The 143,195-nt window shown below is 42.7% G+C and overlaps 2 protein-coding genes across 3 annotated transcripts; both read left to right on the forward strand.

Annotated features, from left to right (window-relative positions):
* The first annotated feature begins 22,705 nt into the window (after positions 1 to 22,705).
* ANKRD44 (ankyrin repeat domain 44) lies at positions 22,706 to 97,629 on the forward strand. The gene is made up of 27 exons (XM_054381513.1): positions 22,706 to 22,741; positions 31,369 to 31,447; positions 35,676 to 35,746; positions 39,526 to 39,726; positions 41,020 to 41,107; positions 43,089 to 43,231; positions 44,505 to 44,717; positions 46,052 to 46,130; positions 50,700 to 50,814; positions 54,801 to 54,883; positions 56,269 to 56,386; positions 58,828 to 58,896; positions 60,134 to 60,274; positions 62,971 to 63,054; positions 64,495 to 64,606; positions 78,002 to 78,073; positions 78,717 to 78,918; positions 84,156 to 84,234; positions 85,264 to 85,381; positions 86,505 to 86,721; positions 88,057 to 88,144; positions 89,305 to 89,388; positions 90,978 to 91,123; positions 91,989 to 92,071; positions 93,189 to 93,271; positions 94,478 to 94,569; positions 97,364 to 97,629. The coding sequence occupies exons 1-27, from the start codon at positions 22,706 to 22,708 to the stop codon at positions 97,627 to 97,629; spliced, it is 3,162 nt and encodes a 1,053-aa protein (XP_054237488.1).
* An 18,181-nt stretch (positions 97,630 to 115,810) lies between these two features.
* On the forward strand, positions 115,811 to 141,517 carry PGAP1 (post-GPI attachment to proteins inositol deacylase 1). Of its 2 annotated transcripts, XM_054381017.1 has the most exons (24): positions 115,811 to 115,952; positions 117,019 to 117,179; positions 120,063 to 120,115; positions 120,285 to 120,351; positions 121,838 to 121,943; positions 123,753 to 123,808; positions 123,899 to 123,982; positions 127,095 to 127,144; positions 128,846 to 128,897; positions 129,096 to 129,173; positions 130,581 to 130,656; positions 131,002 to 131,075; positions 131,160 to 131,211; positions 132,400 to 132,466; positions 133,280 to 133,388; positions 133,673 to 133,711; positions 134,729 to 134,822; positions 135,847 to 135,937; positions 136,158 to 136,355; positions 137,741 to 137,876; positions 138,923 to 138,973; positions 139,804 to 140,027; positions 140,370 to 140,474; positions 141,323 to 141,517. In XM_054381017.1, exons 1-24 carry the CDS (start codon positions 115,826 to 115,828, stop codon positions 141,459 to 141,461), a joined length of 2,289 nt encoding a protein of 762 aa, XP_054236992.1. In that variant the 5' UTR covers positions 115,811 to 115,825; the 3' UTR covers positions 141,462 to 141,517. The 2 variants fall into 2 exon arrangements, with proteins under 2 accessions (XP_054236992.1, XP_054236994.1); XM_054381019.1 differs by lacking the exon at positions 138,923 to 138,973 and having other exon boundaries at positions 137,741 to 137,883; positions 139,805 to 140,027.
* The last annotated feature ends 1,678 nt before the right edge of the window (positions 141,518 to 143,195 follow it).

A 143,195-nucleotide genomic window follows, 5' to 3' on the forward strand; every position in this document is an offset into this window, starting at 1 on the left:
GGCACATATCTCCTATGAACACAGTCTGAGGGAGCTGGGTCTATTCAGCCTGGAGAAGAAAAGGCTCCAGGGAGACATTATAGCACCTTCCAGAACCTGAAGGGGGCTACAGGAAAGCTGGGGAGAGACTTTTTGCAAGAACTTATAGTGATATGATGAAGGAGAATGGCTTTAAGGTGGAAGAGGGGAGATTTAGGATGGATATTAGGAAGAAATTCTTTACAGTGAGAGTGGTGAGACACTGGAACAGTTTGCCCAGGGAAGTTGTGGATGACCCCTCCCTGAAAATCTCAAGGCCAGGTTGGATGAGGCCTTGAGGAAGCTGGTCTAGTGGAAGGTTTCCCTGGCCTTGGCAAGGGGGTTGGAAGTAGATGATCTTTAAGGTCCCTTTCAGCCCAAACCATTCTATAATCTCTCTTGTATCTTCCCAGTTGCTTTGTGAAAAGGAATTGCTCTGCTTACAAAAATTCATTTCATCTGCTTTATTTTACCTGACTTCTATGCCTACTTGAAGGGGCAAACATCGACTGCCACACGGGGGTGGCTGTTGCCTTTCATGCAGTATAGGGGTTAAACTGTGCAGCCCATTGAAGCTGAAGTTTAGCAGAGAGTAACTTTTACTTTGAGGTAAAGTACAGTGTCACGTCATTGGAAGGTACTGCTGCTCTTGGGTCTTTCCAGGGGCTTTCTTCTTTTGTTTGCATATCTCTCCCACAACCTCGTTCCCTTGGACATTTTTGGTGATCTCAAGAAGGGTTAAAGGAGTTGCTGACATGGAAGAAAACAGAGTAATAACAAGGGAAGGGATGTTGTCCCAAGGTGCCGACAACCCTAAGCTAGGTTAGCAGTCATCCCTGGTGCTTGTACTCCTGGTACTCAAGGAAATCTTTACAAGCCATCTGTATATCGTTTGCATCCATATATGGCAGGATTTTTTAGTTTTGTTTTTAAGGAAAGGAATGAAATGTTGTTGTTAAAGTCTTTGTTATGAAAGCAGAGGTCTTGAACCTCCTTTTCTCTTGGACTTCAGTCTTTGAAAATGTTTTAGGCTGAAGTGCATTTTCCTTTTTGCAAAGCTAAGTTCCGAATGCAAAGTGGAATCACTGCAACTTTGTGTTGACTTTCAAAACGTTAGCAACACTCCAGCATGGAGCATTTGAAGCACTCTGTTCTTTACCTCTGCCGAGCACTAATTGTAGCTGGATTGAACCCTTGCAAGAGAGGAAGTTTTTGCCCCCTGTGAGGGCTCTGATGGACCAGTCCTGGCAGTATGATTGCAGCTCAAGAAATTCCTCACTCTGCTTAGGCCTCATGGCTGTTAGACTCATATTCAACATTTTTCTGGTGGCTTTTGTCCCAAGATCAGTGAGAACAGAATGGGTGGTGTGCCAGTGCTGTTCTCACACTAGCAAAAGCTTGTCCCTGCTGACACAGCCTGACTGAAGAGTTCATGTCAGCAGTGAAGTGATGGTGCTGGCTGGTTGGAAGGGATGATGCTGGACCTTTGTTTGCTCCTTGAGCTTCTGAGGCTCTCAGACCAGCACAAAAATACTCGCTGCTACTTGGAGAGTAAGATTCAGCTCCCCAGAAGTGTTTGCTGCTGACCACGTGAGTAGCAGAGGAATCTATAGGTGAGCTGGTGCTGGAGCAGGGTTGACGGGGAGCAGGACTGTCCCCTCTTCTGGGACAGCCAGCTGTGCCATGCTGCTGGTAGCTGGGAGGTGGCAGATGTGCCACATGCCTTGTTCTGGCATCTCTGGCACCAGAGGGGTGCACAGAAGATAGGCAGCAAGAATTGAAGCCATGCATTCTTCAGGCTGCTAAATGGCTAAGAAAAACCTTGCAGAGGTTCCTAAAGAAGGCTTGTCTAAAAATCCACTTAAACCTTTGGAAAATATCTAACTCTATGTGGCTGTGTCAAGTTTAAGGGTCAAAAAGCTGTTCTGACAGTAGGAGAAAAGAAGACACACCCAAGCAAACAACTGAAAAATCAGAGTAATCATGCATGCTCTAGGAAATGAAGAAGCTACCTCCTTCCTGGTTTAGAAGGAAATGTCCTCTGTAGATAGGGTGTGATGGACAATGGGTCTTTACGTGGCTTAGCCGAAAGAAGAGTTAGAAGCTTGGTCTACTCACAGTGAGAAAGGAAAGTACCAGAAGGCAGTGCCCATTAAAAGTGAGTCTTTTCTGTGGGAAGAAATGGCCCCATCAGTGACTAGAGCAAAGAAGAGGTGCAGAAAACAGGACTGCAATGCACACATCGTGGAGTCACAGACAGGAAGAGCTACCTGGAAATACAGAAGGGTTTTATGCAATAGGTTTCACTGTAAATTTGCTTATTTTCTGGTGACTGAAATGTTTGGTCCGTAGCAAGTTTTATTTGGAATAACCGTGGAAAACAAAGTGATTCACTGTGGGCAAAGACAATGTGAAAGATGAGTGGCAGTGATGACATCAACCTTTATTCCTCATGCTGCACATGAACACTGTCAGCAGTAAGCGTTAGCCCTTCCTTGCTCTCACGGGAAATAGGCTTTGGGGTCACCAGGAGGTTGTATCAGGACACGTAGGTTTCTTTTATTGGACTAACAAAGACTTGGACTTCTAGTCTCTGACCTGGTGGACAAGTGATGGACCAGGAAATGGTTGTGATGATGACATTTTGTGGACTGCTGATTCTGCCTCCAAACCTGGCACGTTGTGTAGGCAGATAAATCCGTGCTGCATTTTCGGTGATGAAATTGTTGTCACTCACATGAGTGCAACTGGGATGCACAGAACTTAAATTTATATTTTGCTTTGACTGCATCTTATTGAAGCATGGCTACATCCCTGATCATCCCTGAAGGTATGAACATTTCATGTGTTGGTGGTTAATTTTGACTGCTACTTAGTTCATTTCCTCCTTGAGGGTTTATTAGCAGGCTCTTCATTCAGTGATATCATTGCCCTTTTTTAATCAACCTTCTAGAATTTAATATATGAAGTTACCTATAAGGCTGAGGACATTATTACTTCATTCTTCCCACTCTAGTAATTTTTATATTACAGTGAACACCCTGATTAAACATTTATCTGGAAAAGGCTGTGATGAAAGGAAAACTTAATTAAATATAGGAACTAAATATTGAACTCCTGACTTGAGGCTGAACTGATAAATGAAATTAAACTTACATGGGGGGGGGGGGGGGGTGGAGTGGGGAAAGTATTGTAAAACTCATCCAGTATTGCATTTTAATGCTTTATTCAGCCAGATTTACAAAGCAAGGTGCATACATAAGCTGCAGGAGCTGATAATTTCTGAAGGTCTTATTTAGAATCCATTTGCTGTCATTGTGTTGTGGCTTGGTCTTTGAAAGAAGAGAAGAAGAACCACGTGCACTTGAGATTCCAGCAGCACTGGTGCAGGAGAGTTGGGTATGGCAGAGTTTGGGTTTCCTAGACAGATTTAGAAACCAGAGCAAGCAAAAAACAGTGAAGCATTTTACTTCATAGAGAAAATTGATGAGGACAGATCAGGCTGGATCTCTCAGCTAAATTCAGGCAGACAAACATAGTGCTTGATTAGGAGGAAGACAGTGGGTCTGGGCAGGGGTTTGCTTTTCAGTCTGTCTGTATCTGCCCTCCACAGACTTCTTGGCATTCACTGTCACTGAATCAGGAAGACAGAACTGACTTTCCTGTCTGACTAATTATAGCTCTTTAAAGAGATTAATTAACCCTTCTTTTTCTACAAAGGGACTTTACCAGTGAATTCCATCTCAGAGGGTTACCTGCAGCTTGATGTGGCTTTCAGGGCTCAGCAACAGCAGTGTGATGACGCTGAGCCAGAGTCTCCTGCTGGGCAGGGCTCTTGGTGACCAGTCCAAGCATACAACATTATAAAGCTTGTGATCTTTAATATACACATTTCTTAATCTGCTTTTCATGCTGTTGTTTTGAAAGTCAAATCTTGTGGGGCCAGCACCATGAATTGTACTCCTGCTAGGAAAGCTGCTTCACTTTCCTGATAGGCCGCCTATTGTTGTGTTTTAAGCCAAGGTATGTGACAGTTCTTAATGAAGGCATGAAAAGTGAGTCGTGTTTCATGGTAACAGCAAGACAGCACCTCACAGTTTGCCCTGAGTCATGGCACACTGGTGCTGCTGGCACCTGTAACACTGATGATTAACAAGAACACATTCAGTCAGCAAGGCAGGTCTGAGTTCAGTTTGTTACTTCCTTGTCTCTGCACTTCAGGACTCGGTTTTCAGTGTGAGTCCTAAATCTGGCTATTCTATTCCTGTGCTTTTTAAAAAGCCAGTGTAATTCTTCATGTGTAATTAAACTAAAACAGTGGGCAGGTCATCCACCTTTTATTTCTCGAGTACTTCTGCTGGATCATATAAAAAAGGATGAATCTTTTTCAAGTGACATTGCTCTGGGAAGGTGGAGTCCCTATCTCTGAGATTGCAGCCAGGAGGGAAGCTGCAGAGGACATGGGTGGTGGTCATCAGAGAGCTTGTATGTTTGAATATACAAGCTGTCATGCTTGTGGCAAACGAGGAAGAACACAGTCTTTATTCCTCTTTGCTTTCCAATATTTGTCACTGATGTGTCTTCGGCAATCATGATTCTACCAATCATGATTCTACCCTGCAAAATCATAGCTGCTGTGGGTTCTTCCTCTGCTGTGCCATCTTACCCCTCAGGAAGCTGAACAGGAAGGATCAGTTTGACATTAACTGTCAGAAGAGAAAGAGAAACTAGCTAAACTTGGTCAGTAAGAAAGACGTAGAAGGTTGTGAAGATGGACAGATGTAGGATTTGCACAGCAAAGGATATGTCAGCTTGGAATTGAAGGTAACTGTGCATACCCAGCCTGAGCTGAGTGTGGCTGGAGGCAGAGTAGAAATGTCTAAACTTGGGAGCAAACTGGGAGTGCATGTGGCCAACATCTGCTCTCTTAATCCTGCAAGTTGTATGAAAGCTGGCATCAGAGAGCCCTCCAGTGAAAAACTGCAAGGAGGTGGGCGTGCTATCAGTGGCTGCTTCCTGCAAGCTGTCTTGAGTGGTACCTCCATTATCTGAAACCGAGTGGGCTGGTGGGATTTGGTGCAGCCATTTAGAACTGTGATTTGTCTTTTTTTTTTTTTTTTCTTCACAGAAACCAGCCTAAAGTATTTTCTGAGGCTTTTCTCAGAACCTGTCTCAGCACAGCAAGTTAGCTAGTGGCAGCTCCGTCTTGCAGAGCAGAGATTTAGCACTGTGACACCGTAACATCTCTGTAAAATGACCTAGATTAGAAATTTCTTGTTCTTGGTTTGTGGAATCTGTTCAAATATTTAACATGACTTGCATCTGAGTGTTTTCTTTTTTCCTCCCATAGAGACAGAACTAAAATTCAAGTGAGAAATGCTTAGAATGCTTCCAGGACCCAAACATTTTCAGAGAACAGGGGAACTGGAGTTAGAATACATCAGAAACATGCAGCAAGCCCCCATGGCCTCCATTCTGCTGTGGCCTGGAAAGGCATGAGAGATTTCCTGTGTTTTACTTTGCTGCTTTTGGCTGTATGGATTTCACCTTATGAGTGTTACAAGATGTCCCAGCTTGCAAGTTGCAAGTCTGAATTAGGTTATAAATGTGAAACCATTGAAAACCCAAATTGCTTTAGCCAAAGCATTTAACAGCATAACTCTTTTCTTTTGAGGCCTGGAGGAGCAGAATCAGTGCAGTTCCTGTTTTGGTCCGGTCAGATCTGAAGTCTACTCCAAAGGCAGCAGAGCAAGCTGCGTGGGTGGCTTGTCCTCACCAGGAAGACTTCGCTGCTTTTCCCTCACCTTTCTCTAGTTACTGCCTCAAGATTCTGCCTGTGTTTGAACAACCTGAAATTATCTGTATGTCTCACTGGGATGGAGAAGGGTCCATGCACAATTTTGCTCACGTCACCACATTCCCATGGCTTAAAGCTCTCTGCCAACCGTCATTTTAGCTGAACACACTGGGACTGAATTCCCCTTAGGCAAGTCCCATTTGCAGTGTAGTTTCAGTTGGTTGATGGAACCTTGCAGACAGCATAGAGAAACTGTTGTCCTACTCGTCCTACCCCAGAGGAGAAGGGAATCTGGAATCTATGTGAAATGTCTACAAGCAAGAGTCCTGTACTTCCCTGTGCAGAACTCTCAGTAAAAGCAGCTCAGCAGACTTTTGAGAACAGCCCAGACTGCTTCCCTTTTATTTTTCCTTTTTATATTGGGGGTTTTTTGGTTTGTTTCGGTGTGGGTTTTTTTTTTTGGTGTGGTGTTTTGTTTGTTTGTTTAAGTCTTTACAGTCATGATAAATGAAGATAGTGGAGATGGCACAACCTTTCCCACCCCTCTGAAACCCTTCCCATCTCTCCAAACGATCATGCAGCTTTGTGTCTTGAGGGTGAGGGGTTTTGGAAAGCACTGAGGATTGCTCTCGGTCTCTTGATGTAATCTCAATGTTTTTGCCATCAGCTTCAGTGCAGACAGTCTTAAGTGGCCCTCAAATGCACTTTGTTTGTCCTGTCCTGAAAACTGTAAACACTGCAAGACAGTGTTTTCCTACATACTCTTCTGAAGTGTTGGGCAGGCAGTGACCGGTGAGCTACACATATCAGGGTAAATGAGACATCAGAGGAGGAGACACACAGGTCTTGAATCATCATCATAAAAAGCAGGTGAGAGCTTCACGTGGACTAAGAGTTAGAGGCTGTGAAATGTAGAGAGATTTCCTTTGTTTGACAGAGCAGAGCAGCAGGGTGGCCTGAGAGTGGACAAACCTGACAACAAAATAGGACAGTAGTTTACTAGACCAGTTCCTTCAAGAAGAGCTGAGCTCCAGACTTGTTAGAGTTAGATAATGGTTAGACTCAACGATCTTAAAGGTCTTTTGCAACCATAATAATTCTGTGATTCTAAGTGAAGAGCCTTAGCTCCTGGCTTAGATGCTCTCAGATCTTGCTAGCCTCTAGTACTTTACTTGAGTCAGTGGTGAAGAACTATGAAAATGAATGGTCATGATTACTCATTCAGTTCCACAGACTCTGATTTGGCATTTGCATAGGATTTAGAAGGAAAACTATGAAATTGACACCTGCTTCTTATTGTATACACACAGGGTTCCATTTCTCATAGCAGGATCTCAGAAAGACATCTTTTCAGAGAAGGCATCTGGCATAACTCGTAGCAGGGCAGATGTGTTCCCTGTCCTCTTCCTCAAACATCCCTCTTCTCCAATGGGCAGAAGGATTCAAAGAACTCCCTGCTGAAAGAAGATGTTCAGATACCACAGGCATCAGCAGTGGTGTGACCAAGGAATTGTGAAAGAATGGTGAAGTCAGGCTGGTTTGGAAAAATCCTCTGATGTGTTTTGGTTTTATTGTTTGCTAGGTTTCTGTTATTCAGCTCTCCTGATCTTATTAAGTAGTTGATCAAGCTGTCACCAGCTCTTGTCATTAGGGAAGTGTTGAAAATAATGCCCAGCTTAAGAGCAGAGACACAAATTAGTGTAAAGCACATTGGTACTGCCTTGACAACAAGCAGGGACGTGCATTGGCTGAAGTGGTGGTGGATTGCTTTTTGTTTTATTCTAAGGTCTCATATTTTGACTGGGCTAAATTCAACAAGAGGAGTATCGACAAAAGAACTGGAGAGGAACTCACAGTCTATAATGATTAGAGACTCAAGATACAGATTTGTTGGTTTTTTTTTCATATGAAACCTCTGTTTGAAACACTCCAAACAACCACCTAATTACCTTTTGTCAAGCTTTAAAGTATTCCTTTCTACAAGCTTTCCTTTTGGCCTCAGACTCATGGTGCACAACAGAACAGCACACAATAGGAAGTTTTTCACTTTTGAAGTGGAATGGTTCACATCAAATAAATGAGAAGCTGAAGTGTTAGGCTGTGCAAGTCTAATTAACTTCCAGCTTTAATAAGCTGTGGCCTCTCTAGCAAAACAAAAATGGGGTTGGATTACAAGCGGCACCTGTGGTTGGGGTTTAAAAGAGTTTAGTAAGAACCAACTCCATTTTCTTTTGCTTTATGGCTTGCCTGAGCACTTGTGTTGCAGAAGGCATCTGGAGTGCACTCTTTCCCTCTCTTGCATTCCCTTTTGCTCATGACGATTCTTTGCCCTCCTCTGTTGCAAGGAGGCTTTTATGAGGCTCATTCAGAAATGAGTGGGGCTTGACTTGTGGGATGGTCACTGAGTGGCTGAGCACCCCCATAGCAAGCCTTCACAAAAGAAAGCTCCAAGTGGGCAACGATTATCCCAGGCTAGAGGAGATCAAAGTGCCTAGATTTGATGCAGGCGGCAAGAGGATCTCCAATGTAGCTGAGCCGTGTCTGACTGCAAACCTCACCCCCTGATTTGGGTGGCAGGAGCTAGAAGTGATGGCGAAGAGAGCACTGCATGTACACAAGTTAGCTGTGCAGGGAGGTGGGGTGCTGAGTCTTTTTCTTGCCTCCCTTCTCAGGGTTTCAGCAAGAGATTATGACTGTGGCAGGAAGCTCTCTGAGTAGAAGGAGCTTCCTTGCTGAGGAGAATGCATATGCCTACACTTCTAGCTGATGCTTCTCTTTGAGGACTAACTTTTCTCTGATAGGGCCTCAATGTATTTGATGTGTATGGCCTCAAGTTGTGCCAAGGGAAGGTCGGGTTGGATATTAAGATTTTCTTCTCTGAAAGGGTTATCAGGCATTGGAATGGCTTGCCCAGGGAGGTGGTGGAGTCTCCATCTCTGGAGGTTTTTTAGAATCGTGTAGGTGTAGTGCTTAGGGATATAGTTTGACTTGTCGGTGTTAGGCTAATGATTGGACTTAATGATCTTAGAGGTCTTTTCCAAACTAGGCAATTCTGTGATTCCATGTCGGATTGTGTGTGCTGAAGGGAAGGTGCACACTGACTGTAAACTGTGACACTGGTCTCAGACACATCTGGAAGCCCTCCCACACAGGGTCTGGCCAAAGGTGTTCATAACTTCTGAGGGTAGCTTATTGTAAGAAAGGGTCCAACAGCTCATTACAGCTCTCAAGCTCATCTTTTGGTTTGAATTTGGTCTGTACAAAGTCATTTTGAAGCTGCTGGATTTGTCACAGTCAGATGCATCACAGTTGAAAGCTCCTGATCTGATTTCTCAAGTGAAGCCTATTTTGAAACCTTTTTAATTTTCCCTTTAGTTTCTTTGGCCTGGCTGCCTGGTGTCACATTCATCAGCAAAGCTTGGGTTTTATCTCTGTCTTTTTTAAAATTTTTGTCTGTTCCTGTCAGCTTCAATCATTTGGTTGACGATGAGTATGAGGATATCTTCAGGATATGTTGAATCAAGCTAGCTTTGCTAATCTATTCCAGATTCAAAATAGAGGTAAAACATCTGCTTCGGTTGTTGAGCAGAGCTCCATGCCAACTGTAGCATGCCTAATGCAAAGAGAGCTGAAATGCTGTTCCAGGCTGATCTGTGTGTTCACAGATAGTTACTCTGCTATTAAGGGAAATCATACTGTCATCAGCCTCAGTGGTTAAACATTTTGAGTCTGAATTTTGTATTAGCTATGGAGAAAACAAATACAGGGACTAAAATCTGCAAAGGATTTTTACTATTGCATGAAAGCAGCACTGCCTGACAGTGGTGCTCTTTGAGGGCGCTTCTCTGAAGGAAGTCAGGAAACCCAAACATTAGTGTTTAGTGTCTTTTAAAGTATGTTTAGCACTGGCCATGTATGAAAAAATAAGCTGGGAGATTTTCTGAGTGTTTCTGGAGCTGGCACCAGTTCACCAGAGGAATGAGCAGCGTTGAAGTGCTTAAGAAACAGGTGGTGGGGCAACTTTGATGTGCAATGCAAGGGGAAATTACTTGATCTTGGTCTACACCTGCCTGTAATATCATGGGAAGATCAAGCAAGTCAGATGTTTTGGAGTTTGCTCCCTAAAGTCACTTGTCCCTCCCTTACACCACTTCAGTGACCCCAGAGATTTGCCATTGTCTGGGGCTTGGTTTAGACATCCATGCCAGGAGGACCTTCGAAGTGTTGCAGATCTCTGCTGAGAGGAAGATGAGGCTCAGGAGGAGGTGAGGTTGTGACTGCAAAATGTCTGTCCTTAGCAGAAACTCATGAAGAAAACCAGAGCTGTCATGACTTTCTGAGGTGTGAATGAAACTGGGTCTGAAGGTTCTGCTGGGGTCACGCCATGCATTAGTGTGCCTTGAGCTTTTGGAAATAGAACTGGTTTTATTGATTGCTGTAGAGATTTCTCTAGCACCATGTGCCACATCATTTAAGTAATTGCTCCTCTCACGCTGTCATACCCAGCTAAAATGCTGGAAGCTGCGCAGTCTGCTTTTCGCTGGAAGTACAGCCTGCTGTAGCTTATCATTTCTTCTTTAAGCTTTACATTTATGCAAGCATGATGTGAATTTTCTTTGGGCTCTTTCACTTTCCTATGTTTAGTCCCTTGACTACTGAAGCCTGCTGAAAAGAATCCCTTTGACTTGAAAGAGTCCAGCACAGAGCCACAAAGATGCTGAAGGCAGTGGAACATCTCCCTGCTGAGGAAAGGCTGAGGGAGCTGGGGCTGTTTAGCTTGGAGAAGAGGAGGCTGAGAGGTGACCTCATTCATGTTTATAAAGATGCGAAGGGCAATGTTGGGAGGACGGAGCCAGGCTCTGTTCAGAGATGTCCAATGACAGGACAAGGGGCAATGCGTGCAAGCTGGAACGCAGAAGGTTCCACGTGAACATAAGGAAAAACTTTCTCACTGTGAGGGTGACAAAACACTGGAACAGGCTGCCCAGAGTGGTTGTGGAGTCCCCTTCTCTGGAGGCATTCAAAATCTGCCTGGAAGCATTCCTGTGTGAACTACTTCTAGGTGATCCTGCTCTGGCAAGGGGGCTGGACTGGATGATCTTTCGAGGTCCCTTCCAACCCCTAATGTTCTGTGATGCTGTGACTCTCAGTAATCGGTGGACTGGATTTGGTTTTGAAATGATGGTCTTCTGCTGTACACTGTAACTCAACCAAACTGGTAACCAGCATCCTAGCTTGCATTGTCTATAATGGAACACAAAAGCATCCTCCTTGCATGCAGCTCTGTAAGGCCTGCATGGGAAAACCAGATGACTTCTTTTAGTGACAGCCTTTATTACAAGTTGTTGTTGTGTTCTCTTTAAATTTTCTTCTGTGTAGGCTGAGGAGCTCTGATCTGTTTAGACTTTTTTCCCTGTAAATCATGATTTAGAGCTCTGTTTTGGCCTTCAGGTCAGCTGGTGCCCCAAACTAAATGTCTCACTCGAGCCACAGTCTAAGCAGCACTGGGTGGTGTGGAAGCACTCCTGAGTGTTTTGCAAGCCCATTGCTATTTTAAGGTCTCTTCCTCTTTCATAACATGTTTTAGTTCTGTTCAGCTAGTAAACTGGAGTCCCGAGTTCTTTCTTGTACAGAACTGCCATAGATGAGTTCTGGATTTCTCATTGCCAGGCATGCTGTCTTCTCCTCCATGCTGAGCATTGTTCTCATCTTCCTCCAGCCCAGTCCTCTGTATAAATTGTTGATGTGGTTGTAAATTCTGACCCTGCCCTCCAATGTCCTTGTAGATCAGAAGCATCTGCAAATTCATAGGGCATTCTCTGTTCCATAGCTGCCTTCTTTGTGTGCACATTAATACAAACCAGACCCTGTTAACCAGCGGAAGTCCTGCTCTTACCCTTTAAGATCTTTCAGGATCAGATGCTACTTGATGGTTCTCTAAATCAGGATTAATTTTCTAAAACTGAAAAGATTTTTATTAGAGTGATTAATATCAATGCATGCTGCGTGTATTACATATAGCACTTAATTACAGTGCAAACAGAGGTTCACTGTGCTATTACACTGCAGTGTCCAGGACACAGGATGAAAGGCAGCTCTTTCCGTGCTGCCCTGCTGAAGGAGGAACATATGAAAAGGTTGCTTAAACCAGCTGCAGTTTTTGTGCAGCCTTTGCTCATGCTTACCTCAGCAAGGGAGAGAGGAGGGGTAAGTCATAGCTTCGTAAGAGAGCAACTGAAGAAAGATAAATTTGCAACATTTCCGTTTCTCTGCTATTCCTCTCCCCAGCCCCCCCTACCCCTTCCTTGGTAGAGCTGGGGGAAGGCAGGGTGCCAACTGTCTCCAAAGGATGTGGGGCCACTGAATGAAGAGATGGGTCAGTTTAGATGGACCAGCTCTGGACCAGTATGAACCCATTTGTTCCCCTACAGCACAGATGAATTAGTTTTAATACTCTTTTTGTGGTGGTGGTTTTTTGGTTTTGTTTTGGTTTTTTTGTGGAATTCAACACCTATGCAATTGGTTAAGAAATACATATTGCTGGTGTGCTCAGAATGTCTTGGAAGACAAGCAAGGAAACAAAGCTTTCAGCAGTGTTGATGTTTTTCAAGTAAGCTTCTCCCCAGCTGCTTCGTTAAACCTCTAGTGAGGAGCAGACCTGTCTGAGGCTGCTGTTGCTCTGCCCTGCTGCTGGCTGTTTTATTTCTCTCGAGGATCATAAACTCGTGCTGCCTGGCCACCTCTCAGCCATGGTTCTGATGAGGAGAAAGCACAAGGCTCTGCTGACACATGGTGTAACGTGCCTCTCACTTGGGAGTTCACTTCAACTGATTTACACCAGCTGGAATTTATGGCCCCAGAGGTTTTACTCCTTGTGCTGCTCTTGTTCAGCAACACTGCTTTGGTGCCAGGCCTTCTTCTGTGCTCCTGCCTCAATGATGGATTATGGAGGAGGGGGAAAAAAAGAGAAAAAGAAAAAAAAAAAAAAGAAAAGGCAAAAGCCCTGTGAGTCAAAATATGGATGTGACAAGAGGTACTCCAGTGGATTAGCAATGCAGTTGTTGGCAATGTATAAAGAGGACTGGATCCTTTTTTAAGTCGTGCCATTACAATCCCATGACTGTTATTTAATGGTGTGGTGGATATGTCTCTTCTGAGATGTTATGCAGCACGTACTTTGTATGGACACAAAAGCCCAAGAAACTTTCAACAAACCAATTCAAGAGGACAAGAAAAGTTCAGGATACCATCATTAGATTGATTATCCTCAGTCTCTAGATATTCCAGCAAATCTTATTATGCTGTGTGTGACAGACTTTTTCTCTGCTAAAATGGGTACCAAATGCTGGTGAACATAACAAATGTTTATTTTTATCTCCTTCAAAAAATGCTTTCTTGTTTTAAGTAGTCTGCAGCGTGCTCAGTCTTTGTCTCCACTTGATTAATGTAACTTGAAGACAATATTTATTAACTGATTTTTCTGATAGGATCTACAGACACTTAAACCACCCCCCAATCTCAACTGCCAAAAGCAAACCAAAACCTCACCATGTAAATCGAGACTGGAGGCAGCTTCCAGTAATGAGAATGAAGGAAAGGACACTGGGCAAGCTGAATTAAACATGCTTAGCTCTTTTCCTTTCTAGAAGTAATCTAAATTTAACTTGCTGTGAGTTATTTCAGTGCCTTTAACCGATAAAGTTTAACAAAACATCAGCTACTCACAGCGCCTTTCGTGTGTGGAGGAATGTCAAGATTCCAGGAATGGCAGGATGTAACCTTCCCTTCACCTGGAAACATAAGCAATTCTTGGGGAGGTTGATAGGCTTTGTAATGACAAATGGGAGGCAGCCAAAATCTGGAGCCAAGCTAACAGCCAGAAATAGCTCTGCCGAGAGGCTTGTTTTGCACCGCCCGGAACGGCGGATCAGAAATGGTGCGGACAGAAATGCCAGCACCGCGCAGGCAGAGGCAGTCCTGCCTGTTTCCCTTTTTAAGTATCACAAAAGCTTGACTAAATAAATGTTGTGTTCAAGTTTCAGCTCCCTCAATCTGTTAGAACGCTTTTTCCACAGATAGTTTTCATATTGTTTGGGTTTTTTTTTCTTTCTCACTTGTGTGTGTTTCATAAGTGTGTCTTTGCCTCTAAAGGTGTTCCAGTCTAAGAACTAAGCAAGATATTGAGGTCTAAGAATTATAGCTCCCCTGCTTAAGCAGCATGGAAATGGGGCAGCAGAGAGAGAGGCAAAGGTTGGAATCTCTAGGAGAAGGCAAGCAGAGGAAGGGATAGGGCTGAGAACAGAGAGGACTAGAATGAGAGGATGTGGGGAGACAGGGTGGACGGGCTTCTTCTTGTTACTTTGCAAACAGTAAAGGGAGCTGGAGTATATTCTGCACATCACTTAATAAAGGATTAATTGGGATTATGGTTAATTATAGAATTAGATCTGCTGCCTGCTCCACCTGTCTAGAGATGCAGAGTTTTGCAGTTTTCCAGGCAGTAAAAGCCACTGGAGTCCTGCTGTCTGGGAGCAAAGAGCCAGACGCCACTGGGAGTCCAGCTTTGGGTTTCCAATTTGCCATTACAAAGGCCTTACTGGTATGGAGGGGAAACTATTGAAAAGCAGGTGATGCAGGGTAATGTTATCAGCAGCCCTGCTCCCTTTTCGGGATGGAACCATGCTGTGAGCAATTCAGATTGTCCTTTTCCATTCCAAGTGTAAGGAATGTTCACAGCCAGAGTCTGGGTAGAAGGTGTTTGTCAGCTTGTCATCAAACTGTCTTGCTTTGGGCATCTTCACTGCTATGACTTCAGCCCTTTGCCACTGATCCTACATTTTTTCCCTACACAGTAGCTGAAATGAAGGAGAATTTGTAACTTTAGAACAAAATACTTGGCTCACCTAAAGCTGGTGATTTGATTTTTTCCATCCACAAGATGCAGAAAGCTGTTTGTTAGGCCTGGATGAAAGGTAATTTCCCAGCGTGTCCCTCTGAGAAGCTTAGAGCACTTAGGCATGGAGTTGTAAATTCACTGGTCTGGAGAAAGTGTCAGAGCACACAAAGTTCTTTTGTGTCCTTTAAACAGCAGCTTGAAAACATGAAGATCTCTGGAAGTGTGTAGAGACTCCTATGCAGAGTTGTTGTTACTTTAAGGAGTATTGGTTTGTGTTTTGTTGAATACCTCTGTGTTGTGTGAGTTGTTTGGTCCTTGAGCATGGAAACAGGACAGAAGAAATGGAGATAAGCAGCAATGTGTAGACACAGAGACTTTCTTCAGTGGATTATGTGCAGTTCCTAAAGTTGGGCCAGACTGTAAAAACTGGAAGGACCTAAGAAGCAGAGTTAAATTAATTTGAACACCTTTTCTTGCCATGTTTGAACTTTTGCGGTGCCCAGGGTATTTATTGACTGCTCAGCACAAATGTCCTAGGTATGTCTGTTTGCTCAGTTGGCCATGGTACTTCCAGAGGATCTGCTGACAGATTTGGTTCTCTCCACTGGTCTTTCACTAGCTTGGACAAGTGTTCCTTAGGAGTTGCTCAGTAAAAATCTGCAATTGCTCTGAAACACCCTTTAGCAACCATCCAAGGATGTTCTTCTCCAAATACTAGCTCCATGAAAGTACTTCGCTATCAGATGCCAGTGTATAGAAATTTCAATAACATGAAACACAGTCTCTGAAATACTATCAAATCAAGAGTGAACTTCTCTTTGTGTTTACCCATTTTACACAGTGAAAGGCTAATCCCTGATGCAGGGGAAATAGATTGTGAGGCTTGTATAAATACACAGACATGTATAAATGCTAAGCACCAGCGCTCTAAGAATTGAGAGAAACCCAGTTAACGATTCCTCATTTGGGAAAGTCAAAAGAGAATTTTGGATATTTATGTGGTGTACCCTCACAGGGAGAAAGTCCTAAATGCACGTTTGGAAGTGGAGTAGCCTCTGTGCTGACACCGACCAGTGGCAGAAAATAGATGCAGGTGATGTGACACTGCAGACAGCCCTGTGATGATGATTAATGTGAGTACCTGCAGAAAACAAGAGGTGCTTGACAAAATCAATACTACTCTGAAATGATTATGTATCTTGCTGCATTGTCTTGCTAGTTAAAGAGAAATGAGTACATGGACATGTCCAAGTGTTTAGTCCAGCAGCTTGATGTAATGCAATTAGAACAAGTGAAGGATCAATATAGAACTCCTATTCACTCACAGGAGTAGCTGTCAGTATGGGATATCAAATTGGCATGGGAATTGATCATCCTTCCCTGGTCTGCTTCCTGTCAAGTCAAAATCTTGCTAAAATAAGTCCTTGTTAGTGAGTGAGGGTATCAAACCATGACAAAATTTTTAATGCATGTCACAGTTACTCAATGAGGATACTAACTGCTTTGCTAAGTTCTTCAGCACCCACTTCAGACACAGTAATTAAAAACATCCTTGAGACAGGCCGCTGACGTAGTTCATCTGCGGTTCAGAGTCCTGCCACTGCTATTTGGTAAGAGTCTTGGCTTTCCTCTGTGCTGACAGCTCTATGGAGGAGAATTTCCTAATGCTGGATATTTTCTGCTGATGTGGCTTGTCTGCTGCATGGACAGCTGAGCTACAGGACATTCTTCTATTTGGGTTTAAGCTAAAAATAATCATTGTGCCTTCAGTTCAACAGTAATTTTACCTGGTGGATTGAAGTCATTGGAAGATGTCTACAGATACTGCTGTGCTCATTACAGAAGAAAGTAAAGAACACTCTAGTAAAACCTACTGATGAGTTTCATACCTTTTTCTACAAAATTACTGTTCTAAGTAACATGGGAAGGTTTCTGTTAGCTGCTGGTGTGTATTTCCAACTGAAACTCTCTTTAACAAAGTGGAAGCTCCCAAGTGCTGAGGAATGAGCTGTTCATCATTCCAAGTCTTGCACCCTTGCTGAATTCTAATAAGAGACATGGAATCATAGAATGGTTTGGGTTGGAAGGGACCTTCAGAGGTCATTTAGTACAAACCCTGTGCAGTCAGTAGGGACATCCTCCACTAGATCAAGTTGCTCAGAGCCTTCTTAAGCCTGATCTTGAATATCTCCAGGGATGGGGCCTCAACTCCTTCCCTGGGCAACCTCTTCCAGTGCTCCACCACCCTCATGGTAAAAAAACTTATTACTAACATCCAATCTAAATCTGCTCTTTTCTAATTTCAAACCGTTGTCCCTCATCCTATCACTGCAGGCAATTGTAAACAGTCCCTCTGCAGCCTTCTTGTAGGCCCCCTTTAGGTACTGGAAGGCTGCTATTAGGTCTCCCTGGAGCCTTCTCTTCTCCAGGCTGAACAACCTCAGCTCCCTCATCCTGTCTTCCTAGCAAAGGTATTCCAGCCCCCCAGTCATCTTCATGGTTCTCCTCTGACCCTGCTCCATCAGGTTCATGCCCTTCCTATGTTGAGGGCTTCAGAGCTGGATTGCAGTACTACTGGTGAGGTCTCACCAGAGCAGAGCAGTGACAGAATCTCCTCTCTCCATCTGCTGGCCATGCTGCTTTTGATGCAGCCCGGGATGCCATTTGCCTTCTGGGCTACAAGTGCCCATTGCTGGCTCATGTCCAGCTTCTTGTCCACCAGCACCCCTGAGCCCTTTTCTGCAGGGCAGCTCTCTGCTTTCTTTTTGTGTATTTTTTTCCTTCATTCTGAGTGTTTAATATCTTCTGAATTTGAAGAATTTTACAGCAGAATACTTCTGTTAATGAAATGACATGTTAATGATTTTGTCACACCCAAAAATATACTGTATCCTTTGATAATTTAAAAGTTGTATTATTTGCTCTTCAGGGATTAAAAAGAAAAAGATTAAATTATTTAAAGTTGAAGTCTTTTATCCATGTGCATGGTTATCACTAAAGATCAAGAAAATAATCTGTTCAGGTTATTGGATATCTATCATTGCTTGAGAGCAGCCCTGAAGAAAAGGACTTGGGGATCCTGGTAGATGAGAAGCTCAATACGAGCCACGCATGTGCACTTGCAGCCCAGAAAGCCAACCAGGTCCTGGGCTGCATCAGGAGAAGTGTGGCCAGCAGGTTGAGAGAGGTGATTCTCCCCTTCTACTCCACACTGGTGAGACCCCACCTGGAGTACTGTGTCCAGTTCCGGAGCCCCTATTATGAGAAAGATATGGACATCCTGGAATGTGTCCAGAGAAGGGCCATGAGGATGATCAGAGGGCTGGAGCTCCTCTCCTATATACACAGAGTGAGAGAGTTGGGGCTGTTCATTTTGGAGAAGACAAGGCTCTGAGGAGACCTTTTTGTGGCCTTCCAATATCTGAAGAGGGCCTATAAGAAAGCTGGGGAGGGACTTTTAGGATGTCAGGTAGTGATAGGACTTGGAGGAATAGATCCTAGCTAAAGGAGAGGAGATTTACATTAGATGTCACAAAGAAGTTCTTCACAATGAGGGTGATGAGACACTGGAACAGGTTGCTCAGGTGGGTGGTGGAAGCCCCATTCCTGAATGTTTTTAAGGCCTGGCTGGATGTGGCTCTGGACAACCTGATCTAGTGGAGGCTGTCCCTGCCCATGGCAGGGGTTTGGATCTAGATGATCCTTGAGGGTCCCTTCCAACCCTGACAATTCTGTAATTCTGTGATCATCAACGTGTACGTAACTGCATGAGCTCCCTTTCATCACTGTCAGCTGATGAATGGAGCACTGCTTCTTCCATCATGCTGATGGATGTGCATGCACGTTCTCAGCTCTGACCTCAAACTGCAGCAATGATGCTGCAGCAAACGCCTGGCAGATTCTTCCTGACCAGGGCATTATACATGGCTCTGCATCTCGCACAGAAGCGTGTCTTAAAAGGTAATAAAAATTCCTTCACAAGGATATATTTCTCACTTCAAAACCTAAGACCTTTGAAAAATGAAGTAAAATCCTGAAATGATATGAGTAAAATGGCCAAGTGGAGAAGGCTGCACAGCAGTGACTCAAGATGGTTATTAATCTGGACTGGGTTTAGAGGTTCTTCCCAGTTCACAGGCTTTGATCATTCTCTGTTATTTCCATCTCTTGCTGTTCAAATTAGCAGTGATAGATTCTATTGTAATTATTTTTTAACAAGCAAATTTCATGAAAAAAAGGGTTGAGTCCCAGAATCCCATCATGGTGGGGGTTAGAAGGGACCTCTGGGGATCATCCAGTCCAAATATTCCTGCTAAAGCACAGCAGGTTGCCTAGGATTGCAATATCCAGGTGGGTTTGGAATCTCTCCAGAGAAGGAGACTCCACAACTTCTCCGGGCAGCCTTCTTCAGGGCATTGGCTCCCTCAGTAAAGAAATCGTTCCTCATGTTCAGATGTAACCTCCTGGGTTCCAGTTCGTGCCCATTGCCCTTTGTCCTGTCCCTGGGCATCACTGAAAAGAGTCTGGCCCCATCTTCTTGCTCCCCACCCTTTAGCTCGTGCTGAGTATTGCTCAGCTCTCTCTCAGGCTGCTCTTCTCCAGGCTCAACAGCCCCAGATCTCTCAGCCTTTCCTCATTAGTTTGGACTAGGTGATGCTTGAGGTCCCATCCAGCTGGGTATTCTATGAATCTACGCTTCTGAAGTGCTGCAGGCCCCTCAGCATCTTCGTAGCCCTGAAGGGGCCTCAGTGTGCAGGCCTGAGGCTTTGCAAACGGCAGCCATCCTGTGTGTCCGCAGTGTGAGCCTGCACCCCTGCTGGGGAGGCCCGAGCAGTGCTGGGGTTCAATGGCAGGAACCGCATGGAGAGGTGACTGCGCTATGGCGAGCAGGAATGGAGGTGAGGGTCTTGTATGTGTCACAGGCTTAAAGAACACAGCGTTATTCTGCTTTTCTGTTCAGTAGCTGCTGCTAACTCAAAGGTCAAACATTTCCTGTAAATCCAGGCATCTGGTTCACCTCTCTGGAAGAAGGGTCAAACAGCCTTATTGTGGATTTTGCTTTGATTTTTAATGTGACAGCGCACAGCACTTTACCCTCTGCCCGTTAAAAGAATGCCACCTGTAGCAGTGCTGGAACTGCTTTAAACAGGTGAATTTTCCTCTTGGTGGTGGTACCTCACTTTGAAGTCTCCTGTGCAGTGACTCAGCCCAGCTGCTGTGGGGATTTGTTGCTTGGCCACAGGGTTGTGTTGTCATTCAGCTTAGAATCATAGAATGTTAGGCACTGGAGATGACCTCTAGAGATCATCTAGACCAACCACCCTGCCAAAGCAGGATCACCCAGGCAGGTCCCGCACGAATGCATCCAGGATGGTCTTGAAAGATGCTCCACAACCTCTCTGGGAAGCCTGTTCCAGTGCTCTGTCACCCTCACAGTAAAGAAGTGTCGCCTAATGTTGAGGTGTTCCAGCTTACACTTATTGTTCCTTCTCCTATTTCTGGGCACTATCAAAAAGAGTCTGACGCCTGCCCCTCAGATATTTAGAGACATTCATGAGATCTCCTCTTAACCTTCTCTTCTCAAGACTAAACAACCCCAACTCTCTCAGTCTTTCTTCACAGGAGAGGTATTCAAGTCCTGCAAGCATCCTTGTAGCTCTGTTGGACTCTGTCTAGCAGATCCCCATCTCTCTTGAACTGGGGAGCTCAAAACTGGACACAGTATTCTGGTAGGGAATAGCCTGTGGCTGTTCTGATGTGGGCTGGGATGGAAGTGTGCTAAAGGGGTACATTAAAATGCAATTTCACTTCGTTCTTTCTGTCTTTCATTTTCTCCTTTTCCTTCTCTCTCTCTCTCTCTCTCTCTCTTTCTTTCTCTCTCTCCCTTTCTTCCACATCCACTGCAATATGTAAGACTACAGGCAGCTGTGAGAGAAGAAGCTACCATATCCCTTTTTCCGTTGGCGGAGTGGCAAGAATGAAATTCCAGGGTGAATCCTTCTCAAGGACATAAGGGATTAATATGTCTTAAAATAGACACCATCAGCTTAGAAACGTGCTTTCCACATTTGGATGTGATGGATTTTGCAGTGAAAAGATGGGGGGTAGAAATCGTATTTTCTCCATTCATCCAGCTTGCTTGAGGATTTTGAGATAATTTGTTTACAAGATAGTTAAATTTTGCAGGGCTTTAAGAACTGTTGTGGGTTTTATGTGCTTAAGTAGGAGGCATTCTTCCTAATAATAGAAAGAGAAACTTCCTCCTGAGGGTGGTGAGGCACTGGAACAGGTTGCCCAAAGAAGTTATAGAAACTCCAAGCCAGGTTGGATGAGGCATTGAGCAACCTGGTCTAGTAGGAGGTGTCCCTGTCCATGGCGTGTGTTGGGACTAGATGATCTTTAAGGTCCCTTCTAACTCAAACCATTCTATGATTCTGTAAGTAGGCATGTGTGCGTCCACTTTGCAGGGTTATTTTATATTGTGGTGATTGCATAGCACCAAAAGGCTGGGTTTTTTATCTAACAGGACCATGAGACAGCCTGGAGCTGGCAGTGAGACCAGGGAGGCCATGTGTTTCCTTCCAGAGGGGTGACAGTGGAAATGGGCTCACTGTCTGCTTCTGGGTGTCACCAATGGATGTTAAATAACCATGTACACCTTAGAGTCACCATACATTGTGATGACCCTAAAGATAACCCCTTCTACTTTGTATGTCCTTCACAGAATCATCCAGGTTGGAAAAGACCCCCAGGATCATCAAGTCCAACCACTGACCCTCCTCCGCAAGGTTCACCCTGAAACCATATCCCCAAGCACCACATCCAAATGGCCTTTAAACACATCCAGGGTTGGTGACTCCACCACCTCCCTAGGCAGCCTGTTCCAATGTCTGACCACTCTTTCTAATTTCCTAGTTTCCTAATGTCCAGTCTAAAGCTGCCCTGTTGCTCTCTGAGGCCATTCCCTCTTGTTCTATTGCTGAGACCAGCATCAACCTCCCTACAACATCCCTTCAAGTAGTTATAGAGAGTCATGAGGTCTCCTCTTAGCCTCCTCTTCTTCAAACTAAGCAGCCCCAGCTCCTTCAGTTGCTCTTCCTAAGATTTATTCTCCACTACCTTTTATAATTTGTGCCTTTTATTCTGAGTCTTCAGCAGCAAGGGTTTTGTTCTTTCAATTCAGCAGGTTGTGCTGTGCCAGCTTGGGTAGCAGCTTGGCTCTTTGCTGCTGGGGATCCAGGGCAAACCTTAGCAGAAGGGCTGAAAGCTCTGGATGTGTAAGGGAGCATCTGAGCATAGGGAGAGCTCCCTCCTGCTGCTGGGCAGTGATGCCTGCATTGCTGGAAGAAGGAGCATGGCACATTCTTCCTCCCCTATGCTTGGTTATTTATTTATGCACTCTGATTCATAACAGCATAATGACAGACTTCAGATAATACGATAATTATTTAGCTTCTTGGGTGGTTAAAATTAGCCGTGCTCCTTGCTTATTTATTCAGTAAAAAGATACAAGATGCTTAGTAATTGCCCAGAAATTCATTATCTGCATAATGTCCTGTTTCTAAATATGGATGGCATGACCATCAAGCTGTGCCAACAGCAAGCGTGCAGCGATGTCTGATGTAATTAGTTTTCCTCTTACATGCCAAAGAGAACATCTGGGCTAATTGCATGTTGTTGCCATTCTAACGGGGGTCCCTGTTTGTGCACACACCCCTCCCCCCCGCCCTCAGCCTCATTAGACGTCCAAACATCCTGGTGGTTTCAGTTCATCTTCAAGCAAATTGATAGCTCTGCTGAGAGGCTCTCAGTGATTTGTCGCTGGGGTCGTACAATGTGTGCAGATAGCGTTTAGTACATGTTAGCTGGAATAATAACATTCTCCTTTTCAACAGGCAGCAAACAAACCAACCTCTAATGATGTTTCTTCTGTTTCACTTTTCTAGCCACCGCTGGTCCAAGCGATTTTCAGTGGTGATCCAGAAGAGATACGGATGTTGATCTACAAAACTGAGGATGTCAACGCCTTGGTATGTGACTTGGCACCTCACGTGCCCATGATATGTAAGAACCATGTTTATGAATTGCTGCGATGGCAGTATTAATCATGCCCTTACTAATTAACACATAACAGAATGGAAAATATTTGGAAGTTAGAGATTTGGGGCTTGAGTGGAATCCTAATCAGCAGTCTGGAATATAATTATCTCCAGCAGGTGCCTACATTTTGGAAGTGTATGGTAATTATTCCTAATGAGCAGGTCAGTCAGGGACACTGTTTTCTCTCTTACTGAGAAAACTGAATGAAAACAGCTGAAAGCTGCATATTTTTTACTCCCTGTGGAGTTTCTTTTTACGAAGAGTCTCCACAGATCGGAAGCTGTTATTCAGCATTTGCCTGTGCTTGAAATAAAGCTTTACTATAGGTCTCAGCACTCAGAGCAAGGAAGCAGTATTCTGGCCAGGGTTTGTCCACAAAGGAATTGCTGTTCTGCAGATTGGCTTATTCTAGCCAGAACAATGGTGAACAGCTGTAAACAAGCAGTAGTTAATGTTTTTTGGCAGAGAAAAAGATGATCATCACCACTTGAACTCAGTGTATGTTCACAACAGAAGTTGTGGGGTTTTTCTTTCTTCCTCTTTAATTTTAACTTACATCCATCCTATTAGAATGAACCCTGCCAGTCTGTGGCCTCTGAAAGTGGTGAAAGAATATAAAGCAGAAGCAGAATGGTGTTTTCCAGGTGTTTCCTGGAATTTTAAATCAACCTTCCTTTTCTTAATGTCTTTCTCTGACATAAAGGCATCAGTTTAGTCATGGCTACACCAGCAGTTTATGTGGTACAGTCTTGACATTGCAGCTTTTGCAGGCAGTGGGGTCCAGCTATCTGGTTCAGAGCTGCAGAAAGGAGCTGGAGGAGTAGTTCTACAGATCTGGTTAACTGGGGCTCCACTCCATTTGCTGGCAAGGAAATACTTGCTGCTGTTTTAAATGGGCAATCTGTGCAAAGAAGACCTTGCCTTTAGGCTTTCCCTGTGATAATCAGTACCTGCTTATTTTCTCAAAGTAAGTTCCTAAAAGTGCTTCCTTAGGGCATCTCTCTTTTGAGAGGCTGGGAGACCTGGGGCTGTCTAGTCTGGAGAAGAGCAGATTGACAGGGGATCTTCTCAGTGCTCATCAATAGCTAAGGGATGGGCAGCAAGAGGATGGGACCAGACTCTTTTCAGTGGTGCCCACTGATAGGACGAGGGGCACAAACTAGAACTCAAGAGGTTCCATCTGAACAGGGCAAGAACATTCTTTGGTGTGAGGGTGCTGAAGCCCTGGAGCAGGCTGCCCAGAGAGGTTGTTGAGTCTCCTTTTCTGAAGAGATTCAAACCCTACCTGTATATTGTGATCCTGGGCACCTGCTCTGGGTGACCCTGCTTTAGCAGAGAGGTTGAATTAAATGATTCTCAGAGGTTCTTTCCAACCCTCACCATGCTGAAATTCTGTAACCATTTCTCTTGAGTTTCCTCCTTATTTGTTTTTCTTCATGGTGTTAAGATAACGAATGAAAGCCAACCCTAAGTAAACCAACCCAAAACCCCAACAACCTAGGAGAGCATGACAGTCCTAAAATTTCCTCCCTATTTCATGTTGGCTTTTCAAAATAGCATTTCCTGTACAAGGTTGTTACACGCTTCTGAAAGGTTTTTTCTATCCTTTGGCTACAAGTGATGGTTGCTAGGGAGATGCTCTCAAATGTCAGGTGTGATGTTATATGAGGAATATGTATTTTCTAGATAGTGCTCGATAGAATAATTCATTGGTTGTTCCCAGTATCCTGCTTAAGGTGCTGAAAGTCCATCCTGCCTGCAGGGCTGTTTTGTCAGGAGCAAAACCCAAACCTGTTCTTTGGAGTAATTAGAAAAATACATCAATGTGAATTCTCAAGGTTGTATTCTGGATGGTGATTGCAGACAAGTGTCAAGTGCTTCAAACTTCACTAAAGGAAGCTCCAAAGGTGGCATTTTCCCTCATGTGCTGTGAGCTGGCAATGTACACCGTGTGCTTGTGCTGCTATTTTGAGGGTGTTTTTAATTACTTCCATGTTAGTGTTTCTCTAGTGCTTGGCTGCTCACGTGAGAGGAAGCTCTGAGAATGTTTGGCAGAGATTTGTCCTTTGATGACTATTTCAGTCCACTGTGTTAAGACTGGAGTAGTTCAGCTATAGGTGGGACAGGGAAATGAAATTAAACTGTTTCTGCAGCAAGCTTTTGGGAGGTTCTGAAGTTTTAAAAATGGCTTTTGGAAGCTGCAGTAAGAGAGGTGTTTGGTACGCAGGAAAAAAGAGAAAACCAAACCACATGGAGAATCTGTCCCAGGGCATTTGGAACATTTGGGTGGACCATCCAGACCACCAGATTAGCCTTAGGCAGACATCCTCTTCCCTTGCTGCTTGCTACATGTAGAAATATCCGAGTGATCATGCTGTCTGTGTAGGTGGGGAATTTTGGGGTGATTTTTCACTTTGAAAAGAGTGTGATGGAACGGGGCAGAGCCTCATCTAGGGATTACATAGGATCTAGTGTTCACCTCTGCTTAGCTGGAATTCGTAATATAGCAGCTGTGAAACATCTTCTGTATGCAGAGTCTGATTCTTGCATGCAATGTCCCTGTGAAATTTCCTTTTTCATCTCAGTCTTCAAGTTTAGTTTCCCTTCAAAATACTAAAACAAAAAAGGCAAACCCCCCTTCAGTTATTCTTCCTCATAACTGATGAGAAGAGTAGTTTTAGATTAGATATTAGGAAAAAGTTCTTTACAATGAGGGTGGCTGAGCACTGGAACAGGTTGCCCAGAGATGTGGTTGAGGCCCCATCCCTGGGCTCTGGGTGACCTGATCTAGTTGAGGATGTCCCTGCTCACTGCAGGGGCTTTGGATTAGATGACCTTTAGAGGTCCCTTCCAACCCAGCTGATTCTGTGAGACACTTGCAAGCCAAACCAGACATTTATTCCTCTCTACTTTTCCTCTTTATTCCCTAATCTTGCTTTTTCTCTTGGATAAAACCCTAAACCTCAAAATTTATGCAAACCTTTCATTTCCCAGAATGTCTTCTTTTGCATTCATGTTTGGAGGAAAATAAATAACAAATCCCTTCCCCTCAGCAGTGAGACTCTTTAAGGCAATGTCTGCACCAGCAGGACCTTACACGCAGGAGAAAGTATTTAGAGGGTGGTTTGTCACAGGATAAAGAAGGCAAGAAGGAAGTTCTTCTGGATAGACATGGACACATACTGTTTATGACTTCTTTTTCTCATTATCCTTCTTGGTAAGGCTGATTTTCAGGACTGCCTTTTTGAGGAGAATTCAGCCTCTATCCAGGTCTTCACATGCACACAAAGTTCTGTATATTTCTGTAATATTACTTTTTGAGGTGGCAGGAGTGTCTGAGGGTGCAAGTTTACATACACACAGTCAGGATTGTGGGTCTGAAAGGCTTTGCATGCCTGCCTGGGATAGCTACTGTGAAACCCAACTTGTGGTTCAGTTTTGTAGTGACGTGCATGACTTGGGACCATCATGTGGTGGAGTTTCAGTAGTCTTGGGAACCAAACCCTCATCTCTGCTCTCATCCAAGGAATGATGGTTTTCTGTTTGGCACTATAGAGTCTCACAGGAGGATGAAGCTATCCCGGAAACAAATGCTCCTCTTCTAGATGTAGTTTTGTGCTGGAAGGTCTTCTGGAGGGTTTACTCGAAAACTTTGGAAAGCTTCTGCTCTGACACAGTATGACAGTTTCCTGCTAGGTCATAGCTGTGTTCTCAGTGGGTATTTATACTCTAGTAGTACTGTTTCATATTCTGTTAATTTTCCAGCTCTTCCCACAGAATCACAGAATTGTCAGGGTTGGAAGGGACCTCAAGGATCGTCCAGTTCCAACTCCCCTGCCATGGGCAGAGACACCCTCCACTCAGGTTGCCCAGAGCCACATCCAGCCTGGCCTTAAAAACATCCAAGGACAGGGCTTCTACCACCTCCCTGAGCAACCTGTTCCAATGTCTCACCACCCTTATGGTGAAGAACTTCTTCCTAACATCTAATCTAAATCTAACTTCTGCTATCTTGGATCCATTCCCCCAAGTCCTATCACTACCTGACATCCTAAAAAGTCCCTCATAAGCTTTCTTGTAGGCCCCCTTCAGATACTGGAAGGCCACAATAAGGTCTCCTCAGAGCCTTCACTTCTCCAAACTGAACAATCCCAGCTCTCTTAGTCAGTCTCCATAGGAGAGGTGCTCCAGCCCTCTGCTCATCCTCGTGGCCCTTCTCTGGACATGTCCTGTCACATCCATGTCCTTCTTGTAATAGGGGCTCCAGTACTGGACATAGTACTCCAGGTGGGGTCTCACAAGAGCAGTGTAGAGGAGGAAGACTCACCTCTCTCAACCTGCTGGCCACTTAATTTATTATTTTTTATTCCTACAGAAGGAAATATTGAACAATTCACAAGACTGTAAGGAAATTGAACACTAAAATTGCATTGATGTTTGTGATATGAGGCAACCAGCATGTTTAGAAGAAATATTTTTTCTTTTAGAAAACAAATAGATTTTTTTATGTTTTATAAAGATGTCTGATGTGTGGAGAGGATATGTTGGCATATCCTGAGTGTCTGAAATATTGGGAGTTGCTTTCTACAGCATGTTAGTATATTAGCAGGTATTAAGTTTTCTTTCTGTCTATCTATCTATCTATCTACCTATCTACCTATCTTTACGCTTGTCACTCTACCCATGCTGCTGCTCTGTGGCAACAAGTTGTCCTCAAAATGTTTGAGACATGGCAGGGTTTGGCTGTAGCTGCTTCATTTTCTCCAAAGTCATCCATTTTTGCAGTCTGCTTTTCCCATCCACTCACAAGCGATGTTGCCATCAACACTTCCTTTCCCCAAGTCGAAAGTACATTTATAGAAATGGAGGAGTTAACCAACTCCAGCCTTTGAGCCTTACACTGGAAACTCACTGCTCAATGAGGTTTCTGCAGTATCAATCTGAGATTAGTAATTAATGTAAAAAGTGATCTTTTTCTAGCATGCAAGCTATTGTCAGCCTGATGGAAGTGTGAGATGGGGGAGGAGAGGGAAGATAACTTCTTTTGTCTCTGGAAGATCAAAGTGTTTGCCTCTTCCACCTCATGGGCACTTGGCAATTAAAGACTCAATCCAGAAAACTCTTTGTTTCTGAGGTTGAATTGAAGACTAGGGGGATGAAAGGTGCTGGAAACAGGATCTGCACTTTGAGACAGGAACTTCTGTGCTTGGTAAGAGCAGAAGAAGGAGCACCAGGCCTGAGTTCACTTTCACCTCCCAGCTGGATTTGCTTTGTGAATTACAGGCATTAGTAAAAGCATCTGTGAGAGGGAGGAAATTCTGAAGTAGCAGAGATTTGCTTTGCACAGAATCAACTTTTGGCTCTAAATGGTTGTAAATAGACTAAGATGTAGTTGCTCATTTGCTTTTAGGCTCTTCAGTAGTTCTAACCACTTCCCAGTAATGAATTTTCATGAAGTCAAGCTGTGTCTGAATGTTTGCCTTGTGTTTTAATGGTATCAGCTACATCGTGCTGTTTCGGTAAGGTGTATTCTGATGAAAACAACAGTAAATGAGGGAGCAGGAGGTTTGCTTCTGTTGTTTTGGTTAGCCTTGTATCAATGGAAGTTGTGACCATTCATGTGCCTCTTAACACAGTTTGTTTCCTTCTGCCACCCTGGCAGATTGCTGCCTGCTGGGAGGTGGTAGGAATCCAAACACTTCATTAACTCCGTTTCTGTGGCACTTCCTTCTGTGCTGATCTGTTCCTGTTGGCTGCTCAGGCAGCTGGGTGACAAAAAGAGGATGCAGACATTTATTTTCTGTAGCAGTTGCACCTGCATTTTAATAGGAAATAACTCTGTTCCAAACCTCTTCTGACCTGGACAGCTGCCATTGATGTAAAAGCTGAAATTCATTATGTCCTTTGAGATGTAGGCTGTGTTGAGGAGAAGCTGCTGGCTGCCTTCTTGATATGCCTGAATATTTTACCTGTGCTGATATGATTCATCACTGTCCTGCTAATCTCTGTGTGCTGTGAGGCTCTGATCCAGTAAAGCACTTATGACTAGACTAACTTGAAGCCTGTGAAGGGCCTTATCAGTGTCACTTCAACAATTCAAGCATATGTTGAGTGTTTTTTTGCTGAGGCCTCCTGTCCTCCACTGCATGCTTGTTAGATTCTTAATTTACTTTCTTTGTACTTTCTAAAAGAAAACGTGTACAGGTGATGTTGAAATGCAGCAGCATCTTTTCTGTAAGTCACTTAATACAGGTTTGGGGAGGGAATGTTTATCTCACTTCAGCACAGTTTTCTAGCCATTGTTTAGCTTATCTACTGTCTCTTAGTGACCTTTTGTTCCGCTGAGAACTGCGCTTGTAGCAGGCCTGATTGTTAATGCTATTTGTAATCCTGTTACCATTTATTCCTCCCTCCCCCAACTCCTTTCCTTGATAATGTGTGTTCAGGTTTGGGGTGTTGCCAGACTTCCCCCTGAAATGACAAACAAACTTTTTATTCCTCTCTTGTTTTCCTTATTTATTGTGTCAGTGTGAGCTGAAATTCCACCACCCCCCCCGACAATATTTATTTAGTTATTTATTTCCCTCTCAATCTCTCTGTCTTTATTGATTTAATTCTTTGTACTCCTTTTACTACCATCATGTCATCAGGACATGTGCAGCTGAACAGATGTTACTGCATGGGCCAGATGCAAAGCCACTGAGCACTTTCAGTCTTACTGAAGTGGTCCCTGGCTTTGAGGAGTACACAAGGAGTGCGGTTGGACCTACAGGCAGATGCCCCAATTCCTCTGTTTGCATCAGCTGTGTGCAGATTGTCTGCAGGGACTTGGTGACCCTCGGAGGAAAGATCTTCTTCCTCCTGTTCAGATGGAACCTTCTGGGTTCCAGTTTGTGCCCATTGCCTGTCACTGGGCACCACTGAAGAGTCTAGCCCAATCTTCATGTTCTCCACCCTTTAGCTGTTGCTGAGCATTGATCAGATCCCCTCTCAGGCTGCTCTTTTCCAGGCTCAACAGCTCCAGGTCTGTCAGCCTTTCTTTCCTCCTCACAGAGGTGCTCCAGGCCCCTCAGTATTTTTGTAACCTCCTTTGGACTTTCTCCAGTAGTTGCCTGTCTCTCTCAAACTGGGGAGCCCAGAACTGGATGCAATAATCCAGATGTGGCCTGACTAGGGCAGAGCAGATGAGAAGAGAGGAGGTGAAATTCTCTGGTGGTTTTCCCTCTGACCTGTGACAAGCAGGGTGTCATGTAATCAGTATTTTATGTCCATGTAAATATGTGAGGTCAAAACCTACTGCAGCAGAAGGACTACACACATCATGTGTGTTTGAAAAACAATAAATGTAACTCACTCTGGTGACCAGTGGCTCCTGCGCCTTGCAGTGCTGGCAAACACTTGTCAGCATCCACGCAACAAATGATTCTGCCACACTGATTTCTTCACATATAGAACATACTTTGAAGGTAGTCCAGACCAGCTTGCAGTTGATGACCTCTTGGACACGTTTAAAGTGATATTTTACTTGACAGGCTCAGAATTATCTTTCAGGAAGATGATGTAAAGGCTGGTGGGGTTGCTGTGGTGGTATAATTTGCAGGAGGCGTTGAATCTGTTACCAACTTATACTATTTAAAGCTGCTGGGTTGTAATTTGACAAGTTCAACTGAAGCTTTTTCTATTAGTGGCTAAGAATCTAAAGTGAAGTCTTTTTAGGACTGGAAACAGGGGTCAAATGCATGATTAGCAGTTCTTTGATTGCCCATATTCCTATGTTTAGAAGTTTGTTTTAAAGCTCGATGTTCTGGAATCATTTGGATAAAGCAATAAATAAAAGGGTATTTTATGAACACTGCATTTGCACTTCTTGACTTCAGAAGGGAAAATCTTGAAGTAGTGACTCCCTGAGGCTGAAAATTATAAAAATCAAGTGAAGAGTAGATATATTTCAGAAGTTGTATCATTATTAGCAATTCTTGTAAGTTTAAAGGCACAGCCCTCACTGGTAATATTTTCTTTATGTAAAGGTTGATTAAGGTATGCACTGGGCCCATTCTGAGCTCCTGTAGAAAGCCAGGCTAAATTATGTGTAAGAATCTTTCTAGACTACAAGGGCTGCTGCTTGTCCTTGTATGTGGTTCCAAACTGTTCTCCTTCTGAAGAGTCTGGTTTTATGTTATTAATGCAAAATACGTTAGAAAGGATGACGTCCAGAAACATCTGAAATGTGTCACTGCAGTACTGAAGAGTGAAAAAAGTTTCCCAAAGAGACCCAAAGATGATGCTTTTCCTCACTTTAGGTTTGATCTGATCTTCCTGTGATCAGGGTGTCAGAGTAAAGGCAATATCTCTGTATGGTCTGGTGAAACAAATTGGTAAAGAAGTAGAGGATTATTGGGAGGAAGTGTGTTGTTCAGCCCTTGAATTTTGTTCTAGTCAAACAGAAATACACATAGCTTCAAAACCAAGCACTCTCTGTATAAATCCATAGCTCTTCAATGCTAACACTTGCAGTTATTGACTGTGTTTTATAAGTGACCAATCTCTGGTTTTGTAGGATGCTGAGAAACGAACCCCTCTTCATGTTGCATCATTCTTGGGGGATGCAGACATCATTGAGCTGCTCATTTTGTCAGGTAAGGTGGTGTCCCTCACTGGTACCAACTTGTAAATTACCTAATTTCAAAGCTACAAGTGGTATCAACTTGTAAATTGGCTAATTTCAAAGCTACAAGTGGTACCAACTTGTAAATTGGCTAATTTCAAAGCTACAAGGAAAACACGAGTGAGCTTTGGGCAGTGTCAGCTCTGAGTTTCACAGGGCTGGCTGCAGTTGTTTCAGGCTTAGTGTTGTGGGTTGAATTAGATCCCCCCCCATCCGTTTATCTTTTGGTAAATCTGCCCCTAGAGAGCAAACCCACCACACTCAGAATTTGGAAGTTAAAATGGAATTGTATTTACAAAAACTCCTAAATATAACTGTATGAAACTCAATAAGCATGTAGAAAATGTATTTACATATACACACACACACACACACACACACACACACATATATATATATATACAATTTAACAGCTCACACAAGTTCCCCTTGTGTGCAGCCCCTCCCTCCCCTTAGGGACAGAGGGCCCCAAGAAAAGTTTGGTCTCCCCCTTCCCCTTGTACCTCTTACAGAAACCAAATAGAAAAGGCCCAAGGTTAGAAGGAATATAGCACAGCCCGGATCCTACAAGCAAAGCAGCAAGATCCAGCAGCTAAGAGTCAAGAGAGCGCAAAATAACTCTGCTGCAAGCTATAAGCTTTTCAATACTCAGATGGGATGATTTTTAACCTATTTATTATTATTCTTCAGACCAATTGAATTAGATGGACTTATCTTTATTATAATGTCAACTCTGAGCAGTCTACCCATCTTGTACTGTAAGAAACCTTGGGAAAATTCCATTTTAACCTATTTATTATTATTCTTCAGACCAATTGAATTAGGTAGACTTATCTTTATTATAATGTCAACTCTGAGCAGTCTACCCATCTTGTACTGTACGAAACCTTGGGAAAATTCCATTTACAACTAAACTTTAGTTTCAAACTGTAACACTTGGAAAATCTGTTTAAGTTTGGGGATAGAATTATAAAACTTGCAGTGACTGAGCAGAACTAATAAAGCGAGCACGTTTTAACTTTTTTAAAACTTGTAAATCATTTGAACTGATGGTATTTGTGAATTCAGAAACATGCCAAAGCACATATTGGAAATGCAGCCGTAATCCCTGTTGAGTAAAAATTGTTATGGAATAGTTTGAATGAATTGTAAGTGGTATTTATGTTAGAAGCATGAGTCTAAGAGTTAGGACATTGATTTGGGGAGTAGATTTGAGAATGGAATGTATGTAAACAAACAAAGAAAATACTTCCAAACTGTTGTGGTGACAAAAGACATGATCACAATATGTCAGAACACAGCATAAAGCAGACACCTCTTGAAAAGTACGAATAAGTCATAGCAGACTCCTAGTGTGCAGAATTCAAAGGGTGTTTTGAGGGGCATTCCTTTTTTTTTTCTGTTTTTCATGCTAGGAGGTTGAAAGGTACACATTAATGATGTCATTAATCGGTTAAAGAGTAGAGTTTCCTTCCTCTGTTGGCCTTCCCTCGTTTTGGAGATCTGGGCTGCAGAATCTAGGTTTATTAGGGACCTGTGGGTCTGGCAGATGTGCTGGATGGAAAATTGTACTTTGGTTAGGATAAAGAGATGCTAAGTTCACCACTGAAAGCCAGCATCAGGTTGTTTATTTCGGCTCGCCAGAGAGCAGAGGCAATTTCAGATTCATTTCCTCTTTTGGCAGAAAAATTTCAGAATGCAAGATGGCAAAGATTCCAGAACAGCCATGTTAAAGAAGAGTGGATTACAGAAAGTTTTCTCTCTGTTGGTTTTATCTGTAACTCTAGATGTTATATTGTGTGCTTCAGCCTCACAGGGCAAATCCAACAGCCAAGCCTTTCTTTCAGATCCAGAGGTCCAGCCTTTCCTAGGGCAGAGACTGAGGAGGGGCTTTTCTGTACAGACGGCTTGTTTTAAAATGCATGTTTTATAGGGTGGATGACTACCGTGGCTGGTTGAAAGGATGTTAAGGCAGTCTTTAAAGCAGCTTATGTCTTCAGGAAAAACTGAACTGTGAAAAGCACCATATACAACAGTTTGGGTGTGTTATCACCCCTCTTTGTCCTTACAAATACACAGATTAATTTGCAGAATTTTGGAGGAAGGCCGCTGAAACATGATTAAGGTGCTTGGTCCAGAGTGAAGAGATGGACACTGAATTTCTGGGTGGCTTTGAGGAAATGTTGTGCAATGTACTTGAAAATTTATGCTTCTGCTTTTTGCTCACAGCTCATTTTAGGTACTTTAGTGTATTGTGGGGCAATGAGTTGGATTTCTCTGTTAGTGCTTTTAAAGAGCTGTCACAGGATGGACACTCAAATTCATGAAATGTAGAGGACAGCTTTGAAAAGATGAGCATTGCTGCTTGTGTGCATCCACTTGATCTCCTCTAAAATGGCAGATTCTTTCCATTCCTGAAGGAGAGCAGCAGTGCTGGTGAAGGTTTTTCATTGTCATTAACCGTTGCCTGCAAGGAGCTGCTGGGAACCTAAAAGCTGAATTTTGGGGAAAGAAAAGGGCAGTATGGAGGGAAACTTTTCGAAACATCTCTTTAGAAAACACGCACCTCAGTAAATGGACAGCAGCAGCTCCTGTAACAGGCAACAGCTGGCCCGTGCAGCTCTTCAAAAGCAGAAATCAGGAGTATATTCACTCGATGCACTGCCTTAGGTATGTAAGAGCAGTCTCACTTTGCAACATAAAGAGCCCCAGAGCACAGAGAGGTAAAGCAATGTGGAACACAGCAGAGGAAGAGGAGGCTGATGGTGTGCTATGTATTATTTTATTTATGCTGGTCTTGTTTTGCTTCTATTATTTTCTGTAGCTGTTTTCTTGGAAGCCAATGCCACTGGAGTTGTTGAATACTGAGGAATATCCTTGTTATGCTTTGCTGCTCCACACATAAGCTTTTCTGAGTCGCCACCATCTGCTTGTAAAAGTTAGTGAAACCAAAAGAAACCCTAGTTAAGAACATAAGACAAAAGCCCAAATACAAAATACAACTCTAAACACAAAACGTTTGTGTTGGGTATTTGTTGGCAATCATTATAATTTCATCTAGGCAGTTTGCACTCCCAAGACCCCCAGCAGGCCAAATAAGGTTAAGGTAGGGTGCCTTGGAGTCCTGTCTGTCAGCTTCCTGGTGGTGGAGGAAGTTGTTGCATTCTGTGGTTCTAGAGCCTCAGGCAGAGCAGGCAAAGAGCAAGATACCAAAGCCAATCAACTACAACATGAAAGGAAAAGAAGCTAACAGCTTCCTTGCTTTTTCATTAGAAAACTCTTTGAAACCATTGCCTTTTCCAAAGGGTGTTTTTTCAGGGGACAGGTTGTACCAGGTACCAGGCTGAGTTAGTTGGGAGGATTGCCTCTAACTGTTGCCATAGTTATGAGAGTGGCTTTCCTTTTCTTGAAGCAAAAGAAAAATGTCTGCCAGCTTGTTGAAATATGAAAGAACTTGTTTCTTCTCTGATTGTCTAGCACAGTTCCCAGTAACTGCTGTGATTCAGAAGCAAGCACCTTAATATTCCTGAGAAACAGCACCCGGAAAGTACTTCTGATTCAGAGTGTGATTTATTAATTACAAGCGTCTGTATGTGCTTAATTTATGGTGCAAAATTAAGCTTAAGAATCCCTTTCTTTGTGACGCTCAGAGGCTCATCCAGCCTAAGCGCATGACAGTTGTGCTTCACTCAAATTTTTCTGCTAGTCTTCTCCAACTAGTGCTGCTCCCTACAGATCCCAAAGGTACGATATTTTCAGGTTAAGCCCTTTATAAAGTGAGTTTCTCTAGTCCTTTTCACTAGGTTTGCTTTCTAGGGTGTCCCATCAGTAAATATCGTGACTATTTCTTTCAAACAACAGTGTTCTGAGCACTGTATCAGCTCATCACTGCTGCGTACACACAGACATACATGTACATACATAAGTATGTAATCCCCTACAAGGCACATTGATTCTGTTGTGTCCTCTAGACAAAGCAATCTGATAGCAGTCTGACCTATCCAATTCCTTTCTTTCAAAATCACACTTCATCTGCTATCTCTCTGGGATCTGGGAATGCATTCCCAAGGAGAGCAGGGTGCCAGAAGCGCAATGGGGAGTACCACATACAGCTCATCTCTTGTTACTGGGAAAGAGCCGTGCAAGGCTTTTCCAGTGGTACCCAAAGCATGGATTTAACCTCTCCTCTTCACTTGCAGGTGCTCGAGTTAATGCCAAGGACAACATGTGGCTGACTCCTCTCCATCGAGCAGTTGCTTCAAGAAGTGAAGTGAGTAATATGTGGTTACTCTGCTTTTGCACAGAAGCTACAGGCTGGGGGGAATGGAGAGCTGTAGTAGATAGCACCGTGATGCAAGCAAGGAAAGCATTCTCTGTCTTGGGCCTTTGGCAGTGCTGCTGGAGGCCAGCTTTTTCAAACCACTTACACTTCTTTGGAGCCTTCATGTGGCTGATTTTCATCCTGTTGGAATGGACTGAAAGGGGATGGAGTCCACAGTGGTCTACAGTGGCCACATCATCTTCAAATGGTGAAACAAAAGAAGGAATAAGTCCATATGGATGTGTGCCAGAAGGGAGTGGATGTGTATGTGATCCAATACATATTGCCACATAGTTGGTTTTGGTTAATTGCATTGCAGGGCATCCATTAGGTTTTCTGTTAATGCATTTGATTCGTGCATGAAGAAGGGTCAGCCCATTTTTCATTTACTTGAGCACTAGAAATTTTCTGGCATCATGTTGTACTTCTGTTGCTGTCTCATAAAGGAGCAGCAGTAACTACCAGGAATGCAGCTCGGGCATGACTCTGTTTTTAACTGCACCATTTTTCTTGGCTTTCCATTTTGGACTCTGTACTTTTATCCCCCTAGTACTTAGTTAATAGTGAGCCCAGCTGCAGACAGAATTGGATGCTGGGGATGAGGGGAGGGCTTGCAAAAGAGACAGAGGGTGGCTGTCTTCCAGAGACTGATGGACTCAAATCACCTCCATAGCAGTCCCAGCGCTTGCCAAGCCTGGAGGCAGGAATCCTGGGCTCACTTCTGAACTCGGGCATTGTTTGGCTGCTGGCTGAGCTTCCCAGCTGCTGGCATCCGCTGAAGCCATCTGAAAGGAATATCTGATGGAGTATGAATGTTGTAATGAGGCAAAACACAAAAAGCCATGTTGGAAAACAAAGGTCAGGCTCAAACCTTAAAACACAGCCACAATCTTTCTGATGCAGGAACTACAGTGTGCTTGGTTTCTTTTTCTGGGTGCGTCAGACTACATGATTTTTATTGTCAGTGACAGTCCTAACAGAAAATGGATGCCTTTCTGTGGGTTTGTGCCTCATCCTTAACTCTTTGTCAGCTGAATGCCATTTGCACAATGAGAAGCTGTCTTCCATTGTGCTGGCAGCTCTGATACCTCAAAGTGAGTATAGCCAGGGGGGCAATAGTGAGTCAGCAGGGGAAGGCACCAGCCTTTGGGGCCTTTTTATGGTCTGTGATGTATTTTATAAACACACATAGCTTTCTTCTCCTGGTACTTTTTTTTTTGTTATTTATATGACAATTGCTACTTTCAAAATAAGATTCAGTGTTTTGAGGCTCTTTCAGTGCTGCTTTTACTTTATGACACATGCCAACAAATGTGCAGCTTCAACAGGACAAAACTGGCAGTGATGGTAGTAGGCAGCACTAGGTGAATTCACAGTTCATATTGATAGAAGGAGATAAATTCATGGTCCAGAAATTGACCAGTAGTGGATTTTGACATTCCAGTTGCTTTTAGAATGATCACTTACGAGTTTTAAGTTATTATCAATCTTCTGCTATGAAGCTTTTGCAGGATTCAGAAGCTGTCTCCTAGCAAGCACCATTTTTTGAACTGATTAAAACCATGAACAGGTTTTTACTTAAGTCTGAAGGATTTTTCAAGTGGGCTTTCGGAATTGAAATGCTTATTTAGAAATCAGTGACCCTCAGGTGTCTCCATGCAGGATTGTTAATGGATTTATCAGCTTTCAGCCTTGACAAAGAAAAGGGATTTCACTCTGGTGACTTGGGATAGCTGGAGATGCTGAATGCAGAAGCTTGCGCGGTAGCTGTGGGCTGCATGCACGTACAGAGATTTGGTTAATAAAAAGGGATACGGCAATGAAATTAAAACTTTTCCATGAGGGTTTTAACATTTTGATCCTGAATGTAATAGAGTAGCAGACTTGCAGATGTAAACAGAAATGTGCTAATGGTATTTTGAAAAAGTCTCAATATTTTTAGCTCAGACTTTTCAGTCCTTGCTATTTACTTCTAAAAATTCCGCTTCAACATTTTCCTTCCTTCACGAAGAGTCAGAGTGCGTGACTCTTCCTGCTGACCTCATGTCCCAGCTGGGGAGGTCTCCTGTGAATCACATTTAAATTCCTTTTAAAATAGGCCTGTGTCTTAAAGACCAAAATCCTGTGGAGACCTCAACAATGGTACATCACTCTTGGTGCTGCCAGAGTGTCACTATTTGAATAGATCTGTCAGAGGACACTTTGTGAGATGGCTGTAGAAAATGAGGTTGCGAGATGAGTTGAGGACTAAGAGCTAAAGCTCCTAGATGCGCTCCTAGATGTGCTGTTGATGCAGGTCACAGGTGCTCTCCTGGGCCATTCCAGACACAAAAGCACAATGGAAACACACTGTATGTATTTGTTATTCATTAATAAATTTGTTCTGGGCTCACAAGAAAACTTTTCAGTTTATGGAAGAATAAAGGACTATGTAGGACTTGGGCTCTCCCACTTACCAGCTGTAAGCTGGAATTAGCAGACAGGGCTACTTCCATGCTGCTGTGTCCCAGTGGTTCCTTTGTGTTTTGTTTGTTTGTGGGAGAAAAAAGGAAGAAGAACAAACTGTAATTTTGAGAGACTTGTTTTTGTCCTCTGTCTGACTTACTGGCAGACACATGAGGAGAAGCAGAAAAGAACTGATTGTGAATTCTCCAGTGAGACTGTCTCTCAAGAGAGAACAGTGCATTTTCTCACTGGGAGACAGTCACTTTTAACCAACAAAATTAACCTTTAAAGATGTTGTTTGACAGAATGGATGTTGCAGTGAAGACCCTTGGCCTATGCTTAGCCCTTGGGGAGGGAAGGAATGCTAATGCTAACATGGAGACACCCAGCATCAACCCTTGCAAGTGATTCCCATGTTTTTGCAAAGTGAAAATTTTTCTTTTGCATATGCTGCTTTATTTTCTCCATTTTCCTGCTTCTAAGTAAAACTGACAGCAGTTTGCTATGATTTTACAGCCCCAAATGATGTGCTTTTAATTTTGTAAATAATTTCTGTAAGAATGAGCTCAAGACAAGACATTAATTTCTTCAGTGAGGCCATGGTTATGATGACTGAGTTCCTGATGGCTAATCAACCAAACAGGTTAGGCTCTCAGCATAGGCAGCTTTGGACATCCTAAAATCAAACTGGGAGATGTTGGGTTATGATATAATCCAGCCACGTATTGAATCACTTGGCTATGGGTGTCACAGCATGGTTGGGGTTGGAAGGGATGTCTGGGGATCATCTATGCATTCTGACTCCGCATTCTGCCAAACTCGAGTCTCTCCCAGCTTCCTCTTCTCTCCAAATGTTAATACCACACTTTCTATCCCACTTTCCAAGTTGTTGAAGAAGATACTGGATAGACCCAGACCCAGCAGGGAAACTGAACCCCCCCCCTCACTGCACCTTCCCTTTCAACAACAATCCATTTATCACTAATTTCCAAGTCTTCTTTCTCATCTAATTAGACACCAACACTGCTAGTTTGTTGTGACAATGCTTTGTAAAAGCATGTAAAAAGCCTTGAGAATGTCAGGATATCACAGAATCCCAGCATGGTGAGGGTCTCTTAGCCTTTCCTCCTCACAGAGATGCTCCAGGCCCCTCAGCATCTTTGTAGCCTCCTCTGGACTCTCTCCAGTAGTTCTCTCTCTCTTGAATTGGAGAATTCAGAACTGGACCCAGCAGTCTGGATGTGTCCCCACCAGGGCAGAGTGTAACCTTGTTGCCATTGCAGGAAGCAGTGCAAGTATTGATTAAGCACTCAGCTGATGTCAACGCTCGGGACAAGAACTGGCAGACCCCACTGCACGTGGCAGCTGCCAACAAGGCAGTGAAGTGTGCAGAAGTCATCATCCCCATGCTGAGCAGCGTCAACGTCTCTGACCGGGGCGGGCGGACGGCACTGCACCACGCAGCTCTCAATGGCCACATTGAGGTGGGTTGATGAAGAGCATAACTGATCCTGGGGTTGTTCCTTTGCTGTCATCCTTCAAACTGCTGAGCTGATGTGGCTAGGTCTAGGCTGAGCCCCTTCTCCCTGAGTCCCATGAATTTTCTCTTTCAGCTGCTTTCCAAACTGGGAGCAGATTTCCTATCTGCAGAAACAAGGCAGTTGCTGAGAAGTACCAGCAGAGAGCCAGGATGCCAGTCAGATGTTTGTGCAGGCTTGGAGAGCTGACTGTGCCAAGTCAAGTATCTTCTTGGCTCTTTTGAGCTTGAATGCCTGTGAAAGCAGGAGTGGCAAAATGGAAAAAAAGGGAAAACTGATGGATTCTGGCTGTGTGAGATACAGTCACTCTGCTTTTCTGATTAGTTTTGTAGAAAGTTATAGGTATTATAGAATCATTTTGGTTGAAAAAGACCGTTAAGATCATCGAGTCCAGCCATAAAATGTACTTCTGTTTTTTCTACTATCTTATGCAAGGAAACCCTTCTAGTCCAATCACTGTTTCTGTATGAAAAAAAATACACTGTGGTAGATAAAGCCCCTGTTAAGAGTTTTTGCTAGTGTCTTTTAAGTCCAAATGCAAGGATCCTTGTTTGCCTATTCCATAGCTGAAGATCTAGAACTGGAATGAAAACTTTTGGACTGGAACAGTAGGCTTCTGTCCTTAAAAGTTGTGCTGTAACTGAGAAGGAAGAGGAATAGTAGTCCCTACAAAGCAATAGGGGTGCTTGCCCTTCAAAATACTTCACTAGAGGAAGGAAGTAGTAGTGAGTCCAACTATCATCACCTAAAGCTTTTTGGGGTAGAGTTTAGCAGAAATGCTAATTGGATGTTAGCTGTTATTAGCTGATCTCTGTGGCAAAGCAGTGTACAACATGACAAAGATGCAGCTCTGTAATTCAGGATTTTAGAATGCTTTGCTGAAAAAGGACAGTTGTTGAACGAGTTTTTCATTCAATTTCCTTTCTTTTTCACTGTGATTGTTCTTGCATTTAATATTGGATGCTTGGCAATGGGAAAGCAGCTTTCTATCCCTTAACCATCCTGTCTAAAATGCCAGCATCATATGCAAAGCTCTCAGCCACCTCTGTGGGCATAGAACTTGTCCTGGTTACTTGTGGCCATCACTGGTCCATATCATTAATGCACACAGCATTGAAAAGTGTCTGTGTAATTCACAATTTGATTTTTGTGGTCAGAACTTCATTGTTACAATGATTTGTTATGAATTGTTGAGCGTGTGATCTACAGGGTTGGTTGACTTGCCCTTGTTACTTCTAGATGGTGAACTTGCTCTTGGCCAAGGGGGCAAACATCAACGCTTTTGACAAGAAGGACAGAAGAGCTCTTCACTGGGCAGCATACATGGGTGAGGCTTGGGCTGTTGCTCCTTTTGTTTAATATCCTATTCACAAACCTACAGCATGCTTTACGATGAACATGAGCAGACCTGGCCATGGCAAGTGAGCGTTGTGTTTACTCTGAAGAGGGAAGGGTTCAGCTGATCTCAGTACATGCTGTCTGTTCATGGTCTTGCAGCTGGTAAGAACTTGGCTGTGATTTCCTTTGTAACACAAATAATTGTGAGCTTTTTGTCTTCCTTTTCTTCGTTTTGCTCTTTTTATCCTGCCTCTTATTCCAGTCTGAAGTATATTTGGGCTTGAAAACTACTTTATGTAAATCACAGATGAAGATGTTAAAAGCAGCTAGTTGATGATATTGTCAGGAAGTGCTTCATGGGCTTTCTTCCGGTTCAGAGCAAATTGTTGTCTTTTATTCCAGAGTGGAAAAAAGCAATTGATTCATCTATCAAAACATCAGTAGTTGTACCAAATACTGCTTGATTAAATCATTGACCTTATAATTCCTTTCAAGTTGAAGGAAAAATTCTTACAATGAGGCATTATAACTTAAAAATACTAGAACAAGCTTGCTTGTGGTAGTGGCCACACTTGTTCAAGAGCTTTTTTTTGGCCAAGTAGTCTAGTCCAGGTTATAATTTCTGAGGTGCTGTGTATTCTCAGACAAGAAGTCTTTCATGTGACCTGTCAAAATCTTGATTCTAGTCCTGTCACTTTTGGAAAGGAGATAATAAGAGATTTCAAGCTGTGAGACAATCATATTGTGTGAGGTTTTATATACACAGACAGATGGAAGGGCTCTTGGCAATGAGTGTGAATTGGCTTTGAACTCCACTTTATAGAGGTGAAAGGCCTTTACACTGTGCTGTGCAGTTCCATGTCTCTTAATTCTTTTCGGAAATAGATGAGGTCCTTGCCAAATATTTACGTAACATTTAAGGCCTGAATTAGCAACGGGATTTGGGAGTTTGGGGTGTAATTTGGTCAGAATTTAGATAATGAGACCCAAGCATCTTACCCTGCAAACCCTGATGTGGTTTCTTGAATGCTTTAATATTTTAGGGCACTTCAGACTTTGTCAAAAAGTTTCCTAGGTCCTGCACACAACCAGAGCTACCTTTGTCATGCAAATGCTGTACAACTCAGATGGTGCATGACTTTAGATAGTGTTTGACATAACAAATTTGTAATTCTAAGAAAGACAGCTCTGCTTCAGCGTGAAGCAGTAAGGACTGTTCCTGGTTTGGTTTTGGTGGTTAGGGCACTATCTGGGAAAGCAAGCCCAAATGGTTTGAGACCTTCAGGGATAGGAGGAAATGGAAGATACAGGTAGGTTTCAAGCTGTATTTTAAGGTGCTCAGCTCTTCCCCTGTATTCTTCAGGGAAATCCTAACTCGGGTAGGCATTTCACTCCTGAGGACAGATGTCCCATTGATCTGGCAGTCAGCTCTTCATTTGTGTGACTGCTGAGGCTATAGCAGTTTATTTCAGTTTGCAGACAAAAGTGTGTATCTATAGACTATGAGTTCAGATTCCATCAGACATATATTCAGGATTTTTTGCACAGTTTGCTATTGATACAGTTCTGGAGAGTCAAAAATGTGATCCAAAGATCAGTGGATTCAGTGGAAAATCTGGTATATGCATTGGTAGGCACTGGATCAAATTCTGCACTGGCTTGAAATGGTGTTTTCTGTGTCCTCAGTGGTTCTAGAAAAGAGGATGCCTTAATTTTCTCAGGTGAAGGTGGATGCTTGGATCTTTTGATGAGGCCTAGAGCTAGGATTAAGAACATTTAGGAGAATGCTTCACTTTCCCTTGTAAAACCGTGGGAGCACTGCAAAACAGCAGTGAGAAGGGCAGTGCCTTAGCAAGAAAGCTGGAATTTGGGAAAGTAATGCCATAGGATGGTAAACTCATTGATTAAAAGGTCCTTTCCAACCCCAAACATGCTATAATTCTGTGATGACTGTCTTTCATCTTTTGAAGGTCACCTGGAAGTTGTTGCCTTACTGATTAATCATGGTGCAGAAGTGACTTGTAGAGACAAGAAGGGTTACACCCCACTCCACGCAGCTGCATCCAATGGGCAGATTAACGTTGTGAAACATCTCCTTAACCTGGGGGTAGAGGTATGTGCTAATGTGCTGCTTGTAGCTTCCATGGCTCTCCATATTTGGAGATAATCTTTGCTCCTTCCTTCGGATGCTGCTACAGACATTGGCAAAGCTTCTACGTGAAAATAGTTCCTACTTTCTGGACCACCATGTGGTTTATTGGTTTAAGGGCCAGGAAACCTTCTGGAATAAGGACAGTAAATTCCAGGCCACTTTGCAGAAGAAATGAGGAAGTATCTGTTGTTCCTGCAGACGAAGGCGGAGTAATGAACTTTCCCTTGGCTCTCAACTTATACTTTACTAACAGCAGTTCAGGCTGGTTAAGTTTAGGGACCTGTATTTCCTCTGTAGCTGACAGAGGGGAGGAGAAGGTTTGTTTTCACTCTGGAAAAGAACTTTTTTTTTTTTTTTTTTTTTTTTTTTTTTGCAGAGCACAGACTTCTATTGGTGCAATATTGTCAGCTCAGAGGTTCAAAGCAGTGGTGAGATGACCAGAACTGCCTGCACTGGTTGGGCAGAGACATCAGACAAAGCCATTGTGTTTGCCATTACATTTTCAGCTGACTTGGCCTGGCAAAATAATGTCCTAAGTGCAAGTTCACAGGCTGCTGAAGGGGAATAGGTGTTCCCTGTTATTAGCAGTACTATGCTAATAATTGCCTTCAACTTCCACCTTTTCCACCACCGGGGATAGGATCCTTGAGACACCTGTGTTTTGTGGAAGGGAATTCCCATCATTCCCAAGTCTGTTTCACAGAACAGCAGTTGAATACTAAGCTGGTCCTCAAGAATGAACATCATCTTGATTACACCTTTATAATATTGAGCTGCTCAAAGTGGTTCCTTATTGAAGTGTAAATGGCTATGTGATTTCTCCTTACCTTCACTCAGACACCTTCACTACCTCCCTCAAGGAAATCTGGGGAAAGAGCTCTTAAGCCTGATTCTTTTCACAAGAATCCAATAGTTGGGGTTTTAATTTTTTTTTTTTTAAATGAGTTTGTGAGCTTTCTATTTATCCTACTTTCCCATTTACATGTAAAAGCTTTTCAGCCTGTTAGGGCTTTAAAATTGCCAGTAGGATAAAAAGCTAATAATAGTAAAGGTAAAGCATTCCAAGTGAAGCTCTCTGGGAGTATATTTTTGTCAATGAAATGTGCTGCTGAGCAATATGCTCTGTGACAGTCAGAGCCTCCAGCTAGCTCCATTAGCAGTGCGTGATGCCTTATGTAAAACGGTGAGCTGGTGGTGGCTGCAGCTTCAGCTGTGTCTCCTTCTCTCCTTTCAGATTGATGAGATGAACATCTATGGAAACACTGCACTGCACATTGCCTGTTACAACGGTCAGGATTCTGTTGTTAATGAGCTGATTGACTATGGTGCTAATGTAAATCAGCCCAATAATAATGGATTCACTCCCCTGCACTTCGCTGCTGCCTCCACTCACGGAGCTCTGTGTCTTGAACTGCTGGTGAATAATGGGGCAGATGTTAATGTTCAGGTAAAACCTGCAGCTCTTCAGTTTTACTACAGCCTGTTTTGCATACCTCAAGAGACTGGAAACTCATAATGAGTACAGCAGGAATGTAAATCCTTAATGGAAGCAGAGTGATGCTGAGAATGTTGGTCATTTAAACTGTTTGGATGAGATTAATTCCCAGCAGAGGAGCTCAGTGCCTTGATAAACATAATGACAGCTGAAAACTCCAGGCCAGCTACTCTGCTGAAGGCATGAACCACTGCCGAAATAGTTTCAGGAGCTCTGTCAAATTGTTATCTCAAGGAGCAGTGGTAAGTCAAGGAACTATTGGCTTCTTAGGTGATTTCCTTCCCCCTACAATATGGTTTTAATTAAACCTCATTCTAAAAACATACTTTTGATGAGCAAGTAAGAACTGAAGATTGTTTGCTTACCTGTTTTAGGCCTCAGTTCACAAATTCTGATTCCATTTAGGATGTCTGAACGCTCTTGAGATAAAATTGATACACCTTGATGGAGCTGAGAGGGACTTACTGTTACCCATCCAGAGGATCCTGGTGTAGGTACCAGGAGACCTGAGATCTGTCTCTGAGTTTGTGTAAGATTTTTGACTGCTTTGCTTTAAACTCTGCTTGTTTCAGTTTCCCATCTCTAAAACTGGTCTCCCGTGAGCCACCTCTGGCAAGTCCCTTCAGCTCAGGGAATAGTCAGTTCACTATTTACATTTAAATTATTTAAATGTTTCATTAAAATGAAATTAAGGATTGTGTTTGCCAATGAATGCAAACCCCCATGCCAGTGAACATGACATGATGTGAGTAGTGAGGCTGGTACCCTTCCCTTGCTCTTTCCTCATTTCCTCAGCTTTCCCAACCTGTTTCCTTCTCTAGAACCCAAAACACTCATCTCTTCTTTTTCAGGTCTTGCCTGCTTTCTAATTGTCTTTTGTAGTCATCCTGGTTTTGACTGACGAAATTTATGATGCAAAAGTTTTTAATCCAGTGGCTTTTATCCTGACATGTATTTATAAAATGCAGATAGATAAACAGAATTGTGGTTCTTGAATATCTCAGAGATTGCTTCTGCTTGGATTTGTGGTCCATTTGCTTTTTGTTGCAAGGATTAGAGGAAATAATGACTGAATAGGAAATGTTACTTGAAAATACTCATTACTGAGGAACTGTTTTGCTTGTACCTTCTGTAGTTACCAACGTGTAGAGGTTCATCCTGCAGACTTTTGAAGTCAGTGGAGGTTTTATCTGAAGAATAGCTTTAGGATGTTGAGCTGAGAGATGTACAGCAGTGGGAAAATTTCAACATGCTAAAGGATTGCTTTTCTGTTTCATTTCTGTTAGAGTAAGGATGGGAAGAGCCCACTGCACATGACAGCTGTCCATGGGAGGTTCACACGGTCCCAGACCCTCATTCAGAATGGTGAGTTCCTGTGCCTCTTTTAATGACTCTCCAAAAGATGAGATGTTTCCAAGGCTGCAATATTTAGTTGTTCTGACCCAGAGTGCCAAAGAACTGTTCTGAGAGCTGCCTAGCTCTGACAACTCTCATTCCAGGATGTTATCATGAGTAGAGATTTTGGTCATATGCCTGGAATACAGCTGGGTGTTCCTCCAGTGGTGCAGATGATCTGTTGTGATTCTTAACCTGAAAACAAGAGTTCAAAGCTGTATTTAGGTGGTGGTGTTTATGGTTTGGTTTGTCTGCCAAGAAGACACAATTTTCTTTCTCCAATTATTTAAAAACTGAGAAAGGAAGCTTCTAGTTGCCCTCCCGTGCGTGTTCTGTTCTTCTTAGAGCACAAACCATCTCTTCTACCCTACACTCAGCAGCTGTGCTTATAGAATAGGATCACAGAATTATTCTCTCACTTTCCAGAGCTCTACTCCTCACTACTGTGTTCATTAAGTGCTGCATAAATAAATACTCAGGAGGGTGGGTCAGCATCACCCTGTTTGTTCTGGCACAGCCAGGATTCCTCATTATCAGTTATTTATCAGGTATCTCTTTTGTCCAAGAATGCTACAGAGGATAGCAAATATTATTGTTGGAGATGTGGCAGAGGCCCGTTTACAACTGAAAGAAGGTGCAATTACCATGTCTTTATTTCCTAACTGCTGGCCAAAGATGGGATAGACTGGGGTTTGGTGTTTGAGGGGTTTTTTGTTCATTTTCCAAAATCTTAGACTTGGAACTTAAGTGTGAGATGTTGAAGATGGCTGAACAGTTCTGCTGTAAATATACACTTACACAAGACTGTGTTTTAAAACGGAGAGTACCTCATGTTTCTTTCAGGTCATCAGGCAAATTGTTGTCATATCTCTCCTTAGATAAATAAGATAATAATAAAAGGAGTCTGAGACTGCTTGAAAGCAAGTTTTAGTTGTTTAGTCTGATTTAGAGCTGATGTTTGCTCTCTGCTGGGTTTATGTGTGAAAGGACTGGTAGTCCTTCCTCTGTCCTTCATGCCTCTTCTTCAAGTTACTTGGGTTTCACTTCTTCCTGTCTTTGTTTGCAGCCCCTCTAATTTTAGTGTTGCACACAGACGTGGTTGCGACTGACTTGCTGCCTCATTGCCATGGGATATGGTAGAAGAGAGAAATGTCAGTGATTTAAAGAAATGGAGTTTTGTTCTACAATATTTAATGACTTGGCTACAGATGCCTTAATTTCTGGCTGCTGTCTCTAGTGACTTGTAGAGGAAGAACGGATTACCTTAAAATTGGGGAACTGCAAATGTGATACCTGTCTTTAAAAACGGGGAAGGAGAAAAGCTGGGGGATTTTACATAGGTCAGCCAACACTCCCAGAGTGAGTGAAGGGACAAACTGTAAACACTTAGGGAGGAGTGGGCAATGTCTGGCATTGATTTCCCAAGACTAAAAGATGCTGAAACATCCTAATTCTCTTCTACAGAGCTGGATAATAGACTCCATGAACATAGCACAGCCCTCTGACTTTGCTGTGGGCAGGTAACAGCTGTGGAGATTTCCACTGCTGGAGGCTGCACCCTGGGGAACTTGTTCCAGCACTGTGCTGACCTTTGCTTACCATTAGAAACACTGTGGAGTGCTTTCTTGGTGCAGTTATGGCCCCATATTCCCTGTGAATAGTGAACAGGAAGTAAATACTGGAAAGAAGCTCTGTGGAGAAGGACCTGGGAGTGTGCCATAAGCCACATACGTTCACCATAAGCCATCAATGTGCTCTTGTGGCCAAGCTGGCCAGTGGTCTGTCTGGGGTGCATAAAGAAGAGTGTGACCAGCAGATTGAGGGAGACTCTCCTTCCACTCTGCTCTGTCCTGATGAGGCCACAGCTGGAGTTGTGTGTCCAGTTCTGGGCTCCCCAGTTCAAGAGAGACAGGGAGCTCCAGAAGAGAGTACAGAGGAGGCTACAAAGATGCTGAGGGGCCTGGAGCATCTGTGTGAGGAGGAAAGGCTGAGAGTTCAGAGGCTGTTTAGCCTGGAGAAGAGCAACCTGAGAGGGGGTCTTCTCAATGTGCAGCAACAGCTAAAGGGTGGGGGGAAAGAAGGTGGAGCCAGACTCTTCTCAGTGGTGCCCAGTGACAGGACAAGGGTCAGAGGGCACAAACTGGAACCCAGGAGATTCAGTCTGAATATAAGGAAGAAATTCTTTGCTATGAGGGTGCTGGTATCCTGGAGCAGGCTGCCCAGAGAGGAGTGTCCATGTCTGGAGAGATTCCAAACCCATATTGTGATCCTGGGCAACCTTCTGTGGGTGACCCTGCTTTAGCAAAGAGGTTGGTCTGTATGATCCACAGAGGTTACTTCCAACCCCTACCATGCTGGGATTCTGTGATATCCTGACATTATCAAGGCTTTTTACATGCTTTCATAAAGTATTGTCACAGCAAACTAGCAGAGTGTTTCAATATGACAGTGTTAATGTATAACTGGATGAGAAAGAAGACTTGGAGATAAATGGACTGTTGTTGAAAGGGAAGGTGCAGTTAGGGGGTTTTCAGTTTCCCTCCTGGGTCTAGAGTGATCCAGTATTTTTATTAACAACTTGGATAATGGGATAGAAAGTGTGGGGTTAACATTTGGAGAGAACAGGAAGCTGGGAGAGACTCGTTAGTTTGGCAGAAGGTGGAGTTGGAATGGAAAATGATCCTGTAAAACTGGAGACAGAAGTTATAATGCAAGTGAATGAAAGATCCCCCCCCCAGAGGCAGGAGTATCAGCTGGATAAGTTCAGAGGGGCAACAGCTGGGTGGTGGTTCCTCAAGAGAAGATTTGGGGCTTGTAGAGGGTCAGAAAAGCTTGTTGACCATGGTGCTTAAAAAAATAAAGATCAACAATGTTCATGGTGCTGTGCAGTGTACAGGAGCATAACCAGCAGGCATGAAGTCAGCCTTTTGCTCAGCCTTGGGAGATGTCAGCTGTAGCATTGTTTCTGGCTTTTTGACATTTTACATCCAGAAGGATGTGAGCCAGCTGGAGAGAGCTAGGGAAAGGAGCTGTGGTGCAGCAAACCTACTGGGAGATACTGAAAAAATGACAGTTCCTTGTTCCAAAAAAGACAAGGAGTTGATAGCAATCTTTGCAGGCATCAAAAGCTGCAGCAGAGAAGAAAGAAATCATCAATTTTTTCTTGCTTGTGAGGATAAAACACAAGATGAGAGGCTTAAATTGCACCAGGAGTGGTTCTACTTACGTGCTGTTTGGTTGTTCCTTGGACACACTGAAGTCCCACAGCACACTTGCTGTGTGCTGCCTGTTCCTGGTAGCTTCTGGAATGAGCACTGTTTAATGTTATTGTCTTGCAGGTCAGGCTGAGTGGCAGTGCTTTTATCAATGAGGGCATCCTTTCAGCAGTTTATTTGGTTAGTTTGAATCAAGGCATCTATTTGTACTTTGAGATGAGCAGCAAGTTGCAGTCGTGTACCTGAATGTCATCCTGTTTACCTGTTTCCCACCAGAGGGACAGGATATCATCCAGAGGGACCTGGAGAGGTGGGCCCACATGAACCTCATGAGATTAAATAAGAGCAAGTGCAGGGTTCTGTACCTGGGCCAGAGCAATCCTCACTATCAATACAGACTGGGGGATGAGGTGATGGAGAGCAGTCCTGTGGAAAAGGACTTGGGGGTGCTGATGGATGAGAAGCTGGACATGAGCACACAGTGCACAGCCAATGGCATCCTGGGCTGCATCAAAATAAGCATTGCCAGCAGGTCAAGAGAGGTGATTCTGCCACTTTGCTATGGTGAGACCTCACCTGCAGTACTGTGTTCAGGTCTGGAGCCCTTAATACAGGAAGGACAAGGACGTGATGGAGTGGGTCCAGAGGAGGGACACAAAAATCATCAGGGGGTTGGAGCACCTCTGCTACAAAGACAGGCTGAGGGAACTGGAGTTGTTCAGCCTGGAGAAGAGAAGACTCTGGGGAGACCTAATAGCAGCCTTCCAGTACCTGAGGGGGGCCTAGAAGAAGGATGGAGAGAGACTGTTTACAAAGGCCTATGGTGATAGGACAAGAGGCAGTGGTTTCAAACTAGAGAAGAGCAGATTTAGATGGACATTAGGAAAAAGTTCTTTACCATGAGGGTAGTGGAACACTGAAGTAGGTTGCCCAGGGAGGTGCTTGGGGCCTCTTTCCTGGAGGTATTCAAAGTGAGGCTCAACAGGGCTCTGGGCAGCCTGATCTAGTTGAGGATGTCCCTGTTGACTGCAGAGGGTGTTGGACTAGATGACCTATGGAGGTCCCTTCCAACCCAGACCGTTCTATGGTTCTATGATTTCCCCCTCACTGCAGTTGGAGAGAGAGGTGAAAATAGTACTGCCAGACCATCTTCTGTGCCAGAGCCTGACTGTAATTGTAGCTTGCTGTGTGCTGCTTCTTGGTCTCTGAAATTTTGTCTCTCTCTCTCTGGTTTGGACTGGTTCTCTAGGAAGAGCTAACATTTGTGGCCGCTGGTACATGCTTCATCTTTCAGTGTTAAACTGTGTGAAAACATCTCTTGCAGGAGGAGAAATTGACTGTGTTGATAAGGATGGCAACACCCCCCTGCACGTGGCTGCGAGATACGGACACGAGCTTTTGATTAACACCCTCATAACCAGCGGAGCTGATACTGCCAAGTAGGTGGCTGGAGTGGTTTCTAATCATCAAGTGTTCTGCCCCTTGCCTATAAACACAGTTACTCCTCAGGTCCTCACGTGAAGGGTTAAGGTGGCTAAGATGATTGTAGCTTACTTCAGTGGGAGACATAGGGAGATGTGGGTGCCTGGGAAGCGTGGAGGGGAAGGAAGCCCTGCTGGGCTGCTCTTGTGCTCAGTTAGAAGTTGTACAAGAGCTGCTGCTTTCTCCCAAAGCATTACACAGTGATGCCTTCCAAGCGAATTGTGGGCATGTTCCTTAGTAACTAATTTATCTTCAGCTTCAGTGGCTGCTCATATGTGGTCACACAGGATAATCCACAGAAATGCAGTATTGCAAAGCAGATATTACCTAAGTATTTCTGATCTCAGTGTAAGCAGAACATGTCTTGGTATTGCATGGTTTCTGATACTCAGCTGGCCAAAATAATAGGGCTGCTCTTACCTGATACGTGAGTTTGAAAGTCATTTTTTGAGTGGAAGGACAAGGAATTGAAATGTTTTGCTTCTATTTTTTTCATTTTGTTTTGTTTTTTTCTCTTGTGCATGTGTCAAGACTGCACCCACGATATAAAAAGTGTTGTCAGCTCAAACATTAGGTGCTTGATTTTTAAGAGCACTTGAGTGTTAGTTAGTTATGTCCAGGCTATAGAATCATAGAATCACTTGGGTTGGAAAAGACTTCCAAAGGTCATCTAGTCCAACCCACCTGCAGTGAGCAGGGACATCCTCAACTAGATCAGGTCACCCAGAGCCTTGTTGAGCCTCACCTTGAATATCTCCAGGGATGGGGCCCCCACTACCTCTGTGGGAAACCTGTTCCAGTGCTCAACCACCCTCATTGTAAAGAACTTTTTCCTAACATCCAATCTAAATTTAAATCTCCTCTAATTTAAAACCATTGCCCCTCATCCTATCACTGCAGGCCTTATGGTCTGTCAGAAGAAAAGGGCAAGGCTGGAGGTAAACAAAAGGGGTGTAAGACTGGAGCAATGCAACACCATGAAGAACATTTGCACCAGGCATTTAATAGCAGTATCTGATTTAATGAATGCAAGGGGTTTTTTTTGGCAATAAACCTCCACATGTCTCCAAGATCTAATCTAAGAGTCTTCTACCTAGCACCCACCATAGAAATCAGTGACTTCTCTGGACTTGCCTCGTTAGGAGAACCTGCTTTCAGACACAAATGAGCTGGTGTTAACGTTGGAAGTCACTTGGAGCGCTCTGGTTTTTGTTTGCTTGGTGACATTTAAGAAAGTGGCACATTTCCCATATTTTGGGCTCATATTGCCCATAATTGCTTGATCAAGTACAACTGTCACCATATGAACTCAGAAGGTGGAACAGATCTTCAGTTGGCACTGATAATAAAATTTTACAGGCTTCAGCTAACGTCACTGGGGTTTATTAACATAGGCAGCATGAAGAACATCTCGGTGTCTAAATAGACATGTATTTTTCCTAGCTCTTCCTCCAGGACAGTAAGTCTTGCTCTGTTCCTTATCCTGAGGTTTAAAGGGAAAACAAGATGCAGTGGGATAGTAGCTTCTTGGAATCAAGGTTATCCAGTTAGAAATTTCTATTTCACACTTGGGTAACTGGAACATTGATCAAATAAAATACTTTTTCCAGCCACAGAAATAAGAAGTTGGCTCAAAGATGAGATCCAGATGCTGTTGCTATTTGTGCTTAACAAGGAGGATTGAAATGCTGGGAATGAGCTTTCATACCTGCTGCTTGTAAATAACTCTGGCTGAACTCCCCTAACTGCCTTTGCAAAGTAGGTTGTGCAGCACTGTTTGCAACAACTGCAAGCAGCTTGGTCAATCTTGGGGACAGCTGCATTTAAAGGGGGGAGTGTGTAAGTGATGGGAGGAACTGGTGTGAACAGCATTTCAGAAGTGTGACACTGGTTTGCAAATGTTCAGATAATGTCTTGTGATGGAAACCAGCCAAAACGTGCTCATCGGAAATCTAAAAGAAGAAAAATAATGCTTTAGATAACTAGATGGAGGAGGAGGTTGAGGGGAAATGGGTGTAGGAAGAAGTACAGCAATGTAGAGTGTCTAATGTTAGCTTAGATAGATGGATCCACAGCTAAAAAGTGCAGCCTGTCTATACAGATGCAGCAGCTTGGTGGAGCTTGTGCCGTTTCCTTCAAAGGACAGGCTGTCAGATCATCCCCAGGTAGATTGACTGTAATATGGAGATGCTGGCAGTAGCAGAATTAGGATTTGTATAGCACAAGTCACTCAGTGTAGGGAAGGGATGGGCCTGTGGCTTCTGGAAAGAGTAAGTTTTTTAAAAGCACACCAAAACCAGTTAAATAGTTATGTAAAAAATGTTGGAGAGAGCAAGAATCTTTATAAACATCCATGTTCTTTTTTGTCCAAAGCTTCATGAGTGATTATGCTTTATTACTAGTCTCCTTTGTCAATGGTCTGTATCTGATACTCTCTTCCATGAAGTGACTGGGCTCTCCCATCTACCAGATGTCTTGCAGGAGTGGAGGGCAGTTATGAATCCATCTGCTTTTGTTCAAGAGTTTGTTACTTATCAAAAATATATCTACTGGAGCAGGCAGTGGATGATAATCTTGTATATTTCTAGAATAACAAGTTGCTTTTCACAACCCACTGGCTAAATCATAGAATTGTAGAATCATTAAGGTCAGAAAATACCTCTAAGATTGAGTTCAACTGTGACCCAACTGCCATGACCACTAAAATATATCCTGAAGTGCCACATCTACAGCTTCTTAAACACCTCCAGGGATGATGACTCCATCGCCTCCCTGGGCAGCCTGTTCCAATGTGTCACCACTCTTTCAGTAATCAAATATTTCCTAATATCCAACCTAAATCTGGCACAACCTAAGCCCATATCTTCTCATTCTATCGCTGGTTACTTGGGAGAAGTGACCAACACCATCCTCACTCTAATCTCCTTTCAGGGAGTTGTAGAGAGCACTAAGATCTCCCCTCAGCCTTCTCTTCTCCAAACTAAGCCACCCCAGCTCTCAGCCACTCCTTGTATGATGTGCTCTCCAAACCCCTCACCAGCCTTGTTGCTCTTCTCTGGACACCCTCCAGACCTCAGTGTCAGAAACCAAGACATCCAAGCCCCAAAGCCTTCAAAGGCAGTAACAGTGCATGATTAGAAACTGAACTAGGATGGTTTGCTGATATTAACAAAGCTGCTGCGTGCTCAGCTCGTTTACAAGCAGCGTGGATGCCTGATAAAGATGTGGTCTAATGACAGATGCTTATCTTTTTCTTCCCCTAGCATGTCTGCTCTGAAAAGTGTAATTGAAAGGAGGGTCATGTGTTAAGGGGAGGAAAAAAGTGAAAGGTAGTGTGAGGAGCATGGCTGGAGCAAACAGGAAAATGAGATGTTGAGTTCTTACGATGTGGGAATAAAACTGTAAATGTCCTGGCAGCCTAAAGGGAACTGTGAAGAAGAGTTGTCAGCAACTCCAGCCCCAGGGAAAAGAGAGAGAGAAGGGGAGGCTTTGAAAACCCACATAAGAGTTATCTAACTGCAGCAAAAATGGGATTCAGAGGTACTATTGAGGAGATTTTGACATTTCCTTTTCCCCCAGAATGGCAGTGGCAGTAGGTGTAGCTGATGCAGAAATGTGTGCATCCCACACTGGGAGCTGACTTCAAGCAGTATCTGCTGTCTTGCTTCCTCTCCTATACCTTGGCTTTCGCCTTGAATTTTTAGAGATGTCCCTGCCACATTCTGCTCTAAGCATAATGCTAAGAGTTTGCTGCATCAGAATATTTCCAGCTCCCAAGAAGGCTGGTAAGGAAACACAGATTAAAAATAACATGGCAGGAAGAATCTGCCTCCAAAAAGATACAGAAACACTGCCTTTGTGGAAGGAGCTTTTGCTGTGTTGTGTCTGTGTGCCACTGGCATTCCCAGATGGCTCTGTGTAACGAGGCTGTTGTGCCTTTCAGGTGTGGGATCCACAACATGTTCCCTCTGCACTTAGCAGCACTGAACGCTCACTCAGACTGCTGCAGGAAGTTGTTGTCCTCGGGTAAGTGACTCCCGCAGCGCCTGTAGAGCTCCGGTCGTGTGTCTGTGCTGCTTACAGCCCCTCTCTGCCCTTTGTTGTGAGCTGCTGAAGTGAAAGACTTCCTGTGCTGTGGTGTCCGGCAGCATGTGAGGCTTTCCTCATGGCATGCTGGCACCTCTTCACATCCTGGAGCCTTCCTGCCCCGACCTCTTTCCTCCTGATAGGTTCAGAGAGTTTAGGTTAGTTCACCAGGAGGAGGGAGGAAATCCAAGACTCTTTTCCAAACTCTAGGAATTTAAACTATATTCTTACCCTGAAAGGTTGGACTAGATGATCCTTGAGGTCCCGTGTGACTGCGTATTCTGTGAAACTATGAATGTGAGATAATACTTGGTTTGGGCTCCCCCCCCCCAGAAGAATAATTCAAGAAACGATCTCCTTGAGGCCTGTGCTGGTGCAGGTATTTAGCCCTCACTGATGAGGAGATACTTTAGATACAGCTAGAGTGTATTTCTGAGTCCAGATGAAGTAACAGGGCTCAGCTGGCCTGTGCTCTGCAGGCGTGAGAGAGCAGGCAAGTGAAGGTGTAGTGTCCACAGGGCAGCCTCAGAATCCTCACCAGAGCTCAAAGCAGAAGCAGCAGGAGTCTGCTGACACCACCCTTTGAAAAGAGGCACAAGTCAGGTGCCAAATCCTAAATGCTCTTTTCCAAGCAAGAGTTCCCATGACTTAAAACATCACAAGGCAGATCATACGCTTTTTCTAGAAAACTACTTCATTACCTAACACATAAACCCTCTTACAGCTGCTTTTCCCCTAAATTTGGGTCCTGTAGGCTATAAAAATGGTGTGAAAAATAGCAATTCCATACCCACTATGTTAAACCTTAGCACACTCTGGCCTTGACCACTAGATAGGAAAGGGGAAATATAAAACAGCTCTGGGTGACCAGAGCCAGGCTTAATACTTAATACTTAGGCTTAATACTGCCAGGCGTTTATCTTTGGCCTCGTTCCTTGTGATGAATATCTCTGGAAACCTCTTTCCAACCCAAAAGCCACACACAATAAGAACAATCCCATTTCATGTTCAGGCCAACTCTGTGGTTTTTCCTCACATCTCCGTGTTTTCTGTCCTCTTGTCCTGCTGTCCCAGGGCTCTTGATGTGTGTCTCTGCCTCACAAATGCCTGTCCCATGGTCTCAAAGGGGGATGTGCAAAGCTGGATGTGGAAATAGATGCTCACCGACTTCGTAGCTTTTTATCACCTCTCTCTGACCATAGTTGCTTGCGTACTGGTTTGTTGGTTTGGGTTCTGTTGTTTTTCTTTTCCCTTTTTTTCCCCCTTTTTTTTCCCCCAACTAACTGATTTTTCTGTCTCTGCAATGTTTCTTGTGGTTTAACTAGGACAAAAGTATAGCATAGTGTCCTTGTTTAGTAATGAGCCCGTGCTGTCTGCAGGCTTTGACATAGACACCCCTGACAGCTTTGGAAGAACGTGCCTTCATGCTGCTGCTGCCGGAGGGTGAGTAGCAGCCGTGCCCCTGGCTGCCGTAAGTTACTTTGTGGCTTCATTGCAGATTTGGTGCCAGATGACTTGGTGGTGCCAGCCCCAGAGGAATTTATTGCAGTGCAAGGGAAGCAAAGTGGTCTGGTGTCATGTGGGTCGCTTGAGGCTGTCTTTTGCCACTGCCTTCATTTGGCTTTGCCTGCAAAATGGAAGAGATGGTCTGATTCCCTCTGCTGCAGAGAGCTGGGCTGTGGTGTGAAGCATGGGTATCAGGCACAGGGGAAAACTCTTTCTTCTCAAGCTCCTGTGAAGACTGATTCAGCTATGGGAGGGAGTGCTGTATCCTCACCCAGGGCTGTCTGTGGACCACAGTGGTCACTGAGGGCTCACAGTCAGCAGGAAATCATCACTTCCTAGGGCAAAGCAAGTGAGGAGGAGAAGGTGCTGTAGCTCCTGGGATGCTGCTAGCAGGAGAACTATTCCTGGCCTCCACCTCTGCACTGTGCCCTTTTCTGAAAATGGAACTATGCAATAATGCCCATCAGATTGCAGTGCTGGTGTCCAAATGAAGCTCATCTACATCCTTCCCATTTTTCAGGTGCCAAGTTTTAAAGTTTCTGAAAGAAAATCCAACAAACCAAACCAAAACTAAAAACCCAACCCCCAACCAACCAACCTCCCAACAAGAAAGTCAAAAGACTTGTTCTCTCAGGGTGCTTCATTCCTGATAAGTGCTGGAAGACTGCAAACAGAACAAATGGAAACTGAAATGCGTCAGCTAAGGCTGTAAATGTATCCTCCATCTAGTTTAAATATTTCCAGTTAATTGTCACTGGCATGCTGTGAAGTTAACCTAGCAAAAGGAGGAAACATTTGGCTAGCATTTTGACTCTTCTGTTGAGTACTTTATGTCTCAGAAAACAGCTGAAATGGAGCTTTGGCTCAGAAAACAGCTTAGATTTTCTGTAGTTATAGCAAGGAGAAATAGTCATCCACAGCAAAATACTTGGCAGTCTTTTTAGAATTTTTTTGTTTTGTTTTTCCCCAGTGGACCAAGATGTATATTACACCATCTTTGTTGTTAGAAAAACACCTACTAAAATCGATCCAAATACTGCTTTTATTGTTCTTCTGGTATTAGTCTTCTTGAGACTTGTCTGACATTAATAGAGGAGGTATGACTATTGTTTGGAGGGACATTATTACAGTATAGTTCAGATGCTGCCTCTTCAATAAAGACTGCCCTCCAAAAGAACAGTAGAAACAACCTGAATGCCCTAAAGAGGAGAAGCAAAAGTGGCTCATGAAAATAAAGCGTCTTTTTTTTTCCCGTGCTTTACTACAATTGTCATCACTAACAAGTGTGTTTATTTTTAGGAGGCTGTGGCAAATGTTCCACAGCTGTTTAGTGCAATGGCAATTTAGAACAGGGATGATCATGTACCAGGATATTGCATCCAGTCTGGATTTTTTGCTGGAGCTATGCAAAGAGCATTCCTTTTTTAATTTTTTTTTTTTCTTGACATGTATCTGTTACTCCCATTACATTAATGGGAGCTGCAGGGAAAGAATATCCTTCAGAGGCCTGCTCATCTGATGGGGGTGCACACAAGTGATTTATTGCCCCCCTGAAAGACAAGGAGTCTTGGAAAGTTGTTTTCTGGCTTGGAGTCATTCATTTATGGGCTGGAATTAAAAAAGATGTGAGAATTTAGCTGGCTTATTATTCATTGAAGGTCACCTGGCTTTAAAGAAGGTAAAGAGACAGCTATGATGGGATGAATTTTTTCAACAACTACAAAGCAATGGAGCCCAGCTCATAAATGCAATATTGATCTGACAGTCACTTTAAACAGCTGTGCTTTTATTCAGCAAAGCACTGAGAGACATGTTTGAATCTACCAATAGTCAACAAATCAGATGAGAATAAACCTAAACAAACCATCCAAGAATAAACCCCAAACAAATACTGTGATTAAATCTCACTAAGTAAACAGGATTTGAGCAGTGAGCTTACTGTTGAATGTTTTGCTGGATGGGGGGTGGCTTTCATTAAATGTCACCTCTGTCATCTTGCCTGGCATTTTATAAGTCAGCAACAACTTCATTTTAAAGTTCCCATCAAATCCCAGTTCAGTGTGGGGAGCGTTGAAGTACAGCTGAACTCAGTAGGCACTGGATTCCAGATCACATTGACTGTGCTCTCTTTGATAAATTAATTATATTTTTTTCCTTCTGCAGAAGGGAATTTGAGGTTTCTAATGTAAAGGGAAATATAGTTGTTTAAACCTTTGTTTTAATTTTGATTGAATTTCATGTTGGGGTTGGCTGATGCCTGGTTTTGCATGACAAATAATGCAAAAAATAGTCAGAATAACTGTTTCCTTGGGGGGTGGCAGGGGCAACACAGATGTAAACTTCAGTTTTGTTCATGTCTTCTTTACTTCTCTTTGCAGTAATGTTGAATGTATAAAACTCTTGCAAAGCAGTGGAGCAGATTTTAATAAGAAGGACAAATGCGGGAGGTAGGTAAACGATGCAGCTCCTTTGGAAAAGAAAAGTATCTAGCAGGCAAGGAGGAAAGACCACCTCAGTCTGGAAATCAGATGTTCTCTGAAAATGGGCAGTAAATAAAGCAGAGATGTGGCCTGCCCTACAGACCCCTTGCTGCTGCAGCTCTAGGCCAGACAGGGAGATGCAGACTTCATTAACTACTTCAAAAGCATCACACTCTCTGGAGGTTTCTGGGTTTAAAATACCAGTTGCTTTTTTGTTGGTGGTGGTTTTTTTGTGTGTGTGATTTTGTTTGTTTTGGTTTGGTTTTGTTGTTGTTTTGGTGGGTGGTTGTTGTTGTTTTTTGTTTTTTTTCCCTTATTGCCTAAATTCTTGCACTTGTGTGCCCAAGACAGCACCTAGGTCATGATGCAGAGAGTCCAACTGATAGCTACAAGGAAGATTAAAGGGAGTCGAACATCTCTTCTATGAAGAAAGACTGAGAGACCTGGGGCTGTTGAGCCTTGAGAGGAGAAGGCTGAGGGGCAATCTTATCAATGTCTATAAATATCTGAGGGGTGGGTGTCAAGGTGAAGGTGCCAGGCTCTTTTTGATGGTGTCCAGTGACAGGACAAGGAACAATGGGTATGAGCTGGAACACGTGAGGTTCCACCTCAGCGTAGGAGAAATTTCTTTACAGTGAGGGAGACAGCCCTGGAGCAGGCTGCCCAGAGAGGTTGTGGAGTCTCCTTCTCTGAAGACTTTCAAAACCTGCCTGGATGCATTCCTGTTGTGACCTGCTCTAGGTGATCCTGCTTTGGCAGCAGGATCGGACTCAATGATCTCCAGAGGTCCCTTCCAACCCCTAATATTCTATGATTCTGTGGGAGGTTTGCTGCTGCTTGACCTGCTTCCCAAAAGTCTCTCCCCTATATGAAGTGTTGCTATGCCAGTTAATAGAGATGCTGGGAGGCACACCGTGCTTTGCTCTGTCTCCCAACTGGATTGTGCCTACAGAGCACCAGCAGCAGCTCTTGCTGGAAAGAGGTGCTTTGCAAGACCCAGACTGATGATCTGTATCCTGTTAACACTTCTTAGGAGCACCAAAACTTTCTGTTAGCACCATGTTGGTTAAATTCCCATTGCTTTGCTTTGGGTCTCAGGAACATAAGGCTGCTGGAAATTTGTCGGAATGCAGCAGTTAAATCATCGTTGTCCTCAGTGGTGCATATTGGAATATGAAGTAACAAATTGTCACTTATGTTCCAGGATACCTTTGCACTATGCAGCTGCAAATTGTCATTTCCACTGCATTGAGACACTGGTGACAACAGGAGCCAATATTAACGAAGCAGATGACTGGGGACGCACCCCCTTGCACTATGCTGCTGCTTCTGACATGGACCGAAAGTAAGAACGCCTGTTTGTATTCCTGCTGTCAAGTGTTCTGCTGAATTATTGCCATTCTCTTCTCTTCATGATGCTGTGTCACTCGAGCCAAAAGAAAGTCATCCCTCTAGCAAAGGAATTTCTCTCAGATGTCTGTGGAACTTCATGCTGTGAGATGCTCTGACTGGAAGCCAAATCCCCAGCTGATAGAGCATTTCAGCTCTTCGGTTGATGTCACAAAGTTTCACAGTCACCCTGTCCTACTGAACTATTTTTACAACATTTTGTCTTCCATTTTCCTCACAAGAGTAATTTTCTGTATCTACTTTGCAAGTCTGTCAGAAGGGCTGGAGCAAGAGACAGCAGAAGGGGAGGTTTTCTTAGGTGGGCTACACTGACACAGACATCTGGCTGAGAAGATGTGCTAGATCTACTCCTCGGTCTCTCCTCACTGTTGTAGATGATAAAAATGCTCATCCTTGTGGAAACAGGTTGCTTTTTAGAGACTTTAAGAGAGAGAGACCTGTGAAATATCCTTTGGCAGGACACAGTGCTGTTCTTGTGAAGAGGGGAGATGTCAGCTGTGATGCTTAGAAATCTTGTGGTTAGCAACTGCAAGTATTATTCCCACATAGCTGCACATTTTGGCAATCTTATACTGTATAAACCAGGCTCAATTATCCTGTTAGTGCTCTCTTAAAACTGTTAGGTGCCTGTATTTATTTCAGGTCATCCTATGTCTCTGTGTTTCATTCTTTCAAACACTAAGGAACTATTTTTATTGGCTTCTTGTACAGTGAGGTCTGGTAAAAATACATCTGGCTCATTCCCAGCAGAATGCCACCTCAAAGCCACTGCAGAAAAACTTCATTTTAATTATATGGTAGAGGTTTGGATGCCATACCAGTGCCATGGTAGCTTCTGTGATAATACTGGTATAAAAATGTCCTCCCTGTCACCTCAAACCTGAACGGTGTTGGGCAAGAAGGTAGTAGGATCTTGAAAGGTGTGGGCTTGGCTTGTAGGAAGGCTTTCACCGCTGGCTGTTCCTAGTTCTGCCTTGCCAGGGTGAGGTGTTACTCAGGCTGTTGAGAACGGTGGTTTGTGTGTGTTTTTCAGCTTTTGGCTCTTTGTCAGTGAAGTTCCTGCATTAAATAAGCTTAGCAAATAAGCTCTTGGTTAACTTCAGGATGTATCTACTTCCATCACTAATCATAAAAAAGAAAAGAAGGTTAATTTAGTCACATTCTGAATGTTGGCAGGAATGTGTGGCCTTTATTTGCTCTCACGCTCCAAACCTAAATTGATTCTGATGTGGTGATGATGTCTTGTCATTAAATTTTCCAGTCAGATATGTTCTGGAAGAAGCCTTGTTACATACTATTTGCAGTCTGTGTTTTTTATAGATCAGTTGTTTGTTGGTTGTTTTGGTTTGGTTTTTTTTTTTTTTTTTCCTAATGAATGGTAGAAAACTCCCCAGGGCAGGCAAGGTCAGTCTAAAGAGTATTCATAATTATTGACCTTTGGCTGTGGGCAGTTCACGAGGAGGCAGAAGTCTTGGTGTGCTTGTTGCAGCAGGGTTGCACTACTGCATAGCCGTTTTTTGGAACAGTTGTTGCTTGTGGTATTCAGAAAGTACCTTTTCCTGCACTGGAAATCACAGCAGTGTTTTTCTTAAATGGATGATGGCAGTTTCTGTTTCTTCATGTCATCACCTACTTTGTCCAGGGCATCTTACTTTGTGATCTCACTGATTTGTACTTAACTGGAAGCTGATGCAGGTAAAACATCAGCATAGCACATGAGTGCTGTCTATGAGTTTACAATGTTAGCGTTCAGGGCAGTTGTTTTAGTAACAGTTCCGTTTTCTCTGAGACAGTGGACATGAGGCACACCCTGGGTTTCTAGAACAAGGTTGTTGCTAGCACCCACAAGGAAGAACATCAGATCTTGATATTACAGATGAGAAATTTCATGTTAAAGAAAGAACATCCTGTTCTGCACTGTGCAGAATCCAGTCTGGAATTTGCATGTTATATTGGGATTGAGATCAGCAAACTCTCCTCCTACAAGCCTTTCAAACCACTAATCCGTGGTGGCAACACTTTGTAAATGTATTCTGTGTTACCCGTGGTGGCCAAGAAAGATCATAACCACAAGCTTGTGATTGTAAGATCACAGATCATAGTCTTTCATTTGCCATCCCTCCAGCTGGGAAGCAGAGGGGCCAGGAATGATCTGGGTGTGCAGGAGTATGAAGAGATAGATCGGTTTCCTGTGATTAAAGCATCTCTAATTTTTAAATACTTATAGAAGAATCAGCAGGTTACTATAGAAAGAAGCAAACTGTAGTAATTCCTGGCTTCCTCTCTGCAAAGGAAGCAAAACACACAGCATTGGATGTGGGAGAAATGGAAGGACTCTAGAAAGTGATGATCAAACTGTTTCTGATAGAAACCAGAATTTTCTAGAGGGTTGGTATTTTTGGGCATTGACTTGCAGGACAGTAAACTACCATGTTGTAGTTATCTCCATTTCTTGCAAAACTTAGCTAGCTGCAGACTCATGCTGTGCTCTCACAACTTGGGTAACCCTTACTGTTGGCTGGTGGAGGTCAGCTCCTTGAAGTGGAGAGTGGGGATGTGTGGCAGACTGAATCAAAGTCACTCGAGTGATGTTTTGAAAATAAGTTGCATTTTTCTGTCCTCTATGCTAAGAAGAAAGAATATTTTAGGTAACTCCCATGAAAATGCTGAAGAACTTGAAAGAGCCAGTGAGATGAAGGAAAAAGAAGCTGCACTGTAAGTTTGGTGTCAATAAAGCAGTTAGACTCCAATCCTGGAGACTGCCAGTTAATGCTCTGCTTTTGCTCTGCTAAACACAGTGCTTGGCTTCAGTGAGGACTAACCTGAACTAAACTGCTCCATGCTCTTCTCTGTATACATATTCCCTAATATTGCTGTTTCTGTGCTTGCTGCTGTGGTTAGAAAATGTGCTGCTTCAGCAATGTAAGAAGTCTTTAGCATCACACACTGGCTTACCTGAATGCTCTGCTCTGAGCATGTGCGTGGGAGAAAGATGTAGCCACTGGCTTCCTCTATTTATTTACTCAGCTTGATGTCTCCATCTAGCAGCTTCATGATCTTTCTGGCTTTCAAAATCCCCCTCTTTTTTTTTTCACACAACAGCCTTACATTCACTACAAATTACAAGCCATGGAAGAAAGTACTGGTAACAAAATGATCATAGAATCACAGAATTGTCAGGGTTGGGAGGGACCTCAAGGATCATGTAGTTCCAACCCACCTGCCATGGGACACTTTACACTAGATCAGGTTGCTCAGAGCCCCATCCAGCCTGGCCTTAAAAACTTCCAGGGACAGGGCTTCTAACACCTCTCTGGGCAACCTGTTCCAGTGTCTCACCACCCTCATGGTGAAGAACTTCTTCCTAATATCCAATCTGAATCTACCCACTTCTAGTTTTGCTCCACTCCCTCTACTCCCCCTCGCCCCTACCTGACACCCTAAAAAGTTCCTCACCAGCTTTCCTGTAGGCCCTTTTCAGGTGCTGGGAGGCCACAATAAGGTCTCCTCAGAGTCTTCTCTTCTCCAGACTGAATAGCCCCAACTCTTTCAGTCTGTCTCCATAGGAGAGGTGCTCCAGCCCTGTCCCCTCCAGCCCGTAAAAGCAATCAGCATTATACAGAGGATAAAGTTTGCTTTGAAAACCAAATGATAAAAAAAATTTTAAAAGGCCAACAAAGATGAAAAAATATATATGTATATTTAAAGCCTTTATGTTTCACCTTGCCACAGTGCAGGCATGGAGACCAGAGGTTGGATCTAAAGAGTTTTTCTGTGCAGTAGTAGCAATTCTAGACTGTTACATCGTGGGACAGAGTCGTGTAGGGTTTTTTCCATCTTTGTAATAGGAAATGGTGTTGTGGTCTAGAGTAGCAAAGACTGGCTTGAAGATCGTTCTTTATAAAGAAGATCCTCAAAGATGAATAGAGATTTTTCTCTTTTTAAAAATGGTGGATGTAGGAAGCTGTTGGTGAAAAGAAGGAAGCTCATGAGTGGTTTGAGGTGCTGCTAGAAATGAACAGCCAGTTGTCAATGCTGCTCCTAGCTGCAGTGAGAGAGACCTGTTAAATATATCAGGTTATTATAAATAACAGATAACTCTGCTAAGTATGATATTATTGTGAGCTCTCATTTAAACCACTGAATTGTCCACAGGTGTCTAGAGTTCCTCCTACAAAATGATGCCAATCCATCCATCCAAGACAAAGAGGGGTACAACACCGTGCATTATGCTGCTGCATATGGGCACCGGCAGTGTTTGGAACTGGTGAGTGCTCAGACACCTTGGAGGGCTTTAAGCTGCTCTTACATGATGTGTGTACTGTGGTGTTAGGAACTTCCCCTGATGGGTACTGTTTGAGTTCTTTGGATATTCCCAAATCTGTGAAAACATGCAGTATGGTGCAGTTAACTCAAATATGTAGAATCATAGAAGAGTTTTGGTTGGAAGAGGTCTTCAAGATCATCAAGTCCAACAGTTAACCCAGCACTGCCAGGTCGCCACTGAACCATGTCCTTTAGCACCAGATCTTCACAGCTTGTAAACCATTCCAGGCCCTCAGCGGTCTAGGCCTAGCTTTGATAACCCTTTTAAGGAAGAAATTCTTTCTCGTGTCCAACCTAAACCTCCCCTGGTGCAGCTTCAGGCCATTTCCTTTTGTCCTCTCACTTGTTTCTTGGGAGAAGACACCAATCCCCATTTGGCTTCAGCGTCCTTTCAAGGAGTTGGAGAGAGCCAGAAGGTGTTCCCAAAGTCTCCTCCTGACTAAACAACCCCAGTTCCCTCAGCTGCTCCTCACTATAACTGTTCTCCAGACCCTTTGCCGGCTTCGTTGCCCTTCTCTGGACCTGCTCCAGCACCTCGGTGCCCTTCTTGGTGTGAAGGCCCCAAAACGGAACCGAGTATTTGAGGTGTGATGCAACTAGTTTGAATCTTAAAAACATGTTAATCTTGGCAAATCCAGTCCTTGTTCATCAAGCTGGTGCTTAAATGTTGTCTGCATTTGTGCCAGCAATACAGCATGGTTCCCAGTGTGTGATGGTGTATGTGCCTTCTGCAGCTGGCACATTATCTGACTTGCAAACTGTGAGTAAATAGTCCCCAAAAGCAAACAGCTTTTGTCAGCTGCATACCTTCAGTGCCTGTGTTCCTCAGTAAAACAACAGCAGCACTCAGAAAGCTTTCCTAATCAAGATTAACCTGGCCTGCAGTGGAACTGAGGCTTTGGCTGTTGATACTGGATTATTGATATCCTTCACCTGAATAATTAGAAATTGTTTTCTCATAAGAAGCCACAAATTTTTCAGCAAAAATTGGATTCAAGAGATGTTTAATATAGATTTATAGAAGTTTGTGACCTGTAAAGACAAATATCATGAAGATGAATGTTAAGTGATCTACTCACTGTACAGCATTCTATCTAACCTCATTGTGGCATATACAAGCAGCCTCTTCTTGATTTTGAAAATGCTATCATTAGGATATTGTGCAGATATTCTGGCTGTAGTAAGAACACTGTGTGCAGTGTGGTGGTTTGTGTTGCTTGGTTTTTTCTTTCTTTGTTGAAGAGTCAAAGTGCTTCGTTATTGAGAAAGGGCTCTGTACAGTGCATGCTGCTCTCACAGGATGTTTACCAGTGCTGTCAGTTATGGCCACCACAAGAGAATTAAGGCTGCTGGCCCATGGCAGGATCACCACAGCTATGAAACTGTGACCTCTCATTGCACCAGGCCAGCCCTGGGGCGCAATTTCAAGTGGGATTTTGAGGCTCTTAGGCTTCCACCTGCAAGCATGTATATTTAGGACACACAAAATATCATTGCTCCTTCAGTGCTTGTGGCAGTCAGCTTGGCCTCTCCTTGTCTAGCACCTTCTCCTAGAGCTGATCTCTTGTGATTCTGCCTGAAGGGATGAAGGAATCTTCTGCTGAGCCTGCTGTCCATTTGGAACAAAGGCAAATGCTGGCATTTGCAGGGTGTATATAGAGTGGTGTCCTCTGTGCTGTGCACAAGCCTGGGTTTGTGTGGCCCCAGCGATGTGTATTGCAACCTGACCTGTCTTACCTCTAGATTCTGGCATGACTTGTGTGAGCAGAGGTTTCTATAATGCAGTCTTCACTGGGGAATTCTCCTCTGTCAGCCTTCTTATCACAGTCCATGTGTGCCAGTGGCAATAAGATCCCTTCTCTTCTGCTCATTGCTGTGTGTGTTTTTGGCACCATACCAGTTGCAGACAGTGTTCTGCTATTGAGCAGTGGTGTTGCTTAGACAAAAGGAAGAGCTGGGAAAGCAGTGCACATCAGAGATGTTCTGTTTTAGTTTTGGAAGGTGAAAGGCAAACTGGGCTAGAGACAGCTACGAAGCAAGTGTTCTATATTCAGACAGAGAAACTCCATGCTTTTCCATATCAGTCTTCTCAAGTTTGTGCCTACAGCTGCAGTAGAGAAACCTAAGGTCAAGCATTCTTTGCAGAGTCATGGTCACACAGCTGCTCTGTGTACACTGGTGAAAGAAAACTGCTACAAATGTTGGCCCCTTGTATGTGAAGGACCACAGGCAAGTGCTCAGGTGTCTGCCTGAAAGATCTGTGGCCCCAGGGCATTGTCAGTGTTTGGGGATGAACAGCAGCTTGTCTTCTCTCTGGAATACAAAAGCTCTGTACCAGAAAGCATGTGTGCTCTATGAACAGTGGGACCAGGACTCGGCACCTTTGCACCCACTGTCAGAAGGTGGTTCTATTTTGTTCACCTGAGTGCTTCTCCCTTAGCTGTAATGAATTACTTGAGTGCAATAAATGTGTAGTTCATCGTGGTGATTAATTGATACAGGCACTGCCTTTGCAGTCATAGTCCATTGACTGCTCTGGTTATTCATAACTGAACAAAGTGTCCACTACTGTTTAATTGATTCTGGGCATGACTTTGATCCAGAGGCCTCCTCTTTTCCACACAGCAGAGAGAAGAGTAAGTCGTCAAACGCTATCCGAGTCCTCAAGCTTTCTGTTTATCAGTTTCAGACACTAAATCCACAGAGATCCAGAAAATAGGCCACCTTTTTGACCTCGCTTCTCTCTCCTGAGTTCTGCCAGGCTCTCACTGATCCCAACTAATGCTGCAGATTGACTTGGTTGGGTTGCTGTGCAGAGTAGGTGGATGAGAAGAGCTGACTGTTCCTGAGAAGTTCTTGGTTGGTTTAGTGGTTGATACTGGAAATACGTTTTTCTTGCCGTTTTTCTTGTCTTCAGTGCTAATGGAGAGGCAGATAAGATTCACAGAATTTTTAGTGCCGGTTTGGCAGCAGGCTGAACATGAGCCAGCAGTGTGCTCAGATGGCCAAGAAGGCCAACAGCATCATGGCCTGGATCAGGAATAGTGTGACCAGCAGGACCAGGGAAGTGATTGTCCCCCTGTACTCAGACCACATCGCAAATACTGTTTTGGGCCTCTCACTACAAGAAGGACTTTGAAGTGCTGCAGTGTGTCTGGAGAAGGGCAACAAAGCTGAAGAATAGATCTGGTGAGGAGTGACTGAGGGAGCTGGGGAGTCTGGAGAAAAGGAGGCTGAGGGGAGACCTCAAATTGTGCCAGGGGAGGTTTAAATTGGGTATTAGGAAAAAATTATTTGCTGAAAGAGTAGAGTAGGTCAGGCATTGGAACGGACTGCCCAGGGAGGTGGTGGAGTCCCCATCCCTGGAGATGTTCAAGAAATATGTGGACATGGCACTTTGGGACGTGGTTTAATGGCCAGAGTGGTGTTAGGTTGATGGTTGGACTCGATGATCTTAGAGGTCTTTTCTAACCAAAACAATTCTGTGATGCTATAGTTGCCTTTAGTCAAGGAAGAGTGGGAACCTAGCACCACAAATTCCAATGTAAATGTGCCAGTAGATAGGCAGGAAGGAACTTCATATTGGTTTGATTCACACAATAAGAAACCACTTGAGGTCTTTCCTCAAAGTGCTAACTTTGAACCACTGCTCTGTATCACAGGAACTCTGACAGGGAGAATTCTCCTTCTCAAATACTTCCAATCCCTTCCATCCTGAAGGAGAGATTTTCAGGCAGAATTACTGAAATAAAGCCATTATTTTTCAGTACTAAATTAACTGTCATTTTACTGGGTTTTGGGGGATTTTTGGTTTGATTTTTTGTTGGTTTTTTGAGCGAATATTTTTTATTTATTATTAATAGCTGATGCATGAAAACATCTGGAAAATATCTAAAATATCCCAGAACCAGTCAGTTTTTTATGGGTGTAAAACTGTTAGAGAAAAGAGTTCATAGAAAATATGAAGGCTTAATTCTGATCTAAACTAAGGCAGAGTGGGTGCAGCAATAAACTTAATTTTATGAGTAATGGTTACTGGTATTTCTCTACATGCACAATATTAAACCTGAGCAAGATATTAGGGAATTATTTACATGATCCAGAATATGTTAAACTTACCAGAGACCTTTTGAGATCAATTTTTTCTTCCTCTCTGTTTTTTGTAATAGGTATCCAAAAAAAACTTATTCCTAAATAAACATAGTCACTTAAAAGAAGAAGACTTTTCCTTTGCTGAGGGACCTGATTTGGGCTTTAAGCTTTCAGTATTAGAAAATATTTGCACATTTGAATAGAGTTTAGGAAAAAAAATATTTACAAAATATTTTACAAAGATTTACAGAAAAAATCAGCAAAAAATATGTATTCATTTTTTTACTTCTGTGTTTACTGTGAGCCCAATTTGGCTGGAATTGCTTTGTGGAGGAGAAATAAGAGTCAGGAAATACTAGAAATAAGAATTAGGAAATAAGAATTAGGAGAAATAAGAATGAAGAATGGTCACATTCTTTGACCCAAACAAGTAAAATTTGTGTTTATATGTTCAAGCTAAGACCATACTCACAGAAGATTTTCCCACCTCACAGAAGATTTTCCCTGGTGGACCTTTAGGCTGTCTGGGATATTAGAAGAGTAGCTGCCCTGCAATGAATGACCTGATGTTGCTAAAAAGAGTGGAAGCAGATCCTTGAATTCTTTCTCCATTTGTAAGGAGCCATTCAAGAGGGCTGAATGGTGGGCATGTGTGCTCCCAAGCACTCCCATCTGCTCTCCTCCTCCTGAAAATAGCCTCATGTTTGTTTAGGTTGGGACTGACTTCTTTGGGGATTGGTAGCCAGGGGTATCAGTCAGGATCACTAGCTGATGTTTAGAGCTGATCACATTGCCAAGCTGCTTTAAATAAAAGATAAAACACATTGGGAGGTTTTGGGGGGGTTTTTTGGTTCTGTTTTCCATTGAAAGAATCTTTTATCAGAATATCCATATTGGTGTGAAAAGAGTGAAATTTAAATGATAGTTTCACATTAGAATTCTCTCTGGAGAGCCAGTTAAGCACTCTGTGCAGTGTTAGGGCAAACAGAATTAAATGCCTGTCTCCTGTAGTGACTTCTCTTCTCCGACTGTAAGGATTGATGGTTACTTGTTCTTTTAATCTGCTCTTCTCTTTATTCCACCAGAAAATGAAACTTATTCTTTGGTTAACAGAAATTAGATGGGCACAGAAGGCCATCTTGGCTGTGCTGTGAGAAGAGAGGCTGGGTTTGAAAAGAAGGAAATCACCTTTTGTTAGACTTGCTGTTACCACTTCCATCACTTAAGCTGTGGAGAAACTGAAGTCACAGAGCCTGTAGCTCTTTGCTGTGGTTGCCGCTAATTAAATACGTCTCTTATCCACAAGAATTTGTTCATTCTTCCATCTGAGGAGGGGACACTGGTGGAGAGTGAATCGCAAGTGTGGTTGGGATAGGTGTTTAAAAGCCTTTGGCTTGGGTGCTTGTCTAGTGGCAGCCCCAGGGCTCTCTCACAGACTCATAGAATGATTTAGGTTGGAAAGGACCTGGTTCATGTAGTTCCAAGCCCCCTGTGGTGGGCAGGGACACCTTCCACTCATCCAGCCTGCCTTGAATACCTCCAGAGAGGGGGCATGCATGACTTCCCTAGGCAGCCTGTTTCAGTGTCTCACCACCCTCACTGTAAAGAATTTCTTCCTAATCTCCAGTCTAAATCTGCCCTCCTCAAGCTTAAAGCCATTCCCTTCTGTCCTATTACTACAAGCCCTTGTAAAATGTCTCTCCCCAGCTTTCTTGTAGGCTCCCTTCTGGTACTGGAAGGCTGCTGTAAGATCTCCCCAGAGCTTCCTCTTCTTCAGGCTGAACAGCCCAAATTCTTGCAGCCTGTCTCCATAAGGGGAGTTTCTCCAGCCCTCTGATCATTTTCATGGCCCTCCTCTGGACCCACTCTAGGAGTTCCATGTCCTTCTTGTGCTGAGGGCATCAGAACTGAATGCAGTGCTCCAGGTGGGGCCTCACAAAAGCAAAGCAGAGGGAGAAGAGAGAAGTGTATCTTCATCTAGGAGATAGAAGGAGAAAGCTCAGAATCTAGGTGCCTGTCTGTCACCATGACCAGCACTCTCTTAAAGGAAGCATTTTGTCAGAAAACAATGGTGATAGTGTTTAGTGCAGTGAATAATTTGTACCTCTGCCTAGGGGAGCCTTCCCATGTGGAAGCTCCTTTATTAGTAGAGGAAGTTCAAAGTCATTAACTCCAGTGGCTCTAAAAAAAAAGGAAAAGAAACTTAGGAACGTAATGCTTGAAATAACTTGATTCCATTACTTATGTTTTGGTGGTGTTAGCATTAGTGTTGATTTAATGATCAATAGGATAGGACAGTATATTTTGGCTTAGATTTTCTGTTTTGGAAAGTAGATAATTTTGATTATCTGCTAGAGAGCTATTGCTGCTTGTGAACTGCACGAGTGCAGGAGTTCACCGTTGGCTTTGGCACGCTGCTGGCACTTTTGGCTTGTGGGACACAAGCCTCGCCTAGTGTCTCTGGGGTTTATTTTCTGCCTCTCCAGCAGATTTTGGCTTTTTTTTGTCAGTTTATATTTTTATCTTGCTGGGGTGGAGAGGAAAGGCATTTACATCTGCTGTCTTCTGACAGCAGGCCATTGCAGAACTGCAGGAGACCTTTCTCATTCAGTTTAGGAAGAGGTCACAGACTTCTGCCATAAATCCCTGTTTGTGAGCCTGTATCTGTGTGTGGTGGTCAAATGAAAGTGTGTGAGGAATATCTGACTCCCTTAAAAGGATCCCATGCAAAGGGCATTTGATGGTGGCACATGGCAGCTGTATAGCTCAGAGAGAGCTGTGGGTGCTGGGATTTTGGGGGTATAATCAGGCTTATTTATACATAGCAAGATGGTTGCCTGGATGAGGAGACTGTCAAAAGAAACCCTGGCTGGTTTGTTGGTGTCTGTGGGCTTTACAAAGCCATCTCACTTCACTAAGGCAACGTCTCCCCAGTGTGTGCATTTTGCGCTCATGGATCTGTATTTTGTCAAATTGAGTAGCTTAAACATTCTCCTGATCTCTCTCTTTGCCCTCCTCCCTTGTGAAGCAGGATCACTGGTACCTGTTGACAGTGTCTGACAGCAGGCAACAGTCTCCTTGCTTCAGGAGCGTTTCATCCATAGGTGGACAGAGCATAGCACAGAGATGGGTGCACACAGGACCAGGTCTGGGTTTAGGATTCCCTTCAGTGTAATTAATTCTACAGGGAAAAGAAAAATAACAACAAACAAAACCCCCAAGAAACATTTGCAGATTGCCATTATGTTTGAATACTTATGCCTTTCATTATTCTAATTGACATTTTTAATTAGATTGGAAGCAAAACTCCATTGGATATAGTGAGTAACTGAAAAAATGATTGCATGTTGTGTATTTTCATTGTTCTTTAAACTTCTCAGTATTTGCAAACCCTTGTATTCACACTGATAAAGCCTGAAGAAGAAGTCACAACTCTTTAATTAGCATGTTGCATACTTCAGACAATTGCATGTGTGCTGCTTTTGTTTTTGCTGGATTTTCCTCTTGCTGTGGCTTACAGGCTCAAGCTTGGCTAGAAAATCTGTTGCTTTCCCTCAGTCAGTCTTAGGAGCTGTGAGTCAAGTGCACGTACCTGACTGGCATGACACTGTTCTGGATGTTCAAGTCACTTTGCATTTGGTAAATGTGAAATGGAACCAACACTTGTCTGTTTTCTGGAAGTTTGTGGCCAGTTCCAAAGTGGTTCAGCAAGGAAATGTAAATGACATGTCTTGAAGTGAGTCTGAATTTAAGAAGCACTTGTGTGTGTTTCTCAGTAGAGGCACAAATGAGAGGAGAGGAGCCAAAACACCATCAAAAAAAAAAAAAAGCACATTTCTGAAATTAACCAGCACTATATTTCACCAGCACTCAAATTTTCTAACTACAAAGAAAAGCTTCAAGAATGATAATCTCCTTAAGTAAAAGTCTTTCCATACCTTTGACACAAGGGTATTAAATCCTGCAAAACTTTCCCTGAGGAAGAGGGTCCTTAAGCTGAGGCTTTCCAGGAATTCTGAGGTAGAATTTCTGGCCAGAAAGCAACATGATATATGTAAGTCAAGTGTGAAAGTTACAGGTCCAGATGTCTGCCCTGACTGACAAAGAAATGGGACTTCTGCACCCTGTGAAGTGGCCACCATGTCACACTGGCTGGTCCTGGGTGGATCTCTCACTCTCATTTGGAGCTGTCCTGCTTTGTACAAATACTCCCACAGCAAGACTCTCCTGTATGTCCCACTGACTATGGCACTGGTATGGCTTCATATGAAACCATCCTCTATACTCTGGAAGAGGTCCAACAGAAGATTAGTGTCCCATGTGAGAACAGCTGGTGGCCTGGAGGTCTGCTTGAGTTTTGAGATGTAGATATCTTTAAAGACAAAGGTTGTTCTCTTACGTGCCAGGTAAGTGTCCTCTTGGTGTGGTGGTGACTGTTCCAGTCGGGTACTGGTGATTAAACTTTGTACTGTAAGAGTTGCCTGGAACTACTGATGAATTTTGTCAGACTCTGTCTACCTAAGCATCTTCTTGCTTATCTCATTTTAAGCTCACCCATAAGCCTATGAATATGAGTGACATTGGAGCAAACATTGATTAATCTGATTTTTAAAGCCTGATTTTAGGCAAACAGACACTGGGTTAAGGATCTATATTGGTTGTAATCTGATCAAATGAAAACAATTAGATCATTTGTATTTACAAATATGGATAGAGCTTACAGCATTGCTTGTGCCCCTGGATTTATGCTTGTGCCACTTCACCACTCAATTATTCAATCAAGAATAGTTCTGTGATTTAAAAATGTGCTTTCCTGGTACAAAGTTAGACAGAGGTTCATTTTATCATTTGTTTCTATCTCATCTGAAACAGTGGAGGAGAGGTTTCAATCTCTTGCTTGCTACTTGCTGGAAAAGCCTTTATTGGAAAGAAGCTGCTGCTGGTGTGTTTTCCCCAGCAGAGACAATGATCTATTGCAATATACATATTGCAATTTATCAGGAAAGATGAGGCCCAAAGTGACATCCTGGCGGATATATTTGTATTCAGGTCTGAAAGTGACATTAGAAAGTGTCACTAATTGCACTTCTGAGTGACCTTGTAAGTGATAAACTACACTGCTGTGTAATTAGTGGAAAAGAGCAACGTTCAGCTGTTTCGTTTGTCTTAATTGTCTTTTGAGCAGCCCTTCAGGTGTGTGAAAATGTCTTAGCCCTGTTTGCTTAATCACCTTTTGGAGCAGATTCTACACACAGCTCTAATGCTGTGCCATCCTACACTTAGCATTAATAGCAGCAAATTGCAAAAGTCCATTAGCAGTGCTGGGAGGAGCGTGTTGGAATGTCAGGGTTGCTTTCCCCAGTAAAGTTCCCAAAGAAGAGTGACTTTCACTTCAGTGGTAGTTAGATCAAACCTGTGACAGAGCAGATGGCTGTGCCTAGAGGTGTGGGTGTGGATTCTTGTACAGGACCACGTGCTCTCTTCCCTTTTAGGATCTGAAGCAGCACCCATCCTTTCTGTGGCTTGAGGTTTCTTCTGACACCTTCCTTTTACTGTGTAGCTTAAAACTTGTATGGGTGGTGGAAGCATTATCTCCTTTTATGGCTAATTTAAAATTGCTGAGATGCTCCATGAAGCTTTATTTTTCATGCCAGTGCTGAATTTTAGAATATATTGTACTCTATAAGGACAATCCTATAAAGTATCCTGACTCATTAACTGGCATATCTGAGTCAGAAATAAAATAAAACAGAGGGGAGACACCTCCCCCCCACACTCCCATCCTGCCATATAATCCTTTATTATAAGCACGGAATAAAATTGAGCAGTAAATCCTCTTATGCCTGTGAATACCCTTGCTGTACAAATAAAATAAAACTGTAAGAACTGTAAAAGTTATTAAACTTCATCTCTTCATCCAGAGCTGGGAAGAGAAGCCAGTCTAGAATGGCAGCCTTGTAGTACAATCAGTGTGTAACAATAGAGTTGAATGAGTGACATGTTTTATCTTGCTTTGTCTGCATCTCCCTGTCTAAGCATTTGAGTTCCTGTAAGAAGACTTTGCTAAATAATTACATACAGTGTGATGGTAAGTGAAGGGTTCATACTGGGAATTTCCAAGAGGCAGGAGTAATGGTATCCTTGCCTTTTAGAAGGTTATATATAACCTAACCAAAGGGATGAGCACCCACCAATTTCACTAGCAGTGTCTCTGCACCATTCTGACAGCCATTTAAAATCTGTGGGCAATCAGTTTGTAGACACATGATCAGCTAACAGACATCATTTCATTGGCACAAGACATTAGGAATGAGATATGCTGGGACATGCCACTAGGACCCATAAACTGTTTAGTAAATCATCCTTATGTGTCTGTCTTCAGTGAAATGCATTGGTCAACCTTTAGGTCTGGATTTAAGCTTCCCTAACTGTCAGGGCAAATGGTTTTGAGTGATAAATTCACCTTTTTAAAACCAGATGCAACTGTGGGTAGCTTCTTACAAGTATACTCCAAGATGGAAGCACTATGGAAGCAGGACCCCTAAGGACACACTGGTTTATGTGTTCTTATAACAAATATATCATAGAATCATCGAATGTTAGAGGTTGGGAGGGACCTCCAGAGATCATCAAGTCCAACCCCCTGCCAAAGCAGGGTGTGTATTTTACCATAAATGTGTTCTTAGAACCTCTGGAGAATTGCTTGGCAACTTGGTGCTTCTTGTCTCTGTGCATGAGGGACATCCTTCAGATGACTTGGTTTTAATCATTCTGCAGTGGTGCTTGACAAGGCATACTAAAAATTTATTAGTGCTGTGTCTTTAATCTTCTTCTGCTTGCTCTCCTTTGCAATTTCTCTTCCTGTCTGCACTGCTCTGTATCTGAGAGCTACCAGATTTGCCATCAAATTCTTGTTTACGCTTGACTTTCTGATGCAGACATTTAGTCTTAGGAGTAATAAGCTCATTAAGCCTAGTCTGCCTCAGCCTAAGCTGCTTTAACGCTAAGCCATGGAGATACCTTTTGTGGGGCATTCTCCAATCTCACAGGTTGTTCCTGCAGAGCCTTAATTTTGTCAGTTTTCTGTGTGGGTTCATTTCATCTACTTGAAGGGCAGTTATCTGCTTTCTTCCAGGAGACGTTCAGAGCCTTCTGACAGGTTAAGGGAAGCATTTCTTTGTTAACGTTTCGGTCCTGGAGTTTCATCAGATGATGATAAATGTAATTAAAAGTGATTAAAATAGTCTGCTGTGCTGGCCTTATGGACTCAGAGTAAAGGCCAATGTTAGGCAGGTGGAGGAACATTTTATGGGGCACAAAATGATTGATGAGACGCTTGACATGAGCTGGCAATGGTTGCTGGCAGCCCAGAAGGCCAACGCTATCCTGGGCTGCATCCAAACGTGTGGCCAGCAGGTCAAGGGAGATGATTCTGCCTCTCTGCACTGCTCTTGTGGGACTCCACCTGCAGTAGTGTGTCTGGCTCTGGAGCCCCCAAACAAGAAGGATGTGGATCAGTTGGTGAGAGTCTAGAGGACAGCCACAAAGTTGATCAGAGGGCTGGGGCACCTCTCCTGTAAGGACAATGGATCAGGATGTTGAGTTTGCACAGCCAGTAGCCTCTTACTGATGCACCAGATAGAGCTAAGTGCTCAAGCCTTTTGGCTTATCAGTGGAAAGGGAAGTGGGAGACTTGGTATCTAGCACTCAAAAGGCTGGATTTTTTTGCTTCTCAGTTATTCCAACATGACAGCTTAAACTGGATCTCCATTGAAATACCAGGGTAACTTGTCTATCCAGGGGATTACTTAAAGTACCTACAAATTAAAACCTATTCTGCAGTAGCTGTGCTGGTTGGTTTCCTTCCCTCATCCTGCCCTAACAGACATGCAAAGATGTGGTGGTGCTAAGGGATGTAGTTTAGCACCAGACATGGTAGTTACATAACGCTTGGACTCAATGATCTTAAAGATCTTTTCCTACCAAAACAATTCTGTGATTCTGTGTTATGCTGGGACAGATTGAGTGAGTTGGGGTTGTTCAGCCTGGAAAAGAGAAGATTCCAAGGAGACCTTAGAGCAGCCTTCCAGTACCTGAAGGGGCCTACAGGATTGCTGGAGAGGGACTTTATATAAGGGCCTGTGGTGACAGGACAAGGGACAATGGTTTTAAACCATAGCAGGATAGATTGAGATTGGACATTAGGAAGAAGTTCTTTATACTGAGAGTGGTGAAACACTGGAATGGGTTGCCCAGAGAGGCTGTGGTGACCTCGTCCCTGAAAGTGTTCAAGATCAGACTGGATGAGTCTTTAATCAACCTTGTTTAGTGGGTGGTGTCCCTAACTATGGCAAGGGAGTTGGGACTAGATGATCTGCAAGGTCCCTTCCAACTCAAGCCATTCTATGATGAAAACAGACCAACAAAATTACTGCTTCATTTTCTAGCTTTTCCATAGGATTCAGATCTGTGTCCTTGTTTAATAAGAGGTTTGTGACATCTTAGGCATTATTAATGGTAGCTGTGTATTCCAGCATACAGCAGAGTTTAGGGCATGCCATCGTCTTGTAGCATAGGTAAGCTAATCATAGGCTTCTACTGGTCTCTCTGAGTTCATGTGCTGCATGGTGCTAATCCACGGTTTCTCCTTGTAGACAGACAGAATTCCCTGGGTTTAAGCCCTAAAATGCTTTGAGATCCCTTGAAGTGAAGAGAATCATGTCAAAGCATGATGCACGTTCCTAGATATTTGTAAGAGTTGTGTTTCAGAAGACTGTCATTGTAGGAACAGGTTCTACTTTGATAAACTCTAAAGATGAGTGTGAATGACTCACATCTTGGTTATAATTATTCCCTGCACTAATTACATGTCAGAGTTTACTGAAATGCTGTATCAGACATGGCTGTGTAAGCATGAAACTGCTCTTTTCCCAGTGTAAACTTCCTACTCAACAAATCCTTCCTTTTGAGGCTCCTTTCCTACTCCTGCAGGCCTTGTGATTATTTCAGGGAAACTTAATTATCAGGGTGAGGATATTCACAACAAGCCTTTAAACTAGTTTTATAACTTTAACCTGTGGGGAAAAACATGAAAATACTTGGCAGAAAAGATTGTAAACTATTTATTCCTCAGTACAAACATCTGAGGCTGAAAACTGTCTTGATCTGATGATTTATGGTCCATGAGAACTTACCCTGTCTCATGCAAAGACGTTTTAAAACTGTTTGTTTTGTTTTTCCCCAGCTTTTGGAAAAAAACAACAATTTGTTTGAAGAGTCTGATTCCACAGCTACAAAAAGTCCTTTGCATTTAGCTGTAAGTATGAGAGAAGTGTTTGATTAGTATCTCCCAGAATAATTCCTTAATCTCTATCTTTGAAACAAATTTAATCAAGGACTTGTTTTGAAAAAAAACTGGGAAGGCCTAGATGTAACAAAAGCAGCATCTGGGCTGGAATCATAGGATCATGGAATTGTTTTGGCTGTAAAAGCAACAGATCAAGTTTGTCTTTGTATTTGTACAAATCCTGTTTTGAGAATTGCTTTCACTTAGTTAGGGACCAGCAGATGTGTTGAATTTAGGGCCCAGTGGGGTAAAGATCCATGCCACCTCTGACCAGCATTATTACAGTGAATCTAGGGTTTGAAGCAAACACTGCTCTGAAAGATACTGTAGAGTGTGAAAAATGGATTGTTGATTCGCCTCTGCTGAACTGGCACATGATTGCCTGAAATTCCTCACCTTGGATTGGATTAGAGGGTTAGATGAAAGCAGCAACCACAACTGCTGTCCCTAAACCTTCTTCTGTTGAAGACAGAGTCATAAGGGATCAAGAAGACTGTGTGATTTCTACCGTGTTTAGGAGGCTGTGACAATGATGGATTTTATCCACATTTTATGTGCAAGCCATTTGAAGACCAGAGTTGTGTTCTTCACATGACACATTTCATATTTCTAGGCCTATAATGGTCATCATCAAGCCTTGGAGGTACTTCTCCAATCTCTGGTAGACCTGGATATTAAGGACGAGAAGGGACGCACTGCTTTGGACCTGGCTGCGTTCAAAGGGCACGCAGAGTGCGTGGAAGCTCTCATCAGTCAGGGTGCTTCAGTCACTGTAAAAGACAACGTCACCAAAAGGACCCCTCTCCACGCTTCAGGTGAGTGTGGGCTTGTGTTACACATGTGATAGAAACCCTACAACACAGGAGCACTCACCTTCACCTACCTACTATCCCTATGCATGTTTCTTCTAGGTGGAAGTAGATTTTGAGCAGGACTGAGGACTCCTGCTTGTTTGCTCAGGTCCTGCATCTAGTTAACCCTTTGTCCTTCATTTCCTTTGTCTTTTTTTTCTTTATATGGCTGTGGTTCAGTCCTCCCTCACACAGAATCCCATAGTTTTCCACACAATTACGGCTCTGCCCTTACCTGCTTGCCTCTATTTTACCTTACCGATTACCACTTGTTCTTTAAAATGAGTGATGATTCCCTTGTGACACCTTCTCTCCCTCAACCCAAAGAATAGGGTCAGAGAGAGCCCTTGCATCACTGCTGCTCCTGTGGAAGAACAGTTGAGAATACGGGTGGACTGCGACTGGTGGTGAAATTCTTCCAGTGTCCCAAGCATTCAGCCTTCCGTAGTGGCCAAACTAACAGAAATTCACCCTAGCTCCTCCTGAGCTAGCTTGTCAAGTTGCTGTGCTGGGATTCTGCTCCATTGCCCGTATGCAGTGTGCATAATTAACTGGAAAATGTCGAATTCATCGATTATGGAAACGTTGTTACTTAAGGTATAGCTGTCAGGTACACAGGAGAGGCTGGCAAGGGGAAGGTCGCTCCTCTGTCAACCTGAGGGGCTCCGTACAGCAGAGCAGCGCCCTCTAGTGGGAATTAAATGTAATACCTCAGCGGATAACGATTATTTTGGGGGCCAGACGTAGTTATCTTTCTGTTTCTCTTTTAATATCGCCTAGATTAAAATGCATAAATTAGAACCAGCTGCGTTACTCCCCACAGTAAACTAATGATACGGAGGTGTGCTGTCAGAGTTTACACATCAGAAGTTTGTGACCAGAATTCAGTGAGAGGGGAGGTTTAGTTGCTTTTGATAAAACACAAAATGTTAAATCCAGCTGATTCATGCCATGTTCGAAATGTCAGCTTAATTAATTTAAGTCAGGATCAGTGCCACTTCAAAACTGGAGCTCCCTTGGTCAAAAGCTTTCCTATCACAGAATCACAGAATGTTAGGGGTAGGAAAGGACCTCAAAAGATCATCCAGTCCAACCCCCCTGCCAGAGCAGGATATCCTAGAGTAGGTCACACAGGAATGCATCCAGGCAGCTTTTGAAAGTCTCCAGAGGAGACTCCACAACCTCTCTGGGCAGCCTGCTCCAGGGCTTTGGCACCCTCACAGTGAAAAAGTTTTTCCTTATGTTCATGTGGAACCTCTTCTGCTCCAGCTTGCACCCATTGCCCCTTGTCCTGTCATTGGACATCACTGAGCAGAGCCTGGCTCCCTCCTCCCAACACTCACACTTCACATCTATATATACATGGATGAGGTCAGACCTCAGTTTCCTCCAAGCTAAATAGCCCCAGCTCCCTCAGCCTTTCCTCAGCAGGGAGATGTTCCACTGCCTTCAGCATCTTTGTGGCTCTGCACTGGACTCTTCCAAGCAGTTCCCTGAGATCCTTCTTGAACTGAGGGACCCAGAACTGGACACAATATTTCAGATGTGGCCTCACCAGGGCAGAGTAGAGGGGGAGGAGAACCTCTCTCGACCTACTAATGACACCCCTTCTAATACACCCCAAGATGCCATTGGCCTTCTTGGCCACAAGGGCACATGCTGGCTCACGGTCATTCTTCTACCCACCAGGACCCTCAGATCCCTCTCCTCTGTCACATCAAAGAGTTTGGGGTCAGGTGATGATCAAGGTGCAACTTTGACTGGTACATCATCATTGCTGCAATGATTTTGCATTTATTTAAAACTTCTAGTATAGGTTTCCTGTTGTCACAGCTGAGTTGTGAAGGTTCTGCAGTGCTGACAAAAAGCAACAGTAACACAGCTGCGTTTCTGTTACTAGCTCTGACTTGAAATGAATTTATTGAGTAGATTTGTTGAATAGAACTGAGTATATCTGTTGAAAGGAAGGTGTTGTTTCAATACACACAGTGTTTACCTTCATACAAATTCTGATTGTGGTTTTTTTTTTCCCCTATTTTATTTTTTACTTGCTCCCATCACTGTAGTGTGAGTCCTTTCCATGGCAAACCAGTAGGAAGAGTCATTGTAGACTTTTCTGGTCTATGTGATACTCTCTGCTTCTCAGATAAAAAAAAAAAAAAAAACAACTCCAGGGATACAAGCAAAATGTTCTTTAAATCTGCAGTGAAGCATAGTAAGTTAGGTATGTATTAAAGAAAAAAGGCAAGGAAATCCTGTGGAGAGGAATGAGACACTGAAGAGAATGTGTAACTGTAAGCAGAAGGAAAAATATTGCCCAGGCAGGCTGAATATTTCAGCTCCTAGCAAAGAAAATTTATCACTGCCATGATTTGCCAAAGCTTTCCAACGTGAGGTAAGCGCACCTTGGGTAAACAGCCATGAAAACGATGTTTAGAACCTTCCACTCAGGAGCTCTGTGGAAATGAGCTCTGGAGTAAAGCTTCTGTTTTCAACCAGGATAAAAAGCCACTTGCAATCTGATGATCTTTTATTTTGCTGTTTCATAACAAGACATTTTGGAGTGGTTTAGCAAAGAACGAGGCCACCAATCTGAAACTCGGTGTGGTACTGTTGCAGTATTCGGTGATAGGAAGTTCCATGTCAACATGAGGAACAATTTTTTTCACAGTGAGGGTGATGGAACACTGGAACAAGCTGCCCAGGGGGGTTGTGGAGTCTCCCTCTGGAGATACTAATAACCCACCTGGATGCATTCCTGTGTGATCTGGTGATCCTGCTCTGGCAGGGGGGTTGGACTGGATGATCTTTTGACATCCCTTCCAGCCCCTGACATTCTGTGGTTCTTTGCAGTGCAAGTGTGAGGTACATTGTCATGTTTTGAGAAATCAAACAGTTCTTGCTGAGCGAATCCCTTAAGTGACAGCCTGCAGTCACGTGCCCAGAAGGGAATGCTGACACGTGCAATACTGGAAGGAAACAAGGAGGTGCAATGTGCCCATCCCCTTCAACGTGTTTGCCTTCATTCCTTTTAATGGCACAAGCACAGCTGCTGAACACAACAGCTGAGGAGAGCTGAAGGGGTGGAGTGGATTGCAGGATTCTGCAGAGCTCCGTTCAGTGAAGGGATTTGTAACTTCATCAGAGAAATCACCTAATGAAGTATTTCCTTGGTTTGTCTGACCCCTTCAGGGAACAGACTTCCCTCTGTCCTCATAATACGGAGAATTTCATTAGGCTCAGTGATGTGTTCCCTGTAAAATTTTATTGCTACAAGTCATTCCTCTGTCTGGCTTGGGGAATCCATTGCAACTGTTCTCTTGATGCCAGTGCTGGAGCTCTGCTGGCTCAACCCTGCAGGATCTGTAAAGTTCAGTGATCGGCTCCCAAGAGTTTCTGGGGGGATCTGCTCTAAAACGCATTTGCCAAAACCCTTTCCAGACGCTGGTGTGAACAAGTTAGGGTTTCTCTTCCTCCTGCTGGGAGAAAGGACAGATCTTTTTAATTTTTCCCTAAGCCAGTGACTCATCAGCCCCCACGTGTTTACCTGTCATGTATATGGCATTACTTGCTGGTAAATAACTAAAAATGGCTTTTATTTTTCTGGGTAGAGCAACAAAAATTATTTTGGGATGTGTGATTTCAACGTGATGATGTTCACCCTTTTCTCTGCCAGGATGATGTGACATAGGTGGTGTCCAAGGGTTTGGACTCAGCCCACAGGGTGTAGGCAGTGTGAAAGCATGACTTACTGTAATAAGAACACACTCTGTCTGCTGAGTGCAGGAATTACTGCTTGTCAGCTCTTCATCCTCCAAAAGGCCAAAGTTTTCAAGCTAGCTGACACACAGATGGGTTTCCAGTATCAGGCCCTGCAAAACATAGTAACTTAGAGAACTTTTCTAGCAGCGCTGGGTTACACTTCAACGACCAAACCTGGGTTATGAGAAGTAGCTGTGGCTTCCAGTAATGTTAAACAAGAAAAGGTGGAAAAAGACAAAGGGAATTTTCGTGCCTGGTTATATGTTGTTAGGGAGATGATGTTTGTGTCGCTGATCGTTCTTTGCAGATGCTTCTTTTTTGACAGCAGCACTGTGGCAGTGTGCACACACAGTCAAGCAGCCTTGCCCGTGAACTTCCCCCTGCAAATTTGGTTGGGAGGTGATCTGCTGAAGAGCAGCCCTGTGGAGAAGGACCTGGGAGTCCTGGTGGATAACAAGTTATCCATGGACCAGCAATGTGCCCTTGTGGCCAAGAGGGCCAATGGTATCCTGGGGTGCATTAAGAAGAGTACATCCAGCAGGTTGAGGGAGGTTCTCCTTCCTCTCTGCTCTGCCCTAGTGAGGCCTCACCTGGAATATTGCATCCAGTTCTGGGCTCCCCAGTTCAGGAGGGACAGGGATCTACTTGAGAGACTCCAATGGAGGGCTACCAGGATGATTAAGGAACTGGAGCACTGCCTTATGGGGAGAGGCTGAGAGACCTGGGGCTGTTTAGTCTGGAGAAGGGAAAACTGAGAGGGGATTTAATCAATGTTTGCAAATATCTGAGGGCTGAGTGTCAAGAAGAAGGGGACAGGCTCTTCTCAGTTGCACCCTGTGATAGGACAAGGGGCAATGAATATAAACTACAGGACAGGAGGTTCCACCTCAACATGAGGAAGAACTTCTTTACTGTAAGGGTCCCAGAGCACTGGAACAGGCTCCCCAGAGAGGTTATGGAGTCTGCTTCTCTGGAGACCTTCAAGCCCCATTTGGATGCGTTCCTGTGCGACCTGTGCTAGATTCTGTGGTCCTGCTTTGGCAGGGGGGTTGGACTCAATGATCTCCAGAGGTCCCTTCCAACTCCTACCATCCTGTGATCCTGTGATTGTAGAAAGCTTTGTCTGCCTGCTTGCTCTGAGGGACTGGAAATGCTGCCTGGTTTAGCACAAATCTCAGTTCTGAAAATCACAGTTTCTGGTTTACTCCTTTGGGATTTTTGTGTGTAAGAGAACTTAATCCTCCTCTTACTGAGGTCAGGGAAAAAACAGCTCACCATTACATAGGCACCAGTTAAAATGAAAACTTAGGGGATATTAATTTCTTATACTGTGGAATGTTCTCCTTGTTTACAAGGAAATTTCTTACCCATAAGCATTCCAGTGGGAAAGGATCTGATATTCAACATGTTTTAATTAAAAATACTTTTCTCCTTTGCAGTCATTAATGGCCACACACCATGTTTAAGGCTGCTGCTAGAAGTTGCAGACAACCCTGACGTAACAGATGCCAAAGGACAGTAAGTTTGCTTTGTTGATTTCTTTGGTTTTCAGCCCTGTGATTCAAATAGCAGCTCGGATTTCTCACCAAAACCCCACATTTATTTGAAATACTTTGTCCCCTGCACTTGTTACAGCATTTGGCAGAGATTACAAAGCTCACGTTCAGCTGATCTAAGCCATGTGGAAAGGGTTATTTATTAATCTCAGCCTTTGCTTCATACTTTAAACAATCCTCTATAGATTTGGAAGGCCAGATTCAAGGCAAACTAATGTGCTCCTGAGATGTTTCTACAGAGAGTCTTTCTAAAACGCTGCTGTTTCTGGGTTTATCTGGTATGCTAGGCTGGTGCAGTGGGACAGAATGTTTATTTGAGGTGACACTTGCATTGGAGATGTTCCTACAAGAATTTTACTTCTCAAGAAATTGCAGTTATTAAGGGAGAACAAAAGTATATTTTTTTAAGTGAAAATGCAAATGGTTTAAAAAAACTCATTTGGGGTGCCTGGAATGAATCCATCTGTACAGATAATTTTAAATGGTATTAGTCTTATCTAAAACCAGAAAAACAGATCTCTTTCAGAAAAAAATGGAAGATATGTTAGTCCAAATTTTGGCTTGAATAGTCCCTCATGTCCCCTCATCCCCTTTAAGTAATTGTGCAGCATTTGAAAAATAGGTGCTTTGGGTGGTTGTCATCTTGGTAACTAGCAGGGATGTTCAGGGATGTTTGTTCCCAACACCTGGGTACTGTAAAGCTCACAGTCACTGGAGGTGACAATAATTTTAGGCTATTAAGAGAACAGGTTATCTTGAATGGTGGTGCTCTGTAAACTGCTTAGGAATAAGATAATTTCAGCCATGGTAGCTGGTGGTCAAACAGCTTAATAATTTCCTACAAAGGTTTTCAGTGTGGTGAAATAAGGAGGTTGGTGGATAGGAATGGAGGGAAATTCAGGGCTTCCTGACGACTCTGTTCCTGCAAGGTAGCAGTGGCAAGTCGTATGTCCTTTGAGAGCTGTGACTGGTTTGGTTTTGTTTTCTCTAGAACCCCACTTATGCTGGCGGTGGCATATGGGCACATCGATGCTGTCTCCTTGTTACTTGAAAAAGAAGCATCTGTAGATGCAGCTGATCTCCTGGGATGCACAGCTCTACATCGAGGGGTGATTTAATTTGTGATTCTTCGTTATTTGTCTTATGGTGGCTACACCTCACTTGTAACTACAGGGATATTGAGTGTGGGGAATACTGTAAATGAGTGGCAACATAGAATCATAGAATCAGTCAGGGTTAGAAGGGACCACAAGGATCAGCCAGTTCCAACCCCCCTGCCGTGAGCAGGGACACCTCACACTAGATCAGGCTGGCCAGAGCCTCATCCAGCCTGGCCTTAAACACCTCCAGAGATGGGGCCTCAACCACCTCCCTGGACAACCCATTCCAGGCTCTCACCACATGACCAAGCATAGTCAATGAGGTGAAGAGTAGGACAGATCTGCTCTCAGTAATGCTCTGCTTCTGACTTGATTTGCTTGAATGAATTAGCTAAAATGCTGATTAGACCAATATTTTCCATCTCTAGACACGTTGCGGTAGCAATCCATAACCTAATAACTGAGCACCTTAAGAATTCTGAAAGTAATCTCTTTAAAAGGACTGCCCAGCAGTTAGTTTGGTTTTTCCTGGGGACGATGGTGCAAATAAATAAGCCTGAAGTTTTTTCTAGAGGCAGTGAACTTGAGACAGATCTAATCTTTCTTCTTACCCAGTCTGAGGGTGGTGCAAGAGGTGATACGTAGACAGAACTCAGTAAGCAGTTCAGTTTAGGAGACCAACACATGCCTGTAATAAGTGCTAAGGCCTAAAACCCCTGTTATGTATTGACAACAGTACATGAACATGCCCAAGATACCAAAGCTGATCTGTGTATGATACAGAGGTCATGTATCATGTTGTTAAAGCAGCTTTTCATATTTCTGATGATATTCTTAAGCCTTGTTTCCCTCAGTTGTCCCTTGTTTATCTGTTTCCTTAGTCTTAAACTCCTCCTTTCTTCTGTGCTTCACTTAGAGGAGTCTCTTCCACAGACTAGGACTCAGTGCCTTTGAAAGACAGCATTTTGACGTATCAGTTATCACAGGTACTCATGGGAGCAAAGGAGCTTTTCTCTCTGCCTGCTGAACCCCATCCAGACCTTTTCATGTTCACAGGCATCAATCATAATCTATATTTCTTGGGCAAGATTCTGTATTATGTCAACCTTTTCATTCATTTCTTTGTTACCAGATTATGACTGGGCATGAAGAGTGCGTTCAGATGCTGTTAGAGAAGGAAGTCTCTATTTTGTGTAAGGATGCCAGAGGCAGAACACCTTTGCACTTTGCAGCAGCTCGGGGTCATGCCACTTGGCTGAGTGAGTTGCTGCAGATAGCACTGTCAGAGGAAGACTGCAGTCTGAAAGATAACCAAGGTTATACACCACTGCACTGGGCTTGCTACAATGGTAAGTGTCTCCCAGTGGGCTTGAGCTGAGTCCAGACCTGGCCTCATTTTAGGGGAACACAGTAACAAAGTAGCTGAATGCTTTTGAGAAGCTTAACCTGAAGAGGCAGATTCCCTCTCCTTGGCAAAGAGATAAATCCCCTCCACTTGCTCTCTGTAGTCAGCCTTTGCTGCATTCACCCTTCAGTTCAGAAGCCAGGGAAATTCCAGCAGTGCCTCCTGGTGGCTTGCAGCTTATTTGCTCTCAGTCACAGAAAGCCAGGGTGAAATTCTGGTGTTACTGAGGTCAGTTATGAAATTCTCATTAATTTCTGTGGGCCAGGAATACACCTTTGAAGTGTCACCTTCTGGATCTATTGATGCACATCAATAGATATATATTCTGAACTGATGATTCTAAACTGGACAATCTGAACTTGTTGCTTAATAGAACAATCAGTCTTCCTAATACCATAATTTCAGACTGGAGATGTATAGTGCAATATACACAACCACATAAAGAAGAAACTCATTTTCCTTTCCTTTTTTTTTTTTTTCAGTAAGTGCTAATGTTAGCCTGGATCCATTTTGTTGCTGCCATAAAAATAAATACATCTGTTTGTGATTTCATGCCATAAGCGCTTGCATACGCATTGTGTTCAACTTTGAACTTGGTGTTAAATTCTCATCCATGTTAAGCCTGCTCTGAATTAAGTGTCTTCAGTTAGAAGGAGTTTAAGCAGTGGAGGAAGACAGACTCTAAAATTACTCTTAAAGTAGTTAAAGAAGACTTCACACAGGATTGGATAGAAATGCAGAATATATTGGAAGAGTAAATGAAAGTGCTATTCATATCTACCAAAACCAGTACAGAAGCTTATACCAAAAAAAAAAAAAAAAGTAGTAATGATTACCTTAAACAAGAATTCAGCATACAGAATTTCATGTTCATACTCAAATTCCCCAACTGGATTATACGTTTTCAGAAATACAACCCCTTGCACCAAAACCCCAGTGCTCTATTTCCCGATGCTCTGTTCTTCCCACACACACACACCATGGTAGGCCCAAACAGGCCTTGAAAGCCACGACCAAGCCTGGAACAATCCTGAATCCCCACACCAGGTAAGATAGCTCACTGCATCCCAGGAGAAGGGAGGGAAGGAAAGAGAAAGAGTCATCTATGCACTCTCTTTTTATAGGGAAAGATGAAAGACATTCTGGGATGAAACACCAAAGGTCACAATTTTGTGTTCACTCCCTGGACCCATATAGCCTCTGGAGGCTTCCACTCCATGGTTCTTAAAGGCATAAGCCTTAACCCACGACAAAGTGAATGATGTCTGATCTCTTACAGGTCATGAAAACTGCATAGAGGTACTCTTGGAACAAAAACTTTTCCGCACATTCTATGGTAATAGCTTCTCCCCACTGCACTGTGCTGTGTAAGTAGAAATCTCCAGTTACAAATGCCTTTAGTATATGTCTGGGAAAAGTAACAGCAGGAGAAGAAAGACTTCTGTTTTAGACCGTTTACATGAGCAAATAATTTTAAAGCTGATGGTAATATTGTGCTCCTACCTCTGCTGGAAAAGTGTCAGAGTGTATTGGCATAAAGTTGACACTTTCAGGCTACTTGATGAAATTTTGACTTATAATTAAATAGTTGCATTTCTGCTCCTTTTAATGTAGGAAGGATTCTAACAGAGCCAAATTGTAACTTCTCATAACCTAGTGGCAAATGCGTGTTTTTAAAAATGCAAGATGACTTCAGTTTGCTTTAATAAGCTTTCTAGGTCCTACATGTAAGCCATCAGAAGAGTAAGGAATTCAGCACTGAAAAACCAAATGGAAACCTTCCTTATTTCTGCCAGCCATTAAAATGACTCTATGCTATTCTATGTTCTGTTAGAAGAATTGATGTCTTCCAGAAGTAATTTAGGAATTCCTGTTCCACTCCATGGTCCTCATCACTGGAAAGCAGAAAAGTAATTTGTCACGTGTCAAACTTAGGAATTACAAACACTTCAATATATTAGAGAAATAAAAGCATATATAATGCACTGGGTTTACTCTGTTTAAAGTTATTAGTGGCTGAAATGTATTTGCAAACTGAATTTCTTATAATGGCTTTGACATTTTTTTGTTCAGTAACTGTATTTTTTTAAACTATTGTGTAATCCCCAAAACCTTTAAAAATGGGCAACTTAAAAACACATGCAAACTGAAAATGCAAATAGTTCTATATGTAGGTATCTACAACAGTGCCTTCCAGATCCAGGTGTTTGACATATAGACTAAAGGATTTGAAGGTATTAAGGTTTTAGTCCTAGGTTTGTGCTGCACTTCCAATTACCTTTGTGCACAGTGAACTGCAGGATCAGCTTTGCTGTAAAGACTGAAATTCAAGAGCAGCACATGCAGTTTGGTTAAATGGAGAGGTGATGAATAGTCAGAAATGTGGCTGAAAGCTTTACAGCAAAGTTATGTTAGGATAACTTATAACTAACTAAGAAATACGAATGGGAATTGAAGTAAATTAATAATGGAAAGTGAGAAAAGATGTAGACTTTTCATCTTTTGGAAAATGTTTTTCCTTTGGCAGAATCAATGATCATGAAAACTGTGCATCACTGCTCATCGGGGCCATCGATGCCAGCATTGTCAATTGCAAAGATGACAAAGGAAGGTAATAATTTCTTAAACAAATTGCATTTTGTCTTCATGAATCCATCTAGTACTTTCCATAATCCTTCTGAACCCCTAGAACTAAGCCTTATCCAATGTGGCTGAGTCATGCTGACTCCTTCAGATAGCAATTTACACTGCAGCAGAGTTAAATGGTGGCTCACTTGTAGTAAGAACACTACAAAGTACTCAATTTCATAGCAGATAGGAAAAGAAATACAAAAGAAACAGTATTTTGCTTGTTTAGAACAGCTATGGCTGCAGGCTGTTTCCTTGAGCCAGTCTTATTTGTTAAGTATTTAAACACCTTTGTCTTTGCTAAACGGAATGATAATGTGTACACAAAGACAAGGATTCCATTAAAGCCATTTGTGTAATGTTAGCATTCTAAGGGCACACAACTCAAAATAAAATAATGGTGATACAGCAAGAGATAGACATTCAGCCAAACCCTGATTTCGGCACCTTCATCATCTCCCCACTCTGTGTGTATATATACATATAATTTAAACTGCTAAAACTATTAATGAAACAACTTCAAGACCTTCACTAATGGTGATTACTTACTCCAAAAATGATAAGACCAGCTCACCCTTATCTTCAGCACAACGTGAAGTAGCACTAGGAGCTGGGTTTGGTACCAACTATCTGTTGTCTCTCTTAGTCACACTTCAGACCCAAGATGCCCTACGGAGACAGCGAACAGATTCTAGTGTCCCTGTCTTGTGGAAATTGATAGCCTTCGAAGTGGACAGGATTCCTCCTGCCTGCATAGGAATACTGTTATTGTAGCTTGTTGCTGCAGTATTTGTAAAGCTTATATTGCACAAGAGACTGTCAATATTATTTAACTTATTTCACATCACAGAATCACAGAATGTGAGGGGTTGGAAGGGACCTCAAAAGATCATCCAGTCCATACCCCCTGCCAGAGCAGGACCACGTATACCAGATCACACAGGAACAGAAATGTTGTGCAAAAATAATGAGATATAAAGAGGTATCTTTTAAAAAGCTTTAAATAAAAAAAGGGTCATAGCTGACTAAAACCTAATCACACAGTGCATAAAGGAGACAGTGGAAGAGGGAAGAAAATGCTTTACAGGGTCACAGAATCACAGAATGCCAGGGGCTAGAAAGGACCTCGAAAGATCATCCAGTCCAACCCCCCTGCCAGAGCAGGATCACCTATACCAGATTACACAGGAGAACACATCAAGGAAGGGTTTGAGTATCTCCAGAGAGGGAAACCCCACAACCCCCCTGGGCAGCCTGTTCCAGTGTTCTGTCACCCTCACAGTGAAAAAAAATTTCCTTATGTTTCCATGGAACTTCCTATGCCTCAGTTTCCACCCATTGCTCCTTGTCCTGTCATTGGGCATCACTGAGAAGAGCCTGGCTCCATCCTCTTGGCACTCACCCTTTGCATCTTTATAAACACTCTAACATTTCTCTGGTGATAACCCAAAGTTTCATAGGAGAGAAAAATAAACTGAAACTGCCTTGCGCTTTCAGGTTCTTGGGGAGGTAAGTGAACAGGAATGTTGCCATTCTTTAGCCACAGCTGTGGTGGTGTTACTTTCCCCACAGAACACCCCTCCATGCAGCAGCCTTCGCAGACCATGTGGAGTGCCTCCAGCTCCTCCTGAGTCACAGTGCACAAGTGAACGCTGCAGATCACGCAGGGAAAACGCCTCTGATGATGGCAGCTCAAAACGGTCACATAGGTGCTGTAGGTAAGGGCATCCTGGCCTCTGCTCATCTTGACGGGGATCTGCTGCTGCGGTTACGATGCCAAATAGGAAGTCATTGCTTTTTCCTGTGAAAACTAAGGGAGAGGAATAAATTGTGTTGGATGTCCATAAGAAACTACCTTTACATCTTTAAAGAAAATTTACTTTTCCTCTCACTGCTTCTCAGTAGTCTTGGTGAATGTTTGGAACAACAAACCTGAGTCTTATTTCCTCCTGATAGCACACTGTCAAGAGCGTGAGGGGAGCGATAATTCTATTTTCCTGTTTTACTTCCTTGATTTTCTGGAGCAGTAAAACTGCACATGTGAAAAAGACTGTGTAATCTTTTTTTCTACCCTGTTATAGGAAGTCCTCTTCTTAAAATGGCAGCTATCAGCAGCTGCTTTTCCAGGCTAGACTATACACTATAGACATACAGACTAGGGTCATATTGGCTTAACAGAATTCCCTTTTCTCTAGCTTCAGCCCCACCCCTAAATTCTTCATACCCCCTTAGTCCTCTCATAGCAGGATCCACAGTTGTTCTTAGGGAAAAGTGATTCAGGCAGAACATGCTGATCTGCAAATGGAGAAGTTTATGAACAAATTAAGAGGACTATTATGTTTGACAGTTCGGGACACGGTCAGTGAGCTACAATGAGCTCTGCCGTTGCTGCCTGGTGAACTGCACAAGATGACTCAGTTCTCATTCGTTATTTTCACTTCATGTTCATAAAGCTTGCATCACATAAAGGTTTAATTGATGAGCACATATGCACACTGTTATTGAAATAGTAATTTTTCCCTCTGTTTTCACATGTTCTTCTGACCACTAGATTTGATCACTGCTTTCTGTTCTATCCCTCAGACTTTTTGGTGAACATTGCTGAGGCTGACCTGACATTAAAGGACAAGGAGTTGAATACATCTTTGCACTTGGCTAGCGGTAAAGTAAGTTGGAAACCTCTGTACATGTCTGTTCTCATCAGTCTGTTTGTCTGTATGTGGGTGTTTATGCTCCTTACATACTATTTTTGTTCTGCAATGGCAATGTGATGGTCAGACTTGTGGTGAGGAAGGGAACCATTGTTCCAAGCTTTTTCTCAAATCTTTTTTAAACTGAGAAATAAGAGTTCAATGTGAAGCCTCTTCCAACAGTTGAAACAGAAGGAAGGGAAGGTAAGAGAAATGATGGAAAATGCTTTAAGATTTTACCAAATAATATCAATATAAAATAGTTTAAGAGAGGTGGCAAAGGAGAAAAAAAAAACTTTTTTTTTTTCTTATTTTCCAGTTTATTTGCAAGGAACCCAATTTTTTCCCTTAATTGAGCAGCAGTAAAACCAGAGGCATCAATTAGATTGGTGGTGGTGTCTTTTCCCAGCCTTTCTTCCTCTTAATTCCAATTAAGAGGAAGAAAAGGTGCCCACGGGATTCCCTCTTCTGGGCCTTTTCTTTACTCCTATCCACAGATTAGATTCCAGCATGATAGTATTACTCCAGTTTTTGCAGACACAAGAGCCTTGCTGAATTCTCAGGGTCCTTCAGGCAGGGCTGTAGGCTCAAGCATCTGCAACTTGCTGAAACAGTATTGGATATAAGGCCTGGATCTGCAGCATTGCCAAGGTTTTGCTGTTAGAACTCCCACAGCAAAATGATTTTGGAGTAGCTTACTAATAATACAGTAAGGCATTTAAAGACATGGAAAGTTCAGTATTGGTTTCTGAGATTAAACCATCTTTATGTGCCTAGTTGTAGTAAATCATCTACTGAATGCTCTCTTAAGTCCACTCTAAAAGCTGAGGAGGTGAATCCATGGATAATAAACTGAAAGGTCTTAAGGACAAGCAAATGTCTACATTTTAAAGTGTGCTAAAGCAGTGATGGTTCATAAATGGTGTTTTGAGGCTCCTCTAGTTCACCTTCTACACATTCTTATAATCTGAGCAGCATGTTTTATATTTCAAATGGAGCTATTAAATTTAGCTTCCATAAGTAGTCTTTCTTCTGCCTCAATTTCAAACCCCTCAGCAAATTAACACTTTGGTTTTTTTCCTCCCAACCACAGGGTCATGAAAAATGTGCCTTGTTAATACTTGACAAGATACAAGAACAGAGCCTTATTAATGCAAAAAATAATGCATTGCAGACGTAAGTACAGCCTGATCCTCTCCAGTTTGGTTGACTTACCAGAAGATTCCAATTTAGCAAATCAAATTTATCTCTCAGATTTTTTTTTTTGTAGAATAAAAAAGTCAATTTCTGATTTGTTTTGAGTACTTGCCTTTGAAGAGACCAGATTTTATTGCATTTTCCCTTTTAATTTTGATTCCTTTAGTGCCAATTCTGTACATAGTCTGGTGGAAAACTTATCTGAGGCCACTTATTTGAAGACTGTATCAAAATGTCTGTTAATTATGTGAATGTATACATACATCATATACATCCAGCATTCCCTAGCTTTTTGAACCTCACCTTAAATCTAAGTACATTATTTAGACTGAAACTGGTACATTTAATTTTCAGAGGTTTTTTTAGTTGGTATTTTGTGTGCAACCAAATCAGCAGAGTTAGAACCACTGATATTCTTACTCCAGCTTCACTCTTATGGGGGAGTCCAACAGTAGAAGATTCAGCCAGAAGTTCAGATGACACATCATCTAGTGCTTGTGAAACAATTCATTCCATCTTAGCCCCTTTTCCCCCCCTTCCAGTATGAAGTTCTTGGAAGGAAGTTTTTAAGGCCAGGCTGAATGTGGCTCTGGGCAACCCGATCTAGTGGAGGGTGTCCCTGCCCTTGGCAGGGGGATTGGAACTAGATGATCCTTAAGGTCCTTCCAACCCTGACAATTCTATGATGCTATGAAATTGGTTTTCTTGTCCCACTAGCTTCTCCCAAAGAGGAGCTTTGGGTGTTGGCCCAGAACAGGAGCAAACCAATGGTTATTTTTAATTTCCATCTGCTCTGCAGTAACAAATATTAGCAATCGAGTATTGAAGGCTAAAAAGGCAATACAATGATTTTGAGCCATCTGCAGTAGCCAGGATTGAGGCTGGAACAGTTGTGGATTCATTTTCCTCTAAAATGTCAGTTGTGTGCTGCAAACAGTGGAAAGCATTAAGCCATCTTTGTGTATGTAAAGGTAATGATATTTGTCTTGCATGTATGTTTTATAGGCATGGAACAAGAGGATTGTTTTAAAGACTGTAGTGTAATGTCATGCCTACAGTAGAACTGTAATGATCCAAAGAAAGATCATTCTCTTGCTGATGATGGGTATGCTTTAAGCATTACCTGACTTGTTTTATAAAGTCTGTTTTAAACTGAACTTGAATTCAGCTCTTCGGTGTTTACAGACCCCTCCATATTGCTGCACGGAATGGCTTAAAGATGGTGGTTGAAGAGTTGCTAGCCAAAGGGGCATGTGTCCTGGCAGTAGATGAAAATGGTAAGTAAGTAATATGCTCTGCCCACCTTCTGTAGGATCCAACAGGTAATTCTTTACAGCAGACTGAAGCAGTAGACTTAAAAGCTGATGATAGGCATCATTGATGCTTTTATGCTTCCAAGAACAGACAGTGAGCTGTGTGAGTACCTAGTTAAAAAAAAAACAACACACCCAAAAACCAAAAGAAGAAGATAGTATTTATTTTTCTGTAATATAAAAATGTATTCTAAACATCACAGCAGTCCCTTTTACTGTTCATTTTGCATGTACTGTCAACAGCTAGTCTTTTTTAATGCCTGAGTGCAGTGGTAACTTGAATTTCCTAAACATGCAAGTGGCACCGGATAATTCTGACACCTTGCAGAAGAATTAAGGATTATGCATTCAATCAGCGCATGTTTGAATGGGTAGGAAGAAAACCATCAACATATGTTTGATTTGTGTCCTAGTTCATTCTGAGATCAAAGCTTGTGCTTTAACGATTGCCTAACCTAATCCAAGAAGCAAGTAAATTACTGTTGCCTCATGAAATGCATCATTGGTTAATCACAGCATCATTTTGGTTGGAAAAGGCCTTTAAGACCATCAAGCCCAACCATTCTCTAACTCTGCCAATGCTGGTGCTAAACCATGTCCCTCAACACCACATCTCTGACTCTTTGAAACACCTCCTGTGATGGGGATTCAACCACCTTCCTGGGGACCCTTTTCCAGTGGTTGAGAACCCTTCCAATGAAGAATTTTCCTCTGATATCCAACTTAAACCTCCCCTGGGGCAACTTGAGGCTCTTTCCTCTCATCCTATCGCTTGTTACTAGGGAGAAGAGACCAACACCCACCTCACTTCAGGGAGTTGTAGAGGGTGAGAAGGTCTCCCCTCAGTCTCCTTTGCTCCATAAATATTATAAATCTGGTAATTTTGTTTCAGTTTTCAATCAACTCCTTCCCTAAACATTCTAGAGCCCATAGAGGGCTGTGCTTCTATCATTAATGTTTTCAGGAATGTCCTGCTGAAATAAGCTGGTCTTTCTTACAATGCTGACTTCATGGCATTCATATAACAATTCAGCCCCTCCATCTTCCTTTATCTGTCCATTAGGGGACAGAAAAATGAACTAGACTGGCTTCTAACAATAACAGTTTTTAGCATTAAAATTGTACATACAGATCCAGCTAATTCGTATCTGTATAAAAAATGAAAATTAAGTTTACATTTGACACACATTCAATTCTTTTAGGAACAACTGATATGCAGTTTAAAAGAGAGAAATTTAAGTGCAGTCTTGGTATAAGTACAAGCCTAAAGAATATTCCTGCTTGGAGCTCAGAGGAAATTCCTTCGAGGGTATACATTCACTGCATTGTGGGGAGCTTGCTACAAAACCATGCTCGCATTTCTCAACCAAAGTCATCCATGCTACCAGCACTCTTGGCCTACTTGACAGAGTATCAGCAGTGGTCAATGCTTGGGATTACTGTTGATGCAGCACTTAAGATCTGGCCATCTGCAAAATAATTTCTTTGCTCCTAGCATAAAGAAGGATTTCTTGGAAAACCCTGGAGTACTACACAGCAGCCTGCAGAATGTAAAGAGTATAATCAGCATGCTGGTTTCCATTGTGCTTCAGGGGCAGCACTTGGGCAGGAGCCAAGTTAAACTGCAGCAAAGACAAAGTGTTGATAGCTCCCCAGTTCTTTGTTTTCCTGGCATCTGTGACATTTAAGCTTAATCACAGAATTTTCAGGGTTAGAAGGGACATCAAGGATCACCTAGCTCCAACCCCCCTGCCATGGGCAGGGACACCTCACACTAGATCAGGCTGCCCAGAGCCACATCCAGCCTGGCCTTAAAAAATTCTAGGGATGGGGCTTCTATCACCTCTCTGGGCAACCTGTTCCAATGTCTCACCACCCTCATACTGAAGACCTTCTTCCTAATATCCAAACTGAATCTGCTCCGTTCCCCCTAGTCCTATCGCTACTCAACATCCTCAAAAGTCCCTCCCCAGCTTTCTTGTAGGCCCCCTTCAGATACTGGAAGGCCACAGTAAGGTCTCCTCGGAGCCTTCCCCTCTCTAGACTGAATAGCTCCACCTTTCTCAGTGTCTCCATAGGAGAGGTGCTCCAGTGCATCTAACTTTGCATTTAAAGCATACACCATGCGTTCTGAGTACAGCCAGTGTTCCTTAGCATAACGTCAGCATAGCTGACTAATCATCCACATAGTCATACCTGCTAGACATGTACCATCTGCACTGGTCTAATTCTTGTCTCTTACAACTGAGTTCCTCAATAAACTGCTTTCTGAGTTGAATAGATGCTCAAAATGAGTCTTTAAAACCATTTGCTTATTACTTCAAAATATGTAAAGACTAATATACTTTATGTTCTAATTAAAGCTGTTGCTCTCAGAATGGGACTTGTCCATACACACAGAAACTGAAGCCAGTTTCTGTCCCTGTGGCTGTACCTCCGTGTTCTGTATTCCCCACGCTCTCTGTGCTCTAGAACTGTGTTCCCAAGTGCTTTTATTCATGTCGTGAAGTCTGTTTGCTGCCTGGTTTAAAAAACAGAGTGCTTGTTGTGGTCACAGTGATGGAAACGCCCCATAGAGTGTGTATTTTCCCAGCATGTCTAATATAAAATAAGTAACATACCCTTGTTGCCTGGCATGACTGTGACTGGACATACATCTCCTGCTTCCTAGGTCACCTAGAGATGTATATGAGGAATGCTCAGTGGCACACTCAGTACCCCCAGTACTAACCATTGCCTTGTCTGCGTTTGTGCCCAGGTCATACGCCAGCCCTGGCTTGCGCTCCTAACAAAGACGTGGCTGACTGCCTGGCACTCATTTTGGCTACCATGATGCCTTTTTCTCCTTCCAGTTCAGTGACGGCTTTCAACTTCGTTTGTTTTAAAAAAGACAATTTGGCCAGGACACATCTCTGCGATGGCTCCAGTATGGGCAGCATTAACTCTTACAATAAGCCCTTGAGTAATAACCTAGGAACAGAGGATGGGTACAATGAAAATGATTCTGATTCTGAAACCTTTTGACTATTTGGTATTCAAAAACCTTTTGTTTGTTACGATTTCGTTTTGGCTTTATTTTGGTCTCTTTAAACAGCTTAAATCCCATGGCTACATTCTTAGCTATTATTCTTGACAAGTAGGTATGGAGAGATCTGTAGCGTTGATGAGAATCAAGCCTTTAAATAACAAAGTTAGAGGGATTTACTGGAACGTATTCCTACTAACGTTCTGCATCTTTTCAGCTTCCTGATGTTTTCTTTAGGCTCTAAGTGCCCCTGTGGAAAGTCTCTACCTCTTATTTTAAGTAGGAAGAAAAAAAGAGAAAAAAAGTTGGGTTTTTTTTGTCTTTTTGACAGCACAACGAAACAGGGAACTGTTTGTAAAAAGTGTTTTTGCTGTACCTTTAGTACACAAACATATTTCCATTGTAGCCTTCCTAGACTTGAGCATCACCCCTTTCCTATGTCTGTTTCCTGCTTCCAGGGGCTCTGTTAATTAAATCACCTTTTTTTTTTTTTTTGTTACACAAACCAAAGGTAAAGTTGTAAATCTTAAAGCTGCCTGTATTACTTTTCTACAGTAAATGAAACCCGTTACATACTGTGTGTATTAAGCACTTAAAAGTACAGAAGGCACTTTTTACAGCACTTAGTTGCAGCACACAATTAGAAAAATATAGTTATTAACTCTTGAGGCCAAATTCTACTTGTCTCACCATATATTCCCAGGGACATTAGTGGAACCACTTGTGTAAAATGAAATCACATGGCCCTTATTTATTTTTTTTTTTTTTTAATTCAGCACAAACATGTATGGTTTATTTGCACTACAGAGTTAGGGTCATTAGATGTTTCTGTCACCTGAGCCATTAATCATAAATCTTATATCACAAAAAACAAAATCGGGTGTTAACAGAGGTATATGTAAAAGTTTATAACAACTTGCCAACTTAAATGGATTATTTTTTTTCCCTTTTCTATGCTTAAATAACTTATTTTTACTGTAAACAGTATCGAATTTTGAAATACTTTTGCCAGTGTTTGGATTAAGAGAGCGAAGGTAGAGCAATTAAAACCTAAGACCCAAAGCTGAAACACCAAACGCCAGAAAACCTGGCTGTGTACCATGCAGGGGATTGGAGATCCGTGCTAAAAAACCCTGTTGTCACCAGCTTTTACAGCAGTGTCAGCTTTGTCAACATGTTTACTCCTTCTGCCAAAGTTTCTAGGTCAAATGGACCACGATCCTCCTCTGCAACAGATGTACAAAAGGAAGAATGAGACTCTCTAAAAAAAAAAATAAATAAGCAAACAAAAAAGCTCTCACGAATTAACCAGCTGTACCAAGAGGACCAAAATGCTTCGGTAATTAAATGGAAGACTTTGCTACTTTTTTTTTTTTCTTCAAATGTGAGTGACATAAGGAAGTAGTTTTTTCTAAACCATAAAAACTTTTGAGATAATGAATAGTCTTGAATGACTTTTACATTTTATGACGCAGGTTTCAAGTTGACGTTTGTAACTGATGATGTGTTGACCACAGGTTTTGGGTTTGTTTGGGTTTTTTTCTGGACTAAAGAATATGTTCTTATAATTTTAATGTAAATGTATTGATATTTATTTGAAATGAAACAAATACCCAGGAAAAAAATAACTAACTATGGCTTGTTCTCCTAGTTAGCGTTCATCCATACCGTTTGGCATGGTGCAAAACAAAATGTGAATCTAGGCAGGACTGATGGCCTGAGTAGAAAAAGGAAAGGCCAGGGAGGGTGCCTGTCTTGGTGTATGGAATGTGAAGATTAATTCTGGTGAAAAGCAGAAAGCAAATCACCTTCCCTCGTTTAAAAGCATAAGAAAGGGATCCAAGCCCTTGGTAGACAAGTGAGAGAAGACTCTACAGCTACAGCAAAGAGGGGAAGAGGTAGTATAGCATGGAGTCAGTGCTGCAAGTTCCTGCAAGCCTGCATCTGTGCTGGGAGAAGGAGAAGAGCTTCCTCAGTGCATGCTTTCGGCAGGGTAAATGAGTGGTTTAGCTGCAGTTTTTAGCCACATTCCACTGAAGTGATAAAAAAAAAATCTATTGGCAGACTACAGTTCTTTCCTTAGGGAAAGATATGTATATATTAAGTTCATTTTGCCTTGCTCAAATTAAGTATTGTTTCCTTGAACATTGGGTAGAATTGAATATTGTTTGATTAAACGTCAAGTAAAGTTAAATACTGTTTCCTTGAACACTGGGCAACATTGTTTCTTAGAACATGAGTAAATTTCCAGAGTTTACAACAGCCAACCACAAGGATAGTGTCTCCAAAGGGAAACATTTCTTCTCCCTCAGCTATTTTCTGCAGTGGAGTGATAGAGCACCTGACAGTCTGCTTTTCTCCTCAGAAACATCACCCAATAACATCTTTACAATTGATTTTTCTCCACGTTTATTGCTTTTAAAAGTTGCAGAATAGCAATAACCACCTCGAAGCACAAGAGGAGAGATCAGTTTTCAGTGGTGTCTGCTCAGAAATTAATAATATCCCTATTTTTCTTATTTTTTGTTTAATGTGGAATGATGGCATTGAAAAGAAATGTATGGGAAATGGATGCTATCTGTCAGGGTCAGCCTTTTAATCTTGTTCTAACCAGAGATGTAGGGTTAGTTATCCCTCACCCTGAAATACAGAAAGTCAGGCTGTCCTACATGAAGGTGCTTTGCTGGGAGAAAACCAGTCCCTTTTACAAAGAGGACGTCGTATTGTTTTAAGCAGGTGTTTAAAAAATGTCAGTATTTCACTTGCTACCAGACAAGAGTTAGTGAAAATATTTCTGTGTTACTTACAACACCTCCTAACTCTGATAACTGTGTAGCACAACTACTGCCTCTTAATGATGTACATGACAACACAGAAGCATATGGGATTATTGAATTACTTTGAGCCTTCTAGGAACCAAACCTAAACTTCACTGATTAAACTTTCCTGTAAACTAGCAGTGACAATATTCCAAAACTCATGGAAACAGTTGATTTGTTATCATCTTTAAGGACATTGATTTGAGTATGCTGTGTTTAGGAGGAACACTGCCATGAGCAAGGCACTTGAAAGTAGTACTCAGCCTGCTCCCCTTCTCATGTGAGTTAGAAGAATCCCCTCCTCTTTTTCTTTTTGTGTAGGCTAATACATTAATCTGTAGTATAATTTATCACATGTAATTTAGGGCAGGTATTTGAGCATGGGAATAATTTTACTCTTGTGGACTTTGTACAAGAGTAGAGTTAATCATATGGAATTGTTGCACTTAACCCTGGATCCTGCAAGTAACAGTTTGAGGACCGCTTCTGTGTCTACACCAAGCAAAGGGTATTTGGGGAATCCATAGGAAGGATGGGGTCCCAAGTCGCTCTCATAAATACCAAGTTGCAACCTCTGGACTGCCTGAAATTGCTGTGAAATAGCTCAGGGGATTTCTGTTCATTGCTACTATAAAAGGGCACCATAATGTGTTTGGTACTTACACGCAGTGAGTAACTGCCAGATGACTGAATTAGAGCAAACATTTGAACTGTTTATCCATTGTACTGTTGAGAAACTTGGTTCTGTATCTTGAGGATGATTGGAGGGGAAAAAAAATAAATTGTGGTTTTTATTCTTAGTCATGTAAGAAATATTAGAGTGCCTTTTTATATTTGTGTATGATGGAAATGTTTTGTGAAACTTGTCTCTTTTTTTCTTGTTCCCCCTCATTTGAGTGTTATAAAAGCAATATATTACCAGTAAATTTTCATTTCAGACCTTCTTTGAATGTATAAAGTGTTTCTTCTTTTCGTATGTTCTACCTGCATTGAAATGAAAATGAATATGCTAAATTTCTATAAGAATAATGTCTAATTTTTGCAGTGCTGAAAATGCTTTCTTATCACACAAAAAGGCAAACCTTAGGTCAGTGTTATAGGACAGGAAGTTTTAAAACTAGTGACAATCTGAGTGCGTGTATAAAATGTAATTTTATGCGTTTCTTATGCAGTGATCTACATATTAAAGCCAATATCTTATGTTTTGTAGGTTTTGTCTTATATTTTATGCTTTAGCATGTGCAATATATCTTTACAAACCATGGTGATACAGATCTGGTGCCAGTGTTATATTTTGCATAACATTTGTAATAAACAGATATAAAATATTGTTTGATGGTTTCAGTGGGGTTTTGGCAGTATTGTTTGCTTCTGTAAATTGAAGTCTAAGGACTTAGGTAAATGTCACACGTGAAATGAGGGGAAAATGACTTAATTTGGGTGAATGACTTGGAGTTCAAGCCCAGACTTCTCAAGCACAGTTTAGTAACTTTTTCAACTACTGAATGCTGTATTGTCATGAAGAACCCTAAACTGTAAACTACTCTTGCAATGCATTCAGATGGTTATTTTTACAAATAAAAATGGTACAAATACTGTTGGAAGACTGAGTACATTTTTCTTTCTTCTAAAGGTGTGGGGAAAAAAAACTTAAGTTTTTATCAGTGAAGATGGTGAAAATGCAACTCTGTGGATATCTACTTTGTACCTACCTCCTCAGGAACTTGTCTTAACTCAGCTAATGCTAGTATTGTTTCCTCTGTGGAATGAAATCAAATTGACAATTTTTATTTGGTCAGTTATTTAATATTTTGCCATTAGTTTTCACTGATGAGCAACACTGAGAGTCAGGGGTGGGCTGGCAGTCTCTCAGACATAAAAATTCAGCCAGAGTGCCTAAAGATAGTAAAACATAGCACGTTGTTCAAAGTGCTTAAAGCAAACAAAAGCCGCCAAAAAAAAAAATCCCAAACCCAACTACTCTGCCTTGCGTCTTTTACGTGTGGAGTGCTTGAAGTTTTTATGGGTGTTTTGGCTACACTGCTACCAGGCCAGGAGCCGTGGAAACCCCTTGCCTATTTTCTGCAAGGCAAAAAGCAGCAAGTCCGTCCCCCGGCTGCAGGTGCCGAGGGAGGTTCCGGCCCGGCTTCTCTGGGCACCCCCAGCCCTTGCCAGCTGGGGTAGCCCTGTGCCCTCCAACACCCAAGGGACGTTTCGCAGCCCGCAAGTGCCAAGGGGCCGGCGCGTGCTGAGGGGAGCGAGAGGGAGGGCCTCAGCCTTCAGCTGCTGCAAGCCCGCGCAGCGGAGCAGCAGTGCGACAACTTGACCTCCGAAGCGTGGCGGAAACACACCTTCCGCCACAGACTACCGGCTGGGGAACCTTCGTAGCTAGGTTGCTGACCTCCTCGTAATGTCTCCCACCCCTGTGACATGGCGGACGGACCCTCCCTAGCCCGGCGGACCGGCGGGCAGCCAAACGCCAGACCTCCCTAACATGGCGGCCGCCCTCACGGCAGCCGAGACCAGGCTGTGGTGCCAGGCCGCCCGCCTTCCCGCCCCGCCTCCCGGGCGGTGCCGCTCCCGCTCCGCCGTGCCTGGGTACGCCGAGAGCTGGCGGAGGGACGAGGGCTCCGCACCTCGGCGTGATGGGCAGGGTGGGATGGCGGCTTCCCGCCTTGGCGGCGCTCTTTTACGGAGTGCTGACGGCGCTGGTGCTGCTGGGGGTGCGAGACGTGTTGTTCCTCTACGAGGAGAACCGGTGCAGCATGACCTATATGTACGAGTACCCCGAGTACCTGGTGAGTGCGGCGGTGGGAGGCGCTGAGGGAGCGGGAGGTGGTGTAACAGGTGGGAGTCCGCTGGTCCTGGGGCCCCGCTCTGCTCGGTGGCCCTTGGGGCGTCGTTGTCCGCATCGCCGCGGCCGGGAGCGGCTTGTTTGAGGCGGAGCCCTTCTGTGGTTTCCCTCCCTTGCCCTGCCTGTGGCCCTGAAGCAGCCTCGGACGCGCTCAGCCGCGGGAGATCCACCGCACAGGCGGCTCTGGACTGCTCTCCTAACTTTGGTGTCAGCGAACTTGCCGCTTCCCGAGGTGGCCTCTGCAGAACCGGGCAAAAATGGATTTGGCTTCTCGGAGAGGTGTATTTGGCTTTTTTGGCTGCATCGTGTAATGGTGCACCGTGGGTAGCTGCAGTAGGCAAAAGGTGTTTACCTGTGAAGCAGCGAGGTGTCTCGTTCCGGTACCTGTACAAAAGGAGAATGAATAGAAAAGCTTCCAATTTTCTAACTTGTAAATGTCTGTTAGTTACTTGTATTCCTGGTAAAACTTGTCAAAAGCTGCTCCCTTTGCACAGGAGGAGGCTGGGCCAGGTCTTCTGACAGCGAATCACAGCAACACTGGTGCCGAGGAGCTGATGCCTTGTACTTCCTGGTCTTTTTTTTTTTTTTGTCTAGAGAGTGTAAAGCAGCTAATATGTCCCAAAAAGTGAATGAGATTCGGATGAGTGTATTTCTCAAGCTAGTGAACATCACGGCAAAGTTTTCTCGGTGAGCATATCCCACAATGTATGGCAGAACTCGTGAGGCTGTCTGAAGTCCCTCCTGATTTGCTAATGAAGCCTTTGAGAAACCTGTTTGAAAAAGCTCCCATTGAGAGGACTGCTGATGGAACTGTTGTTTTCCAAACGCAGGATTATAGCTCAATGGCAGGAAAACGTAAACGTGAGGTTCTCTGAGTTCTTTGCTAATGCTGCACGCAGTTGTTACAAAATAATATTTCTTTTTAATAGTAGTTTTGCTACAGGGTTTTCTGTCCTATTACCACAGTATCACAGTACATTAGAGGTTGGAAGGGACCTCCAGAAGTCGTCGGGTCCAACCCCTCTGCCAAAGCAGAATCACCTAGGGTAGTCCTCACAGGAATGCATCCAGACAGGTTTTGAACATGTCCAGAGGAGACTCCACAACCTCTCTGGGCAGCCTGTTCCAGTGCTCTGTCACCCTCACTAAAGAAGTTTCCCCTCGTGTTGAGGTGAAATCTTCTATTACACTCATCTCAAAGCGTAATTTGTTGGCTTCTAACCGTTCATTTAGTGTTATCTAGAATATATATTCTGTTCTGAAGTAGGTTGCAAGCAGTCTTGCATAGTAAAGAAGATCTTAAAAACTGTAGCACCTAAATTGGTAATGAAGCAGAAAGTTAATTTTTGGAGCTATTAACCTTCATTTCCTAACCTTGACATAGCTGTGTTAGCCTACAAAAGAGAGCTTGTGTGATGTTACTGGCAGTTGCCTGAAATTCTCATGTGCCACCACACATCTTAGAATCATAGAATCAGTCAGGGTTGGAAGGGACCACAAGGATCATCTAGTTCAAACCCCCCTGCCATGGCCAGGGACACCTCACACTACAGCAGGCTGGTTAGAGCCTCATCCAGCCTGGCCTTAAACACCTCCAGAGATGGGGCCCCAACCACCTCCCTGGGCAACCCATTCCAGGTTCTCACCACTCTCATGGGGAAGAGCTTCCTCCTCACGTCCAGCCTGAATCTCCCCACTTCCAGCTTGTTCCATTCTCCCTAGTCCTGTCACTACCTGATATCCTAAAAAGTCCCTCCCCAGCTTTCTTGTAGCCCTCTTCAGATACTGGAAGGCCACAAGAAGGTCACCTCGGAGCCTTCTCTTCTCCAGACTGAACAATCCCAACTCTTTCAGTCTGTCCTCATAGGAGAGGTGCTCCAGCCCTCTGCTCATCCTGGTGGCCCTTCTCTGGACACCTTCCAGCATGTCCATATCCCTCTCATAATAGGGGCTCCAGACCTGGATGCAGTACTCCAGGTGGGGTCTCACCAGAGCTGAGCAGAGGGAGAGAATCACCTCCCTTGACCTGCTGGCCACACTCCTCCTGATGCAGCCCAGGCTCTGGTTGGCTTTCTGGGCTGCAAGTGCACATTGACAGCTCATGTTGAGCTTCTTGTCCACCAGCACTCCCAAGTCCCTCTCCTCAGGGCTGCTCTCAAGCCAGTCACTGCCCAGCCTGGATTTGTGCTTGGGATTGCCTCGACCCAGATGCAGGACCCTGCACTTGGTCTTGTTGAACCTCATGAGGCTGGCATGTGCCCACCTCTCCAGCCTGTCAAGGTCCCTCTGGATGCCATCCCTTCCCTCCAGCCTGTCTGCTGCATCACACAGCTTGGTGTCATCAGCAAACTTGCTGAGGGTGCACTCAATGCCTCTGTCTTCTGTGTTTGCTCATTCTGTCAGGGCTTAAATTCTAAGTGTCTTTAGGCAAGTGTTGTGCTGTGAAGAGATGCAAGGTTGGAAGGTAAGCAGGAGGTGCAGGTCACAGCTGGGAGTATTGCCTCTCAGGATTTTTGTTCCCTATGAATAATCATTTTTACTGTGTGGAAAACAGTACTTTTGAGGAGGGAAAAAAACTAATGGCTTGTCTGTGTTTGCTAAGGCAGGTACTCTTGAAGTACCTCTTAATTGTTGGCAGGGCTGCTGAAGTTTTAATGTCTTTGTAGTGCTGGCATTGGTAGGAAAACACAAGGCAGGAATTTTGGGTGAAAGTTCTCTGTCCTCCCTTCTAGGTTGGGTGTCACATTACAAAACTAACTATTTGAGTAAATAAACAAGTTTCATTTATTTTGTGTCTAACAGTGTGGGTTAGCTCAGAGCATAGCTAATCCAAAGTAATGGCATCAGTTTGGGTTTTTGTTTAAAATGTTGTTTTGTTAATCTAACCGTCTGTATTCTGCAGGAGCTGCAGAGCTGCAGTATTTGTATTTAACTTGGCCTTGTCCTGTTCAGCTAAGCTTGGCAATAGATTGGTCAGTTAGTAGGACTTTTCCACATAAGCCTCATTTCTTTGGGAAGTAGGGGGAAAAATGAAGCCTGCACTGGCATTGTCAAAAGTTGCTGTAGATCATTACAACCAATTTTATAAGCAGTGTCTTGGGAATTCAGTGTTGAAAACCACTCTGATGGAGCTAAACCTTCTCTTATCTTTTGGAGTTACATCTTGCCATTTTGTTATAGTATTTGAGCACTGTGATTCACCACAAACCACCAATATTTTGGTAGCACAATTCACGTGGGCTGTGGGGTTTTTGCGTTCAACACTGACCCAAAGAAGGGCAGCTTCTTCATTCTATGTTCTGTAAAAGGTTTTTGAAGAGACAATAAACCAGGAAGATGGTGTGGAACAGATGTGCCAGGAAGTTATATGAATGTACCTTGATGGCACTCTTAGTAATGAAAATGGATTAAGTACTGGGATGTGTTTGGTTTGTTTTCTTTTTTCCCATGGAATTTTGAAAGTCTGTAGAGAAGAGGCAGTAGAAAGGAGTGAGAAAAGGACAGAGAGGTCACAGAATTACAGAATTGTCAGAATTGGAAGGGACCTCAAGGATCGTCTAGTTCCAACTCCCCTGCCATGGGCAGGGATACCTCACACTAGATCAGGTTGCTCAGAGCCCCATCCAGCCTGGCCTTAAAAACTTCCAGGGATGGAGCTTCTACCACCTCCCTGGGCAACCTATTCTAGTGTCTCACCACCCTCATGAGGCACTGTGGAGGTCAGTGGAGTTGGAAAGGGAAGATGATGGAGAAAAGGGAAAGATGGTCTGAAGACATAAGTCCTTAACTTACAAGCTTAACCTTTTTTTGTTCACAATGAAGGAATTCAACACTCTGTAATATGTGTATTTTGTTCTATAACATAAAAATAATACTAGAATATAAATCTTAAATATATGTATCAAACATCATAAGAGGTTGCAAATAATCAATATGACAAACAATTTAAAGGCTAAGGGAGAATGGAAATTTTAGCTGAGAAGAAACAGAGATCAGGAGAAGGGAAAGTGCATATGTGAGCAGGGGATTAAAGGTAAATCACCTTTAGATGCAGTTGAGAGAAACACCTGAAGTACCTGAAATAGAGAAGCTTCTATGTTGAGAATGCACTTAAGAGACTCCAGAGAAGATTTATTATGCAAAACCAAGTTTAATTTTCACCTTATTCTTGTTTGCAACAATCTAAATGAAGTATTTCAGGGCATTGTAGCACCTCTGCTACAAGGACAGACTGAGAGAGCTGGGGTTGTTCAGCCTGGGGAGACCTGATAGCAGCCTTCCAGTACCTGAAGCGGGCTACAAGAAGGCTGCAGAGGAACTGTTTCCAAAGGTGTGCAGTCACAGTACAAGGGAAAATGGTTTGAAATGAGAGAAGTACAGATTTAAATTGATGTTAGGAATAGGTTCTTTACAATGAGGGTGATTGAGCACTGGTGGAGGTTGCCCAGAGAGGTGGTTGAGGCCCCATGCCTGGAGATGTTCAAGGTGAGGGTCTGGGCAACCTGATCTAGTTGAGGATGTCCCTGCTTACTTCAGGGGTGTTGGACTAGATGACCTTTAGAGGTCCCTTCCAACCAGGGTGATTCTATGATTCTGAGATTCTATAATCTGGTTTCTTTTTAACTTCTGCAACAGAGAATAAAATTGCCCAAGAAAACAGCGAGAAGATACCCGGCGTATGAGCTCTATCTCTATGGGGAAGGGAGCTATGCTGAAGAAAACAAAAATCTCCTGTTGACAGGAATTCCAGTTGTCTTTCTTCCTGGGAATGCTGGCAGTTACAAACAAGGTAAGCATTTAGCTAAGTTATGTTAAAAACAGCTCTCACATTTTGCATTAGTGTCAAGAAATTTTCTGTAGTGGTGTTTTTTTCTCTAGTATCATCATCTCACTTCACACATCCCCTGCTTTTGTTTTCCAAATTATTCCTTCTTAGGCTTCCAGGCTGCAAATGAAAAGAGTAGTTTTAAAGGATTTTTATTTCTCGTTGTAAATACTGAAATTAGTAGTTTGAAGGACATGAAGTGTTGTGTTTGTTTATTCAAATAATCTGGTATTCCTTCCAGGCTGGGTTTGTCAGATCATTATCAATATCACTCTCAATACAGACTGGGGGATGAGGTGATAGAAAGCAGCCCTGCAGAAAAGGACTTGGGGGTGCTGATGGATGAGAAACTGGACACGAGCACACTGTGTGAGCTTGCAGCCCAGAAGGCCAATGGCAGCCTGGGCTGTGTCAAAAGATGTGTGGCCAGCAGGTCAAGAGAGGTGATTCTGCCACCTTACTCTCCTCTGGTGAGACCTCACCTGCAGTACTGCATCCAGATCTGGAGCCCTCAGAGGAAGGACATGGACCTGATGGATTGGGTCCAGAGGAGGGCCACAAAAATCATCAGGGGGTTGGAGCTATGAAGACAGGCTGAGGAAGCTGGGGTTGTTCATCCTGGAGAGGAGAAGACTCCAAGGAGACCTAATAGCAGCCTTCCAGTACCTGAAGGGGGCCTAGAAGAAGGATGGAGAGAGACTGTTTACAAAGGCCTGTGGTGACAGGACAAGGGGAAATGGCTTCAAACTAGAGAAGAGCAGATTTAAATGGATGTTAGGAGCAAGATTGTTACCATCAGGGTAGTGGGACACTGAAACAGGCTACCCAGAGAGGTGGTTGAGGCCTCAGACCTGGAGATATTCAAGGTGAGGCTCGATAGGGCTCTGGGCAGCCTAATCTAGTTGGGGATGTCCCTGCTGACTGCAAGAGAGGGTTGGACTAGATGAACTTTGGAGGTCCCTTCCAACCCAGATCACTCTATGATTATTTTTGTTCTCTAAAGTATGCTTTGAAACTGGTAGTTTCTTAAGATGTTAGCAAAAAATCACCAACCCTAATGTTTCACTGTGATAATTTTTCCTTATATTTGCACTAAATTTGATTAAATTCTCTGATTCCAGAGAATCTTTTAAAAGTCCTTTTCTTTGCGAACATGCTCACTTTGCTTATGAAAGGAAAATATTTCACCAACTCATACTCTCAGAAAACCCATCCAGACTTGCAGGCACAATAACATCCAAAGAAGATTACAAGCATAATGATGATGAGAGGTGCTGTATGGACTTCTGTAATTATTCATGAAGTATCGCAGGTCTGGTAATTAATGCTCTCTCTAAAATCACAGCAGCAATACATCAATGTGAGAGAAATAGAATGGTACTTTCAGGGCATGTTAGGAGTCACAGGGAAGCATCTGAAGCAAAACTTGAACTAGGTAAGTGGAAGTACTGCATGCTACTGAAGAGCAATAAATACTGAAATATTTATTCTTTGAGACATTCACAGAATCACAGAACATTAGGGGTTGGAAGGGACCTCAAAAGATCATCCAGTCCAACCCCCCTCCTGGAGCAAGATCCCCTAGGGCAAGTCACACAGGAACTTATCCACAGAATCATAGAATTGCCTGGGCTGACAGGGACCACCAAAGTTCATCCAGTCCAACCTTCTCTGCAGTCAGCAGGGAGATCCTCAACTACATCAGGTGTCCCAGAGCCCTGTCAAGCCTCACTTTGAGTATCTCCAGGGATGAGGCCCCAACCGCCTTCCTGGGCAACCTATTCCAGTGTTCCACTACCCTCATGGTAACAATCTTGTTCCTAACATCCACTAGAATCTGCTCTTCTCTAGTTTGAAGCCATTTCCCATCATCCTATCACTGCAGGCCTTTGTAAACAGTCTCTCTCTATCCTTCTTGTGAGCCCCCTTCAGGTACTGGAAGGCTGCTATTAGGTCTCCCCAGAGTCTTCTCTTCTCCAGGCTGAACAACCCCAGCTCCCTCAGCCTGTCTTTGTAGCAGAGGTGCTCCAACCCCCTGATGATTTTTGTGGCCCTCCTCTGGACCCACTCCATCATGTCCTTGTCCTTCCTGTATTGAGGGCTCCAGACCTGGATGCAGTACTGCAGGTGAGGTCTCACCAGAGCGAAGTGGCAGAATCACCTCTCTTGACCTGCTGGCAATGCTTCTTTTGATGCAGCCCAGGATGTCATTTGCCTTCTGGATTTTGAATGTGTCCAGAGCTTTAGGGAAGCTGGCAGTAAGTCATATGTGCAGTTTTCAAAACCTTTGTTAAAATAAATTTTTCTGCTTTCATCAGTGGCTCACAATTTTTGTTATGGACTTTATGAAGACCCATTTCATCCAGAACTTTTTGTGGGATGACACCTTTCGGTCTGATGCTTACATCTCCATGTGTTTTCCTACTTGTTTAAGATACAGTCACATTTGCTGAGCAGTGAAGACAGTGTTGCTGCTGCCTTTGCTGGACATACGTTCATAGAATTGCAGAATCATGTAGGTTGCAAAGGATCTTTAAGATGAGAGTCCAACCATTAACCAAGCATTGCCAGGACACTAAACCATGTCCCTTAGCACCATGTCTACATGGCTTTTAAATCCCTCTAAGGATCCATACTGCATCACTGCCTTGGGCAGCCTGTTCCATGGCTACTTTCACGGAAGAAATTTTTCTCAGTGTCCAGCCTAAACTTCTGCTGCAACTTGAGGCTATTTCCTCTCATCCTGTCATTTGTTACTTGGGGGAAGAGGCCAACCCTCACCTCACTACAGCCTCCTCTTTTGAGGAGTTTTGATGCAGTACAGACACTTTTGAAACATGTTGATTCAACAAAACTTCTGAAATGTGAAAAAAAAAGCACCAGGCTTTGAGTACAAGATGATGGTCTGGTTTAATTATGGAAGTGAACCTGTCATGGAGAGAATTCTGATACTGAGACCTCTGTAGGAATCTGCCACATGCTTGCCTTATGGTCTTTGGCAATATTCTTGCTTCTTGTACCACAACCTCTAAGATACAAAGTTGTTGTAAGAGAACGGGATCATTGAAATACCTTTTAGGCCTTTTCAAACCATTTTGAAGATGTCCTTACTGCTTATAAGCTTTAGATAGGATTGGTGAAATGATTGATCGAATATCTCCTTGGGTGTTTGAGCATGTAAAGTATTTCATAAAGACCATTTTCCCACGTCATGAGCTTTGCTGAAATTCCTTTGATATGTTAATTTCTTTAACAGACTTTTCCAAGAAGGAGGTTCCTGCAGGCTGTATATCTCTGGAACTGTTCCCCTCCAGAGAAATCTGTGTGCCGGATTTCACAGACTCATAGAATCAGGGTTGGAAGGGACCCCCAAGGATCGTCTAGGTCTGACTTCCCTGCCATGGGCAGGGACACCCTCCACTAGATCAGGTTGCTCAGAGAGCCACATCCATCCTGGCCTTAAAAACATCCAGGGGTGGAGCTTCTACCACCTCCCTGGGCAACCTGTTCCAGTGTCTCACCACCCTATGGTGAAGAACTTCTTCCTGACATCTAATCTACATCTCCCCTCTTCTAGCTTGGAACCATTCCCCCAAGTCCTATCTCTACCTGACATCCTCAAAAGTCCCTCCCCAGCTTTCTTGTAGGCCCCCTTCAGATATTGGAAGGCCACAATAAGGTCTCCTCGGAGCCTTCTCTTCTCCAAACTAAACAACCCCAACTCTCTCAGTCTGTGTATATGGGAGTGATCCTCCAGCCCTCTGATTGTCCTTGTGGCCCGTCGCTGGACTCATTCCAGCACGTCCATATCTTTCCTGTAATAGGAGCTCCAGAATTGGACACAGTACTCCATGTGGGATCTCACCAAAGCAGTGTAGAGATCCTCTCTCAGCCTGCTGGCTATGCTTCTCCTGATGCAGCCCAAGATCTGGTTGGCTTTCTGGGCTGCTAATGCACGCTGGTGGCTCATACTGAGCTTCTCATCCACCAGCTCCTCTAAGTCCTTTTCTTCAGGGCTGCTCTCAAGCCAGTCACTGCCCAGCCTATATCGGTGCCTGGGATTGCCCTGACCCCAATGCAGGACCTTGCACTTGGTCTTGTTGAAGCTCATGAGGTTGGCATGGGCCCAGCTCTCCGGCCTGTCCAGGTCGCTCTGGATGGCATCCCTTCCCTCCAGCCTGTCAGCCACACAACCCTGCCTGGTGTTGTCAGCAAACTTGCAGAGGGTGTGCTCAATGCCACTGTCCATGTCGCTGACGAGGGCAGTGGGTAGACCTTTCTGGAATCATTGGTTATTTTATTTACTTGCTTCTGGGACTTTATCTTATTTTCTTTTTTCCCTACTGTGCTTTTTTATTTGCAGTTTTTGCTGTTCCCATCCTGCTATGTCTCCATGGAAACTCAGGGACAATTCTGCGCTCAGCAGGCTCTGTTAAATAGCAGCTGGGGTTAAACAGAGAAGATAGGTCAGATACGTGACCTTGTAAACAGATCTCTGCCCTCAAGGTTTTAGGTGGAAAAGTGTCCTCTAGGGTTTAGTTTTCCAATCCACCATATGTTTCTTGATGCTGTTTGTGAACATTGTCCTAGTCTTCAAAGGAATTCTAGGAAAGCCTAACAGTAATGCCTGTAGTGTTGAAGTCCAGAGTGCTCATTTTGATCTGGTGGTGGTAAGAAGATATAAAGGAGCTGAGAAAAGCAGCTCTTGGACTGAGGAATGTAGTCCTTGGTCTTCTAAAGATTTGGCTTTCAAAGGAAAATACCTGTAGTCAGCAGGAAGCGAGCTCACATGGTTAACTGCCACAAGCAGAGCATGCAGCTCTTGGTAACTTACTTCAAGCCTGCTTTCCATCTAATCAGGTTTGTTCTTCTTCACATTATTCTGTAAGCTCCTTATGGTATCACGGAATGTTAGAGGTTGGAAGGGACCTCCAGAGACCAAGTCCAGCCTCCCTACCTAGGGTAGTCTGCATAAGAATGCATCCAGGCAGGCTTTGAAAGTCTCCAGAGGAGAAGACTCCACAACCTCTCTGGGCAGCCTGTACTAGGGCTCTGTCACCCTCACTGTAAAGAAATTTTTCCTCATATTGAGATGGAACCTTCTATGTTTAAGTTTGTATCCATTGTTCCTTGTCTTATTGCTGCGCACCACCAAAAAGAGATTGTCCCCTTCCACTTGACACCCACCCCTTAGGTATGTATAGACATTGATCAGAGCCCCTCTCAGCCTTCTCTTCTCCAGACTAAACAGCCCCAGGGCTCTCAGTCTCTCTTCATAGGGAAGATGCTCAAGTCCTCCAGTTATCCTCGTGACTCTCCATTGGACTCTCTCCAGCAGGTCCCTGTCTCTCTTGAGCTGGGGAGCCCAAAACTGGACGCAGTATTCCAGATGTGGTCTCACCAGGGCAGAGTAGAGGGGGAGAAGAACCTGCCTAGGCCTGCTAGACACTTTCCTTGATGCATCCGAGGATACCATTGGATCTCTTGGCCACAAGAGTACACTGCTGTCCCGTGGAGAACTTGCTGTCCACTAGGACTCCAAGGTCTTTCTTCATGGAGCTGCTTTGCATCAGGGCAATCCCTAACCTGTACTGGTGCCTGCTGTTATTCCTCCCCAGATGCAGGACCCTGTGCTTGTCCTTATTGAACTTCATGAGGCTAACTAATACTTTTTTTCTACCAGAGGAATTCTTGTAAAAATAGGAAATAATTACTTTTCTCCTTTTACAATTGTATTCTAACAGTGTCTGGTTGACACTTCTGCTCTAATTATTTGTATCTTCAACTTTTATAAACCAAATGCGATTGCCTGTAATAAACTCCTGTAAAACAAGTGTGATATGCAACTATTGCATATTTTGGATGTCTTTTTCATTATTTTATTTGTAAATTACTTGATTTGAACAATGGATTTAAAGGTTTCTTAATAGATTGTTTTCTCTGTCTGTTAAAGCTATTTCTAAGCAGTGATGGATAGACTGTTCTAACTGGTGTGGTTTCTTTCCCTAGTACGTTCTCTTGGCTCCATTGCACTTAGAAAAGCAGAAGATATTGACTTCAAGTATCATTTTGATTTCTTCAGTGTCAATTTTAACGAGGAGTTGGTTGCGTTGTATGGTGGCAGCCTGCAACGACAGACCAAGTTCGTGCACGAATGTATAAAAGTGATCCTGAAGCTGTACAAGGTGAGTAGTGACATAGGCTGGGTAATGTGCTTGCTTTTGGGATGGAAATCTGGGCTGCTTTTTCTGGTGGAAGACTGAGAAATGATGAGTAAGGGAGGGAAACTTGATAATATAGTTCTGTGTGTATGGATAATTGAACGTGATAATAGAGAATTGCTGCTCTTTAATCATAAAAATCATGGGGTTGGAAGGAACCTCAATGATCATCTAGTTCCAACCCCCTGCCATGGGCAGGGACACCTCAAACTAGATCAGGCTGCCCAGAGCCACATCCAGCCTGGCCTTAAAAACCTCCAGGGGTGGGGCTTCTACCACCTCCCTGGGCAACCTCTTCCAGTGTTTCACCACCCTTCTGGTGAACAACTTCATCCTAACATCCAATCTGAACCTACCCACTTCTAGTTTTGCTCCGTTCCCCTAGTCCTGTTACCACCTGACACCCTAAAAAGTCCCTCCCCAGCTTTCTTGTAGGTCCCCTTGAGATGCTGGAAGGCCACAATAAGGTCTCCTCAAAGCCTTCTCTCCAGAGTGAACAGCCCAAACTCTCTCAGTCTGTTTCTGAAGGAGAGATACTCCATCCCTCTGATTGTTCTCAAGGCCCTTCTCTGGACATGTTCCAGAACATCCATATCTTTCTTGTAATAGGGGCTGCAGAACTGCATGCAGTACTCCAGGTGGGGTCTCAGCAGAGTAGAGTAGAGGGGGATTTAGATTTGTATTGCTTGTGACAGTGCCGGAGCTTTGGTTAGGCTCTGCATTGTGTTTCTAAATAAATCATTGCACAGCTTATGCTTTTCTTGTAGCAGAGATGTAAGCTTTCCCTAGTTTATTATAATATTAATATAGTGACACCTTACATTATCACCTTCAAGTAATTGAAGAGGGCTGCAGGAGAGCCGAAGAGGGAATTTTACAAAGTGAGAGGATGAGGGGCTAATGGTTTCAAACTGGAAGAAGCTCAGTTTAGATAAGAAAAAAATTCTTCCCCAAGAAGGTGGTGAGGCACTGGAACAGTTTGCCCACAGGAGTTGTGGAGGCTTCAATCCTGGAAGTGTTCAGTGCCAGGCTGAATGGGGCCTTGAGCAAGCTGGTCTAGTAGGTGTCCCTGCCCATGGCAGGGAGGTTGGAACTAGATGATCTTTAAGATCACTTCCAACCCAAACCAGTCAGTGATTCTAGATCCAGTTTTTCTCTAGGAGAGGTCTTTGGTACCCTATGTCCCTAAGAATCTCAGGAATTAAAATAAGCTTAAGTTTCTTATGCTTGACTTTAGGTTAGAAGCTTCACGTTGAGCTTCTGTTATGACTAAATTTTCGATCCATTTTGTGAACTTGTCAAATTAATATTAGTTAATATTATCCTTGAGAGGACACAAATTAATTTTGAGGGGGGAAAAATATGTGCAACTGATGACTGCAGTTGAATACCAAATCTATTTTTGATGTATCTAATTACTCTTTTCCTAAGGGTCGAGAATTTGCACCAACCAGCGTTGCAATCGTAGGTCATTCCATGGGAGGTCTCGTTGCAAGAGCATTGCTCACACTGAAGAATTTTAAGCCTGAGCTTATAAACCTCCTCATTACTCAGGCCACACCTCACACTGCACCTGTAATGCCTTTAGACAAGTATCTTACTGGTAAGTATTGCAGCTGAGCGCATTACATCAGATTTTTTTGTTGTTGTTGTTGAGCCTCTCAGCCTTAATACCTATTAAAGCTTGCAAAATCCACAGCAAAATGTAGTTGGTTGTTTGCTGTAATTAACTTGTTCCTTCATTGCTCAGGTGATTGTTTTGAGAGCACTGAGAGAAAGTAAAGTGTAATCTAAGATGGATTGTGTGGATTTCTGTTCAGGGCCTGGAGCCCTTCATAATTTCTAGTTTGACCAAGATGCAGAGCGTGTTACTGAATTTGGAAGCTCTTCAGCAAACAACATGTTTTTTTTCCTTTTGTGAAATTTGACCTCTGTAATGGCATTCTTTACCAAATGAATTGCCTAAATGGTATTGTTGCCATGGATTTTTTAAATACAATGTTTCCTGTGCCCAGAGGTTGGGGAGTGAGAATATAAGATGTAGATATAATGATCTGTTGTGTATATTTACACAAAATAACCTAAAATTTCTGCTCACCTAAATACCTGTGGTATAAAAAATAAAGTATAGTTATGCTATATTGTATGTAGAATATGTATTATGCCCCTCTTGGAAAGCTAGATTGGACTCAGCTGGGCACAGTGATAGCTGTTCTGCTACACATAGATGTTGAGGAGGGAACTGGTGAAGGAAAGGGGATAGGTGTTTATTGTCACTGTTCCCTGTGGCACCTGAGAGGAATAGATTCTCTTTAGCTACTGAATTTGATTTACTGTGCTCATATTCATTTCTCCCTTCAACTGATGGCAAAGAAATAGTTCTTTTTCGCTGGCTGTTTGTGGCTGTCCTTCAAATAAATCTGTGGCTTGCTACTTGAACATTATATGTGCTCAGCTGACGTAGAAAGTGTATGTGTCTTTACCAACTCCTACCTCCTTGGGGTTAAAACCATAATATTCCTTCCTTATATGAATCAAAAGTGATAATCAAAGCTCAAATGCCTCTAGGGGGGCTTGAAGAAGCTTAAAATGCTTCTCTAGGTTTTTTTTCTTTCTGGTGTATCAAGTAGACTCACAGGAAAACTGATGGATTTTAATGTGTTTTGTAGATTTTTATACAGCTGTAAACAATCACTGGATTCTAAAGGCCCAAGATTTGAGAAATTTAACTACCCTTTCTGTGGCGGGAGGATTCAGAGATTACCAAGTTCGTTCAGGACTGGCTTTTCTACCAAGATTGAATCAACATGACAGTGCCTTATCTGTTGTGGTAAAAAAACACACTGTCTGTTTTGTTTTGTTTGGCTTTGCATGGTGCTGGTACATTTATTAATGTGTTAGACACAGATACAAGTATTGACACAACATAAATCTAACAACAGACTATATGTGCACCATAGTGCAACTAAACCTGAAAATACCACATTTGAGAACGTAAAATAGATAGTGTGTGGTTATAAAGTCAGAAAGAGTTGTTGTATAAATGAGTGGCCACTGGAAGAGTGTGTGGTGGTGCTCATTTGAATTATCTGCTGCTTGTACTGTTTCCTCTCACCACCTTCTTGCACTTTTTCAGTTCCACAAATCAGGCTTTATTTTCCTGTGTTTTTGCAAGAGATTTGTGTATGGAGACTGACATATGTACAGTGTAGAAGTAGAGTACTTGTTTGGTTATAAAAAGAGAGCTTTGGCTTGGAGTTACATTTTTTTGTATTCATTGTTTTTGAAACAGTTTAGTAATAGAAAGAATCTACTGGATCCTCAAGTCCAGTCTTCTGATTTTGCAAGTCTCTATCTCCTACCGAAATTAATCAAGAGACATCATAAAGTAGTTAGGTTTGGCATTCCATCCCTACCTCCATCAGCATGTTCCCTACATGGAAAAAGATGGAAAACTCTCCCCAGCAGGAAGAATATTTGTAATTTCCAGCTTCCATTTACTGCACAAGTCAGTTCTTAAATGTGATCATTCTGACATCAGCTTCAAATGTTATCTGCAAGATTTGTCATTCCCATGGTGTTTACCTCCCTGTCCCTTGTGCAGAAAGCTGTCTATAAATAGTCTCAGCTCCAATTCTCCTAGGCTAAGAAGATTAACTCTGCATTCCCTTTGTCCTAGTAACTTCTCTCTGCATCTGCTCTAGTTTCATTTCCTTTGAGTGCTGGTAACTAGAATTTTGCATGAGATCTTATGCAGTGCTACCAGTTCTTATGGTTTTGGGATTAGTTGTGGTTTTGGTTTGTGGGGTTTGGAGTTTCTGGTTTGTCTGGATTGGGGTTTTTTCCCCAACTAATGCTAATAGTTCCTAGTTCACTTGAATGAAGTTGTATGACTAGGTGATGAGCCCTATTTATGGGAGGCATTTTTGATGTTATGAAGCCCTAAAATGCAATACAAACAATACAATTACAGAAATCAATAGTTTCAGGCTGTTCAGTTCTTGGTGTTCTGAGCCTTCTTTATGCTGAAGGTGCCCTTGATATTTCAGCAGTATCTTTCATTTATCACTTCTTAAAACAGTAAGATTAGTAGTCAGAGAAGCATTCCTTTAGGAGGGGCAGGTCCTGCCTGACCAACCTGATCTCCTTTTACGATCAGGTTACTGCCTGGTGAATGTGGGGAAAGGCTGTGGATGTAGTCTACCTGGACTTCAGCAAAGCCTTTGACACTGTGCCACAACAAGCTCCTGGCAAAGCTGGCAGCTCATGGCTTGGACAGATTCACTCTGAAATGGGTCAAGAACTGGCTGGAGGGCCGTGCCCAGAGAGTGGTGGTGAACGGTGCCACATCAGTTAGTGGCCAGTCACTAGTGATGTCCCTCAGGGATCAGTGCTGGGCCCCATCCTGTGCAATATCTTTATTGATGATCTGGATGAGGGGATTGAGCCCATCATCAGTAAGTTTGCAGATGACACCAAGTTAGGAGCAGGTGTCGATCTGTTGGAGGGTAGGAGGGCCCTGCAGAGGGACCTTTACAGGCTGATTGGGTGGGCAGAGGCCAATGGGATGAGATTGAACAAGGCTAAGTGCAGGGTTCTGCACCTTTGCCACAACAACCCCAAGCAGTCCTACAGGCTGGGGACAGAGTGGCTGGAGAGCAGCCAGGCAGAAAGGGGCCTGGGGGTGCTGGTTGATAGTAGGCTGAACATGAGCCAGCAGTGTGCCCAGGTGGCCAAGAGAGCCAATGGCATCCTGGCCTGGATCAGGAATAGTGTAGCCAGCAGGTCAAGGGAGATTATTCTTCCCCTGTACTCAGCACTGGTCAGGCCACATCTTGAGTACTGTGTCCAGTTTTGGGCTCCTCAATTCAAGAGAGATGTTGAGGTACTGGAACGTGTCCAGAGAACGTCCAAGCTGGTGAGGTGCCTGGAACACAAGCCTTATGAGGAGAGGCTGAGGGAGCTGGGCTTGTTTAGCCTGGAGAAGAGAAGGCTCAGGGGTGACCTCATTGCTGTCCACAACTACCTGAAGGGAGGTTGTAGCCAGGTGGGGGTTGGTCTCTTCTCCTAGGTAACCAGCAGCAGAACAAGAGGACAGTCTCAAGTTGTGCCGGGGGAGGTGTAGGCTGGATGTTAGGAGGAAGTTCTTCAGAGAGAGAGTGATTGCCCATTGGAATGTGCTGCCCAGGGAGGTGGTGGAGTCACCGTCCCTGGAGATGTTCAAGAGAAGACTGGATGAGGCATTTAGTGCCATGGTCTAGTTGATTGGATAGGGCTGGGTGATCAGTTGGACTGGATGATCTTGGAGGTCTCTTCCAACCCAATTGATTCTATGATTCCTTGAAGAAAAACTTCAGTTTTTTGCTGTTTCACCGGAAGTCTCTGCTATCTGAGATTTTTTTATAGAATCATAGAATGGTTTGGGTTGGAAGGAACCTCCAAAGGTCATCTAATTCAACCTCCTCTGCAGTAAGCAGGGGCATCTTCAGCTAAATAGGTTGCCCAGAGCCCTGTCGAGCCTCACCTTGAATATCTCCAAGGATGGAGATGTTTTGACTGAAGAAGTCATTGTACTGTACCCTAGTCCCTGAAACTCTTACGATAAACACTGTTCTTTGTAATATTTACACAGATTTGTTTAAATACAGAGGAGAAAGGCTTGGTTAGAATTTGGAAATGTTGAATACTGACAAAATGTTTCCTTCCCAACCAGAGCTCTGCTGTGCCTAGAGCTTGGGCCTCAACAGACCATCTCTCCATAGTGTGGTAAGCTAATGGAGCAAAGCTTAATTAACTGAGTGTTTATCCCTCTGTTCTGTCTTGTTATCACATTATACTAACCTCAGCATACTATTAGTATGATATCTCTTCTGGCCACTTCTGTTCCTCTAGTTACTTGCTTTCTAGATGTAATTTTATTTTTACTGTCTTCTAGGTGCAAAGAGTTGATCCTGGCCACCATTAGAGCTTTTTTTGATCTCATAGATGAAAATACAAGACAGGTTTGTATATGTCATCTCCTGTATATTTCCCCATCACCATTTTGTTTCATCCTACAGTGCTTAATCAGGACAAATATGACCCTGTTATACAGGGAAGTCTTTTTTGATTGTTCTAAATCGTGCTGAGAAATTTGCTCCTTCGTACCAGCCACTGAAAATTTCCATGGCTTTGTGTTATTCACCTGACATGTCAGAAATAATCAGGTGGTGACTTCTTATTGTTTTATTACCTTCACACTTTAGAGCTGGGGTGTAGAATGAAACTTTTCTTCCATAATGCATTAGGTGTAGTTGACTTTGCAACAAGATAAACAGACTTTCCTAGTCGTGTAGCTTTGAATGTGACCTCTCATTGTACGTTCGAGTCACTTTCTCTGGGTTAAAAGCTCTGATAGCTTCAGTCAGCCAGAATACTTCCTGAACTGCCCCATGTGTTGCCATCATAGTGGCCAGCAGGTATTTGGGGTGTTCTTCTGGAAACAGTACTGACCAAAATAGAATGCAAGTGAAATATTTGCCTACTGTTGTTATTTATTGCTTCTGCAAATAAATCTTACTTTGGGAAATCTGTTGGACAAGTTCCCCCACTGTCCTCTGGTCTCTTTCTGAACTGTTCTGCAGCAGTAGAAACGAACTGCAATTAAGTTCCAAGGGGTTGGAAATATGTAAGAGCAGAGCCCCAGTCACAGAGGAGGAGGGCTTTCAGGTGTCCATTTTGGGGCATGCTTGGCTAGTTTCTTAGATGTACTCACTTCAGCATGGGATTTAGGGAGCTATAAAGGGGGTGCAGTTGCTCTGGAGTTGACTGGCAGTGGGCTGGAGAGCTCAGGTTTTCAGAAATCACTTGTGATGGTCACGGTTTTGAAGAGCTGAATAGACAAAAATTAGTCCTGAAAATCTGATTTGGAAAGGAAACCAAACAAAAAAACCCACAATCCAAGACCAAAATGAATCCAGTGTAGCACTACAGCTGTTTTAGGCGTTCGAAACATTAAGCCAAGGTGTAGTGAAGTGGATTGGTGAACTCAAACTAGTCGATATGAACATGAGAATTTTTCCTGAGCTACAGCATGTATACGTTGTTTCAGGAAGACTGAATGTGTGTTGATAAAGCAAGTTCAATAGAACAGTCTCACTGTGCTAAGAGTAGGCAAGGATATAAAGCTAGAAGTTTTAGCTGTGCTTTATAACACCTAGATTTTTTCTGTTGCAGTGATTGGCTATTTATGACCATAATTCAGATTATGGAATTTAGAATAGAATCAGTGTGCCACATCTTCTAACAACCTCTCCTTCCTCTCATACTCAAATCACAGAATGGTTTGGGACCTTAAAGAACAGCTAGTTCCAATGCCCTGCCATGGACAGGGACACTTCCTGCCTCGTGGCCCCATCCAGCACTTCCAGGCTTGGAGCCTGATCATGTGATGACTATAAATTGTGCCAGCTGCTAAGCTCAAATTTGACAGTGTGCTCTCTTTTTCAGATAACTGAGGATCCAAAGAAGAGGATGTCTGTTTTGAATCACCACTTTGTGAGACATCCTGCAAAGATATTTGAGGAAAACCCTGAGGCTTTCACAGAACTCACAGGTTTGCACCAGTTTTTCTTGGAACAGAATTCAGCAGTACTCCTCGGCTAATAGTTAATCTTCTCACTAACAAACTTCTGGAGTATATTTTGTCCTTCCTCATGCATTGCTAAAATTCTGTATGACTTATAGACCTAAACTAACAGCTTTTAGCGCAGGGGCAGCAGCAAAATAACATTTTTTACATGGCTCCGATTCTGGGGGATGAGTAGGAGTCAAACTGACACCAAAGTGTCCAGCAGACAATCTCAGAAATTGTGAATAGCTGGGTGACAAAGGCAAAGTCTAATCTAAGCTTGCAAGAGAGGCAAGATGGGTGTTGTAGAGCCACTGTTAGTTCTGTGCTGCTCATGGAACTCCTTGAATATTCGGGTCTGCTTCATTAGTGACTTCTTTTTTTTTGTTTGTTTGTTTTTAAGTGACATTGTAGGGTAAAGCAAACTACATACTAATGGTTTGCTCATCACTGCTAATAGTGCATGGCTCAAGGTGAGAGAAGTTGACTGCATGGAGTCCTGGGAGCTAAACTGCACTTTTGGAGGGTACTCCTGGATTTGCTCAAGTGGGCTGAACCTTTTTGTGAAAACCATGGTCAGGAATTTCCTTAATGTAAGCTCTTGCCAAAACGCTAAGGTGGCTTGAACTTTAGTGTCCAGTTTTGGCCACTCTGGTATAAGAAGGCATTTAGGGATCAACAGATGCTGAAGTGAGTATGGAGCAGAGGATCACCAAGATGGTTAGCTCCTGAGGCACATGACACAAGGAAGGAGACTGAGAGAACTGGGTTTTCTCATCCTGAAGAGAACGCTGAGGGGAGGTTGCTGCTACAGTCTTCATCTGCCCATTGAAAGCTTGGAGAGAAAGTGAAGCCAGGGTTGGAAGGGACCTCAGGCATCATCTAGTTCCAGTGTCCCTGCCATGGGTAGGGACACCTGACACTACATCAGGTTACCCAAAGCTACTTCCAGGGGTGGGGCTTCTACCACCTCCCTGGGCAATCTGTTCCAGTGTCTAACCACCCTTATGGTGAAGAATTTCTTCCTGACATCTAATCTAAATCTCTAGCTTGGATCCATTCCCCCTAATTCTGTCACTACCTGACATCCTAAAAAGTCCCTACCAGCTTTCTTGTAGGCCCCCTTCAGATATTGGAAGGCCTCAATAAGGTCTCCTCAGAGTCTTCTCTTCAAACTGAACCACCCCAGCTCTCTCAGCCTGACCTCATAGGAGAGGTGCTCCATCCCTCTGATCATCCTCATGGCCCTTCTCTGTACTCTGCTTTCTCCAGAGTGCACAGTGACAACAGTTGGTAAAGTCCAGTTACAGCCAAAGAAATTCCAGTTAGATATTAGGAAACAATACTTCACCAGGAAGGGGGTCAGAGGCTGGAACAGGTGCCCAGAGACGCTGGGGAACTGATTTGTTTGTTTTCTTGCTTTTTGGCGGTCAGTGGTCAGTTTTTAGCAATAAGGAGGAATACGTTTCAATCAAATGTTGTATTTGCATCTTCCTATTTCTGGTGCCCTCTTGACAGCTAAATTTCTGTGATGAACCTGTTGTTCCAGTTACACAGAAGAAAAATGCTAACCTTCATGTATGAAGGTTTGCATTGCCTGTGTCTCTGATCTCTTTGTTGTTGTGTATGATTCCTTTCCTCCAGATGTCTTTTAAATGGATACCATTTTCCTGTACCTGTTACTCAGGTACAGGAAAATGCCATTTATAGATGAGAGATAAGACCTTGGCAGTAAGCAAAAGCGAAGATGCTGGAGATAAGGGTATTAGTGTCTAAAACCATCTTTCATTTTAGGAGCTTTCATGTGGATTACAGTCAGAGCCTCAAAATGGACTTACTCAGTTTACAATGTGAGTAACAGGTTTGTTTTTTTCCTCATTGTGTTTTTATGTTTGGATGTTTTATTTTACTGATGAGCACCCTTTTTTGTTTCTTTCAAGGATTCTGATGGAAGATATTTCACCTTTCCCCTCGCGAGCCACAGAAAATCATACAGTCACATTTACTGTGAAAACAGTATGCTGGTAAGAAAAACACTTTCAGTGGTTGGAACCTGTGCATAAAATTGTAACTTAAAAAAAATTATTTAGATTGGGTGCAATTTTAAGACAGTTTAATGAGCAGCTGAAATGACCGACACCCATTTATATTCACAACCCAATGTATTATGGGAGATGTTGCTCCTGTTTTAGCACCATGCTTAGTGTTCAAAATCTGAAACCTTCAGTGCCACCTGAACCTCAGATTATTTTATTTTTGACTCTTTTATGGCTAGCCCCAGATGACTTTCTCCTTTATTTTAGTGCAGTTCTGTATTGATGGTTTTGAATGAAGGAAGTATTTTCAGTGCTGCCAGGATCCAGCCATACCTCTAGTTTGGGGAAGTTGTTTATAGGTTTGCTTTGCCATAATAAAATTTAAGTAAGCTACAGAGATCTCCTGCTAAGCAGTGGAAGTGAATGGAAGCCAGATGAGAAAACAGCAACTTCTCGGTTGACTCCTTTATTGAGAGGAGAGGTGATAATGTGTGATTCTTGCATTTTTAACTCAAGACACATTAAAACATTTCAAAATCTGCTTTTAAAAACATATTTTTGAAGGAATGAATGTAATCCTTGGCAAACTGGAATGAATATGCTTTTCAAAATTACATGAGTGATAGGACTAGGGGGAATGGAACAAAACTCTAGAGGTGGGTAGATTCAGATTGGATGTTAGGAAGCTCTTCACCATGAGGCTGGTGAGACACTGGAACAGGTTGCCTGGGGAGATGGTAGAAGCCCCAGCCCTGGAAGATTTTAAGGTCAAGCTGGATGGGGCTGTGAGCAACCTGATCTAGTGTGAGATGTCCCTGCCCAGGGAAGGGTGCTTGGAACTATAGATGATCTTTGAGGTCCCTTCCAACACTGACGATTCTATGATTCTATGATTTAGACTCGTGGCAAGAAAATTATTTCTGTTCCATCCTGCCTGTCTCTGTTGCTGTTCCTCCCCTTACCAGAGACGAGTTTGTCCTAGATTAACACAGCCTGATCTCCCAAAGCCTTTGCCACTGTCCATGAGCCTGTCTGGAGATAGAACCTTGGCTTTTTTTCTCTCTCAGCAATATCTAAAGCCATGTGGATGGCTTTCACCTCTGCATATTGACTTCATTCACCTTCTCCCTCAGCAGCTTCTGCAGCCCACCATGTGTGACTCCACGCAGCAGCCTTCCACCTTCAGTGCCTTCCCACACTGCAGCAGGACCTGTCAGTGAACACAGCAGATCTCTTTTCATTATCTGGCAGTTTGTTGTATGTGGGGGAGCCACCTCAGCACACGGCACCTCTGTTTCCTCTGGTGACATACCAAAATCTCTGCCTTCAACCCACGACAGAGGTTCATTCAACCATTGTGTAAAAAGATTGTATATTTTTTTCTAACTGTCCTTCCCAGTAGCACCTTAGTATATACATTGTGACCTTACTTGTGCTTTAGGAGGCTAACTTTTGCCTTTGTTATAACATCTTAGGGCTAGAACTGCTTGAGGAGGAGGTGCAGAACAATGTCTGAGATGTTTGTATCCGGTGCTATTGCTTCAGAACACTTAGATACTTGAGAGGAGAGCAGTATCACAGAACACTAGGGGTTAGAAGGGACTTCGAAAGATCATAGATTCCGACCCCCCTGCCAGAGCAGGATCACCTAGAGTAGGTCACACAGGAATACATCCAGGAGGGTTTTGAATATCTCCAGAGAAGGAGACTCCACAACCTCTCTGGACAGCCTGTTCCAGTAAAACATTAAAAATCTAAAATAGTCTTTGCCTACTTAGGACAGTACCTCAAGACATTTCATTCAGTTAGAAAAGATCAACCTCTAATAAAATTGAGGTTTACATCACATGTTATAAAGTAGAATTTTATATCACATGTAAGGCAGAGAAGCTTTCAAAATTTTATCTTAAAAAAAGTCTGCTTGTGTTTGTTTTTATAAAAGTGGGTTGATTATAACTGGAAAAAGTGGCAAATGAAAGTAATTGAAAATGGTTCCTGGAAAGCCCCACCTTTCATTCTTATGTATCACCTTTCCAAGACTTTTATCACAGAATCACAGGATGTCAGGGGCTGTAAGGGACCTCAAGAGATCATCCAGTCCAACCCCCCTGCCAGAGCAGGATCAGCTATACCAGGTCACACAAGAACTCATCCTGGCAGGTCTTGAATCTCTCCAGAGAGGGAGACTCCACAACCCCTCTGGGCAGCCTGTTCCAGTGTTCTGTCACCCTCATACTGAAATAATTCTTCCTCCTGTTTCCATGGAACTTCCCACGCCTCAACTTCCACCCACTGCCCCTTGTCCTGTCATTGGGCATCACCGAGCAGAGCCTGGCTCCATCCTCTTGGCACTCACCCTTTGCATACTTATCAACATGAATGAGGTCACCCTTTAGTCTCCTTTTCTCCAAGCTAAAGAGCCCCAGCTCCCTTAGTCTCTTCTCGTAAGGAAGATGTTCCTCTCCATTGTCTCTGTGGCTCTGTGCTGGACTCTTTCAAGCAGTTCCCTGAGGTCCTTCTTGAACTGAGGGGCCCAGAACTGGACACAATATTCCAGATGTGGCCTCACCAGGGCAGAGTAGAGGGGGAGGAGAACCTCTCTGGACCTACTGACCACACCCCTTCTAATACAGCCCAGAATGGCATTGGCCTTCTTGGCCACAAGAGCACATTGCTGGCTCATGGAGGATATCACTTGCTGTTAGCAGAGAAGTCTGACCTCATTGTGAAAGGAAGAGAAGAAAAAAGTTGCCGGATATCTTTCATCATAAATAATTGAGGGAATTTGAGACTGGTTTTGTCATTGCTTTTGCTTTTATACTTCAGCATTTGATAGCCTTGGGGGAGAGTTTGGTCACTAGAGTGATAGCTGCTTTAGACATACTTAAAAGAAGGGAGATGAAAGTGGGAGTTTGTTCCTCTTTTAATAAGTTAATTACACCAAGGTTCTGCTATCAGAAGAAACAGCATATAGACATTTTGGAGAAGATAATCAGCATTAACTCCTGCACTGCTTGGAGTAGAGAATTGCTATTTTTAATAGGTTTCTAAATGTAGTCAGACATAGGTAATGCACTGTTTTGTGGTATTGATTTTACAGGATACAAGTAGCTGGATTTATGGCTGTTTGAAGAGTAATTCATCCATGTGGTGAGTATAACAGTTCCTGTTCTTTACTCAAATGGATTTTTGTGAGACAACATTTGAATTTAAAGCATATTAAAAACCCTTCTCCTTAGGAAGAAACTGGGAAGCAAAGTAAAATTCTTACTGTAAATAGTTCATGCTTTCTATATCAGCAAGAAAACAGAAAAAAATATGTTTTCTCAAAATTGATGCAGGAATGCAGAATAAAATAGGTGAACTTTTTCTTCCTCATCTGAAAAACGTTGAGGAAGGTGGGTGATTCAGTAATTATTTGAATCAGGTCATCACAGTTGTTACAAAATGGGTTTAAAACACTGGCTCAGCTTACATTTGCAAAGTAGACTTAAAGTGAATTCAGTCTGCCCTTCAGATTAGGGAAAGCTTCAAGGTGGAAATGGGCTAGGACAGTATTTGAATCTGTGCTGAGGTGTATGCCTCCAGCCAATAGCCAGAGGTCATCATTGCTTACCCTGATCCAAGGAGGACTTGGCTGTTGGTCCTTTGTATAACCTGTGATTAGCATGGAGTGCAGGTGAGCCTGTTCAGGGCTGCTACCTAAAACCTTATCTAATAATAGTGGTTTTGCTGTGGATATGTGCTCTGAGGTCATGTAACACTAGTTAGAGAAATGGGAGAATCCTGGTATTCTAGAAATCCTAACTTAACATGACTAAATCTGTTGCAGTTCAATGTGTTAATATAAGTGCACACCACTTTAGAACTGCAGGCTCTGCAGCAGCTAATACAATTTTGGATTTATAGTTTATATGTTTTAGATAGGAAAAATTATTTTTTTTTTTATGTTCAGGTGATGCTCATAAAATTGTTAAGTCAGTGCTAGTGCTGGTTTAGGTCATGGAGAGTTTTCATTATCACAGAATGTTAGGGGCTGGAAGGGACCTCAAGAGATCATCCAGTCCAACCCCCCTGCCAGAGCAGGATCACCTACACCAGGTCACACAGGAATGCATCCAGGCAGGTTTTGAATCTCTTCAGGAAGGGAGACTCCACAACCCCTCTGGGCAGTCTGTTCCAGTGTTCTGTCACCCTCACAGTGAAAACAATTTTCCTCATGTTTCTGTGGAACTTCCTATGCTTCAACTTCCACCCCTTGTCCTGAGGTCACCTCTCAGTCTCCTCCTCTCCAAGCTAGAGTCCCAGCTCCCTCAGTCTCTCCTCGTAATGAAGATGTTCCACTCCTGTAATCATCTTTGTGGCTGTGTGCTGGACTCTTTCAAGCATTCCCTGAGGCCCTTCTTGAACTGAGGGGCCCGGAACTGGACACAATATTCCAGATGCGGTCTCACCAGGGCAGAGCAGAGGGAGATGAGAACCTTTCTCAGTTTAGTAACAGCACCCCTTCTAATCCACCCCAGAATGGCATTGGCTTTCTTGGTCAGAAGAGCATGTTGCTGTCTCAGTGGCTGTGTGAAGTTGCATGACTAATACCTGCTGAATGTTGGGTGCATGACAAAGACCTTTATTCAGCTTGTTTTTACAAAATCAAGGTTTACAATATCTGAAGCAATATTCTAGTTTGATAAATTACTGTGGTAGCTAATTTCAGGAGATTCAAAATTGTTCTCAGTTTAAAATCATGTGAAGCCAGAGAGAACGAAACTGGCCTGTGGATCTTCTGTCATGATGTAGTAGTGCCTGCATGACAAATGTGCTCATTCTTTATTGTGTATGATTTTTTTACAGCCTGGAAGCTACTGATTTATCCTGGAGAGCTGAGTTACTTCCAACCACCAAGGTAAGTATTGTACAGCACCTGTTGGGAGGGAGAAGGATCTGTTGAGCACTGGAGCATGCAGTCCTCTTCCAAAGGAAGGGTGCAAGAGGTGGATGTTGGGAACTGGCAAGGGGTAAGCTAAGGCGTGTGTTCAGTAATGACTTTTCTTTTTCTTTCTTGCTTCTCATTATTATTTTTTCCCTCTTTTTCTTTCTTAAGATTATATTACTGAAACTTCAGGATTACCCTTCTTTGTCCCACATTGTCATTCAGGTACCACCTGCAGCTGGAAATAAGGTAAAAAAAAAAACCAAGCAAACCACAAACAAACAAGCAATGCAGAACTTGTTTGTTTAGTGTGTTCATAGCTTTCAGATGGTCTAATTGAATGAAAAGGAAGTTATCAGCTAAGTTACTTTGAGAAACCAAAGCCCTACACTCCAGTGTGGCTTGAAGGTAACTCATCTGTAAACTCAGAAATGTTTGATAAAATACCAAACAAGGCATGAATAATACTTGGAAAATATCAGCAGTCCTCAAACCAGTTCTTAGGAGCTCTTCTTGGAAACTATAATGTCCTTCTTCCTTGTTTTTCTTAATATTCCGATTACACTGCTGAATATTTATTCTTCGGAACAGTCAGTTCTCTTATCTAGGGTGGTAGAGAATGCTGTAGGTAATGGAAAACACCACCCATGGATTCTGGGGAGCATGGTACAGATAACCTTTGCAAGCTCTGAGAGCACAGTGTAGTAGACTGAGTTGTGCAGAGTATGATAGTTCTGAATCTCCCAGATAAGCTGGGAATATTGCATGAAGGCCTCTCAGCACCCCAGTAAGAGGAAGGTTGGAGTGAAGATAAGGACACTTAGCATATTACCCAGCTGGGTCTGGCAGAATTTTTTTTCCTTCTGAAAATGCCAGAACACTGTGAACTTGAATTGAAGTAGATTGACGTTCCTTTCTGCAGCACAAATGTAGTCTCTGCATCTGTAGTTGGATAATAATCCAAGACCCAAGAAATAATTCAGAGCTGAAGTGATTAAAATGCTTCTCTCTGAGTGCGTCTTCACACACATGTGTCTTCACACACATGAAGGAGACATCTTGCAGTTAAATTAGTAATATCCAACGTTCTGGATAAGCAAAGATAGAGAGGGATGACTTGTGAAGTGCAGGCTGCTAAATTGCAGCCCAGTGTTACATTTTGGAAACTGCTTCTTAAAAGTGCTGGATTTACAATGGGATGGAAAATAGTTTTCCAGTGATCTAAATATTTAGTAGAGAAGGTACAACTCCTACTATTGAATACTTTGCTTTGCTTTTGAATGATTAAATTTTAGGAGACAAACTGAAGTTTCTTTTTGCTTAAGAAATCATATCCGGAGTTTGAACAAGTCACTCTCTTTAGGGGGAAAAAAAAAAAAAAAAGTACCTGAGGAGGAGGCCTGTGAGCTGGATTCTGGTCATTCTCAGCTGTCTAAATAGCCTTTTGATGGGTAAGAGCGAGAGTGACCTGAAAATTATGCTTGAACTACCCAAACTTGAACAAACTACCTGTCAGTTCCTTTCAGTGGAGGGTGCACATGTGGCTTTTGTTGGTGTCCTGGACTCTTCCTGAGCCTGTGAATAGAACTTGACAAGTGCAAAGGCTGTATAGTCTTCTGCTCAGTTTAAATCTGTATTTAATGTCCTGAATTGCAGTATAATTTGGCCTGTGAATTCTTCAGGAAGGATTCCAGAACAGTACAGCTTCCTGTGACACATCTTTTGTCATTTGGTAAGTCTAACGTGTATTACTTTTTTTAGGAAAACAAACAAAAAAACACCCCAAAAACCTCACAAAAAACCAAACTCCCTCAAAACAAAACAAAACAAAGCAGAGTCTAATATTTGGATAATGAATTTGCCTCAAAATTCCAGTGGTCAGGAGGTCTTTAGGGGATTGTTTTCATTAAAGTAAATACTGCTTTTCTTATTTCTTGGTCTGTTACTAACAAATGTGGGGGTTTTGACTAACAGATACAAAAGCACACAAGTTCCCTGGAAGAAAAAAAAATCTGAATATGTAGAAAGTTCTCAAATCACTTTTATCTAATATGTAAAAATCACATATCCTTTGCAGGGTTTTCTTCAAGCAAAATCTTACTAAATTCAAGTGGCTTCCTTTACAATGTACAGCTCCAACATTTTCACCAAGTAAGAACTACTTCGTTTTTTTTAAGCTGATGGAAGCACTCTTTAGAGAATGTAAGTGATTTCTCTTTCTTTTTAATGTTCTAGATATATCAAGCCTTCAAAATTTATATAGACAGCCACTGCCAGTCACACAAAGGTAAATATTCTAAAGTACAAATTTACCAAAAAATCCAAAGCTTGTGGAAAATTTTCAATCCTGAAGCTGGTGGAAACCAAGGTCCTCTCATGCACTGGAGTTCAGGCAGTACTGTTATAATCTACTCAGATCTCTCTGCTAGTGTCTCTCACTTTTGGCTTCTTGTTGGGATAGCTCAAAGGAAATGCAGAATTACAGAATCACAGAATGTTAGAGGTTGGAAAGGACCTCAGTGATCTTTGAGTCCAACCCCCCTGCCAAGAGCAGAATCACCTAGGGTAGTCTGCACAGGAATGCATCGAAGCAAGTTTTGAAAGTCTCCAGAGAAGGAGACTCCACAGCCTCTCTGGGCAGCCTGTTCCAGTGCTCCATCATCCTTACTGTAAAGAAGTTTCTCCTCATGTTGAGGTGAAACCTTCCATGTTCAAGTTCGTATCCATTGTTCCTTATTACTGTGCACCACTGAAAAAAGATTGCCCCCTTCTGGTTGACACCCACCTCTCAAATATTTATAGACACTGATCACCTGACCTTCTCCAGACTAAACAGCCCCAGGTCTCTTAATCTCTCTTCATAGGGGAAATCATCCTCATGGCTCTCTGTTGGACTCTATCCAGCAAATCCCTGTCTCTCTTGAACTGGGAAGCCCAAAACTAGACACAGTATTCGAGGTGTGGTCTCACCAGGGCAGAGTAGAGGGGGAGAAGAATTAGTCCTCATCTGTTTGTTTTTAGCAAAGGGAAGTTGAAGTTTCAGCAGTATTCTGCATTATGTTGGAAATGTTTCTCAAGGATAGCACAGTTGGCCAAGATTTTTATTTGCTAATTGTGGGACTCAAATTTGAATGTTAAGCGACATAAGCTTAAACAGAATGGGATGCTGAAGGACTTTCTTTCAAAAAAAAAAAAATTTGATTATGTTACAGCTTTGTATTGAAACCCAGAAGTTTCTGATAACTGACCTGCCCTTAAGCTGTGTCTTGTCCTGTAGCAGCATGAGTTAAACAATGGAGTTTTTGTTCAAGGCAAACTGCTGCACTGTTCTGCATTGCAGTGTAACCGCAGGCCCAGTGATTCCCTAGGGTGATCTATCTGCCACTGTTATTTTACTTCTGTTTTTGGTTCTGGCAGCAGTTGGCACATCTTGTTCTTCATTAAGTTTCTACTTTTTAATTCTCTTCCGTTTCAGAGAGAAAACCTAGTGTTTACAGACTGCATATACCCTGGTCACATGAAGACTCGATAACTGTAGCAAAGTAAGGATCTCAACATTTGCAGTATCCTTAATATGTTTATGAAGAACGTTTGCATCCTGTTGTGATGTTTCTGATATGAGGCAGAAGCCAATCTGGAGTGTCTGCCTTCTGCATCTTGTCCTCTTGTTGGCAAAGTTGTTTTGACTTTTACTCAGAATATCTACTAGTTGCTTGTTTAATAGTTCTCATTAATTTTATCAGAAAGGAAATCATATTTGCTGGTCTGAAATTCTCAGCATTATCTTTACTGCCCTCATGAGTAGGGAACTCTGGATGCTGGCTTCTTTCCCTAAGCCAGGGTTTGGATTACCTAGCAGCCCAAAGTTGCTTCAGCAGCGTAGTCCTGACAAAATTGGATGATACCATTTGAAATGTGTCACTCATGAATCACAGTTGAATAACTTGTTTTTTTTCAGATGATTGGAAACCTGTCTTCCTTGTTAATTTTTGAGAACTTGAGGATATCTCCCTATTTCTTTATTTCCTTGTATTGTCTAACATAGTGCTTGAAGGAAACTAAATTCTGTTCTTGAGAACCTGTCTTTCCCATTCCTGTCACTTGGTGTTTCGATGTGTTCCAGGAGACACTGTGCACACTAATGCTAAATGTGTCTGTTCTCGTTAGTACCTCACCCCTTTGTAGTTCAAAGGACATGGGATGGAGAATGCTGTGTAGTTTTTTGTGACAGAATGAATTTCTGCTCATGTCTTGGTGTTCTAGATCTGCTCTACTTGCACATGTCAAAGACTAAGGCATATTTGGCTTTTTTTTAACTGTAAGCACAACAATTAACGTTTAAGTTGTTCTTTCAGGGTCCCATCTCTTACTGAGATTTCAGCCAAACTGCATATTGCTCAGCCTCAAAATGACAGCAGTGTTCCAGAGTTAAATATTTACTCCTCCTCAGACTGTCAGTATGAAGTGAGTAATTATTTATGTGAATTAGAAAGGCAAGTTTGCATTGCTGTAGAATTGCAAGCTCGCACTGCTGTAGAATTTTTGCATAGTTCAGTCTTCAAATGTGTAGCTAATTAATCAAAACAAATACTAAGCAAGTCTAAAAGTGGCCTTTGTGTGAATGTAGTGCATGTTACAAGAGTTTTGCAACTGCTGGAGTAATAATGCTTAAATTCGCTTCTTAAAAGTGTTTTATGCTTACCTTACCATTGTATAGAGTAACAAACCATTTCTTTCTTTTTATGAAGGTGATTCTGAAGACATCCCTCTTACAGGTTTTTGGGCAAGTAAGAAAACCTTCTACTACTAGATCGTATTTTATGTCAGTAGCACCTACAGATGCCTTCCCTTCCTCCCTTCCTTTCTATGGCACTTCAAATTCCTCCTTGATGCCAAAAGGAACACTGTTCAGTAATCATTTAAAACCTTGTCACTTGGCAAGGCATGCCAGCTGGATAAATGTCAGGCCTCAGGTTTCAGAGGAGCAGAAAAGCCCTCTAGCTCTAAAGAGCTAATGTAAATGTTGAGCATTGGGCTTTGTGGTTAGGCTTGGAAGGGGCTGAAAATGTAGGTCACTTCTTTGCTGGATGACTGAGTCATGTTAAAACTTTAAAATACATTTGGCATCCACTGAAAGTTAGGAAAGAGAAGTCTTAAGTAGATCCATATGCTCATTTTCAACAGCTTTTCTTTGGGTTATCAATGAAGGATATATTTCATCATTGGTATCAGTAAAAATAGACTTAGCCACCTGCAGTTTGAGTGTGAATAGTCATTAATCTGTAGTGCTGGGATATTACTGGGGAGTCTCTCTGCATGCATTGACATCAAGGATTTTGCGTCTTGCTGTCATTTGAGAAGAATCATGACTTGAGAGATTGAAAAGCCAATTAAAACCTACACAAAATGGCTTCCAGAAACGCTTTACCCCAAAGCATATAGAGGTCTATACAGGTTTTGTCTGGAAAGTGGCCTTTTAAATTAAATTTGTCTTACTGAAAACCTATTAACTTACTACTGTTTTCTTTTATTGATTGTCTTGACTGAGGAAAAAAAGTATTCAAGCCTAGTGTGATCATTAATCTTGTTGGAGAGTTCTGAATATTTTCTGTATGTAATATTAGTTGACACTGGTGGTTATTAAATACTTAAGCATCAAAATGAGAAGAATCTGTTTGGATCTTAAAGATTGTTCTGATCACATTATCACCTTGACTTCATGATAATATTTTTTCTGTGTATTTTTTTTGATCTGTTTTTATACATCTAAATTAAAAGCTATCTCTTGTATTTCTGTCTTTCAGATAATAAGGTTCCATGCTGGTGCTCTTCCTGTCTATGCTGTTTGTAATATTCTTCTTGCTTATGGAGGACAACTGAGCACTTTGATGTCAATAGGTACCTTTCTAGAAAGTATATTTTCTGTCACACATGTTTGTAGAGAGATTACTTACCCAATTTCCTGTTGGAATTAAGACTAGATAGATGTTGTGGTTTTATTACTTTTTTTAAAGCTGGTGGCATGGGTTGAGTTGAATCTGCTGCTGTCTATTCAATCCCATGCTGTCATCATGCCAGCTTCAAAATGAAATTGCAGGCTGCAGCAAAGTGCTGTGGAGCTTGAAGTTCAGCTTGGAACATGAGAGGCTTCCTGTTCCAGTTGCTGCTTCAATATTTTAGGGGTTTTTGGGGGTTGGTCTTTTCCCATGGGAAGGCTGTGGGTCAGGGGATAGGGAATGACCCTGGCTTCTGCTGCTGCTTCTGCATTTTGCTGTGCTTTTCTGCAAATGGGCAATTTGTGGAAGTTGAGGCATAGGAAGTTCCATGGAAACGTGAGGAAGTTGTTTTTTTTTTTTCACTGTGAGGGTGATGCAATACTGTAACAGGTTGTCCAGGGGGGTTGTGGAGCTCTTTGGAAATACTCAAAACCCACCTGGATGTGTTCCTGTGTGATCTTGTATAGGTGATCCTGCTCTGGCAGGGGGGTTGGGCTGGATGACCTTTTGAGCCCCTAACATTCTGTGATAGGCTAAGGGAATTGCACATTGGACTATCTCATCATATTCCTTATCTCAGCCCAGAGTGGGTAGGGAGGCTTGTGAGTGCAGGCTGTGTTAACCCAGGACACCTGGAAGGAGGGAATGCCAGCCAGAGGGACGTTGACAATGCCAGCCTTACGAAGTTCAACAAAGCCAAGTGCAAGGTGTTGCACCTGGTTCAGGTGGATAGAGAGCAGTGCTGAGGAGAAGCACCTAGGGCCTTGAGGATGGAGTATTCTGCCTTTCAGTACTGCTGCAAGACATGGTTTTCTTGTTTGAAAGTAAACTGTGAAACCTGTATCTGAATTGACTTTTTGTTGTGGATCTTCTTTGTTAAAATGACAAACTAATAACTCCAGATGCTTTCTGTTCTTGGTTTCTAGGCCAGTGTTCAGACTTTTCCCATGAACTAGTTAGGACAGCTAAACCCTACAAAGTAGAACCTCTTATAAGCATTGTTGTCTTTCTGCTGGGGTGAGTTTGCACAACTTATGTGTTTATTTAAGGCAGCTTCCAAACCAGAATTTTAAGTAAAACTAATTATTGGTGGGGAGGAATAATTATTTTTTTCTATAGTCGTTGTGAGACTGTGATTTTTGTTTGAAAGGCTGTAGTAGGAGGTATAGTTGATTATATATCTTACTGTAATAATAACTGGAAGTGATCAGTAATACTGCTTTCATGTTTTTGGCAGGTTTAACTGGTTTAGAGAGATATGGGAATCACTGTCACTCCCAGAGGTGGATGCTGCTGTACTGAGTAGTCAGGATGCATGGTTCCCCCTTGTGTCCCTGATTCTATTTCTTTTTGGGACAGGCATTGCCTACTGGAGTGGAGTATTTTTCTCTACATCTCTGAGACTCTTCTCTTCATTGTGGTTAACTCTGATTAGGTAAAACAACATTATGCTGTATAATTGTGGTCTCTTAGATGGCTATCAGGTTTTTTCTGTTTGCTTCAGTGTGAATACTTGGGCAAATTATATTTTGCAGTATAGTTCATACATGGGTTTGGCTATCTGGATTTGTCAGTGTTAAGGGTTAAGGAAATAGAGGATTGCCTTGTGTTCTTCATTGCACATCTCCAAAAGGGAGCAGAAATGGCTTTCTTGGATCCTTCGCTAGCTGTTGCAAAGGTGTTCAGCTTCTTGTTGGGGAAAAGAAAGGAACTGAACTATTGCCTTTTCAGGAGCTCAAAAACTAAATGTCTGTATTTAGAAAAGCAGTTAAAGCATTGCAGTCCTCATTCATATTGGATAAACTGCATTAAAGGATTGTAAACAAAAACTTCTTGGGCATTAATTTCACTCTGTAAAGAGTGATTCATTTTATAGATCTAAGAACACTGGGGGTGTTTTGCCTATAGAGATGAGTATTCAAATATGAAAGGGGGTTTGCATAAAGGAAGATAAAAAGATTTGCAAAGAATGAATTGGTAAATTGGATAACATGTTTAGTGATCTAAATGGCTTGGTTCTTCTCACACTGGTAATACTCCTCTGCTAGATTTGAGGCAGCTCTGTCTTCAGAAAGTTATTTGGGGTGTTCCTTACTGTCAACAGATTTGCTAAATGAACTCTCTTGCCTTTTTTTCTTGGGCTAGTGATCTCTGGTGGTCCCTTCAAACCCCTGCCATTCTGTGATTCATCAGAATTTCTGCTCTGATTCTACCAAATAGCAAATGTCATGTCAGATATATTTTTTTTTTAGCCATCTCATTGATCAATTGCAGTGGATATTCAGAAATCTCAGTGTAGTTTCAAGTGATGAAGTGATAAACTTCTCGGCTTTGAAACTACTCGTAGTAAACTGTTGAGGGCTTTACCTTGACTCACAGTCTTTTCATTAAATCTTTCAAGTTCCTGCAAACCAGGACAATCTCTTGGGAAGAGGCTGGGAAATAAGATTTTGTGTGCCTGCCTTACACAGAGGTTGGTCTAGTCCTGAATTTCTTCAAAACACCAATTTCTGTACATCTTTCTAAAGTAAATGGTATCACTTGATTTTTGTTCAGTGCTCTGCAATGAGCTGTTTTGACCAGCAGAATGGAATGTATAAGATTGTTGTGTTAGTTTGATAAGAAAGTGATTTTTTTTTTTTTTGGCACAGCAGCTTATGTAGCAGTTGGTAAATATCTTCAAATTTGTCTAACTTTATTTATCCATTGTTTAATAAATAGTCAAGAGCAATTTATTCTTTTCAGTCCTTCACAAGCCTTTGATCTTTGTGATGTTGATACTGTTATGTGAGTCTAACAGCAGTTTTGTCTTTTTTTCAGGCCTCCTGTACTTGGAAAAGATGATGAGTTGATTACACCCAGAAGGTTCTGTGGGGTGTTATCCCTTTGTTTGATTAGCTGGACCACTTGTGGTGCATTTGCTGTATTCCTTATTTATCTTCAGTACTCATTTAAGGTATTGCCAGGCAAAACATTTTTGAATTAACTCTGATAAAAATACAGATTATCTTTTTCATACTTAGAAGAAATGTTATTATTCGTATGCTCAAAATAGGGCTTTTTTTGAACTCACGATCTTGTGATATTTAGAATTATTTTGTTCTTATCATGCTTTTTCCAAAGAAAAATATAGTCTTGTATACTCACCACAATAATGCATTTAATTAACTGTTGGATAGGCAATGTTAGGAAAGCAAAGACTAATAACTTCCTTGAAGAGAAGCTGTAGAAAAGGGAGCATTTGGAATGTGCTGTCAGGTTTGTTTGTGGTTTTTTTTCATGTCTAAGGACTTTTCACACATCTTCGTGGAGTAAGAGGAAGGATATAATACAGTGTGGTTGTAGTGTATGTCTAATCTGATCTCTTAGCTATTGCCACAGAGATCCACATTTAGACCCTGCCGTTCAGTTTCCATGGTCCATCTAACTTCTCTGATTCACCCTATGGTTGTGCTGCTCAATGAGCTGTGATACTTAGCTGCTAGAGAAGGACTGGAGCATGTATCTGGGAGTGGGAACGCAAAGCAGAGTAGTTTACAGGTAGTTCGAGGTAGGTAAGTGGCAGCTGAAAGCACAGCCCGGGGAACAAGTCTCCAGTTGAGCTCTTGTGACACAAGGTTGCTGTGTGAAGGACATTCCCATGCTGACACTACTCCCTCTGTAGTAATTCTCTGATGTAGGATGGGTTTCTGCAAAAAGTGAAGTATACCTGAATTAACAGGAGGAGGTGAGGAATACGCAGATTCTCCACTCTCTTCTGTGTCAAGCACAGTGTAAAGGGAGGAAGCAGAGAACATATTTTCTCTTTGGCCTTGGAACTCCTTCCTTAAGCGAGCACTTTGGTTGCTGCTGATAGAAAAAGACAGGGGGAGTTCTTGCATGGCCCTTTGGGGCCCTAGAATTATCCAGCCATAAAAAGGCTCAAAAAATAACTAGCCTAAATTATTTTTTTCTTGTTTGACAAAAACATTACTAAAGAAAGCTGAACTGTCTGTCTTACAGGTTATAAAACTACATGTGAATGTAAGAGCAGAACAAAAGCTGCTTAATGGGGTAAGTCAGTTTCCTGCTTCTGGTCAAATCTGTGACCAAAAGTTACAGGGCAGACCTGTGCCTTGGCAGTATTAGGTTGTGCTGTTGAAACAGGAGTGAAGCAAGCCTGGGTTTCACGCATTCTGCGTTTTTGTCTTTTCAGTTACTTTAAGGAGTAGGATCCAGGATGTAAGCATGTGTGGGTACAAGCATACAACAACTGCCTATTCTGTTTGCAAACACAATTTAGAAAGCAATCTGCCAGAAAGAAGTTGACAGTTTTCTTTGGGTTTCTTTGAGTGGTTTTTGTTTGTTTAGCTTTAAATCCTCTTCTCCTCTTCTTTCATCTCCATGTAATTTTGGGGGCTGTTATTTCATTGTGGATTGGGTTTTTTTTTTTTCTGTCATTTGAGGTTAGCATCTGCCAACTTACAGTTTATTTCTCCAGCTAATGTTTTACTCTCAGTTGCATTACCTCCTGTATCTTTTCCCACGAATTTGTGATTTTTCACCTGCATGCTTTATTACTCCTTTTATTCTGTTCTTCCTCCTTCCAGGAACTCCATTTCTTATCACTGCATTGGTGTCAGGGCATCTTCATTCTTCATTCTTTTCTTCTAAAGACAAATAAGCAACTAGTGTAAGAGAAATTTCTGGGTAAATCTAGATGCTTTAAAACTGAACTGTTGAACTTTGGTTTTGATTGCTTTTTCTGAGAAATAAATTGCAAATTTCTGTAATAAATCAGACCTGGTATATACCGGTGTGGGAATTTTCCCTTCCTCCTCCTCCCCCAGCATGGATTCTTTCAGGCTGTGAATGTTTTTGACTTTCTTGCCTTTTATTTTCAGGATTCAGACTGCTCAAAAGAAACTTCAAAAAACTTGAGTATGCCAACAGTAAACCCCCAGAGTTTGATGAACAGTACCTCAAAAGCAACACAATCGCTTTCCAACACCACAACAACTGCTGAAGCCCTTAGCAGCCTTAAGTTGCATGTTACAATTCTCAACTTACTCACATGGATTATGCTGCTCTACTTGCCATCTTTAATTTATTGGTTAAAAAATCTCAGGTAAATGCTTAAATTTACCATAAGATGGAAGAAAAGAATCTGAACCTTTTGAAGATATTAAAAATGGCAATTTTTGGCTCTTTACATTATTAGCTACCTTATAGTATCAAAGACTTCTGTTAATTATGATCGGTATTTTAATGCAGTTCGGTTTACGTTCTAAATAGGTGTTAAGTGAATCAGTGATGTGCTGAAGGAGGCAATGATTCAGAAAGGATTTAAATTCAGGCTGTGACACCATATACACTTCATGTGTGTTGTCACCATGTGCTTATGCTTAACTCGGATTTTCTTTGGTACCTTGTTTTAGAAGTGAAGTTCTTTTAAAACCATTTTTTGCAGGTATAATGTTAGACTTGATCCTGATCCATGTAGGTGTACAGCTCTTATCCTCATCTGCATTTTAGAAATCCTCATGAATTCAAGCACTTCTAAAGTGAAATCAAGGTACTGTAGCCTAATCCCTGTTTTTTTGTTTTCCTGCTTCCTTCATGCTACTTCTGTTTGTGTGGTAAAACTTAATTTTTGCTGCACAGACCGCAAAGAATTCATAAAGTTGTGTGGTTTAATTTTAAAGACTGGTATGGAAATTACCTGTGGTACAGCTAAGTGGAGACAATCACTGGTATTTACCCCATGGTGTTTGCTAGCTGAAAAATCAATTGCATAAAGACTTCTTTAATGTGGCTTTTTATATTCAGAAATTCACTAAATCCTTGTGAATGTGACAGAATCCCAATAGATTCAGCAGTAATTGTCAAAAAGTTACAGGGAAAAGTGAATTCCAAACCATTAAATAATTAATGTTCTTGTCATTCCCCTTTATGGGCACACTTGTGGGAATCTAACATGCTTTCTACTGGATTTAACAAGTTTTGGGTGCTTTGTTTTGCTGACAGATACCTTCTTCAGGTATAAAATTAGTGCCTCCTGAAAGAAAATTAATGGTAACCAGTGTTGACTATTCTCTTGACTGACGCTTGTTAACTCAAATCCTACAATCATAGACTGGGTTGGGTTGGAAGGGACCTGCTAAAACAGTATTTTCCACTTTGTACCAGAAAACCTATTTCTAAATTAATATAAGACTATTTTTAGTGACACTTATTAGCCTTTTGGAGTAATTTCTCTTGTCTGTGCATCAGTTATTATTGTCCGTGACACCTATTTGTACTGACAAACAAACAAGTCTTTGACATCTATTAATGACTTTTTGGAAGTGAAGTGCTGTGTTTTTGTACCTCCTGCATGTGTGGCTACCAAAATGGCAATTTTTTTTCTTTATATTCTTACAGTAAACTCTTGAAGATCGCAGCCAAAGTTCCACTCCCTTTGTCTGTTGCAACGTTGGCCTTTGGACGACTGCATTTATTCAAAGTGCCACACTTTGTAACCTTTTCTCTTCTTCTACATGTGCTGTGTTGTATTGTGTAACGTTCCTTACACAGAGGAGGAACAGCGCAGCCTAGAAACTCGATGCTGGAGACCACAAGGAGATGCCTAGGTTAATATCATCAGTAGTTTACATTCTGTGGGAGAGAGAACTAAAACTGTCAATACTTGATTCCGTTCGTGTTGCTGGAAAGCTCTTCATGGTGTTGATTTCCTGAGCATGAAAATGAAATGAATTAACCATGTGTGTGTGTGTAAGCACATAAATCCTGTTATTGTAACATCTTAATACTCTGTTTGCCTTGTAGACACTTTGATATTTCACTCTGCTCCTTTGCTGAAAGGGATTTTTTTTACTCACTATTGCCATACAGTGCATATGTGCTGAACTTGCATCTCTTTGCAGGTCTAAATTATGCTGGTTGCAACTCAATGCGTTTCAAGCACACTGTGACTATCACAAAAACCACACAGCCAAGTATACTTCTAATCATTTTATGCTCAGTTTAAAAGCTGCCACACAGTTGTGTCTAGACAAACCAGAATGTACTGCTTTATATAGAACTGTTATTTCTATCAAGTCATTTGTTCAATCGGTGTGAGTTGAACATTTGTGAGATAATTGATTTTTCTTTACTTTTTGTGAGAGTGAGAAAAACAATGATATTCTGTGTAGCTTTCTATTCAGGAAGAATACCAGCAGATTCCAAAACAATTTGCTGTAATGTTGTTTTAAAACATTGCCAGTTTCCTCTGGAATTTTGTCAGTTCTGAGACTGCTCCTTGGACCTTGTCCTTCTGTAGAAGATAGCAAAGGCAGAGATGTGGTGTGAGTTTGCAGCGCACTCGCTGTACCATGCTGGGTCCAAGTAGACAAAGTCAGGGTTTTTCCTATTGTAACTGAAGAGTTACCCAGCTCAGTGCTTGAGATGAACATGGAACAGTTACAACACTGTAAATTCACACCCTGCCATACAGTGCTATCTTCATCACATGGACAAACTCATAGTAATAGTGGAAAAGACTAATTATTAGCGCTCTATAAAGTATTATCTTAGTGCCTAGATGCTACAGTGACTGCCATTTATACTAAAGCCTAAAATAGCTATGCGTAAGGAATTCTGTCCCCTGGGTATGTTTTGCCAGCAGAAGAAATCTCAGCAGCTATTAGATTCAAATGCTGTGTTGATTCTGTGTAGAGACGAGCCTACTTCTTGCATCTGTGTTAGCTGTCTGCTGCGAAATACTCGTTACCCTCATGTGGAAACACTAGACCAGCTCCATCATTATGAAGAACAAGAGGAAACCTGCTAGCCACGGTCAGTCAAATATACTCCTGATACAGTAGTGCAGCCAGCCTGACACATTAATCTCTTATTTCATTAATCTTGCCTAAAGTGCCTCAGTTCTACTGTGGTTGCTGGGGTCAGTTTGGCTGTAAAGAGTTCTCACAGTGACTTACGGAAGTGAAGGACAGATGTGAGGTGGGTACATGTTTTTGTCTGCTAATACACATGTGAGGTGGGTACATGTTTTTGTCTGCTAATACATATGTGAGGTGGGCACCTTTTTTTGCCTGCTAATACACAACTCAGCAGTTCAAGTTACCAATAAGTCATTAAAGCTGCTTCTAACTGAGTAAGATTATTGTAGTTAACCAAAGCAGTTAACAGTTGCTGTTAGCAGTAATCTACCTGCTGGTATTCTAGTCTTAACCTTTTCTAAGTGAGGTTAGATTACACTTAGCATTTGTAAATCAGAAAAATTATTGGCATA

The sequence above is a fragment of the Indicator indicator genome, chromosome 5, assembly GCF_027791375.1.
Source record: "Indicator indicator isolate 239-I01 chromosome 5, UM_Iind_1.1, whole genome shotgun sequence".
Lineage (NCBI taxonomy): Eukaryota > Metazoa > Chordata > Aves > Piciformes > Indicatoridae > Indicator > Indicator indicator.

What these genes read in the sequence shown, in the direction of transcription:
- PGAP1 (XM_054381017.1), top strand. Translation starts at nt 115,826, where the DNA reads ATGGGAGGTCTCGTTGCAAGAGCATTGCTCACACTGAAGAATTTTAAG. An exon ending in AACAAAAGCTGCTTAATGGG is followed by an intron (nt 138,974 to 139,803) that starts GTAAGTCAGTTT and finishes TTTTATTTTCAG; the next exon opens with GATTCAGACTGCTCAAAAGA. An exon ending in TATTGGTTAAAAAATCTCAG is followed by an intron (nt 140,028 to 140,369) that starts GTAAATGCTTAA and finishes CATTTTTTGCAG; the next exon opens with GTATAATGTTAGACTTGATC.
- ANKRD44 (XM_054381513.1), top strand. Translation starts at nt 22,706, where the DNA reads ATGTTGATCTACAAAACTGAGGATGTCAACGCCTTG. An exon ending in TCACTGGGCAGCATACATGG is followed by an intron (nt 41,108 to 43,088) that starts GTGAGGCTTGGG and finishes CATCTTTTGAAG; the next exon opens with GTCACCTGGAAGTTGTTGCC. An exon ending in CATGCTGCTGCTGCCGGAGG is followed by an intron (nt 56,387 to 58,827) that starts GTGAGTAGCAGC and finishes TTCTCTTTGCAG; the next exon opens with TAATGTTGAATGTATAAAAC.